Source organism: Lacerta agilis, chromosome 3 (assembly GCF_009819535.1).
Source record: "Lacerta agilis isolate rLacAgi1 chromosome 3, rLacAgi1.pri, whole genome shotgun sequence".
Taxonomy (NCBI): domain Eukaryota; kingdom Metazoa; phylum Chordata; class Lepidosauria; order Squamata; family Lacertidae; genus Lacerta; species Lacerta agilis.
The window spans coordinates 101,720,675-101,822,928 of NC_046314.1; the positions used below are offsets into that span (position 1 = coordinate 101,720,675).

Here is a 102,254-nt window from a genome sequence, read left to right on the forward strand (position 1 = left end):
CTCCAGGATTACCGTCCGTCCCGTCCGCAGGCTGCCCCAACAACCGGTGCCCCGTGTATAGCTACACGTGAGGCGTTGGTTATTCCTACACATGACTGAGGGTTTCTCCAAGTATTCATGGCAGCTAGCGGATAGTGTCAGTGCTGCACTACTAAGCATATTTTCCATTGCACCTGAATATTTTTTTCCTACGTTTGTTCTACATCACAGGCTATTTTACCCATCAAACCATGACTGTTTATCATAATGTGTTCAATGTGTGGTGTGAATGTGGCTCCAGTTGTAGCAGAATGCCTCTGAAAGGTTAACTTGTTACTTTTATAGCTTGCTTCCTTCCATAGGAGCCAACTCCCAGGGGCCGAGGTCCCTTTGCCCCCACTCAATAAAATATTTGAGGGAGCTGCTCCCCCAATATTTTATTCAAGTTGGCACCCTTCCTTCCTTCCTTCCTTCCTTCCTTCCTTCCTTCCTTCCTTCCTTCCTTCCTTGTAATCAACACTAGCAAAGAAGATAATCTATTATTGCCCACACCAACTTACCCAATTTAACATTACTTGAATCTGGGAATCCTGGGGCTACTGTGCTTGCATATTTTAGAGATTATTTTTTATTAAAAAAATAAACTAAAATAAACAACCTTGAAGGTTTTGGACTGAAACCAAGCTGATGTTGTTCTTCTGCGATTTCTTTTCCCTCCCTTTGCCTGCTTAGTGTTTTTACTGGATCTGTAGATGAGCCCACAACGGAAACCCTCGGAGGGGAACAAGACTGTTTCACAGTTCACTTTGCAGAAGCCAGCTATGTGTCCCAGCATGATTGGGTGTTTGGTTTTCTTTAACCCAATTTCCCGGTGCAGGTTTTACAAGAGATCTTAGGCTGTAATCCTATATACCAGGTGCAGAGAGCTTTTTTTCAACCAGAGGGCCACATTCAGTTCTGGAATGGGCTCCCTCGGGGTGGTTAGGGGCTCTCCTTCCTTGGAGTTTTTTAAGTAGAGGTTGGATGGCCACCTGTCATGGATGCTTCAGCTGAGATTCCTGCATTGCAGGGGGTCGGACAGGATGTCCCTCGGGGTCCCTTCCTATTCTACAGTTCTACGGTTCTATGATTCTATTTCCACAGCAAGTAAACTTTTTTCAGGGGATGCGCATAGGAAATGCACACACACTCACTGATTGCACAAAAATAAAATAAAATAAAATAAAAAATTCCTTCCAGTAGCACCTTAGAGACCAACTAAGTTAGTTCTTGGTATGAGCCTTCGTGTGCATGCATGATTCGTATCTGAAGTGTGCATGCACACGAAAGCTCATACCAAGAACTAACTTAGTTGGTCTCTAAGGTGCTACTGGAAGGAATTTTTTATTTTATCTTGTTTTGACTATGGCAGACCAATATGGCTACCTACCTGTAACTGATTGCACAAAAAGCTTGATTCTGCAGAACTGCCTGGAGCCACGTAAAAGATGATAGAAATCAACTTCCCCGTAGTTATTGAAACAATAAACCTCTGCCAGTTCTCGCTATTATTCAAATGTCTGCATTTAGGAAGTACGGCGATCAAGATTTCTCTATTTATTTATTTGTTTTGCTTCAGGCAAACATGTTCCCTGCTTTTTCTTGGAATAATCTGTAATATCAACATCTGATGAAGGGATGTGATCTTAAATACCACAAACCAAATTGCAATGTCAAATAAGAGACAATATTCAAGCTTTCACATGGAAAATGGAAGCTGCCTTTTACCTGAAGGAGCGTCTCCACCCCCATCGTTCTGCCCGGACACTGAGGTCCAGTGCCGAGGGCCTTCTGGCGGTTCCCTCGCTGCGAGAAGCCAAGTTACAGGGAACGAGGCAGAGGGCCTTCTCGGTAGTGGCACCCACCCTGTGGAACACCCTCCCACCAGATGTCAAAGAGAAAACCAACTACCAGACTTTTAGGAGACATCTGAAAGCAACCCTGTTTAGGTAAGGTTTTAATGTTTAATAGATTATTGTATTTTAACATTCTGTTGGAAGCTGCCCAGAGTGGCTGGGGAAACCCAGTCAGATGGGCGGGGTATAATTTATTTATTTATTTATTTATTTATTTATTTATTTATTTATTTATTTATTTATTTATTTATTATTACCTGTTTGGTGAAGCATCCCCAGTACAATGATTTTGCACAGCTACAGGTGAGAGAGAAATCTGGTTCAGGTTGCATCTACAGGCAAGCCAACCTAATTTCCACTTTCCAAAACAGGGCAAGAACTGAAGCACAGTCCAGCATCCTGTTCTCACAGTGGCTAACCAGATGCTTGTAGGAAAATGGCAAAGATGACCGGAGCACAAGGGAACTCTCTTCCCACCTGGAGAACTTCTCTGAATTTTGTAATGCAGCTTTCCAGCCAAGGCACATGTACAAAAATTCAAGCATTAGAGTGAAGTGAGCATATATATTCCTACATTAAAGAAAAGCACATACAAAAAAGCATTTTATTTGGCACTGCTATTTTTCTAGAAAAAGAGTTGCCGTAATTCACCATAAATGCAATCCTTGTTCTTTTATAATGGCAATGGCCGCCTACCTGAGAGGTGGTCAGAACAAAGTTCTGGCTGGAAAAAAAACCCTGATATTAGGTATACTTGCATACACAAAGATATACGTTACAAAAAAAATCTCACTAAAATGCTAAAGTTTGTTTTTTTTTAAAAAAATCACAAACTGATGTGGAAATATGGAGAACTGAATTTAGTATTGGAAAAAAGTGAGAAAGCGAGAGAACTCAAATTTGACAGATTAACCCATCCCTCCTGGCAGCATCTGTCTCCGTGGTCTTATATGAACCTCTTTCACATCACCTGCTGCCTGACCTTTTTTTTCAACTGGAGAGGTCAGGGACAGAAGCTGCTGCTATTGTTGGACAATTGAGAGTCTGAAATCCTTGTTGATTCAGTTCAAATCACTAGGTCAGGCATGTCCAAAGTCCATTTCAGGGGCCTAATCCGGCCTGCTGGTCAATTTAATCCGCAAAACAACATTAAACCTAGGTTATGTGGAAGCATTCACAAACACACCACGAAGACGTAACCGGCTGTAACAAAATAATATTCATGCAATGTATTTTTCTCCGTATCAAAAGTTCTTCACAGACATAGTCTACATGTAGAGATCAACAAAGTTCACCAAAGTAACATTTTGCTATTTCGTTACTTTGCTGAACTTTGTTGATCTCTACATGTAGACTATGTGAAGAACTTTTGATACAGAGAGAAATATATTGCATGAATATTATTTTGTTACAGCCGGTTATGTGTTCGTGGTCAATTTAATCCGGCCCCCATGGCAGTATATGTCCTTGAGTTAAATCGTAATTTATTTATTTTTTAAAAAATCCTTCCTATTTTCCACACCTATCAGCTGATCACCCATTCCCAATACTCTCCTGAGTAATACCCCTCCCCACTCCCTCACTATATTTAAGGGTCCGGTGACTTCCATTTCAGTGTATCTGAAGAAGTGTGCATGCACACGAAAGCTCATACCAAGAACAAACTTAGTTGGTCTCTAAGGTGCTACTGGAAGGAATTTTTTATTTTATCTTGTCTTGACTATGGCAGACCAACATGGCTACCTACCTGTAATTGTAAAAAAAGTTCAACAGCTATGGTGTAAAATTGTAAGAAAGGTCAACAACTTCGGTTGGCCCTCATGCACGTTCATTTCATCAAATCTGGCCCTCTTTGAAAAAAGTTTGGGCACCCCTGCACTAGGTGATCTGCCTTTTGATGACCCTTGCAATATCCTGTCCCAGACATAGACACTGCATGTGATTGGGCATTCTGTGCATGGAGTATATTAAAGACTACTAAGGCAAGGGACACGGGTGGCGCTGTGGTCTAAACCATTGAGCCTAGGGCTTGCCAATCGGAAGGCCGGTGGTTCAAATCCCCGCGACAGGGGGAGCTCCCATTGCTCGGTCCCAGCTCCTGCCAACCTAGCAGTTCAAAAGCATGTCAAAGTGCAAGTAGATAAATAGGTACCGCTCCAGCGGGAAGGTAAACGGCGTTTCCGTGCGCTGCTCTGGTTCGCCAGAAAAGGCTTAGTCATGCTGGCCACATGACACGGCCACATGACGCTGGCTCCCTTGGCCAATAAAGTGAGATAAGAACCAGAACCTCAGAGTCATCCACGACTGGACCTAATAGTCAGGGGTCCCTTTATGGCAAGGGAAAACCAGTCTTAAAGGTTCTGTAAGTGTTTAAAATTCCACCAGGTGAAAAAATGCATTAGATTAACACTTTGCCCTGTGTTTTGCTTTCATATGCATACCCTTGGACCCAACAGCTTGGATGTTAAGTCTGTCTTGTCAAAGGTGGAGGCTATTTTTATGACACTGGGACATAAATGGAACTTTCAGCCGCACATGAACACACTCGCGATTCCATCGCTATCCCTGCGTCAACAACTTTCAACCTCAAATATATCGCCTGGGGAATTCTAGCTAATGTAAACTTCCTTATGCAACTGAAGTCAGGTAAGATCGACTGAATAAACACAAGTCTGCCTTATTTAAGCCAAATGCATATAAAACAGCCTTTGCAGTGTATTAAAGGGGGGGGGAAGCGCAGGGCATGTAAACTCTTTATTGTCCTGGAGACTGAATGTCTACCCTTGTACAGCAATAAAGGTAAAGGTAAAGGACCCCTGACAGTTAAGTCCAGTTGCAGAAGACTCTGGGGTTGTGGCGCTCATCTCGCTTTACAGGCTGAGGGAACTGGCATTTGTCCGCAGACAGTTTTCCCGGGTCACGTGGCCAGCATGACTAAGCCACTTCTGGCATAACGGAACACCGAAACTAGAGCAATGCACGGAAACGCCATTTACCTTCCCGCCGGAGCGGTACCTATTTATCTACTTGCACTTTTTTGGCATGCTTTTGAACTGCTATCGTACAGCAATAGGCAGTTCCATTCTTCATTTCAGGTGAAAGTAGATGTGATGTCACTAAAAGACGCAAAGGTACAGAAACCCCGCAATGCTGGAGCAAATTGTCTCCTGCAAGGAATTGGTATCCGACGATGAAGCTTCTCGCTTGCATAGTGAGCCAGAAAGCAGTGTGGGTGGTATATCTGGACTTGTTTTTGTTTGTTTGTTTGTTTGTGTTTATATCTTATGTGTGTTGGTATAAAGTGAGTCTTACATTATTAACAAACAAACAAACAAGAGCAAACGCAAGAATACAAAAAATAAATAAATCAGAAATTGTTCTGCCAAGGGCAGGGTTCTTTCTAGATCTGGAGTCAATAAGCACACCAGTGGGTGAAAGAAAAACAGTGTTTTATTTGCATAAGGTCAACAAATAAACAGCAGGCATACAAAATAAAACATACCAGACAGGAGCTACACAATCTCCCCTTCAGCTTCCCGGAGCCCCAGGTAGAGCTGCGAGAGAGACCCCCAGCTGTCAGTCTCACAGCATCAGGTACCTCAGTCTGTGAAGAAGCTCACTGAGCTCCTCCAGCCTCCAGCTTTTATAGGCAACTTTGATGTAATTGAGTACACCTGGTTAACAGGCATTACTCATGGTCAGCCCAGGACCCCGGGTGCGACTAATGCAGAGCAGCTGAGAGTCTCCCACTCATTGCAACTGGGTATTCAATCGGCACTTACAAGACAGGAGACCCAAGAAACTCCTGACAGGTGTGTGAAACACAAATTATACTATAACTCAGCAGATCTTAAACCAGGGATGTTAAAGGGAAAGAGACATGTCACCTAACTCCTCAAAATTACAACGGTCTTCCACATTTCCTCTACAGAAATGACAAAGGGGGCCACGTATCCGCTCTCTTGATTTGTCAGCAAAATTGGAAGATGTGAGGAGATGCCTTTTAGTAGAAACATCAAGAAATCCATTATTTCCCACACCGGCAGCTCCAAAGAGTCTCAAAGGACAGTTGTACTGGTATAAAAGACAAAATCTGACCACACAGCATGAAAACGTTCTAGATTTAAGCCTTTGGAAACATATATATTGAGTTATTTTTTCTGCAATCACCAAGCACCATACATTTTTATATACAAAGATATTTGCAGACCCTGCAAAATCTTCCATTTTTCTGTGTGCTGTGAATATTTTAGCTGCTGCCAACAGCCATATTACCAATTATTTAGATTGCAGTCTTTGAGTATGACCATCCCATATATTTAGAAGCGAACACTGTGGGGTCATTTGTAACATAGCATATAAGGTAGTAGATACCTTACATAAGACCAGATATTTGTGGGGGAGGGGGCGGGGATTGGTAATTACATACTGATAATCTTTGGCCAGTTCCTTGGCAAAATATCTGCACTTTGTGTTCATATTTTGAGTACTGCAGGATCGGCATCAGGAGTCCCTTGGTCTGTGTGCTGGAACACCAAATGGTGAGGCATTTGGCATTGTATGGTAGAAGTAGAAGTGGGGTTGATGCTCTTCCAAATCCCAGCATACAGCTACTCCTCAGGAATCCCATTATTTCCTCCTGTCTTGGGCTGGCTAGAAATACTGTCCAGGCTTGAATTTTGGGCTGAGCAAAACTCCACCTAGTATTGGGCTCAAGCAATGGCTTTTTGCTCTTCAACCCTAATCTACAGCCATCATGACAGAAGGCAGGAGTGGGGAACCCTTTTCAGCCTAAGGGTCACCTGAATCCCTTAACCAAAAGAATGCCCAGGACGAGAGCCCACTCAAAGCGCCAATAAATAGGACCAGCTCCACATTCAGCACCAAGGAGAGCAACAGGTAACCACAGATGTTGCTACAGAGCCCAATGACAACTGTAGTGATTCTAATTCTCCCTCCTGTCAGCTGGAATGATCTTGTAGGGGCAGTGCCCTGATTTATAGCCCCACATGCTAATGGCACTTCATAGGTGATATGCCTGGTGCTGCCAAATCAAGCAGAAGTTCCTTGAAATGTGAGGGATCTTGAGTGCTGGCAGATTCCTAGAGAATAGAACTGATGCTCCATGGACAGAACTCATTGGTCATGGGTAAAGGACCATGTCCCCTCTTGAGGGGAAAGTGGTTAAGTTATGAAACACTTCTACCCCAAATGGAACCAGAGGAGGCATTGTTTTCATTCCTCCTGCATTTGTGTTCTGATATATACCATATTTTCTCATCTATAAGATGCCCCCATGTATAAAATGCCCCCTATTTTGGGGGACTCAGATTTAAGAAAATGGTGGTGGGGAGATGGCCCCGTGTATTAGATGCCCCCTAATTTTTGACATTATTTTTTAGGGAGGAAACCTAGTCTTATACACAGAAAAATACGGTAGTTCTTTCATAAATGGGCTCCAAGAAGCAGCTTATGAACATGGTCTTCACCTTGTCTTTGTCCTTCCAAATACATGATCTGTGCTAATCACCAGAAAGCAGAGGAGAGAAGGAAAAGGAAGTGTCTGGATTCAGCCTCTTTATTAGGGGATCATTTGTTAGCACAGATTGTTCATGGATGAATATGCACTGCAGAACCCTCACAATGTGTCCACAGGTTCTTAATGGACCTCCCTTCTCCATCCCACACTAGCATACTTACCTACCTCACCCTTTGGCATAAACATAACTCAGAATCATAGGTGTCATCTTGTGGGAGCCCACAACGAAGGGTTTCAACTTTGCCCATTGATTTTGTAGGGGCCCAGTCCCATAAATATATTATTTTGGGTGCTGAAGAACCCATAGTCCCCTAGGTGTGGAAGATTGCTTTTCTCCATAGCTTGCCCTTGCTGGGTCAAGACAAATGCATCTTTTTGGTGGCCTTCTGATGTAACGTTGGTGAGTTTTCCACTCACAAGTTCAATTTTAGACAAAGGAATGTCAGTGGAAGGAGAATTTGTTTCCCAGTTAAACTTTGTGAAGACCTAAAACCGGATGAATTCTGTAAGGGTCCACCCCCCCCCTTCCCAAAGGCAGAGTAATAAATTTATTTAACAGAGACTAAATGCTGGTGAGAAAGCAATGGGTAGATCTTGGTACACAGTGTTTCCAACTGGAAAGGAACTCTGCCTGACAGCTTTATTTTATTTTCCTGGGAATTTAAGGCCCCTGATCTTCTGGATAGTAAAATTCCTAATATTCTGAGTTTAATTGCAGATAAATCACAAGCCTTGCTCTTTTTTTGAAACAGACAAATATCTTTTTTTTTTAAGCTATTGCTCCTGAGCGTTTTCCCTCAATCCGCTGCACTCATTTTCCTGTGTTGGAGGACAGAGCTATGTATGTCACATGACCTGTCCTATGTAGGGCAAGAGAGAAATCTAGTTCAGTTCACATATAAAGGAGTACTGTCCAAAACAGTATGAGAACTGAAACACAGCCGTTCTTCTGCCTTTGCACTTGTACACATTTTACAATGAAGTTCTCCTACCAGTTTACAAAAATGCATATAATGGGGGAAGGGTACGTGAAAATGAATATAATAGTGACATAACATAGAAATATAAATTGTATTCAGGAAGTTTGCTTGCAAAAAATGTGTAGGTTACCCAAAACTGCTTACAAAAATGTGTTTATAGTAAGAGAAATCCATGAGATTTTTTTATTATTGCAGATTGCCAAAATGCGGGGAACTGAATTTAAGATGGGAAAAATAAGAAATCGAGCAAACAGAAACGGACAGATCCTTCCTTCCCTAGTCTTCAGCCCCCTAAATTATCCAGCTGCATCAAGTGCAATGACTGACACTACCCTGTTGTCAGTAAAATGCAGCTGCCACTCTAGTCATCTTCTGTTTGAGTGAGTGCCATGGGCATCACCTTTGCGGGACACTTTTCTCTGCCGGATGAGCATTAGACAAACAATGCACACACTTAAATGTCAGTTACAGGTGGGTAGCTGTGTTGGTCTGCCATAGCCAAAACAAAATAAAAAAATTGTTTCCAGTAGCACCTTAGAGACCAACTAAGTTTGTTCTTGGTATGAGCTTTCATGTGCATGCACACTTCTTCAGATACCCAACTTGTATTCTTCAGATACCCAACTTGTCACTTATCCAAGAGATTGCGCTAAAAGCTGGACCTGGTAGGATTAATCTGAGCACATAGAGCTGAAAGAGGAAGTGGGAAAGAGCGTCTCTCTTCCAACTTCCTCCTTCAGCTCTATGTGTTTTCCCTTCAGCTCTATGCATTTTTCGAAGAGGGGGAAAGGAAATCGCATGGGCCCCATACGGACAACTCCTGGATTATATGTTTAAATGCTGGAGGTACAAATGCACAGGCCTTGTGAGGAACTGGCTGTACATATGAAGCCCCATCTAAAAGAAGACGGAATTTCAAGGAGAGAGTCGTTGGCTTATGCTTCCAAAAAAAAGGGAGCACAGCTCCAGGTTTGCCTCCACATTGGTTGCATTCCATTCTGACATGATTGTACATGTTCATAGGCAAAAGATACGAGTTGATAAATATGTTATTTGACCTACATATTTGAGTACATAGGTACATTGATTTTTTTTTTTTTAAACCTCCTCAGTTTGCATGTTCACTTCCAAGGTACAAATTGGCACGAGTTCAGCGATTTAAAGAAACCGAAACTCCCAGGTCTGGTATTTCAAGGACATAACGTTCTCTCATACATTATTCCAAGGGATGGATTTACATGTGTAGCAATTATGTTCCTCTGAGTGGGGAGCCATGTACATTGTTCACGATAGCACAGAACTTGTCGGGGGGTGGGGGAGAATGTTTGGGGCAATACACAGGACTAAAATGCATGCTAATACGCATAGATGGAGTGAGTTTGAGACACAGTCATGTGACTACTGTTTTCAGTGTCGTTTCACTGTCAACTCGACCCAAGACATTTTGCTTCCTGAGGTGAAGAATAAAGATGGCACCTCTCCCAGTCTCTGTATAAAAACTGACGAGTGAGCCAAATATTTTTTGTTGAGACAGCACCTTCCACTGCACTTGAAGGCAGCAGGCTAGCCGAGGGAGTGCAGGGTAGGAAACAAGGAGTTTCAGTGTGCTAGTTTGCCGTGTTCATAAGAAAATAGTAGCTAGTCGCCATTTATACCCGTCTCCTCTGTGAATTTGTTTAATCCTTTTTAAAAGGTTGAAGATTGAGTTGTGCCATTCCATCTCTGCCCTCAGCAATTGTTACAGGAAGCATGACTAGGTGGGTAAAAGTAAATAAATATATTCACCGGGGGGGGGGGCATAGTGCTAATTTTGTACTCTTGGTTGGGGGAAAAAAAAAAGAATGCCAACTTTCATTTGGTTAATTGACACGGCTTAGTTAGATCAATTCCCTCTAAATGCACAAGCTAGTTAGCAAAGCACTCAGATGTCCCATAGCCTAATCTGATCCCTTCCAAACAAACGGCAGCCCTCACACGAGATTTTGGATAGATGCTGATGGGAACCGCTGCTGCGTGGGAAACTCGAACACCCAGGCCCGTGCGCCAGAGGGAACATCCAGTTTTGTTTGCTCCTGTGTGCAGATGACTTCAAATTAGTCCAAGCTTCTTAGCCAATGGCTTAGTCACATCATTGACCCAAATGTTTTGAGATCGCTGGATGTAAAAGGGATTGGATGGAGATAAAAGAGGAATAATCAGCATCTATTTATTCAAAGATTTCCCACTAGTATTGTTAACCTAAATCTCTAGCCTTTTGTATAGCTTATAGCTGTGTGTGTGTGTGTGTGTGTGTGTGTGTGTGTGTGTGTGAATATGCCAATTTTTGCCTGTCGATTTTTCATTTTTCCAGCCTTAAATTCACAAATGTCCTCATAAAAAACCACCAGGATTTTAGTGCTCATTTCTCCTCATATATGCAATTTAGTTTGCAAATCTGCCCAGTGCACATCTTTCTGCATAGCTGATTTCCCCAATATAATGTCTTTCTTTTTGGGTCTGTATTCATTTGTGCATTTATCTACACATTGATTCGCTGGAGAATGGCATTGCAAAATTCAGAGAAGTGTGGACGTCGAAGGACAGCTTGTGTTTCAGTTCTCATACCATTTCAGAAAGGTTGGCTGCAGAAAATTCATTTTTAGATGCAAACTGAATCAAATTTCTCCCCATCCCTATTTATAGCAGGGGTGCACCACAAGCTGTTACGGGGCTGAAACAGATAGAAATAGAAATACTTTATTGTCACTGTACCACATGTTTACAGTGAGATGTGGTCCTTGGCCTAATTCCATGTGGGTGAGGGAGTTCGGAGGAAGAGAAGTAGGGGAATGCAAGGACGGGGAGAAACACAAAATGGATGGGGCGAAGGAGCAGGGAAGTCACCTGCAAGTGCCCAGTTAAGACCTCTAAGAAGAGCAACGAGTCTGCATCCCAGCTAGACAGGGAGAGATAGAGAAAGAGAGAGGAGGATGTCAGAAAGAAAAACAAAAGGGGTGGTCTGTTCTGCTCCACCTTTCCTTTTCTTGTGACCACTGGTATGTAGCTTGCAACAGATTATCTTCCAAGGGAATGTAGCCTCCTCCTGGTGATTTATAGTTAAAGATGCAACTTCAACACAAGGTGGGGTAACCTCAGGTCTAAGGGCTGAATGTGGCCCTCCAAACTTCTCTGTCAGGCCCTTGGAGCTTTCTCCAGGCAACACACCCCTGCTCTACACCCTCTTTGAGAGCTTTTGCCCAGTTGGAAATGGTCCTCAAACTTCAGTAATGACTCTTGCTTGCTGAATGTTAGACAGAGAGACATGTGTGAATGTGGCTAGAAACTAGCCTATTATACAAGACAAAATTTGCAGTTGTTGCTCTGCCCACATTTCCCTCTGGTCCTGCCCACCACTGATATGTGGCCCTCTGAAGGTTCCCCAGAAAGGAATGCAGCCCCCTGGTTGGGGAAAAAAAAAAACACATTCCCTAATCCTGCTTTAGCAGGAGGTTGTTCCCGGAGGTGGTTTACCTATCAATCCTTCTTCACAGGCACCTCGGGGAATTGCAGCTCTGGGATGGGAATAAAGTGGTACCTCTGGTTATGTACTTAATTCGTTCCTGAGGTCCGTTCTTAACCTGAAGCACCACTTTAGCTAATGGGGCCTCCCGCTGCCGCTGTGCCGCCAGAGCACGATTTCTGTTCTTATCCTGAAGCAAAGTTCTTAACCTGAAGCGTTATTTCTGGGTTAGCAGAGTATGTAACCTGAAGCGTATGTAACCCGAGGTACCACTGTAGGAGTCTCCTCATAACTCTCTTAACAAACTGCAACTCCTAAGATTCTTTGGGGAAGCCATGACTGCATAAAGTGGCGGCGTAGAGCTTTAAGTGTATGCTGTGAATTTGGCGTCCATGATATCCTCCTTGCTGGAACTGTTCTGAGAACGTCTAGCCTAACTTGCCAGGAAATTTACATAGATGCTCCCCTTCCAATGAGAGACTTAAAAAAAACAAAAACCCAAGGGAACAGCAGCTGATACACCCTTTTCCCAGGTTTCCTATTCTGGCAGAAGCAGATACCTAGTATGCCCCTGGGGGCTGATACCAATTGAGAGCCAGATTTTTGTGCCAGTGTTGTGACTGTTTCTGCCACTAACGTAGAACTCTTAATATATATATGCAGGTATTAAAGCAACCCGGATGCTCAATAAACAAGGCAGATCTGGATGAACCGATGCTTGCCATTGTTCATGTTATGTCATAATCCAGATTTCTGTCATGTCAGTTTCGGTGAAACTACATCTGGGTTTTGACGATCCCAGGGGCATACATAACTGGAGAAGAAGATAAAATCCAAGGCAATCAATGAAAAACGCACACGAAATACAAACAAGGACATGTTTAATGTAATTGTGTCCCCCACATCCCTTTGACCGAACAAGGTATCAGAGTTGGAATGAAATACTTATTATTTTGTAGCTAGGGGGTGGACACAGAGGTATTGCAGAGAGAGTGTAAACAGATTCTTATAAGAGCGATTTGCTATATATATATATATATATATATATATATATATATATATCCCACTAAACATAATAGGCTTCTAGAAGTAGGAATACCTCAAGGAACCATAATGGGAAAATACATTCATATGTATGTCAGTTCTTTGGGGGGTATTCCCAGTTATAAATACTGTTAAATTTAGTGGGATTATGAAGCGGACGGAAGCAAGGTGCAAATCCAAGAATTTAATATTTAGCGTAATAGTGTTACATGCCTCCCCAGTCTCTGAGTGGTGAGAGAATCCAGGGGTTCAAGGCTCTTTTTCAGGGTTCAGTTTCCTTGGAATGAAGCCCATAGGGGACTGTGATGCCTCTTGGATAAATCGTTTTATTTACACATATATACAACCTGAGCACAAGATGGAGGGGCTTGCAGCATTAACACCCCGAACAATCTTGCTTCTCTGTTAGTTATAGCTTTGGATCCAGCATAGAGCAAACATGTCTCTGCGCCTACAGCTTCCAGCCTGCTTCTCCCTCTTTCAGACATGCTACAATGGCTATTATTCTCTTTCCTAGCAGCTGGGGGCAGGGAGGCCCACCCATCTGTCCTATGGCACAGAGCAACTTCTTTGGTTATGCTAATCGTGGTGCTTAACTAGGCAGCCAAAACCTTTACCTAGACAAAAGGACTTGTTTGGTAAGTTTGCTCTCCTGCAGTTTACCCCCACAGATACAGGATCCTGATAATTGGAAGGGACTCAGGGCACCATCCAAACTCATAATAACAGTTTCTACAATTCATCATCAAGGCTTAAGATTCAGTTTCCTCAAAGTGTCCCTCAAAGCTATTATTCCACAGGCAGAATATATGAGAAATATATATTCAAAATTTAGTTCTGAAGTATGGCTGGAATTGTGAGTTTGTTGCAACGTAATTTAGAACTGTTCCAGCTCAGTACTTTAGGGAGCAATCCTAGAAGACCCACTTACCTTGGAGTAAACCCCATTGAACTCAGCGAGACTTACTTGGTCTGAGAGTAGATGTGCATAAGATTGTCCTGTTATGGTCCCACTGATATCAAAAGGAGGTATGTGCAGTGTAACTCTGTGTACATTGACTAGAGAGTTAGGCTGCAAACCGAACCCCAGTCTCAGATATCCCACCAGAATTCAGTAGGACTGGCTTCTGAGCAGACATGGCTAGGGCTGTACGTACGAAATCAGTTGTGCTCACTACCAGGCAAACATGCATAGGTTTGCCCTGTTAAGCACACCATTGCTTGTCCTTTCCATTGAAATAAACAGGAATTAAAAAGTGTTTCCATGGTTGCTGAATCATGCTCATGGTTTGCAACATCAGATCAGCATTAGTACTCTACAAACATCAGAAAGTAGAATCGGATCTCTTGCAACAGAGATATGATGTTTTTGCTCTCATACAGCATCAGAGAAAAGGACAGGGAGAAAGGTGGCCTGTTCATAGCTGTCAACTTTCCCTTTTTTGCGGGAAATTCCCTTATTCCAGCACCGTTTCCCATTGCAAAAAGAGGGAAAGTTGACAGCTCTGGACCTGTTCTCTTCCTTAGATGAACTTCTGCTTGAGATGAGGGCAGAGTGCCTGCATTAAGGACAGGTTGTCTGTATATGTGACATGCTGGATTGGCTAACAAAGGGCAGGTTAGAGTAAGGGGGGCGTTGATCAAGGTGGGACACCAACCATAGTTGGAAGTCAATCACATTATTATCCCTCCAAGGCACTCAGGGCATCTAGTGTTTAAAGTCAAACAGGGGTAGCCAATGTGGCGCCCTCAAAATGATGCTGAACTCGAACTCCCATCAGCAGCCCGCAAGACTGATGGAAGCTGTAGTCTAACAGCATCGGGAGAGAGCCATGCCAGCTACCCCTGGAGGAGAAGCAGAAAGGCGACAGCCATTATATCTGAGGCTGGCATTAAAACAGGCAAGTACCCAGACAGCAATGCCTGATGTCTGTTCGGGCTTTTGTAGTACAGCTGGTGGTTAGAACCAAATGTTCTGGGTGAGTAAGAGCAGGCCGCAAGCTGCTTCTTTTCCTCCCCTGTGCAAACGGCTTCCGTTAAAACTCGTAAGCCGACACGAAGACGGTGATCTTCGAGACGTGCTTCGCTTGGAAGGTGCGGTCCAGGTACTCGGTCATGTCGACTTCCACTTCTGTGGTCTGAGGGCCCTGCAGGCTCTGGACGAGGATGAGCTCGCCGGTCTGCCTGTCCGAGCGCTGCATGACGAAATGGCCCCGGCCGTTGCCTGCCGCGATTCCAAAGCGCAGGCCGTCGGGGCCAGGCCGCCCAGGAGCCGACGCAGTAGCCATGCGGAAGAGGGCAGTGGGAGTGACGAGGTTGGATGGCAGAGGAAGGTAATGGAAGGAGATGGTCTTCGGGGCATGGTGGCAGGATCTGCTGTCCATGGGGCATGGGTTCCGTTCGCATTGGCTAGGAAGGAAAGTGAGGGGTGGGGGGTACGAAGGAGATGCATTTATTTCTTTGTCATATGGAATATATTTACATCCTGCCCTCCCTCCGGTATGGAGCACAGGGCTGCAAATAGTGATGACAATAAAGCGGTGAGTAAGTGAATCCGGAGGCGCCGAGTTGCCTCCAAGATTGAGGGCACCCAACGCTCAATGCATGTGCATGGCATCACACACATTGCATGTTGGGCATCGGGCGTGTGTGACGATGCATGCGCAATGCAGGAAGCCAAGCACTCTGGAGGAGCCGGCTGCTTGACCTGTGCTGCGCATGTGATGCCACACACATGCACCACACACAGGGTCATATGAAGATGAGGGGGGTCCGACCCCCTTAATACAAATATCGAGGGGGCCAAGGTGCCTTCAACCCCACACACTTGGTGCACCTGAGCGAATCAAAAACCAGAGAATTACATAAAATGCAGTTAGTGCCAGTGAGAATATATGTTGGGCCGGCATACCCCTAACATAATGGTGCAAGGGAACCCTGACTGTTAGGCCCAGTCGCGGACGACTCTGGGGTTGTGGCGCTCATCTCGCTTTATTGGCTGAGGGAGCCAGCATACAGCTTCCGGGTCATGTGGCCAGTATGACTAAGCTGTTTCTGGCGAACCGGAACAGCACACGGAAATGCCGTTTACCTTCCCGCCAGAGCAGTACCTATTTATCTACTTGCACTTTGACACGCTTTCGAACTGCTAGGTTGGCAGGAGCAGGGACCGAGCAATGGGAACTCACCCCATCGTAGGGATTCGAAACCGCCAACCTTCTGATCAGCAAGCCCTAGGCTCTGTGGTTTAGCCCACAGCGCCACCTGCATCCCTATAATGGTCCAAACACTTTGCCAGATATATAAACAATATATTAAGTCTTTTTTCTCTTTTTTAAATGCTGCTAAGGTTTAGACCCTAGGAGGTCTTTGCAGAATCTTTAACAATGACTTTTCTTCTTCCCAGTAAGGCTCTGAGATGTTGTTGGATTCCATACAGGGTCATCCACCTTTGTTTTAGAGTCGGAAGGTGAAATCCAGAGCGTTCCATCTGCACAAGGGTTTCTGCTTGCCAGCTTGAACAACTCCCCCCTCTCCCACCACCCCCATGCTGTTCTGGGGGTTCTCCCAACCACCTCTCAAGCCAATTTCAGGGGGCATACAACAGGAGAAGAGGCAGGGGAAAGCTCATGGAGCAAGCAGAAGTCCTTGTGCAAGGTTTCTGCTGATGGGGCTCATGAGGTGAATCCTGCCCGCTACAGTGAACAGCACTAACCTAACCACATCTACTCAGAAATAAGTCCCATTGAATTCAATGGGCTTACTCCCAGGTGAATGGGATTAGGACTGCAGCCTAAGGCTGAAGGCACACTGTACATTTAAAGCACATTTTCCATCTGTAAAGAATCCTGCAAACTGTAGTTCACCATTCACAGAGCTACAGTTCGTCGCACCCTTTCACAAACCACAGCTCCCAGGATGCTTTTTGGCGGCGAGGAAATGAGCTTTAAGGATATGGTGCGCCTGCAGAATAAACCCTTCATGGAAATCAATTGGATTTAAAGGTCTTTAACTCTGTCTGGATTGTGCCCAAAAAGTTGTCTAAACTCAAACAATGCTCCGTTTGCAACACACAGCGATGGTGCATAATCAAGGCACAGAACATTGGCCCTGTATCAAAGAAAATATAACAAGTAATCTCACTGGCTGGAGGGGAAATATTCATAAGGTTGTCGTAATGTTTGATCACAGACCAGAAAATAATATGCCAACAGCCTGGATAAACAAGATCTTTTGGTTCTTAGTTTTAAAAGAAAGGAACTGGAACTGCACAGTGGGTTTTCTGGGCATTCATCTTTTCTTTCCTTATGCCCAGAACTAGGGCCGGCTCTAACATTAGGCAGAGTGAGGCAAGGAGTATGATGAGGGCAGGGAGTATGATGAGGTGTTGGAATACAGAGCTCACTCTGTGCCACGCATGACCTGCTCCGTGTGCCCTAAGCTAGCCTACTGCCGTCAAATATGGCAAACGACAGATTTCCCGTTATACTTACAACGGCGATGTTTTCACATAGCTGATGTTTCCACTGGGCTTGGGGCACTCTGGATTAACACACTGAAAGCTTCCTCCTGTATTAATGCATGTCGTTCCCCTGGTACAGTTGTGCAATGAGAGAGCACACTCGTCAATGTCTGTAAAACAAATGGAAACATGAAAAGCAAAGTACCAGAGTCGATGGTTTAGGCGACGCGCTTAACACAGAAAGGGGAAGGTATGATCTTCTCGACCCTTTCGCTCTCAAGGCAAATGACAATTTGCACTTTCTAACTGTTGCACAGAAGTTCCACCTAAATCCTTTCTATGTACATAAGGAGTATCTGGAGCTGAGCTCTGCCAAGGAAGTTTTCTGCAAATTGGTATCCTCGGATCTCTTCTTTTGGTGGTGCATTTACTCTTTCCAGATGATGCCCTAAGTAGCCACTCCATACACACGAGAAGACCCAAGCCATTCACCCTGTCTCAGCCTAACTCTACCTCATAGGGTTGTAGCAAGGAAGAACTTCCTAACAGTGAGAGCTGTTCGGCAGTGGAATTTGCTACCAAGGAGTGTGGTGGAGTCTCCTTCTTTGGAGGTCTTTAAGCAGAGGCTTGACAGCCATCTGTCAGGAATGCTTTGATGGTGTTTCCTGCTTGGCAGGGGGTTGGACTGGATGGCCCTTGTGGTCTCTTCCAACTCTATGATTCTATGATTCTAAGGATAAAATGCATGGATAGGTTAGTTAGTAGAGCATGAGACTCTTAATCGCAGGGTCGTGGGTTCAAGCTCCACATTGGGCAAAAGATTCCTTACATTTAAAGGACCCCCCTTTAAGAATCCTGGAAAGTGTAGTTTACCCACTGCAGGGCTACAATTCCCAGCACCCCTAACAAACTATAGTTCCCAGGATTCTTTTTTGGGGGAGGGGTATGTGTGCATCAGATGGGCTTCAATTGTATGGTGTGCATGCAGCCGAAGTAAACAACGAACGGAAATATTCCAGGTTAATATTAACTTCGCATCTGAAGAAGTGTGCATGCACACGAAAGCTCATACCAAGAACAAACTCAGTCGGTCTCTAAGGTGCTACTGGAAAGAATTTTCTATTTTGTTTCGACTATGGCAGACCAACACGGCTACCCACCTGTAACAGGTTAATATTAGTTCTGTTTTATCATAATCTGAAGGCATTTTCTGTAGCCAGCAAGAGCAGAGAGTGCATGCTTCATGCATACAATATCACTATTCAATTCCTTTTGGCGCTTGACCGCCATACCTCCCGACATATCTAAATGGCTAAATACAATGTCCACCTTGTTTCAGCGGCTCTCGCTCCCTTGGCATTAACAGCCAGAATTTTAAGTAGCCGTGCGTTACAAACCGTTACAAGAATCTGGCTTCTTGCGCGGTGTTTGGGAAGTCCAGCTTCTACTCTGTTAGCATTTCATTGCATTTATAGTCGTAAAATGTTTCAGTGCCTAACCAAGTCCCTGCTCCTAGGTGAAAATGTGCAGGAATGCAGCTTAAACCCTGGTTGCAGAGAAACACACTGCACACAATCTAAGCAGTTTTTGGGGGACCGAAGGTCTGCATGAAGCCTGCACATTTTGTCATTCTGCGAAATGCCACCTGCCTCGTGCTAAAGTCACCTTCACAGCTTTTCCCATCGCTGAAGATCTGGTATCCTCTGGGGCAGGAACAGCGGTAGGAGCCAGGAATGTTGATGCAGGTGTGCATACAGAGGCGAGGGACTCCCTCCAGCTTGTAAACTTCACATTCATTCACATCTGCAAGGGGGAAGAAAACCGACGTTCTTTCTGCTTGGACAAATTTCATGACAGGCTGCGCAAGGGGGGGGGGCGGGGCGGAATTCTGAGATATGCTACTGGTGTTATGTATTTCTTAGCAGCATACATTTTGCCCTTCCAGATCTATGAACTGTGTGGATTTATTCAAAAGCACAGCCCTTGGTGCTTCCTGCTGGATAACAGCCTTGCTGTACAGATCTGGTTCTTAAGTTGCTGGCCCGTCTTGCAATTGCCTGCCGCTGGAAAACTCTGGAGGGTCTCTTCGTTAAAGCTTGGGATGCTTGGCTTTGAATGATAAACTGGCCCAGGAATGCAGGCCATTGTGCAGATAACAGCAAGCTTGTTCCCGCCAGTAGTTGCCTAAAAACACAGTGACCTGGGAGTGACCCAAGGCAGTCTGCAAGGTGGCGTCGAAACCCACTGGAATTCCTTATGTGTGTGGCAGAGTTTGCTGCCTTAATCTTAATTCGCAACACCTGTGATGGGAAATCACCCTCTACCACACCTGAGGAGCAAGGCTAGTTCAGAGGGCCAAGGATATGTTGCATAGGACGTTCCCCAGGGGGAATGGGGGCTTAGGAATGTTAAGGAAAATTTCCAGCCGCCACCTTCCCCCACTGCGCAGCCTCCTCGCCGGACTCCCACGCTGCCGAGTGCGGGACCTGGGAGCCTCTTTTCTTCCTTCCCCCCCCCCGACGATGAGCGGGTACCCCTTCACATAAGTCGCACAAGCACCACACAAGCCCTCGCGATAAAGGGCATCCCCAAAATGTTCCGATCTGCGCCCCGAAAACCCTCCGAGAAGCCTCCTGTCAAGCGCTCCTCGTATCGTCCATTTTCTCAATGAACGGCAAGCCGGCCAATCAGGAGCATGCATTCGGCTCAGCCTGCAAAATGGAACGTTCAGCGCAGCTACTATGATTCAATCATCACCTTCACGCTTGACTGAACACTAAGTGGGTTTTGACAGGCTCCCTGCTGGGAGAACAATGGAATCGAAACCAAAATGTAACCAGTTGGGGAAACTATTAATTATAACTTGCAACAATGTATCAAATGGACAATTTAGACGCTGGGTGGCCCAATTTTGACAGCTCGAAATATTTATTATTGTAAAAATCCACAACTCCTGAACGCAGTGTCCGATTTGCCTGGTTCGGGTGTCTATTTGCTCCTTGTAAAATAACCTTTCTAACCCCTCGGTCCCCGCCATCCTCCGATCATCAGAAGTATATTATTTCGATACTGCATAATTTTTGGACTCTCCACTCAGTGGCTTTCATAATCCCCTAAGCAGCGAGTCACGTCCGCAGGAGGAGATACACCCCTCCCGATAATCCAGTCAAGCACCCATCCATCAGCTACCATGGCAGCAGACATCCTCCTAGGAGCTTTCTATTGTCCTGACGCAGAAGAAACCTTCAATGTGTATTACACCCACCCTAGATCCATTCACCGGTTCCTGCCATCCTTCCTGATATGCAAAACTTGTTTTTCCCCTATGTAAATTTTACTGTAACCTCCTCTCTCCCCTCCCCATCTCTGACGTTTCTGTGATGTATTTCGCTATGTATTCTGGGCTATCGCGGGAACTTTTAAAAGTCCAGGACACCCTTTGTTCGGGGTTCGGATCCTCCTGAACCTTGTTGCGCAATAAACTCCTTTGCTTTTGCTCCAATCTCCGGCTGGTCTCCATTGCCTCCGCAGCGAACCACGGGCTTCCTCCGTAGGACCGGGAGCTGAGCCTTCTCGACCCGGTAATTTCCGTAACAGGAACAATAGCTCTGGGCAGTGGCATAGGAAGGTGGGGGCGATGGGGGTGGGGCACCCTGGGTTCCACCCTGGAGGGGGCGACACTTGGCGCGCCCCCGGCCCTGCAATGCCCAAGCCTCACCCCGCCGCAAGCCTCGCCCCGCCACAAGCCTCGCTCGGCTCAGCGGCAGCTGCAGAGGCAAGGGGGGGGCGGCACCCCGCACATGTGCACTCTGACCCCGTACGGAGTGCGCATGTGTGGCATCCTGCACATGCGCACTCTGTCCGGGCCGGCGCTGCTGCTCCCACGGCGACCTTGCGAGCCGCTGGGCGAGCAGCAACTCGTAAGGCCGCCGCGTATGAAAAGCAGCACAGATGGGGCAGCCCCACGAGCCGCTGCTTGCTTCGGGGCTCGCAAGGTCGCCGCGGGAGCAGCAGTGCCACGTGATGTCACGCCGCATGCGTCAGGATGCGTGCGTGCAGCGGAGCGATGCCCCCACCCCCAGGGGGTGCCTCCACGTTTGGTGCCCCGGGCCAGCCAAGCAGCTTGCTCCGCCACTGGCTCTGGGGGTGCCCAGTGTTGCCTGTCAGCACTTGCCATTTGAGGTGGTGCTTTGTCTAACAATAGGGCCGGCTGGCCTTTTGCCTTACATGGAACTTCTGGTTCTTATCCCCAACTGAAGCTAAGGTCGAACTTCTATGCTCACTTGATTTTTGAGTAATCCTCTGTGGTACTTGCTTCCAAGTAAACACGCTCATGGCTTGACCATGAGCTCAAGTGCGTGTGCCGCAACTGCGTTTCATTTATTGATTTTAAAATGCATAAATCTGCTTCGCTTTTCTAAATCAATTCAAATGGGTTTGCATTGTGCACATCAATATCAATTTCAAGTCTTCAGCCGCTTGGGTTTATGCTGGCAAATCTGCGCCACTCATGCTCAAGAAATGGAATGCGAAGCTTATAGATGGAAAAGTGGTAGAGAGAACCATCTCATTGTCCAGATCAGTGTTTTTCAACCACTGTTCCGTGGCACACTAGTGTGCCGCGAGATGTTGCCTGGTGTGCCGTGGGAAAAATTGAAAAATTACTTTATATATAGTCAATATAGGCACAGAGTTAATTTTTTTAACATTTTCTAATGGTGGTGTGCCTCGTGATTTTTTTCATGAAACAAGTGTGCCTTTGCCCAAAAAAGGTTGAAAAAGACTGGTCCAGATAGCTTGTTTACTGGTTCACACTGAGAAGCTGTTTTTAAATATGCCAGGGGACAATTTGACCTGTCCCCAGTAATGAATGGAGAATTCCAAGGTTTTAATGTCTCTGAGACTGGGCACCTGTGCATCCACCCCACCAAATAATAAACACGCAAAAGCAAAACTAAACTAAAAAGCCCAACGAGGACTGAGCATACTTCGGAGATGCAGAATCGTGGTTGACTGTTTGGGTAGAGTCAGGGGAGAATCGGAAAACAGGAAAAGAATGGAGTGCTGGAACCCTTAACAGAAGCACTCCACACTGCAATAAGTTGTTGCAGTTCCTACTGGGTCAGCCCTTCTTTCCCTTGTTCTGCCTTCCCTCCTGTTGCCCACTTTCTTACTGTTGGAATTTACAATGTTAATCTCATTGGATCAGGGATTCATCTTTTCTTTTCTTTTCCACTTACATTACTCTATAACCCACCCACCCCACACACACAGCACTGAGAGTCTATAAATGAAAGGCCACACCACCATATTCTGCAGCTTAGACATGGCTTTAACATGTAGCGGCAGACTCCTCAGAGATCTCTTGCAATTGCTCCCTTACCCTGGCAGATGCTGTTTTCTGCTGTGCCGCTCATATGGAAGCCTGCTTCGCAGCTGCACTGCTGCATCCGGTCAAATTTGGCGCAGCGAGGTTTACGGCTGAACGCCGGATCATCTGTTACGCTCCATTCTGGTGGTACTAAAGGACAAGTGGGGGAGGGGAGAATTCGCAATCCAGGACAGTGTTAAAATCCCAAACCACAAATGAGAAGAAATCCTTATTTTTACAAAACTAATAAAATGGAGTGGTGGACTTCGTTCTACACCTGCAGCAACAAGGGGAAAACTACAGCCAATGTTTGAGGAAGGAGATGGGCAAAACCAGCATTCCCACATGACAAGTCATCTCCCTCTTCCTGTGTAAGCTTTGTGATCACTTCCCCCACATGGAAGAAAAGGTTATCACTAGAAACCAGAGAGCCAGTGTGGTGTAGTGGTTAAAAGTCTCGTAATCTGGGGAACCGGGTTCGCGTCTCCGCTCCTCCACATGCAGCTGCTGGCTGACCTTGGGCCAGTCACACTTCTTTGAAGTCTCTCAGTCCCACTCACCTCACAGAGTATTTGTTGTGAGGAAGGAAGGGAAAGGAGAATGTTAGCCGCTTTGAGACTCCCTAGGGCAGTGATAAAGCGGGATATCAAATCCAAACTCCTCCTCCTCCTCTTCTTCTTCTTCTTCTTCTTCTTCTTCTTCTTCTTCTTCTTCTTCTTCTTCTTCTTCTTCTATGGCTATATTTACAGTGTAGCCAATATTGAGCTAAATGAGCAAATGGTCTGAGCTAAATGAGCAAATGGTCTGACTCAATATAATGTCCTGTGTTTCTAGGCCCTGCCCTGCCCTCTCTCTCACATTAAGGTTTAAATATTCCTCTTTCCCACCCTCCTTAACCCCTCACCACAATACATACCTGTCTGCGTTTGATATTGGCAGTTGGGGCCTGTCCACTCCTGGGGACAAAAGCATTTGTACTGTTCACCTCGGTCAACACATGTTCCTCCATTCTGGCACAGGTGACTGGTACATACCCCAATATCTAAGAAAAGGCCAATAAAATAGGGAGGGTTCAGAGCTTCAAATTATTTCCGCAACCCATAGCCTGTTTTTGAAAGCCTGCAACATTTTAGTACACATTTCTCCTCATAATTTTCTTTTTGGTACGAAATTTGGATTAAATCTACAGCATTTCCCTCTAATTTCTCCCCCAATCCCTAGTTGTAACCCACAAGTTCAGAGGGCACCTCATTGGCTACCGCTGCTCAAGGGCAACCTATGGTAAACACAACCAACAGCAATATGGCGGCTATTTGCCTGTTTGTGACAAGGTTGGGCAGCTTCCTCCTGTTTTTGCGAATGTGCATATCCTCCTCAAGGCAAAATACACTTTAATGGAAGAAGCAAAATCTTTTATTTGCAAGAGCTGGCCAGATTCTCCCCTGGGCGCACCCCCCCCCATTAAAAAATCTCTATTCACCTGAGGCACCCTTTCACCTCTCCCTGGCTTATTATGTGTTGAAATAATTAGCGCAGTGGAATTCCTTGAAGAAACAGGCTGTGTGAGTGAATGCCTCATGGATTGCCACTGCTTCCCATCTGCCAAAAAGCCAAGCTCCCCTGATCACCAATAGAATATTCTAAATAATCAGGGGTCGCTAGACCATGAAGTTATTGAACAAGCAGCCAAGGAGTTGTAGCCGAATTTTTCCACCCACTCCTGCTTCCTTGAACTTTCTACAAAGGCGAGATTCTCATCTGGATTTCCGTGCTGAGTGTGTGCACTAGGCCTCATCGACACCTGGGCTAGGCAATGTGAAGAGGACCAGACACTGCCCAGGTGTCCTAAAGAGAAGAAATGGTGGTTTTTCACCTGCATAGATGCCAGCTACCTAACCATTTTTATTTTTGGTCTAGGAAGACGCTGGCCATACTCAAACCATATATATATATAAAAACACTATGCTACCACTGTAAACAGTCATAGATCCATAGAGTTGGAAGGGACCACAAGCATCATCTAGTCCAACCCCCTGCAATACCGGAAGATGCATACGGGGATTGAACCTGTGACCATGCCATTATCAGCACCGTGCTCTAACCAACTGACCTCTCTACTACTGACAGCCCCCAAAGGGTTATGGGAAATGTAGTTTGCTTAAGAGTGCTGAGAGTTGCTAGGAGAACCCCTATTCCCAGAGCCGCAATTCCCAGAGTTCCCTGTGAAAAGGGGATAGTAGTAGTAGTAGTGGCAAATAGAAGGGGAAGAAATGGAGGCAGTGAGAGATTTCACTTCCTTGGGATCCATGATCACTGCAGATGGTGACAGCAGTCACGAAATTAGAAGACGCCTGCTTCTTGGGAGAAAAGCAATGACAAACCTAGACAGCATCTTAAAAAGCAAAGACATCACCTTGCTGACAAAGGTCCGTATAGTTAAAGCTATGGTTTTCCCAGTAGTAATGTATGGAAGTGAGAGCTGGACCATAAAGAAGGCTGATCGCCAAAGAGTTGATGCTTTTGAATTATGGTGCTGGAGGAGACTCTTGAGAGTCCCATGGACTGCAAAAAGATCAAACTTATCCATTCTCAAGGAAATCGGCCCTGAGTGCTCACTGGAAGGACAGATCCTGAAGTTGAGGCTCCAGTATTTTGGCCACCTCATGAGAAGAGAAGACTCCCTGGAAAAGACCCTGATGTTGGGAAAGATGGAGGGCACAAGGAGAAGGGGACGACAGAGGATGAGATGGTTGGACAGTGTTCTCGAAGCTACTAACAGGAGTTTGGCCAAACTGCGAGAGGCAGTGAAGGATAGGCGTGCCTGGCGTGCTCTGGTCCATGGGGTCACGAAGAGTCGGACACGACTGAACGACTGAACAACAACAAAGTAGTAGTAGTGATAGTAGTAGTAGTAGTAGTAGTAAAAGTAATACCCCACCCATCTGGCTGGGTTTCCCCAGCTACTCTAGGTGGCTTCCAGCACATATAAAATATAATGAAACACCAAACCTTAAAAACTTCCCAATACAGGGATGCCTTCAGATGCCTTCTAAAAGTGGTGTAGTTCTTTATCCCCTTGACATCTGATGGAAGGGGGTTCCACAGTGCGGGTGCCACTACCAAAAGGGCCTTCTGCCTGGCTCCCTTTGACTTCACTTCTCACAGTGAAGGAACAGCCAGAAGACCCTTGGAGGTGGACCTCAGTGTCCGGGTGAACGGTTTGACCACTCTGAGAATTGTAATTCTGTGAGGGTAAAAGGGCCTCAGCAGTGCTAGGGTTGCCAGGTGCCCACTATTTGAGTGGACAGTCCACTTTTTTCACATTATGCTCACAATTTTTTCCCACAAAATAGTGGAATTTTTATTCAAAAGCTTTATGATGAAATGGTATTTTAATACGTGTTAAAATGTTTGTAAGAAAATATATAATTTAATTTAACCCTCCCCCCCGCTTGTCCGCTATTTTTTGGAAGCAGACCTGGCAACCCTACTCAGCGCCCTTAAGAATTACAAGTCCCAGAATCCTTTTGGAGGGGCACCATGACTATTTAAATGTATCAAAACAAAATCGAAAATTCTTTCTAGTAGCACCTTAGAGACCAACTGAGTTAGTTGCTGGTATGAGCTTTCGTGTGCATGCACACTTCTTCAGGTATTTAAATGTATGTTGTGAATGGGACCGCTGTGAACAACAGCAACCGGCATTCTTCTTATTCCCACTGCTCACTTGATTCTTGGCCAAAGGTCACAAACCTTGGGCCAGAGGCCAACACATCCCCATCAGACCTCTCTATCCAGCCCTCATGCCTCTCCCCAGGCCACACCCCTTTCTTAACCCCACCCACTCTTGTGCTTTTGCCCTGCAGGGTGTTTCCTTGAACTCTGGTCATGCCTCTTGGTTGCATGGATGGAAGAGACAGACGGTGGTGATTGTGCATAGAAACCAACTTAATGTACAGAAGTAGATTTCATTGCTTTGCACCTATTGCCTCCGGCCCCTCCCACCACTGCCATATGTCCTCCAGAACATGGCCCAGATGGGGAATACGGCCCTTGGTCTGAAAAGCGGCTCCCCCACCCCTGTTCTGGAGTCACATCTGGCTGGCCGTCTAGTGCACTGTGCCATAATCTCTTTAGAAATGTCTGTCTTCTCGAGCACAATGGAGAGTGGCAGGTCTCTGGCCTTCGCAGCCCCTCAGTCCGCCAGAGGCTCAATGGCTCATTAACATTTTGCACAATGAGGTAGGAATTCACTTAAACAAACAGCACTGTCAATGCACAGGGGCCACAGCACCCTATGGAGGAGCGTGTGAAAATGTAAACCACACAGACCAGGGCCAAGAATTTTTGCATCGAGTTAACTGAGAGAGACAAAGTCAGGAAAATGGATGCAAATCTCTCTCTCTCTCTCTCTCTCTCTCTCTCTCTCTCTCTCTCTCTCACACACACACACACACACACACACACACACACACAAAGAGAGAGCGCTATGATACACACTGATTTAATCCAATGTTTGAGATGACAATCTCGCCATCAAATGGCAATGTGTGCTGAATTACCAACGTTAACAGGGAATAAAAATTAGCTAGCCATAACGATCAATTTATTTGCTGCTTATTTACCTGACCCTTGGCTTTCCTCACATAGTTTAAGGTGGCATACAAATCTAGTAAGACATAAGCACACCAAAACCCAGCAACGTCTCTAAAAAGGAGCAATAAAAGGCAGCTCCCATTGTCAGGGTGTGTGGCTCATGGGAATAGTAGTCCAAAGGATCTTGAGGAGCACCAGTTTGGGGAAGTCTGAAGGAGAAGAATTCCACGAGCTACAAACATTTTTAAATATTCTAAAATGCTAAACAGGGGTTCTAAGGCAGTATTCCCCAACCTTGGATTGCCAGCTGTTTTCAGACTACAGTTCCTATCATCCCTGGTCTTGCTAGCTAGGGCTGTTGGGAGTTGTAGTCAAAAAAACAGCTGGAGACCCAAGGTTGGGAATCACTGTAAGGGACAGAAACCAAGCAAGTAAAGGATTTTCTGGCACGGGAATGATTGAGGAAAAGCTTTGCTGGTGGGATTTTTGTGTGTGAGCGCGACAGCGGCAGCCCGTATGGATGCTCTACAGCTGGGGGGAGGCAGGGGCCATCTTGTCACCCCTCCCAGAGTGGAACCCGGGGCAGCACACCCCCTACACCCCTCCCTTCCTACGCCCCTGGCTGTCGTGGCGTGGATAGTGTTGCCATATGTCAGCTTTGCCAAAAAACAACAACAAACAACAACCCCACGACCTTTCTGTCCGGATTTGAAATATGGCATGGAGGAGAAGGAGAAGGGAGTGTCGTCAGGTCAGCGACCCAAAGAGAATTAACACTGAGGGAAAAGCAAAAGGTGAGCATAAATAAGCTCGGAGAGTCGTCCCTATCCTTCTCATGCAGGTATACCAGCCTACAGTGTAAGCAGGGTTGCACTGTGAGGCTTCCAACCACGTCTTCCCTCCATGGTTTGACATTTCTATCACACTTCTCATGCCTTCTTACAGCTACAGGCGAGCACAGTAACAATGGCTGCCCAGGAATATAAAATGGGTGTGTTACGCCAAATGCCTGCTCATCACCAACAGAACCGACTTCTGCCCAGTAAACATTTTTTTAAAAAAAACAGAGGTAATTATGTACGAGTTTCTTGTTTGCCAATCTGGATAAACCTCACGTTGGTCCACCCCCCCCCCAAAAAAGCACATAAGATTAATTACTGTGTTTGTGCCAGTTGATTTCTCAGATGTTGTCATCTGTTTCCTAGTAATAAATTGCCTATTAAAAGATTTGACATATGCTTGGATCTGCAGCCTCACATACAATGAACAACAGTCGCGTGGATTTAGAGCAATCAGCAATAATTTGGGCACAACAAATCCATTCTGTGAAACAGCTTTATTATTATTATTATTGCATTGCATTGCAAAGAAAGCCTCCACTGGCATCAATGGCAGTTTACCCTGAAATGCAAATATCAGTTTGGGAAAGAGTCCAACTCTCCCCCCCCCCTTCACCCCCATCCCTGAAAGTAGTCCTAAGACTGATCAGCTTCCCCATGGATGCTGTTTCCATTCTACAAAAATATGCATGTTCAGTGCATTCAAATTCACTTCTAGTTTGGCCCTAACCCTGCACATCAGTGATGAGTAACGCCTAAGGATAAATACTAAAGTGATAGTCTTATAATGAGCAAGAAGGATTAGGAGCCTGTGACTCTCCAGGTGTAATTGTACTCAAGCTCCCATCAGCCTCAACCTGCATAGCCAATGATAAGGGATTATGGAAGTCGTAGTCCACAAGAGCCAGCACCATGGTGTAGTGGTTAGAGTGTTGGACTAGAACCCAGGAGACCCAGGTTCAGATCAGCCACGTAGCTCACTGGGTAACCCTGGGCCAGTCACTTCCTCTGAGCCTAACCTACTTCACGGGGTTGTTATGAAGATAAAATTGGGAACGGGGAGAACCACGTGTGCCACTTTGAGTTTCTTGGAGGGAAGTTGGGATACAAATTCAGCCGTCTTCAGCATCCGTGGCTACTCCTGAAACAGCTATGTTTGACAATCTGAAGGTGAGTGTTTATGCCCGAGCCAAGGGAATAAAAAAAGCGAATTACCTGTGCACTCAGGAACATCTCCTGTCCAGCTGCCGTTTGGCTGACACACTCGAGAACTGGAGCCCACGAGTCGGAATCCAGGATCGCAGGTGAAATGGACTTCATGGTCCACCATGTTCTTGGTGCCAAATCTTTTGCCATTCAGCGGGGCATCCAGGGCAGGGCAGAACACTGTGAGTTGGGTACACAAAAGCAATAAAAGACGTGGTTTTTGGCTCATAGAGGAAAGAGGGCAAAAGCATCACCATCACAGAATCATGCTGGGCTGCAGGGACGTGGTTAGAGGGTGACTTAGGGGGCCAAGGCCCATGTCTTTTACAATAGGCCCTGGGTCTTGCACCTTCCCTCTATTTTACACCCATAGTTTTTTTTAAAAAAATGTTACTTGTTTTGTTCTAAGACTTTCCTACCTCTATATCCAAGAGAGACTCACAAATGTCATTTAATAATGGATGGGCAGTATATAGGGGTCATATCAGGGTCTATCTGGTCCTATAAAGCTGCTGGCTTTGCAATGTTGCTCCTGCTATGGCACCGCCATCACTTTAGGCTTGTTGTTTTATTTACCAGTTGGTGGGTCAGGGGTAGTTTTCATGACTGCGTTTTGCAGAGTCGTCAGCCGGTGTTTCATGACACGGAGCCCCTCGGCAAATCTCGTTTCCTGCCCCTTTAGAAATTGCTGCATTTGGCGGATGGCAGTCAGAAGCTGTTGCTTGTTCATGCAGTTCTGCGGAAAACACAAAGACATTAAACAGCTGGATCAGGCCTTTAAATGTGCCTTTATATGTACGGTGTTGATGGTTGAGTACAATTAGAGAGCCATTTCCCCCCATGTCTTCCCCACTTGATTTGTATGATAGAATCGTAGAATTGTAGAGTTGGAAGGGACCTTGAGGATACAGGAATATGCAGCTCTCCCATATGGGGATCGAACCTGCAACCTTGGCATTATCAGCACCACGCTCTAACCAGCTGAGCTATCCTGACCTTCCTGCACCTCCTTCAAGGAATCCACAGTACCAGCCTTGGAAGGCAGAATTAACTGAGTCATTGTGACCTGCCCGTGCCACCCACCAAGATCCATAGCTAAGTGGAGCACAGACTTGAGCCCAGTGGTCATTCCACACGTTGTATTTTTTTTATAGCTGGTACCTGAAACAACTTGTGTACTCACAACATTGTAAGACGTGCGTCAAGGACTGGCTGGACAAAGATGAGTGGTGGGAGGCATCAGACGGGGAACCCCCAAGGGAAACCCCAGAGGAGGAAGGCTCAGAGCCAGGGGATTGGTGGTGGGATACCGAGGAGAGGTCAGAGGGAGAGGATTGGGAGGAAGGCCTTGATGCTGAAGGGGCAACAGGGTTTAGTGAGCGGGAGGAACCTGTGACAGGGAGCAGTTCAGACACCGAGGCTGAAGCAGAGGAGGGGGACTGAGAGGCTGCTGAAGAATCCAGGGAGTCTTCCTCTCCTGCTGCGACAAGCTCCCCTCCCTGCTGGTCTCCAAGAAAGTGCAGGATAAGGAGGAGGGCAGAGCAGAGGCCAGAGGTGGGCAGATGCAGCTTGAGACTGCTTAGGAAACATCTGGGAGAGGAGAGCCTTGGAAAGAGTTGAAGGCAAGGACCTTTGGTCCAGGCAATTGCTCCATAGAGGCAAGATCTGCTGGGAAGTGTTGCTGAGTTGTAAAGTTAACTTCACTGACAACCAAGCCCTGCGTCTTTCGTGCTGACCTGTGTCTCATGCATGTGACAAATGTGTTTAAAAGCAGTTCTGATGTGAGCAATGGTTCCAGCAATTGGCTGGGAACTCTGGACAGCTCCGTGCAGTGCTCAGGTTGAATGCTGTAGGACAGTAGAACTTAGATGTTGCTTCAGCAACAGAGATTCTTAGGCTGAGCCTTATGGAGGAGCTAGCTCCATCATCAGTGAAAGGTCACTTTCCATTTAAAGGGCCCCCGCCTTCTCTAACATTTGTCAACTCTGACAGAGCAGGTTGGCTGAGGGTGATGACAGTTGCAGTCCAAAATATTTGTAGGGTTCCAAGTTGGCAGAGGCTGACCTGGTTCAACATTCAAGCCAGGTGACTATTGTTTGGGTGCCCTGAGACATTATGCTTTTGAATATGTTATAGTTTTCTTCTACTACTGATTTTGTACGGTAATTCAGTAGTATTTATCTATTATAAGGGCGCATCTCCTGTTGATGGAAGTTGCCAGAAGCAGGAGTTGGCCAACTGTTTTCTGCTGACGGCTGCGTTCTTTGGGGGCCACATGCAAGGGGTGGGCAGGGCCAGGGACAAAAATGGGTGGAGCCACTGCTTGCCCCCCAACACCCTTCTCTCTCTCTTGCCCCTCCCCACCTCTGTTTGTTTGTTTCTTTCTTTCTTTCTTTCTTTCTTTCTTTCTTTCTGCCACCCTCATTCCCTGCCAAATGGGCTGGGGTGTTTTCTTGGGCGAGGTTGTTGCTCCTGTATTTTGTATCTTTATTTTAGACCTGGCTGTCATTTATGTGGAAATTGTTCAATTTGGTCGTGTCTTTTTAAATATTTTGTTTATTGTTTATGACTATGTTTGTTACGTTGTAGTTATGTATTTTTCCAATTCACCTTTGAGCATGGTTTGAACTGTGGAAAGGTGACATAAAAATAAAGTTATGTATGTACCAGGAGAGGACCAGATTGCTCTTGCCATGGGTCTGAATTGTACAGGGATTTTTTAATCAGGCTGAGAGTCATACAAGGCTCTAGGACTGAACGTTGCCCAGCCTTTGTCTATGGCTATTTACAAGATTGGCAGAGAACAAATTAAACGTATTAGTGTAACAAATAAATCTGTTGTTGTTGCTATTAAGATAGCGTGAAATTTTCCTTGGTCCAGCAAAATGACAGAATACAGGGCCTTGACAGGGGCCAAGAGTGGCTAGCATAGCCGTGAGATCATTGGCATACCACTGTCATTGTCACCATACTAGCATGCATGGCCTGACCCCTTCCCACCCTCCTCCACTATGCTAATCAATATACACAACAGGTACCAGCCTTTCCAGCTGGGCCAATGCCCAGGCAGCCAACTTTGGAAGTCAGTAATATTGGTCGTCTTGGCAGGGTGTTGTACTTGATGGCGCAAGGGTGGAGCCAGGATGAAATCTGGTGAGTTGTGTGTGGATCATCAGGTGATATGGCTGGTCACACATGTTTTGTTTTGTTTTGTTTTGTTTTGTTTACTGTGTATTTGGCTGCCCATGTCACTTGATCCCCTTTCTTCCATGGCAACAGGCTTGCTGCATAGTTGGTGGGTCTCTTGGGCTAGGCGGCTCCTTAACTGGTCTGGGGCCCCCCCAAAGCGCCCAAATTTTCCAACTGCTAGCACCGGCTTTGCCATGCTGACATAAGCAAAACTGTGAGTGTCTGATTAAAACAGCAACAACAATAGTTATTTTCTGCTTTGTATCCCACAACATGCTGGAAGAGTCCCCAGAATCACTTTTAGGGTCACGTGAGAAATACTTTCATCATGTAAATGACTGCCAAGAGAGCAAATGGAATGCAAGGATCCCATTCAACAGCTGCTGCCCCCTGCCTTTCCTTTATGCCCTGAGAGTGCCAAGATGTTCATTCCTGTTTGTCTCCTGCAAGAAAGGAATGTTACCTATTGCACAAGGGTTTAATTAATCTGTTACGCTATCTGAATCCTATATCCACTCAGCCATAAATGCATATCTACTGATCTGTCTGTGCAAGTTTATCAATATCTGCCCATCTATCGCAAATAGGGATGCACAAACCTGTCATTTTCAGTTTCTTTCAGTTTCCCATTTTCCCAGCCTTAAGTTCAGTTTGCCTATTTCTGCATCAATTTGAATAAAAAAAGTCAACACGAAAATCAGTGTGCATTTCCATGCAGGTTAAGCCTAATGTATGCATCTCTTTTTCTTTCTTCCTTTTTTTGCAATTTTGCCTATTATACATATGTTTGCAAGCAAATCCATAGGTTAATATGGTTTCCCCCCCCCCTGTGCATCCTTAGTTGGAAAACTGCATTGTGAAATCCAGAGATGTGCAAGTTTTGAAATATAGCTGGGTTTGCAGGGGGGGGGGCTTGCATTAAAATTAGGCAGGGTCAAAGTAAAATGCGAACTGAACAAAACTCATTGCTGATCGCACATGCACAGACACACCCACACAAATGCTGCTTTTGCTATGAAATGGACTTTCTTTATCCGTTGCACAACTTCTTCACCAGGATCAAAAGTCAGCACTAAGTACTGGGACAGGAGCCAGTCAAAACGGAGTGACTGGAGACACAATAAACCTGACATTTCCTTACAATTTGAATGAACAAGAATTTAATTGCCATGTTTTATATGAAGCACGTTCTCGGGGTTGGGGGAGTGAACAAGTTTTCTCTTGCCCAAGACTTTTATCATATGTAGATTGCAGCAGACTTCTTTTTTTATATATAAGTCATACTGGATACCTTTATAATAAGCTCTTTGTTAAAGAGTTATTTTTAACCTGAACTGCTGCGCTACAGTTAAGCATAATAAACTTCATCACCGTGCAGCTCGCTCAGCCCATGTTGATATTCCTGCAAAGTGACTTGGACTCACAAGCTCTGCAATCAGTTGACTGCACTGGTTTATTCAGGCGTTAATGGAGGAACAGGTTGAGTTTCTTTCCTAACTCTACAAGAGGGTTGCAGTTGCATTATTAGCAACTATTATACAGGGCAAGAAATATAAGAATTTTCAGAGGCAGATAATTTGCAAAAGCAATTGCATGCCTTACACTTCTGGAGCTGCATTCTTCACCTCGAACGGTGTCGAGGGATTTGAGGATTAAGTGATGGGAAGGCTATATTTTTCGTCTTCAAATTTCTCCTGATGAAGGTTTGCATATTAGTCTGGACTGGTGGTGCTTATTCGTCTTTGGACTGACCTTGTTTCCTGCGTGTCTTTTCTGATTTACACAAAATATTGACCACACCCCTTGTCTGTTGGTGTGAAGTTGAAAATCAGAGGATGTGTATCGAAGGGCATTAGCAGCCATCATTTTACTTACCTGTTGCCTTTGCAGAAAGAGACACATGAGGCCGGGGAAGGAGAGCTAAAATAAAGTCCAGCCTTTTAAGCAAAAATTAGCAAACAAAACACACACAAAATCACCATTCGTTTTACTGTCAAGGGAAACTTGTCCTTTCAGGCATTGCATTTATATCCCCTCCAAGATTTTATAGATGTTAAAGATAGATAGATAGATAGATAGATAGATAGATAGATAGATAGATAGATGATGGATAGATGATACAGTAGATAGATAGATAGATAGATAGATAGATAGATAGATAGATGATAGATAGATGATGGATAGATGATACAGTAGATAGATAGATAGATAGATAGATAGATAGATAGATAGATAGATAGATGATAGATAGATGATGGATAGATGATACAGTAGATAGATAGATAGATAGATAGATAGATAGATAGATAGATAGATAGATAGATGATGGATAGATGATACAGTAGATGATAGATAGATGATTGATAGATAGATAGATAGATAGATAGATGATGGATAGATGATACAGTAGATGATAGATAGATAGATAGATAGATAGATAGATAGATAGATAGATAGGTGATGGGTAGATGATACAGTAGATAGATAGATGATAGATAGATAGATAGATAGATAGATGAAATGTTATCCAGACCTAACCAGTTGTTTATTGGGAGAATGGGGCTTACCTGGGATGCTTGAGATTCCTGACATGATGTTAGGCACAAGAAGAGAAAGAGGCTGTATTGCAATCCAGAAGGCATGGCACTGTTATTCCAAGATAGGTAGGTAGATAGAAAGAAAGAAATAAAAAATTCTCCTCGGATTGCACAGGAACACCTGGCAAAGCACTTTCCTCAACAGCCAAGTTGCCCTGACTGCAAATCAGGAGGGATAGAGAGCACTCCTGTGCTCAGATCAGAAATGACTGCAGCATCACACAGCAGGTTTTCCAAAGATCCAAAGAGTAAAAAAAAAAAAGAGCTCAGTTTCCACCTCTTATTGGTAGGCTGCCTCCGCTGCCAGTGTGCTCCCTCCTAGGAGCTGTCCTCCACAGAAACACACCCCAGAGATAGATAGAGAGAGAGAGAGAGAGAGAGAGAGAGAGAGAGAGAGAGATCCTGCAAACTTTCATCTCAGACTGATGGCTTTAACGTGGAAGCTTGGCTTGCTTTATTTCTGCTACTCAAAGACGACGAGTAGAAGCAACAGTTGCCACTTCCCCACCACAGTCAAAAACTTGTGTGTGAGAGAGAAATAGGACGACTTTTTTCTTTAATCTAAGTGTCCCATAATTTAGGATATTATTTAGATATATAATCTGCCCTCCCAAGCCAAAAGCACACACTAAACATTAGTGTTTAAGCAGCCAGGATCAGTTGGTGCAACTCACGTTTTCTTTAATAGATTGGAGATTCCTGTTTGTTTTGGCTAGCAAGGATTATTATTATTTTGCATTCATATGCCATTTGACAAAATTAGCTCAGCAGTCCTTACGGGAACCTTGTAAGGCAGGCCAGGATCATTCTCTGCAGTATTAACCTGCTGTTGCAGGGAAGTGGCTAAGGGCCAAAGTACACATTACATTATTCATAGTGGGTTGTTTTGTTTTGTTTAAGTGAGCTCAAGCTTTTTATTTTGGAAGGAAAGCAGCCTTGGAGCGCCCTAGCCAGGATCAGACCACAGCATCCGTTTCCCCACCTCACCTTCCGATTTGATATTTGTCCCTGAAGCAGGTGTCAAACTGACACTTGTTCAGGCTTTCTCTTATTCCCACCAACAATATCTCTGGCATGGGGGGGAGGGGCCCCTTCCCCCACAAACCTCACTGGATGGTCATAGTAATGGGCAGGCTAGATACAGAAGTCCGTGGAGCAATAGATTCACCTTTGTATACTAAGCTATATTCCAGCCATGCAAAAAGAATTCAGAGGTTTATGCATATAAATGGTAAAGGTAAATGACCCCTGGACGGTTAAGTCCAGTCAAAGGTGACTATGGGGTTGCGGCGCTCATCTCGCTTTCAGGCCGAGGGAGCCGGCATTTGTCCGCAGACAGCTTTCTGGGTCATGTGGCCAGCATGACTAAACTGCTTCTGGTGCAACAGGACACTGTGACGGAAACCAGAGCGCACGGAAACACTGTTTACCTTCCCGCTGCAGTGGTACCTATTTATCTACTTGTACTGGCATGCTTTCAAACTGCTAGGTTGGCAGGAGCTGGGACAGAGCAATGGGAGCTCACCCCATTGAGGGGATTCAAACTGCCAACCTTCCAATCGGCAAGCCCAAGAGGCACAGTGGTTTAGACCACACCCACCCACAGCCCCCCTTACAAGGACACATTCCAGACGAAAGCACTCAAGAAGTGTGTGGCTTCTGGGATGCTGTGTGGATCCCCTTTGGCCCGTAGGTCTAAGGTTCCGCACCCCTGACCTAGTGTGTCCTCAAGGTGAACATGGTGGGCAGGGAAGTTGGCTGGAGTCCAGGAAAAAAAGTATCAGGTGTTCTAATGATTGTAATCAAACAAAACCAAAACACCAAAATACTGAACTGGTGTTTGATTGAGTAAATTGATCCTTATATCTATTAGCCAGTTCAGTGTTTTGGTTTTGTTTGATTGGTGTCCAGGACATGCTGTGTCACCACTCCCTGTGGATACGCTGCAACATTTTGTTGTCGTCATCCCCCAACCTTCTTGCGGGAAACAAAATCCTGATAATTTGCATGGGCGCAATAGTCGAGGATTCCCAAAGCACAAGACCCTCCTATCGAGATTTTAACAAGCTAGAAGCATCTGATTTGAACGATTAAGAAAAGTATTAATTTATCCTGACCTCTAGCACCATCTGCTGTAGAAACAGTTAAAAGCGCCGGCAGAGTGAAAGGAAAAGCCATAGATCCAGTAAATAAAATAAGAGGGGGGGGGGGAACCTTAGGACGAAAGAGAAATACATTTACCTTTTTTTTTACCTTTACATCTCCAGTGAAGAGGTATTACCATTGGCAAGGAAACATAGGAACTTTTGAACATAGGTTTCTTTCGTATCCTGAGTCACCACTGGTCAATATAGTTTAGTATTGTCTGCACATGCTGGCAGCAGCTCTCTGGGGTTTGGGGGGTAAGGCCCTCCTCCTGTCCTCCAAGGAGATGCTAGGAATTGAACTCGCAACCTTCTGCATGCAAAGCGGATGCTTTGCCATTCACCTGCGACCCCCCTCATAGCAAGCAAAGCTGCATTATGTCATGGTAGCTTGACTTCTGGTGCTACTCTTATCAGGATAAATTAGTGGAAGTAGGGAAAAAAATCACCCTCCTCACTAGCTTTGAAGTGTGAACTGCAAATTACTCGGAAGATGCAGCTTGGACACCAGCTGCTTTAAACATAGCATTAGAAAGATTCTATTGTTTCTATCTGCCATCACTAAGGAAAGAAAACCGTATGTGAGTTATACTAAGATCTTAAGGTATAGTATCCTCCAGGAAGGAAGATAAAAAGGTGGCAACTGATGCAATATTTCCTTATCCTTGCCTTGTCTCTGTGTCAGGGGACATGCAGCCTGTCAGGATAGCTCAGTTGGTTGGAGTGTGGTGCTGATAAGGCCAAGGTTGCCAGTTTGATCCCTGTACGGGACAGCTGCATTGCAAGGGGTTGGACTAGATCAGTGTTTTTCAACCACTGTTCCGCGGCACACTAGTGTGCCGCGAGATGTTGCCTGGTGTGCCATGGGAAAAATTTGTTTATTTGATTCCTATTCAAGAGAATTACTTTATATATAGTCAATATAGGCACAGAGTTAAATTTTTTAACATTTTCTAATGGTGGTGTGCCTCGTGATTTTTTTCATGAAACAAGTGTGCCTTTGCCCAAAAAGGTTGAAAAACACTGGACTAGATGATCCTCAGGGTCCCTTCCAACTCTACAATTCCATGATTCCATGATCTTGCATCTTTCCCTCCCAATGTTTCAAATGGGAGGGAGACAGTTTTTTTTTTAAAAAAAAGAGAGATCCCAAAATCTGCCATTTTGCAGAAGAGCAAAAGTGCTCCACCAGTAGGGAACAGAAACTGCAAGTAGCATAGGGTGCCAGGGCCTGCCTAGCAAAGGATGGTTTGGATCCATGGACCTCTGGGTTCTGAATTTAGCACACTCCCTCTGCACCTCTCTGGTACTGTCCTGGGTGCCTCCGAACACATTCCAAGCCTAGGAATTTGTTTCAGGCCTGCAGGGATTTTGCACAAGAACCCAAAGCTTTCAGTTGATTGGCATGTTTTCTTCAATGGAAATTACTGTAGTAGTATTTAAAGGAACAGTGGCCTTTTCAGGGACTGATGTCACACGCGGGTGGCGCTGTGGTCTAAACCACAGAGCCTAGGGCAGGGGTCCCCAAACTAAGGTCCGGGGGCTGGATGCGGCCCAATCGCCTTCTAAATGTGGCCCACGGATGGTCCTGGAATCAGTGTTTTTTTACATGAGTAGAATGAGAGCCAGTGTGGTGTAGTGGTTAAGAGCGGTAGACTCGTTATCTGGGGAACCGGGTTCGCGTCTCCACTCCTCCACATGCAGCTGCTGGGTGGCCTTGGGCTAGTCACACTTCTTTGAAGTCTCTCAGCCCCACTCACCTCACAGAGTGTTTGTTGTGGGGGAGGAAGGGAAAGGAGAATGTTAGCCGCTTTGAGACTCTTTCGGGTAGTGAAAAGCGGGATATCAAATCCAAACTCCTCCTCCTCCTCCTCCTCCTCCTCCTCCTCCTCCTCCTCTTCTTCTTCTTCTTCTTCTTCTTCTTCTTCTTCTTCTTCTTCATTTAAAATGCATCTCTGGGTTATTTGTGGGGCATAGGAATTCATTCATTTTTTCCCTCCAAAATATAGTCCAGCCCCCCACAAGGTCTGAAGGACAGTGGATCGGCCCCCTGCTGAAAAAGTTTGCTGACTCCTGGCCTAGGGCTTGCCAATCGGAAGGTCGGCAGTTCGAATCCCCGCGACAGGGTGAGCTCCCGTTGTTCGGTCCCAGCTCCTGCCCACCTAGCAGTTCGAAAGCACATCAAGTGCAAGTAGATAAATAGGTACTGCTCCGGCGGGAAGGTAAACAGCATTTCCATGCGCTGCTCTGGTTCGCCAGAAGCGGCTTAGTCATGCTGGCCACATGACTCGGAAGCTGTCTGCAGACAAACACCGGCTCCCTTGGCCTACAGAGAGAGATGAGCATGCAACTCCAGAGTCACTTAACGGTCAGGGGTCCCTTTATCTTTTTAGTATTTAAAGGAAAGGGACTGATGTAAGAGATTTCCTCATATGATTTATCCTAGGAAATGAGGATGATTGTGCCACTCACCAGCTTTGCACATCCTATTTTCTTTTAATCATCTTCTGTTCCCCAGGCTCTTTCTACTAGTATATTATGACTATTGTGGTCGTTACTGATGTCCTGCTGCTTTACTTTTTGCAGCCATTTCCCTCCGCTGTGTTGGTTTTGCTTGCCTATATTATTTTCTAGTTCCAACTTATTTTCTAGTTCAGGGATGGGGAACCTGTGTCCCTCCTGATGTTGTTAAGAGCTCCCCCTCACATCAGCTCCAGCCCGCAGGACCGATGGTCAGGGATGAGCAGAATCAAGGCCCTACAATGGAAGGCCACAGGCTCCCAATTCCTGTTCTAGATGAAACATCTTAACGAAAAATGAGATTCCAGCTAACATCAGGAGGAACTTTATGACGGCAAGAGCTGTTTGACCATGGAACGGTCTCCCTCAGGAGGTTGTGGTTTCTCCTTCCTTGGAGGTTTTTAAGCAGAGGTTGGATGGCCATCTGTCATGGATGCTTTGGCTCAGATTCCTGCATTGCAGGGGGTTGGCTGAGATGGCCCTTGGAGTCCCTTCCAACTCTACAATTCTATAAATTCCTCTCCCATTCCACTGTGTTATAGGAAATACAAACTTTGCTAGCATTTCATATCCTCGCTCCTTGCTCCATGCTGGGAGATTCTGGTACATGTTCCCAACTTGTAGAGCACTGATCTATCAACAATACATCCCTAGAACAGGGGTAGCTAACTGGGTGCCATTGGACTACAGTTCCCACCTGCCCCTGCCAGCATCGCCATTGGTGGAGTATGGTAGAAGTTGTAGTCCAGTAAAAAGGTAAAAAGTAAAGGACCCCTGAATGGTTAAGTCCAGTCAAAGGTGACTATGGGGTTGTGGTGCTCATCTCACTTTTAGGCTGAGGGAGCCGGCGTTTGTCCACAGACAGCTTGGCTTTCGAACATTTCGGAAGTCAAACGGACTTCCAGAACGGATTAAGTTTCAGAACCAAGTTACCACTGTACAGCCCTTTCCTTGCTATTTAAAAAGAAAACAGGATTGCCATATATTCTCTTTTTCATTTTCATGGGTAGAGTTGTCATAGCGATCCCTTGTTAAAAGCGGCGGTCGGCAAATGTGTCCTCTTTTTTGCTCTTCAGAATATGGCAACCCTGATATAGGTATGTTAACCCCTTCATGGATCACTGCCTTGTCGTGGCAAAAGGGCTTGAATAAATCCAAGAAGCTATGAGCTATGCTGTGCAGGGCCACCCAAAACCGACAGGTCATAGCCGAGAGTTTAGACTAAATGTGATCCACCTGGAGAAGGAACTGGCAAACCACTCCAGTATTTTGCCAAGAAAACTCCATGGACATAAAAAAGGAGAAGCTTTGAGAAGAAAGTGAGAGTTTCCAAGGCATGCTCTGGTTCATGGGGTCACGGAGAGTCGAACACGACTTAGACGACTAAACAACACCAACAATAATAATATGTTAACACCATGTTTAGTGAGGATAATACAGAAGTTGTGAAAGGAGCCAGAAGACAATCTGTAGGCAAAACCATATCATAGTGAACGGGGGAGAGAGAGAGAGAGAGAGAGAGAGAGAGAGAGAGAGAGAGAGAGAGAGAGACCAAAACCCTGTGAAAAGAGCAAATGAAAGAGACCGTCCTAATGGGAGTGTTGTTTATTAAAATATAATCTCTATAAAGATACCGTATTATACAAAACAGAGAGATAGAACATTCTATTAATCACATGCTGTACACAGGGCTTGGAGAGGTTGCTACACAGGGCTGGCTTTGCATGACGAGAGCAAGACAAGTCCATTCAGAACATTTCTGGCCGAGGAGACTGCAACTGATCGGAAAGTCCTGCTCCTTCTTTCACAGCAGAATCTCAGAGTCCTCCAGAGAGTCGTCCGCATACAGTAGTTCACTGGCTAACGTGCTCCCGACAGGAAGGGTGCTGGCTTGAGACCATAGCAGCCCGTTCTGCAAGGGTGTGTGCTGCAGCAAAGGGGCATCTTCCTCTTCTGTTCTCCTCAGGTTGCTGAGGTGCTCTTCGTTAGCCCCGCTCAAAATGTACCTGTCCCCCATCCCATTGCTATCATGGATGTCCACGGTGACCACAGTGGTCTCTGGTTTTTGGGAACAGGACTCTATGATGTGGTTAGGGTCAAGGTCCGTGTCTATCCGGGGAAACTCTGAGTCTTCTGTCAGCTCTTCCACACTGTCCTCCATCAGGCTGGTGTTAATATAAATTACGTCCTCGGGATCGCTGAGGGCGGGCAAACTTTCCAACAGCTTCTCCAGGTGAAGCTTAAGTTCGGAGAAGACGGGCCGCTCCGTGGGATCTGCCCTCCAACAAGAGTACATTATTTCGTACCTGAGGTAAAAAGGAACAGGGTGGAGTGAAGGACGTTTTGTTTGCTTTAGATATTTACTGGACAAAAATCTTCCTGCTGGGGCGTACAACTTTTAAAGCAATTAAAAAATATTATAGCGTCTCACCAGAACAGCAGCGGTAAAAGCATTGCAAATACACCTGTGCCTTAGGAACAATGTTTTGGAGTGGAGAGAATAATGGAGGCTCTCTCTAATCCAGAGTTTCCCAAACTTGGGTCTCCAGCTGTTTTTGTACTACAATTCCCATCATCCCTGACCACTGGTCCTGCTAGCTTAAGGATAATGGGGATCGTAGTCCAACTGGAGACCCAAGTTTGGGAAACTCTGCTCTAATCAGTAATAAATTATGGTTGTTGATGTTGACGTGAGTCTGAGCTGAGGTGATGCAGCCACCTGCTGAGGCTAAGGAGTTTTTGGCCTGGCCAGTGCTTGATCAGGAGTCCTAGGAGTCTTTGAGTTCCATGAAAGAAGGAAAGTGGAAGACAAATAAAATAGCCCTGGGAGTGGTTTTTAATTTTACTTGTGTGTGTACTGGAGAGGAATTCTCTTTCTTATTTATTAGACTCCTTATCTTTCCCCTCACCATGAGGATCCTCCAACATAGTGGAGGAGGAGATGTTATACGGAGGAGGAGCTATAGCAGAACGATGCCCCAAAGTTGCATTTTGAGGACCAGGTGGTCAAAAATAGGATATGATGCCACGTTTATGTATGGTGCATAATACTCAGAAACACACAGGAGACAGAGCATTCACAGATGCTGGAAATTGGGAGTGGGAGGGAAGGTCAAGCAAAGAAACAAACAGACCTCAGAGCTTCCAGCTTCCCAAGCTGGCAGACTGCAGCAGTGACAATTGTCTTGAGCAAACCATTGTGTTTTGCATTACTGCAGAATCTCAGCCAAATTACAGGGAAAGGCTGTATGTAGCTCAGTGGTGGAGCATCTGCTTTGAATGCAGAAGGTCCCAGGTTCAATCCCCAGGAAGGGGTGGTTCAGACCCCTGTCTATAACCATGGAAAGCCACTGCGAGTGAGCACAAACAATACTATGCAGGAACAATGGTCTCTGTATAAGGCAGCTCCTTATGTACTTCCTATGTGTTATTACTGCAGTGAGATAAAATACTTACAACTCATCTAAGCAGCCTTCTGGCTGCTTCAGCCTGTGCCCATGAAGGAGGTAGTCGTAAATTTCATGGTTCTGCACTCCTGGGTACGGAGTCATCCCTCGGGTCGCTATCTCCCACATTGTAACACCGAAAGCCCACTGCAGGGAACACAGAGATAAATATATATTGAGAAAGGCATTGCGGGACATGGATGGCGCTGTGGTCTAAACCACAGAGCCTAAGGCTTGCTGATCAGAAGGTTGGCGGTTCAAATCCCCGTGACAGGGTGAGCTCCCATTGTTCGGTCCCAGCTCCTGCCCACCTAGCAGTTCGAAAGCACATCAAAGTGCAAGTAGATAAATAGGTACCACTCCGGCAGGAAGGTAAACGGCTTTTCCGTGTGCTGCTCTGGTTCGCCAGAAGCGGCTTAGTCATGTTGGCCACATGACCCGGAAGCTGTCTGCGGACAAACGCCGGCTCCCTCGGTCTATAGAGAGAGATGAGCGTGCAACCCCAAAGTCGTCCACGACTGGACCTAATGGTCAGTGGTACCTTTACCTTTACCTAGATAGGCATTACAGAATACCTTGGGAAAGATAATCTCCTAAAGTGCAACCCTGAACATACTTACCTGGGAATAAATCTCACTGAACTCAGTGAGACTGATGCCCAAGTAAGCTAGGATTGGGCTCTGTTCCCTCGTACATTGTTTGAAAATTCTATTTGTGATATCCCCCAAAGTATTTGGTACAAATGTAGTAAAGCTCACATTTTGAGGGTGGTGGGGGAGGTTTTTTTTGCAGGTGTTGTCAAAGTCATTAGATGCAGTTCTGTTGCATCAGAACTAGCTGCACAGGCAAGTGTCAAAACTGACATGAGTATATAAGGGCTACTTTTACAGTTCAAATTAATGGATGTTGCATGAATTTGTCATTTTCCCCAATCTCATACAGTATTCAGTTTGCTAAATTTTCCACACCAGTTTGCCAATTTCAGGGTGCATTTATCCTATTATACACTTTTGGGGACTAATTACTCCAAATACAACACATTTGTGTATATTATTTCCACCAATATATTCATTTTTATGCATACATTCCCCTGATATATACTTCCTTTGGGTGACAGGAGCAGAGACGTGCATTGCAAAATTCGGACAAAGGCAACTTTCGAAGAACTGCTGTGTTCCATTTCACATGTTTCAGGAAGCCTGAATTACATCGGTGTGCATTAAAGCGCAAACCAAACTGAATGTCCCTCCCATTACGTACCACGTCGCTTTTTGTCGTGTAGACGCGGTCGGCAAGACTTTCTATCGCAATCCACTTCACGGGCATCTTTGCAATGCGCCCCTGCCGGTAATAATCGCCGCTGTAAATCTTCTTGGATAAACCAAAGTCTGCCACACACACGGTCATGTCGTCCCGTAACCTGCCCATTGATTAATACGAAGTAGCATTAATACAAATTCATGTGAAAAGGACAAAGGCAACTGAAATATGTAATATTATGTGCAGGCTCCTGGAAAAGACAAAAGGTATGGCGATAATGTAGCTTTGAAACCCATGTGGCCCTTCCCACACGGAACCCTGGGAAAATGAAGACCTATTAAGGGATTAGGGATCTCTAATAAGACAGTTCACAGCATTCTCACAAAACCACAACCCCTGGGAAAGCCCTTGAGGGTTAAATTAGGCCTTTAATTTTATAGCTTGGATGCACCTTTTAAGTGACTCATGAACACTTCCAAAATAATAATTTGCACTGATGGGAGGTCTCCTGACACGATTCCCATCGATCTACCCATTTATTATTCTCATGCCGTTGCTCCATTGTTTGCCTTTTTTAATTGGTATGTTCTTAATTTATGTTTTATGTATGATTGCATTTTGTGCATTGATGGAAACTACCCTGAGATCACATTTACACAGTCAAAGGCTATCTACAAACTGGAGAAAACAAAACAAAATAAATTGCACAGGTCCACAGATAAAGATGTTCTGGATCAGGCATAGGCAAACTCTGCCCTCCCAGATGTTTTGGGACTACAACTCCCATCATCCCTAGCTAACAGCACCAGTGGTCAGGGATGATGGGAGTTGCAGTCCCAAAACATCTGGAGGGCAGAGTTTGCCTATGCTTGTTCTGGATCCAGGCAGCTGCAGAAAATAAAGTTTTTTCCCCCCTTTAAGCCCCAAACAAGCTGGAATTATTGTGTGAGGCCTGCTAGGATCTTTTATTGCTGCCTCAACAAATTGCTAGACAGCAGCCTGAAAAGCTAGGAAAACGTGGGCTATATCTGATCCAGATTCTGGCACATTTTGGGCACATCCTTTTATCTGAAGCATTTCTTCCTTGCAGTTCAGCCAAAAAGGCTCCGAGAGCTTACAGTCTAAAATAAATTACACCGAAGCAAATGGGGATACAGAAAGGAGAGGAAAACAAGCAAACTCTGGCACCAATTCTTAAAGTCACATGACCAGCTTGAATGGAAATGGTTTAGGAAGTGGAGGCCACTTCCCACCATGTTTTTCCTCTGCTCCCTTTTCCCCAGCTACTTCCCTCAAGTCAAGGTCTGCAGTGGTTTGGAGAGAAGAGGTCAGGGAAGTGAAAGTCACTCTTTAACGCTTCTAAATCATAACCCACTTCCCACCATCACTTTTCACCAGTTTGGTGCCAACCCAGATTCTCAGATCTGGGCTCTGCAACTGGTTCATCTAGGCCAGGCCACAGAAAATTTGCAAACTGGGGAGAGGGATTCCTCTTTAATGTGCAGGTTTTCTAAGTGCAGGAAGCCTTTTTGCCCCCGATAGAACATTCAAATCTGAATGCTCCCCGCAACTGCAGACTGAAGTTCCAGCATGATTATTCTGAATCTGCTCCTAAAAAAGATGTTCCAAAATTCTGAAATAAAGCAGTTTCTGCTCAACTTTTGCTAAAAGCTGCAGATTCAGAGCAAAGATCAACATGAGCTTTCCATTCCTCTTTCTGGAGGGGCAAAACCAGAAAGAAGACTTGAAGATGGACTGTTTTATTAAGAGTCGAGGGAAGGAACGTAGAAACTCACATGCAGTTTCGAGCAGCCAAGTCCCTGTGGAGGAAATGCCTGTTGCTGAGGTATTCCATTCCTAGAGCAATATGGATCATAAACTTCAACAAAGTCTGCAGTGGTACATACTGGGAAAGAGTATGAGAAAAGAAAAGAAATTGTAATGAATTCAACGTATTGTTAACAAACACAACGACGACAACAGTAATGAAAATGAACAAACCTCCATTTTTAATCAGAGATTTAAGGCTGGTTACAAGGATAAAAGGAAACCCATTCAAAAGCAACCAAAACACATTTCCCCAAACATTTCCTAGGACAAGGGTGCCCCTCCAAATGTTCCTGGATTCCAATTTCTATCATCCCTGGCCAGCATGAATTTTCTTAATTCCTTACCTATCAACCTATCAGGTACTAATCTATATATTCCATTTATATCCCACCTTTCCTCCAAGGAGCTCAAGGTGGCGTACATGGTTCTTAGTCTTCCCTTTATATTTTTCACAACAACCCTGTGAGGTTAAGATGAGGGACAGTGACCAGCCAAGGTCACCCAGTGAGCTTTGAGGCTGAGCAGTGACTAGAACCCTCCTCTCCCAGGTCTGGATCTCAGTGAACCGACGACAAAATATATCTCAGGATTCCTTGCACAACAGGAAACCTCTTCCCCAGCCAGCTCCTCACTGACCCTGTATCAAAAGTAATAGCCCCTTCAGAGCTGGGGTCTAGTAAATGACAAAATGAAACCCATCCCGCTCCTTTTAGAAGAGGGAGAAATGTGGCCCCCATTTTCCATTCCAGCGCAACGGCAGGCAGGATAAAGCTTTCTTTGATGGTTCCCAATTACATGCAATTACATACATCATTTAATTTTCCACTTGTTTGCAGCTCATGCAGATTCATACGCTTAGTTATGAACAACTCCTTTGTTTACAGCCGCTGGACAGAATCATCATTTGTTTATAGCGGGGTTTATTTTTTCCTATTTTCTTTAGTGAAATAAATACAAGAAATCACATCAAGCCGTTCGTTTATCGCAAAAAAAGAGCATCGTCAGCTTGTGTGACGATTTGCTTTCCACTGAAAGGCCCTTCAGTGTGTTGTCCTGTTTCAATAGGACTCCTTTGTGAAAACAACAGAACTGCTTTCGCCACAAAACGTAGGACAGCCATCTCTTCCAGAGACCTTTTCTCCAGAACAATTAAAGCCTTTCTCTACTGTTCCAGTACAAGGATAAGAGTCCATCCATGTATGACACTAACAAGAAGGACCACAGCTGGGTCACTTACAGGAACAATCCTCCAGAAAGCTGTCATGTTTCTTGCAACTGGACTTTAGCATCAGTGGGGTTTTGAACAGACATCAGATTTCCTTCGGTCTGGCAAGATTGTGGCCTTTATATCTCGCCAAGTGCGACATAACTAGGCAACACTCAAAGGTCAGGAATCAGTAGCTCAGCAGATGCACACAAGAAGAATGAAGTCCCAGCCCGTTCCAAACCAAGTGACAAAGCCAACTGATCCGAATACTCATTCTGCCTGGCAAAAGTACCCGTTCGCTTAAGGTTCCAGAGTGCAACATCCCTTTATATATCCAAGGCAACTGTGAGAGGTGAGAAGAGGTTCATGGGCCAGTCTACCTTTATCCCCCACTGTCCCCCACAATGATGCCTCCATGAACCTCTCTTGCCACTTTATTGCCAAACGGTATCCCTCCATTTATTGAATTTGGCCGCTGAACCTTTGATGGAGCCCTTGTGTCTTTATAAAGCCTTCTCCAACTTTAGGGCCCCAGATGCATAGCTGTCAACTTTCCCCTTTTCTTGCGAGGAATCCTATTTGGAATAAGGGAATTTCCCTTAAAAAAAGGGAAAAGTTGACAGCTATGCCTAGATGTTGTTGGACTACAACAGCCATCGTCCTTAAGTCAGCATGGCTAGTGGTCAGGGATGATGGGAGCTGTAGTCCAACAACATCTGGGGACCCGAGGATGGAGAAGATTGCTTTATAGGATATGTTATTCTTGTGTGGCTGTGCCTTAAGCTCCTTTGCTGGTGCAGTCATGTGACTACGAGCAGGTGACTAACGGGATTCAGAATAGCAGCCTGCGGAAACTTTCCTGGAAATAAGCTGAACATACATAGGTTTGCACTGCACATCACTTAAAGATCTTCATTTGTTCACCCCCCCCCTTTAACATGGAACCACAGACAACTTGTATTTTTTCTCTCCTTGAAACAGTTTTGCTTTCTGAGTGGCACAGCATGCCTTTTGTTTTGTTTTCTCAGCTGCAGAAAAGCAATACTAAAAATACACTGAAATGGCATAGCAGGATTCAGATCAAGCCTCTAAATGTTTTCCTACACTGGGCAGTGTTGCCGGATGAAGACCTCTTCATTTCTTAGGAGGAGGAAGCAGGGGTTTTGTTCTCTCTCGCAATACAAGCGGTAAAACCTTTCCTCGGGAGGTGGCTGGACTCTCCTTCCTTGGTGGTTTTTAAGCAGAGGTTGGATGGCCATCTGTCTTGGATGCTTTAGTTGAGATTCCTGAATTGCAGGGGGTTAAACTAGATGACCCTTGGAGTTCCTTCCAACCCTACGGTTGTATGATTCTATGAGCAGCACAAGCCTCTATTACCACATTTCTAGACAGACTCCCAGTCTTCTGTTCTACCAACAAGGCAATTCTCTCCCAAATAACTGATTACCTGTGGGCCCATTCCAAGCCTTGAGCGAAGGAGGAAGCTATGCAGATCTCCGTATTTCATGAACGGGAGAATCACCATGGGTTTGGGGACCTGCTGAGAACTTGGTTCTATACACACACCTAGAAGGGATGGAAATAAAATCAGCACAGGGCTTTCATTCAACAAATGTCTGCTGGGGAACTTGAATGAGGGATTGGTCCAGCAGAACTTCACCACAAGGATCCCAAAGGCATCTATCTGGTGAAAATGGGGGAGCGGAGGGCTCCGCTTCACACTCCTGCAACTCATGATAGTATCCTGGGGGAGGAGAGCATGTTGGGATGCCTGGAAGCCTGTGAAGGGGTGAGGATGCAGTACCTCACTACATTGCTGACACATCTCCTGGTCTCCACCTGCTTAAGGGAGATGGCAAGGGGCTTTAATCTCCGCTCATCAGATTATGAGCGGAGATTAAATCCTGAGCATGGTTCAGGGAAAATGGCCCGGTGGACCAAACTGAGCATCCCTCCTCACCCCTGCCAAACATTGGTTTGCAGGCTAGATGTTCCCCACCCCGATTTATCAGACATAATAGCTACTACTTAGGCCTCAGCAGAGATAGTCACCCACACACCCACACACCCACCCCGGCCTTGTGCTATGAATAAAATCTTGTCCCTGACAACTGCCACTTGTTGGTTGACCCACCCAGAAGTTTGATGACATTTGGATGATCGAAGTCTTTCATGCAAGCTGCTTCTCTGAGGAACTCTTCGATTTCTCGCTGGGAAAAACTGTCCACTGAAAAATTGCAAGAAAAGGGGGGAAATGCTTATTACAAAGGGTAATACCGCCTTCCCCATTTTTTTAAAAAAAATTGTAAATATCCCTTTGCCTGTGGCAATCAATCCATTAAATTTATTGTATATGGCCAAAGGCTTTCACTGTGAACGACAGAGAGCAAAAGCAAGGCATTGCCCTAAAATCATTTGTATTTTTTTCAGCATTTGTCAGTTTAACTATGAAAGGAAGAGGATGCCTGGCTGGAAATTACAAAACAAACTCTCCCCTCAGACACACTTTGAGTTTATAGAAAGGTCACAATATATCCAGACCAGAGTTGTTACCTCAGCAACATTTTTTTTTTTGGCACAACTAGATAGTTTGGCTGAATATTTCAAGATAGGTTTTCTGCATTCAGAAAGCAACCCTTTCGCTCTGTGGCTAAATCGGGATCCAGATCTCCCAAGCCCCAAAACTCGATAACTTTGATCCTTACAGGATTACATGTATTTTTTAAGATAACTCCAATATCATCAGATTCTGTTGCAAAATTGTTCTATGATTTCGGATTCCCTAAACCAGAAATATGTGACTACCTCAGGTTCCAACTCCCCTTCTTTTGGGGGAATGAGGGCATGGACTCAGAGGATGTATCAGAATGGAAGAGAGATTTGCCCTCAGAACTGGCCCTAGCCGCCCCCATTGTTCCAGAACAAGATTTCCAGAACATTGTTCCAGAACCGGGCAAGAAAAGCCCAGTTTTCTAATGCCTCTTTGGGCTCCCATTCTCAAAGCAGGGCTGTGGGCACCACTGATTGGTGTTAATGAGTTATAGGCAGGTAGCCGTGTTGGTCTGCCATAGTCAAAGCAAAATAAAAAATAATAAAAATTCCTTCTGGTAGCACCTTAGAGACCAACTAAGTTTGTTCTTGGTATGAGCTTTCATGTGCATGCATACCAAGAACAATCTTAGTTGGTCTCTAAGGTGCTACCAGAAGGAATTTTGTTATTTTTTAATTTGGTGTTAATTAGCTCAGTTCTGAGGGCAAGTATGTGTATTTGATGGAGGCAACCACACAAGAAATTGTGGGGTTGGGAGCGAAGCAATCTTTCGTCATGAGAACTCTGGTTCGCGGTTCAAGCAGGTCCAAAAGACCTGTCCTAAAGGCAGAAATGTTTTTGTCTGCCTGTATCCCATGCTGGAACATGGGAGCAGGAGGCTTGGCAAGGCTTTAGTCCAACTGAAATCATGTACCAGGGTGGAAAAGATACACAATTTGCTAGCAGCTCTGAGTGACCTTCCCAAGACTCCCTAAGAACAATGGAAAACTGTTTCTGCGAGTGTTCCATCTCATCACCTTCTGCGTACCAATACAGTTTAGTTGTGAGCAAGGGGGAGATTAAAAAGGAACCAATCCGTGTGCAGGAAAAGGTTTCTGGGATGTTGGGGGACAGAGACGATGTCCTTTGTGCTTTGGCCCCCATTTTGGTTTCCATCTCTTTTCTATCCAAGCAGCTTTTCCTAACGTATTTTCTGTGCTATAACTTCACACGTCTTGGGAACATGCACACAGAGAAGAAAACTTTGCTTTTAGATTACTGCTTGTAGTAATTTTACCCTGTGTTATGTCTTCTGTGCTATGTGGACCATCGATCTGTCCATGTACTTGCTGGACTTCTAAATCTAGAAGGATTTTCTATCATTTTCTTTTGTAGAGAAGCTCCACAGTACTGTCAAACCTCCCTCGCAACCAGTGCCAGATTTACGTATAAGCTAAACAAGCTACAGTTTAGGGCTCTACTCTCTTGGGGCCCCGCAAAAAAAATTTAAAGGAAAAAAATCTGGATGTACATTTCCAAAATATGAGATAAAAAACAAATAAAATAAAACCTAGATACAGCAACAGTGTTTTGTTTTGTGTAGGCTCCTATGATGTAAGTAATGGGCCCCACCCGTATTTCACTATTAATATACTTCTTCTTCATTGTATTTCAGTTCAACAATTACGTTGATAAAATACATATTTTGTTATGTGCAAATGGCTTTACGATACCTATTAGGTCCATAAATTACCATATAGCATATATTCAACACAAAAACAGTGACAATTTGTTGTTGACAAAGGACAGCTGGACAGATAAAGGGCCCCATTACCTTCAGTAGCTTAGGGCCTCATCAAACCTAAATTTGGCCCTGCTTGCAAAACACCTAGGGGCATCTGAATGTTTCTTATAGCCCCACCAGATCTGCTGGTACTTACGCTTCATAGTCTTCACAGCTACCTTCTGGGTAGTTCCATCAGGATTGCTGAGATTCCCTTCCATGACTGATCCAAACTCCCCTAAATGAAGAAGGGGGGGGAACAACCTTGCATTTATATCTGTCCCACACTTAGAAATGAGTCATTAGCTTTATTGGGCTTTCTTAAGTAATGTTTCATTCCGGATGGTTTTATTTGATGTTTTAAATATATGTTGCACACCGCTTTGAGATTTTAAAATTAAAAATATAAAGCGGTACAGAAATGGGGGAAAAAATGAAAAAAGTGGAAAGAAGCAGAAGTCCCAGCAAAGGAAGAATGGATACAAAAACTTATGGAATATGCAGAAATGGCAGAAATATGCAGAAACTTACTGGAAGAATAACAAATCAAGATAACAGACTTTTAATGAATGAATGGAAATGGTTTATTGAATATTTACAGATTGAATTGCAAGCAGATAAGAACATTGGCAGGATTATTGTAATAACCTGCAGTTTCGCAAGAGTATATATTTAAAGTAGATAATTAAATGAGGAAATTAAATGAATTTGGATATGCAGAAGATATTAAAAAAATAAATTTAAGGAACCGCAGAAAGAGGGGGAAGGATGTCAAACTTTGAAATGTTAAATTGATTGTAAAACTAATGAAATGTATAAACCTGAAAAGTACAAATAAAAACTTTTTTTTTTAAAAAAAGAAAGAAATAATGAAATGAAGATAATGGTAATTAATTAATATAACAACAACAACATAACCTTTCCTGTGAGTTAAGTTTGCTTTAACCCTTTGGAGTGGGCACTACTATGCAGGGGCGTCGTAGGGTGGGGGCGGTGGGGGCGGGCCGCCCCTCGTGCCGCCTCTAGGCGGGTGTGTGCGGTGCTGCTGCTCCCGGGGTGACAAGGGGGGAGCGGCGGCGTGTGGGGTGACAAGCGGCGGCCCCTCCCACCACTCCCACGCGCCGCTGCTCCCTCCGTCACCCCGGGAGCAGCAGCGCTGCACGGACGAGGCTCCGGAAGTGGCGGCCCGGCATCCCCGGGGGCGGGGCGTCGCCGCGTGTGCGTGCGTCATGACGCACACGCAGCGATGCCCCGCCCCCGGGGATGCCGGGCCGCCGCTTCCGGAGCCTCGGTGGGCTGCAAAGAGCCCCGAAGCCGCTGCCTGGCACCCCTTTGCGCTACGGCAGCGGCTTCGGGGCTCTTTGCAGCCCGCCGAGGCCCCCAAGCCCCCGCCCGGCATACCCCGGGGGGGCGTCGCAGCGCGTGCGTGCGTCATGACGCACACGCAGCGATGCCCCGCCCCCGGGGATGCCGGGCCGTCGCCGCGCGTGCGTGCGTCATGACGTCATGACGCACGCACGCACCGCGATGCCCCGCCCCCCAGGGGTGCCTCTTGGATTCCCCCCCCGGGCAGCCAAGGGGCTAGGAACGCCCCTGCTACTATGTTTTCCCAGGGAGCAAGTCTGGTCTTATAGATGCTAAGGGAGCGAGATTTCACCTTGCCCAGCAGAGGGCAAGCAGGAGGCTTCCTCCTGCCAGTCTGGGGAGCAGAAGGACTCATTTAGGGTATGTCATTCTTACCTTCTCCCAAGATCTTCCCCAGAGCCAGGTTGGTCCTAACAATCACAACATCCTGCAGTTTCTCCTGTAGCTCTTCGCTCACACCAAGGCTGCCCACTGCAAGAGAGGCCTTCTGGTGAGTTGGGGGAAAGGAGACAGCATGCATTTTGATTCAAAAGCCTAAGACAACCAGAGGACACCTGCTGGCACCCAATGCTTTAACTTTAGCTTGGTCAACACCAGCTGCAAAATTACGTAGTACAGCTTTTCCTTGACTATTCTACTTCAGAGCAGGGGTGAATAATCCAGTGACTGACTAGATTTTCTCTTCCTTACAGAAAGAAAAAGGAAAAAGTAGAGTATCAGCAAGTGACTTACAAAACTTTAAGAGCACCTATCATAACGCAGATAAAAGCCATACAAATAAACCTCATAAGGCAGGCAGCAGCAGTGGTACCTCTTGTTACGTACTTAATTCGTTCCGGAGGTCCGTTCTTAACCTGAAACTGTTCTTAACCTGAAGCACCACTTTAGCTAATGAGACCTCCCGCTGCCGCTGCACCGCCAGAGCACGATTTCTGTTCTCATCCTGAAGCAAAGTTCTTAACCTGAAGCGTTAGCGGAGTCTGTAACCTGAAGCATCTGTAACCTGAAGCATCTGTAACCTGAAGGGTATGTAACCACTGTATATATCTCCATCAATATGCACCATCAACCGCCAAAAGCTTGGGAGAAGACATACGTTTTACTTGACAACAAAAGGAGACTAATGATGGTGCTGGGGGGAGATCTCTCTAGGGGTCCTCCACAAGTGAGGAGCCATCACCGAGAAGGCCCTGTCTATCACTGCCACCCTCTGCGCCTCTACCTCAGAGAGGGCACCCGGAGGAGGGCCTCAGATAAATCATTTTGATCCACCAAATGTGTTATTGTTTATTTTAAAAAATTAAGAAACAAAACATTAAGCAGCTGTAGTGACACATCTAAAACTTACGTGTCAGTTCAACAGCTCGGCGGCCGTAGGACTTCTTTGCTCTGTAATTTACAGCCAGTTCTGACTCATCACTCCTGAAGGCGTACCTAAGAGCGGGTGGGTGGACAGAAAACACAACACTGTCATGGCACCGTAACAGTATTCCCCTCAGTCTGAATTCTTTGGAAAAGCACGTGATTCACAGCTGCAAAACGAGGCCAGGGGGTCGTCACAGGCAGGTGTTTGGCTCACAATGAATTAAAAACAATAGGAAACGTCACTATTCATTCTCATGTTTTTCCTCTGAATGGATTGACCGATACAATTGGTTCCATTACTTCATCTCGAATAGACTCCTGAATTAAACTTGACTATGAAAGAATGCTGAGTCACTCAGCTATTTTGGGGCAGGGGGGAAAGCCATGTGGGTTATTCATTTCCTATTCCTATAACCACGCTCTAATGAATAACAATGTAAAACCCTATAAACTTTCACTTCCGTACACTGTTGTATTTTCCCTTCCTGGCTCGCAGTTCCAAGCTTCTCAAAGAGAAACCAAGACTTTCTGAGCTGGAAGGGCCAAAGCGATTAACCTGAAAGCAATTAGCAGGCATAGAAAAAGAAAGAAAGAAAGAAAGAAAGAAAGAAAGGAAGGAAGGAAGGAAGGAAGGAAGGAAGGAAAAGGGAGTAAGAAAAATAAAATCACAGAAGAGGGACAAAGCACACAATAAGGGGTTTACCTTTTTCAAAAATCCTGTTCCTCACCCCAAGTGGCTATTCTAATTGTTTTTAAATATTTCGAGCTTTTAGTCTTTGAAATATGTTTTTATTTTATTTCGAATTATATTGTTTTACTGCTTTGTTGTTTGCTACTCTGTACACCTTTGGGAGGAAGGCTGCAATAGACATTTACTACAACAACAACAACAACAACAACAACAACAACAACTACTACTACTACTACTACTACAACAACAACATTCACCCCAAGAGGGAAGTTTCCATCTAAACAAAACTGAGATAGTCATCTGTGCCACCCATGTACCCAGCCAATGCAAAATTTCAATTTCCTTACTTCCTCTAATATCCCAGATCTGCACAACAGAACACAAAATACCAACATTTCACAATATCCGAGCTCAAATCACCCATAGTGCCCTCCGAAAAGCTGTGGTTTTGGTGATGTGATGGAGCTTGGGAACTGAGCAACTTGGAATAACATCAGTCAAGTGTACTAAGCTGTTGGGAATTTTGCAAAGAAGGTAATAAGTTTACTTTGAAGCCAAACTCAACAAGTGTCTTTACTTAAAGCTGGTGTAGCTCAGAGGTGTCTGAGGAATCGAAGACCTGTTAATATTTCTGCAGCAGGGTCCCAGCAATCTCCCTGTCGCCAGCATCTTCAAGCCACCCAATCGGCATGGAAAGGGAGCCTTTTTACCCACTGCTGAGAAGTCTTCTTACTTAGAGTGAAAGGAGGAAAGTAAAAGGAGGGGAGTCAGCCACTCTTAGGGTCATTCAGGAGAAGGGAGAACACCAAGGAAGAGTTATTCTGTATGCTCCAAAGCGAAGCATTTAGGGACACTGAAAACATAAGGTGCTCCAGTTCCTACAGAAAGGTGTGCACGTTCTGTTGTGTGCAGTCGAACTTCAAGGAAGACACAACTTATGTCGCGCCAAAAGAAGACACTGGGGTGCCAAATGGTTTGCGTGTGTGAAAAGCAGTGCGTGGAGATCTGCGCTGATAGTTGCAATGCATCTCTAAATATTATTATTGCATAATTGTAGGATTCTACTGTTGTCTGAGTGCTCACTAGAAGGACAGATCCTGAAGTTGAGGCTCCAGTACTTTGGCCACCTCATGAGAAGACTCCCTAGAAAAGACCCTGATGTTGGGAAAGATGGAGGGCACAAGGAGAAGGGGACAACAGAGGATGAGATGGCTGGACAGTGTTTTCGAAGCTACTAACATGAGTTTGGCCAAACTGCGAGAGGCAGTGAAGGATAGGCGTGCCTGGCGTGCTCTGGTCCATGTGGTCACGAAGAGTCGGACACGACTGAACAACTGAACAAGACAAGACTGTTGTCCTAGAAGGGTCTGTGGCCGCGACTGTCACAAAGCGACATTGCACTTCTGAATTTGCCACTGCACTACCAGTATAACTTGCCAAAGGCCAGACCAGATGTGTATATGTTTATTAAATATATGGATATGAAGAGTTGGTGGGAGGGTAGCTTTTTACACTAAAGGAGTGCATGGGGAAGGGAGTGGCCTGACCTCCCCACACTCTGCTGTCTAAAAAATGCCTTAAAGCCTTGGAGAGCAGAGGGAGGTGGGGGCAGCTGTCACACTGCTCCTGTAAGAAGTTCGCCTCTCCGTCTCTTTTAATAGCCAAACACCCATCACCAGCCCTGCTTCATATATTTCTGGAATGGGTCCTAAACATTGGCAATGCCTAGAGAGGACAGAGTGTGCATGTTGCCCAGATGAGGATGAAAAACCATTTTTTCCTGCCTGAAAAAAGTTCCCCACCCCTGCTTTAAACAAATGTCACAGCGACTTGTTAGCTGTGATTCACCAGGGTTCAATCTCTTAAAAGTTAGATCTCTGTAAGTTTGGGAAAGGAGTACGACAAGGCTGTATATTGTCTCCCTGCTTATTTAACATATGCAGAATTCATCATGCGAAAGGCTGGGCTGGATGAATCCCAAACCGGAATTAAGATTGCCGGAAAAAATATCAACAACCTCAGATATGCTGATGATACAACCTTGATAGCAGAAAGTGAGGAAGAATTAAAGAACCTTTTAATGAGGGTGAAAGAAGAGAGCACAAAATATGGTCTGAAGCTCAACATCAAAAAAACTAAGATCATGGCCACTGGTCCCATCACCTCCTGGCAAATAGAAGGGGAAGAAATGGAGGCAGTGACAGATTTCACTTTCTTGGGTTTCATGATCACTGCAGATGGTGACAGCAGTCACGAAATTAGAAGACGCCTGCTTCTTGGGAGAAAAGCAATGACAAACCTAGACAGCATCTTAAAAAGCAAAGACATCACCTTGCCGACAAAGGTCCGTATGGTTAAAGCTATGGTTTTCCCAGTAGTAATGTACGGAAGTGAGAGCTGGACCATAAAGAAGGCTGATCGCCAAAGAATTGATGCTTTTGAATTATGGTGCTGAAGGAGACTCTTGAGAGTCCCATGGACTGCAAGAAGATCAAACCTATCCATTTTTAAAGAAATCAGCCCTGAGTGCTCACTAGAAGGACATATTCTGAAGTTGAGGCTCCAGTACTTTGGCCACCTCATGAGAAGAGAAGACTCCCTAGAAAAGACCCTGATGTTGGGAAAGATGGAGGGCACAAGGAGAAGGGGACGACAGAGGATGAGATGGTTGGACAGTGTTATTGAAGTAACTGGCATGAGTTTGGCCAAACTGCGAGAGGCAGTGAAGGATAGGCATGCCTGGCGTGCTCTGGTCCATGGGGTCACAAAGAGTTGGACACGACTGAACGACTGAACAACACAACAAGTTTGTGGGGGTGGGAAACACACCTTGTCCTTCTTCAACAGATGTGCAGAAACATGTACGCAAACACCAATTAGGGCATCATTATTTTGCACCAAGGCTTCGCCACAGCCCGGTTTTCAGAGGCACATTAGGAATATCTATCTATCTATCTCTCTGGCCCACTCAGAACAGCCACTTGTTTCAAAAGGTCTTACGAGAAAAGGGCAAGAGCTGATCTGTTTGGAACTTTGTTGTATAAGGTCACAAGGGAAGGAGTTTTGTGAGCCGGGATTACAATGGGCCTTTGTTGACGCAAGAAAACAATCCTGGGATAAAGCGGCAGCCTGCCATGTTAAAAGTGACTAAGGATCAGAGGAGGTGCGTGTTGTAAACAGGATTCATAGTCGCAAAGCACAACCTGTTCTATTTCGAGAGGGCTGTCCCCCTAAAATAAATCTGATTCCTGTGACAGAATTACTCCCAATTTTAGAAAGACCAAAAGGGGACCCAAGGCAGAGGGTGCAGATTAGCGTGGCCTTAAGTTCAGAGAAACTTGACTGTGTGTTATTATTTTTTGTGTGAAAATACCCAAGACAAAACCTTTAGCAGTCAGAAAACTGTTCACATCCACATGCTCAACTGAATCATGGCTCACAAAAAGGTTACAGAGCCTATTACCCAAATCTGCTCATTACATGAATTTGGGCTCTGTGTCCTTTCTTACTACTCACTGGGGCACCATGGAGCTAAAATCCAGTTTATTTAAATCCAATTTTGTTTCAGCAGGAGGAAATTAAACGGATGCTTAAGGCTGCCGTCCTGTGCATTCTTGCTGGGGAGTCAATCCTATGGACCTCTGTAGTTTTACTCAGAAGTAAGCCCCACTGTGCTCAATGGCTCTTACTGACATGCAAACATGCATACCATTTCAGCCTAACTTACTTAAGTGTTGGGCTGAGCCTTGGAGTTCAGCACTTAACCAGCCAACCACACTGACCTCTATTCAATTATCCTGCTTAATATAGACTTTAGAAGGTAGCTTTCACCACAGGGGATCGTGACTACGCATGGAGGTTTTATTTTTTATTTTTTCAAAATTTTATTAGTTTTTAACAATACATAAACAAACAATACAAGCAATAAAAAACATTACAACAAAATACAAAAAGAAAAATAATAAAAACACTTATTTAAATCTGTCCTTCTTTTATATCATTGTAATTTGACTTCCCCATGTCCTCTCCATCTGCGTTCCTTAAAAATCATCTTTAGTAATTTCTTTACATCTTTATATCCTCATGTTAATACAAAAATCGTCTTCTCATATCAAATAACCTTGACATTACTTCATCTATTTTTACACCTTATCTAACTTCTGTATCTGCTGCCTATCTAATCTCCCTGCTTATTTTAAATACTAATCTTAACATAGTTCTTTAAATATACTTTAAAAACACATGGAGGTTTTAAAGGTGAACGTTAATGCCATCTTTATGGCAGATTGCTCCTGAAACCCAGTGAACTTTTGCATCGCCCAATCAATGAATTCCGACTAAAGGCATGAATGGGCCCTAGAAACCAACTCCCAAGCTTAATATGATTAGTATTTTGTCTTTTTTGTGTGTACTTACCCAAACTTGGTCTCTTCTGTGAACTTTTTCCTGATAATCACAGACACATACAGGATGAACCCAACGACGACGACAACTCCACATATAAACCCGAGGACTATCGTCAGTGAATGTGTGCTTCTTGATGCTGGAGTTGAAGAAGAGGCCGTGGATACGAAACCTAAGACAATAAGACGCGTTACAGAGTAAAGGGAGTGGAGATCCTCATACAGTATGGGGATCTGGGGAGTGTTGAAGCGATAATTCTTCAACATCAACTTCGTTGAACTGGTCATGTTGTGCAGATGTCTGATTATCGTCTTCCAAAGGAACTACTCTATTCCCAACTTAAAAATGGAAAGCTTAATGCCGGTGGTCAACAAAAGAGGTTCAAAGACTCTCACAAGGCAAATCTAAAAAAAGGAAGTATAAACACCGACAACTGGGAAACATTGGCCTGCAAGCGCTCTAGTTGGAGAACAGCCTTTACCAAAGGTGTCATGGGCTTTGAAGATGCTCGAACTCAGGACGAAAGGGAGAAACATGCTAAGAGGAAGGCACACTTGGCAAACCCTCACCATGATCAACTCCCGCCTGGAAACCTATGTCCCCACTGTGGAAGGACATGTGGATCCAGAATTGGCCTCCACAGTCACTTATGGACCCACTGTTAAAACCGTGTTTATGGAAGACAATCTTACTCGGCTACGAGTGATCGCCGAAGAAGACGGCAGTTTGGGGACCTGGGGAGTTGCTTATGAGGAAGATTCACAACAAGATTTCAAATATGTTCAAAGTAGGTCCAAGTGGATGGCTTCACTAGATTTGCCTGTTCCAAACTGGCCCTGTTGAAGGTTCATGATGCGACTATATTGCAATACACATCTTTCGGTTCAATCACAGAATCATAGTATTTTCACGGCATGCGCCCCGATTTGTTTGCAAGGATGCTGAGCAACATTATGTCATTCAAAAGTTATCTCACACCACGGGGCAAGAATGTTACTTGCCCCCAAATGGAAAGGAGCGGAAGTCCCAGCAAAGGAAGAATGGATACAAAAACTTATGGAATATGCAGAAATGGCGAAACTTACCAGAAGAATAAGAAATCAAGATAACAAACTTTTTATAAAATAATGGAAATGGTTTATTGAATGTTTACAGGTAAACTCTAAACAGATAAAAACATTGGCAGGATTATTGTGATAACCTGCAGTTTTATAAGAGTATATATTTAAAGAAGATGAATAAATGAGCAAATTAGTTTAATTTGGATATGCAGAGGATATAAAAAATAAGGAACAGCAGAAAGAGGGGGAAGGAAGTCAAGTTTTGAAATGTCAAAATGATTGTAAAATTAAGGAAATGTATAAAATTAGTGAAATGTATAAACTTGAAAGGTATAAATTTTTTTAACAACAACAACAACAAAAGTTGTCTTGCGCCTTCCACTGCATTTTCTCCAACACTTTTCTTATTGCAAAAAGTCCGATTTGAGGGTGGCAAGCATGTGTGTTGCGCAACAGCTCCAAATAAACTTTTATTGCACACCCTTGTATTTGCCAGATTATGATAAGAACATAAAGATGAGCTTGCTGGATCAGGCCAATGGCCCATCTAGGCCAGCATCCTGTTCTCACAATGGCCAACCAGATGCCTGTGAGAAACCCTTAAGCAGGGCCCGAGCACAAGAAAACTCTCCCCTCCTGTGGTTCCCAGCAACGGACATTCAGAAGCATCTCCGCCTCTGACCGTGGAGGCCGAGAACAGCCAATGTGGCTAGTAGCCTTATGCTTTGTTCATTCGCCCAATCCTCTTTTTAAAGACATCTAGGTTGGCGACGGAATTCCACCCGAAGATACTGCCAGGCTGCAAGTGTCCCTTAGCTCATTATCGCACTACATTAGTCTCCAACTTACCATTCCCTGGAATAAAAACTGCCACTGGATCACTGAACGGCCCGACTCCGCCATTTGTAATGGCAGCTACTCGCACCAGGCAGGTTGCATTGATGGCCACGACTGGAATGTGAACGGCACTGTAATCTCTACCGGTACGCAAAGAGAGATTCTGCTGCAAAGGGGGAGAAGTTCTTTAAAACGCAGAGGAATTAAGGGGGAAAGACTTTCCCCTTTGTAGACCCATTTCCTCCCATTAGACTAAATGATTAGCTGAAAACCCAACATTTATCCCCATCCAACAGACTTCCAGATTAGATTTCATGCTTGTTTGCTGAACATAAACAGGCAGCGCTCATGTCAAGGGAACAGCTACTGATTCATGGAGAGCTACAGTTTCCGTGAAGATAGCACCCCAAGCACGGGATCGGAGCTGGCCAGCATTCCTTTGTAAACGCTCTTACTGCCAGAGTCAAAACTCAACGTAAATTTTACCCAGTTCTACAAGCTTCCAGCTGTGGACCATCAAGCCCCGTCATTGCAAACCTGTCCTCCTTACAGGCAGAGCCAAATAATCAAGACTGGGGCAGGGCAAGGGGGCCGAACGAAAAACTCCCCAAACTGGAGTGCTAACAGAAAGCAGAGGATGGGAACGGTTTGTAAAATTCCCTGCTTTCTCTCCCTGTGCTCAGCCTTTTCCCACTCCTTTCTGAATTTGCAAAGCCGCAGGAATATTCCCAGCAAGAAGTGCCACTTAAAAGACAAAGTTAATGTGTTTAATTAGAGAAAAATCATTACTGATATTTATTATTTGTGGGTTTTTTGTGTGTGAAAGAGAAAATGAACTTGGAATATCTGGATTTGAAGACTGAAAAAAAAAATTGGTTTATGGAAGATAGAGTGGTTGGAACTTTATGAGTGAATACGATATTTAGCTGCAGGACAAAGAACAGGAGTCTTTTGATCTTTCTTTATTCTTTTTTCACCTCTTTCTTCTTTTGTTCTTCCTTCCCTCCTTTATTTCCCTTTTTACTCTTTTCTTCTTCTTTCCACCTCCGTTCCTTTTTAGATTAAACATCTCTTTTATTTCAGTGTATTATGAAAAGATACTTTCTGTTGGATATGAACTTTTGTGTATCTTTGGACAAGTATCAATAAATATAATTAAACACATAAAAAGTGCCACTTAGGAGACAAAACAAATGGGGCCAAACCAGCTGCTATGCAAGGAACAGAGAAAAGGCAAAATAACTGGGCTTCAGGAATCTCACATGTTTGCCTATGAACATTTGATACAGAACATCAGGGTGTAATCTTATGTCCACTAGCTTGAGAATAAGCCCGATTAAACAAAAATGAGACTTATTTCTAAGTAAACATGCACAGGACTGCAACCTTAAGATATTCTTGAGCATTTACTAATGGTCTGGAAATTACCTGTGTTTAAAGCGGTACTGCCATTAACGAAAATATTACCAATTCTGTCAACTAGGCATTCTCTTAACATTTGTGATATTTGTTTGTGTACATAGGAATGCAGCAGATACGCATGGTGCCATTTTTGATCTTGGATGCCATGCTTGTAGCTAGAATTCCTCCAGAGATGAAATGGGCATTTGGGCACTTACAGCTAAAGCAGCTTTACGCAGGAGCAAAGCAAATTGTTTTAATAAGCTTAAGTGACGCAGCGGCATCCCAGCCAGATATCCCTCCAATAACGCTAGCATATCTGATTTGACACAAGAGATTCCCTTTCCCGTAAATTCCCTGTTATTTCCTGGACATCCGGTGAGTCAGCTGAACAGCTGAAAGAACGACAGGTCCTGCTTCCTGGTGAAACCAAAACACACAGAAAATAACTTCTGTGATTCACAGTCCAGCTGGCAGGCTGGCATGTAATGCCCAGTGTCTTTGTAGGGCAATGTGTTACGGTAGCACAGCTTCAACTGAATAAGGCTGTATCAAAGGTCTGTGTAAACAGGAACTAGGCAAAATTATGAAACGATTAAGGCTCTCAGCTGATCGTTAATAGACCGATTAGCGCGCACACCGCCCCAAAATGGGGAAGCTTTAACAAAGGAGGGATTGGATACTGGTTAACATGGAGCAAAGGGTGGCGATGGTGGGTCAGAAGTCAAATCTGTTTATATAGCCATTAAGGTTTGTTCTTGGTTTACAGCTTGTGGCTTATCTGGAGCAGGGCTGGATTTAGGTTTGATGAGGCCCTAAGCAACTGAAGGTAATGGGGGCCCTTTATATGTCCAGCTGTCCTTTGTCAACAACAAATGGTCTCTGTTTTTTGTGTTGAATATATGCTATTTGGTAATTTATGGACCTAATAGGTATCTAAAGCCATTTGCACATGTTGCCATGCAATCAGTCAATGCAGAATGTAGGCACCCTATATATAGAAATGAGCAAACCAGTGATATTTTTGGGAGCAGGCTACCAGGCGGGGCCCATTACTCAATCTGGCCCACAGACGGTCTGGGAATCAGCGTGTTTTTACATGAGTAGAATGTGTCCTTTTATTTAAAATGCATCTCTAGGTTATTTGTGGGGCCTGCCTGGTGTTTTTACATGAGTAGAATGTGTGCTTTTATTTAAAATGCATCTCTGGGTTATTTGTGGGGCATAGGAATTTGTTCATTTCCCCCCCTAAAAATATAGTTCAGCCCACCACATGGTCTGAGGGACGGTGGACCGGCCCACGGCTGAAAAAGGTTGCTGACCCCTGATTAGGAACTTACAGCCTGACAAATGATTTTCTGTTGTACTCAGGAATGTTCAAGAGCAAACAATGGAGTGTGTTTTATTACACATGGAAAATGTGAACTGCCTAGATATGAAAAGTTTTGGCATCCAGCTTTTTTTTCTAGAGCAGCAAGATGCCTAGATTTACGCCTTCCTTCTCTTGAGGATGAAGGAAGTGACCTTTAGTTAAGACAAGTTGATGAGTTTGCATCTCCACCCTAGACTAGTCACAAGACCATATCATCACTTTGCTGATTTCAGTCGGTTTGAGCCCTTTGAGTTCTAAATCCCAAAAACATTAAAAAGGGAACAGAAAACTCAAGTCGTACAGAAAACAAGCATGAATCACACCCCCCCCCACCTTCCATGGGAGATTTGAAAACAACGAAAACATGTGCGCACTGACCTGAGCGCTAGCCCCAATGAACACAACAGTGCTTACTTCAGCGTAGGCATGCATAGGATTTGGAAGAGCTGCGGTGCAGTTTCTTTTCAATACTTCTAACTTTGGACTCAAAAAGCCAATCTAATATAAATAAAATCAACTCAGTGGAAACCTAAACTAGGAATCAGGATCTGTTTTGGATCATGCTTCTATCACAAGTATAAACTTATTGTTTTCTTTTTTCCTTCCTCATGGGACTTGTAGCTATGTGGTGCCACAATTTTTCTGATGCAGGCCACCACATTTTGGATCAAAGTGGGGACTTCACTGCTGTTCTCTCCCTGCTCAGAGGCTGGGAAGGCTGAGTGAGGCTTGCTGTTTGTAAGACTCCCCACTCAACAAGGTCTCGAAGTTCAGCAGGGTTTTTGCAATGCTCTCATAAACAAACACAAAAGGCTTCAAAATATTAGATCGCAGGGTCTTCCCAAACATCCTCTTAAGCTACAAGCAGCTGAAGATTTTAGGGCCAAATCTTCTTCTCTCACTCATAAAGCCAGGGATATGGGATGAATGCCAAGTCTGGAGCAGTGCAGACTTAAAGAGCCTCATGGCGCAATCCTGTGCGTGTCTACTTAGAAATATGTTCTTACTGAGTTCAGCAGGACTAACTATGAGGTAAGTGGGTGTAGGACTGCCACCTCAATCTCTTAACTGCTGCTAAATATCTGGGGCCATTTGGAGAGGGCACGTCCCCTTCCCTGAGCAAATTCACCACTCTGCTTTAGCTGCATATATGCGATACATCAGTACCTGTATTTCCCTTAATCAGTGTTCAAAATAACTTTTAAAACTCTGGTTAATAGGAACCTGGGTTGTTCACTGGCCTGGTTTGCATGTAACACTAACCCATAGTTTAAAAACCATGGTTTAGCAAACCCTAGTTGATCATTGGGCCCAGCCTTACTGCTTATCTATGATTTATAAAATACAATTCTAACATGCTTGGCAACCAAGCTTTCCTGTTGGTCTAAAAACCTTGGCGAACATTAACCATTGTTTAGGGTGACATGTGAATGAAGCCATTGTTTCAATACTTACAAACACCTCTGAATTCTGCCACACATGAGAGATGCTGTAGCCTTGAAGTTCACCATTCATCTGTGCAGAAGGAGGCCTTATCCACGTGACGATCACAGAAGAGCTGGACTCGTTGACGGAGAGGGTGACATTCCCAGGCGGAGCAGAGGGAGCTGAAAAACACACAGTGGAAAAACAGAAGGCTGGTCATTTCCCCATTTAGTTGACTTCGGGAAGGTGTGAGCTGCAGAATTGTTGGGGTGGGAGCATACAGCATTCAAAGAACTAGACAAAAACAAATGCAAGTAGATCACAAGATAGGCACAGGGTATGTAAGGCTTGTTAGTGTCTTCCACTCTTAATTTTTATTTTATTTTTTTAGGGCTACATGCACTGCTTGAGCAACACAGAAAGTGAATACCCATCTGCTAAGAAAATGGCACAGATACAAGAGCAGGGTATGTGTGTGCGTTGCTCATCATCAATGATGTCACGGCCACAGTCCAATAGGTGCCCACAACATTCGCACAACTACATTCCCATGTAGCGGCCACTATCCTAATTGACAGTACATTGGGCCCAGTAGGGGCAAAATAATGATAAATTTCCTATCAGCAAAAGCATTACCTTGAAGAAGAAGAAGAGTTTGGATTTGATATCCCGCTTTATCACTACCCGAAGGAATCTCAAAGCGGCTAACATTCTCCTTTTCCCTTCTTCCCCACAACAAACACTATGTGAGGTGAGTGGGGCTGAGGGACTTCAAAGACGTGTGACTAGCCCAAGGTCACCCAGCAGCTGCATGTGGAGGAGCGGAGACGCGAACCTGGTTCCCCAGATTACAAGTCCACCGCTCTTAACCACTACACCATACTGGCTCTTGTGTGTGTGTGTGTGGGGAGAGATTCTGGATCCTGCTGCAACAAGTTAGGAATGACATGTACTATTACTATGTGTAAAAAGTGTAACCTGGAAATATCTCGGATAATCATATGGTAGCACAGAATAGGCTATGGTTTGCAATATATACTAATATAGCAGGGGGGTCCAACCGGTCGACTGCAATCAACGGGTCGATCCCCGGGTGACCATGGTCGATCGCGGGATCCTTACCGTTCGCATTGTTTTAAATCATGTCTCCGCCCCCTCCCCCCTCGGTTTTTCCATGCGTTGCGTTTAATGGGCGTTCCTGTGTCTGCTGTAGTGCTGCATTCGCCTGCTAGCGGCTGCATTGTTGGCATGCTATTTATTGCTATTCTTCTTAAAGGTAAAGGTAAAGGGACCCCTGACCATTAGGTCCAGTCGTGTCCGACTCTGGGGTTGCGGCACTCATCTCGCATTACTGGCCGAGGGAGCCGTCATACAGCTTCCAGGTCATGTGGCCAGCACGACTAAGCCATTTCTGGCGATCCAGAGCAGTGCACGGAAATGCCGTTTACCTTCCCGCCGGAGTGGTACCTATTTATCTACTTGCACTTTTGACGTGCTTTCAAACTGCTAGGTGGGCAGGAGCTGGGACCGAGCAACGGGAGCTCACCCCGTTGTGGGGATTCGAACCGCCGACCTTCTGATCAGCAAGCCCTAGACTCTGTGGTTTAACCCACAGGGCCACTATTCTTCTTACTTGCTGTTTAAAAAAGCTCAAGAAGCCCCCCCCCCAAAGAAAGTTCAACCATGAAAAAAGCTCAACCACTTTGGTCTGCCTCCCTAAAAAAATGACCCCCCCCCCCAAGTTGTTGTTTTTTTCCTGGAAGTAGATCACAGTCTCTTGGGAGACTATATTACATCCCTGCAATATAGAGTTGAATGTGGAAATGTGATAGGAGTCTTCTTGAATGCAATGCTGTAAAAACGGGACAGAGCTTTAGCACAGCGAAATCAAGGAACCTTGTATGAACTTCAGCTGGGGAAACCTGAGTTAAAACCCCTCTTTGGCTGTGAAGCTCACTAGATGACCTTGGACTAGCCGCAATATTTCAGCCTAATCTACCTCACAGGGTTGTTAGGAAGAGAAAAAATGGGAGCAAACATTTCTAAGCTCTTAAGAGGAATTGGAAAGACACACAAACATGATACTGCTATCAAGGGCTACTTTATTCACCGAGATAGCATTGTGTTGTTTGACTTACTAACCTCCTTCTGTTGTATTGGCAATTATCCACGGGCTGAAGCCAGACCAGCCTACTTCGTTCATACAAGAAACACGGATGTTATAATCCTTCACGGCCCCCAGATTCTGAATACGGTACAGATGAGGGGGCACAGAAGTGTTGAAAACCAACACAGAGGCATTGCTGGGTGCAAAAGCATCCTTCACCTGAAAGGAAGAACAAAAATGGTTAAGGCAAAGATGATTCAGCAAGGAGTTCCAAAGCTACAGGCACAATTATCTGCCAGCAGCCCTGAGTAATTTGCAAGAAGAGAAGTGGCAAGCCCGCCCTCTCGCCACAGAAAATAAGCATGTTGTACGACAAGGAATGGCTCTTGGCTGAGCACATGGGAAAACCTTCCCTTCCGCAGAGCTACAGCAAATGCCCAAGGTGAGAGGAAGAGAGGTTTCAAGGCCCAACACAAGCTTCAGAAACACATTTGGAGTCAAACCAAAGTTTCTCCATGTGTTACTCACGTGAAGAGGGAAAGCAATTAAAAACTCCTGGATCTGCCTAGGCCTAGCTCTCGCCTGAGTCGTAAAATGGGCTGTAAATCTTCATACTGAGGGCTTGTGTGACTAGATGTGTCCAGAGAGAAAACAAACATACAAATCCCCGCACCTAGAAAATAAGCACGGCAGGGAGAAACGAGAACCCTTATCCCTGACATGCTATCTTTTTGTGTGCAGGGTGTCTGCTTGTTTCTTTTCGCAAAGACATTTAGTTTTTGTATTTAGCCACGTGATTTGACACTGACACATCGTATAAATTTAATGGGCGAAAAGGCCACAACTTTATTGGTTACGGGTGTTGAGCGGTATTGGCTTGGGCATTGGACCCTATCAGACTATATCCGACCCCAACCCATGCGGTGGAAATCCGGGAAGGGTTAACCACCAGAAAGGATCCCAGTGATGCGTATCGACCGGAACTGCCCCAGTGATCAGCGTTAGGGGCGTGCCTTAGGCCCTCACCTCCCTAGACTTCGGACAGTGCCACGCCCCCGGAATCCTTTAACGGAATACCCTTCAAAATGAGGGGCAGATGATGGCACTACCTCCGCTCCTCCCCCTATATAGAGATTTTCCAACGCCTAACTGATTGCCGAAGAATTGATGCTTTTGAATTATGGTGCTGAAGGAGACTCTTGAGAGTCCCATGGACTGCAAGAAGATCAAACCTATCCATTCTCAAAGAAATCAGCCCTGAATGCTCACTAGAAGGACAGATCCTGAAGTTGAGGCTCCAGTACTTTGGCCACCTCATGAGAAGAGAAGACTCCCTAGAAAAGACCCTGATGTTGGGAAAGATGGAGGGCACAAGGAGAAGGGGACGACAGTGGATGAGATGGTTGGACAGTGTTTTCGAAGCTACTAACATGAGTTTGGCCAAACTGCGAGAGGCAGTGAAGGATAGGCGTGCCTGGCGTGCTCTGGTCCATGGGGTCACGAAGAGTCGGACACGACTGAACGACTGAACAACAACAACAACCGCCAAACCAAGAGTTGTGACGATTTGCTACGAGGTAGGCAAAACAAAAACAAAACAAAACAAAAACCCTTTGGCTAGGCCCCCTGGCCAACCAAGGCAACCAACCAAAGTCCATAGCAATGTCGAAAACTAAACTTAAAGGGCGGGTGTGTGGGTGAACCTAAACAGCTGGGAAGCAGGGCAAAAGTGGGAGAGATTACCGCCCGTCTCTTGCTTAAAGAAAAAAAGACACGCCCCCCGGGCGACTGGGTTGGTCAGCCTTTGAGTGATGCGGCGGATATTCTACCAATCGTGCAATGGCTGAGCCCAGCCCCCGCCTGCGTGATCGGGTCATGACGCCCGCAAATCCACCCCCTGCTCGAGGGCGGAAGTGGCCTTCCCACCTGCAGCAAAATAAAAGTGAAGGCAATGATTCTTACCCTCACCCTTGGTGGAGAACCATTTTTCTCTGTTTTGTTGCCCCTCTCAAATTATCATTAAAACAAGGCAAGTAGATTGTACAGGGCACGTTTATATTTATTTTTAATTTATTTATTTTTTGCAAAAACCCAGTCTCATCCCCCCTGCCTGTATTGCTCATCTCTGGCAGCATTCACTTCAATGCTGCACACCACCAGACAGAAAACCTAAATTAAGCAGCCTTTGATGCTAGCAGATGCTCTGGCAGGCAAATACGGGAGAGTAATTAAGACCGGCTGTTTCTGTTTTTGGTGTATTTCATTTGCCATCACCTTACTGGCTCTTGTGTCCCCAAAGGTGTCTGAGGCCATCTGGTCCAGGGAAAGGAACCAAACCAAATCACACCGCCTTTTAAAAACACCAACACCATAGTAATTCTGGCCTGGTTTTGTGAGTATCAAATGCTAAGAGCTCTAAAAACGGTATTGCCTTGGGGATTTTGAATGCTCTCAAATTCAGAAATTCTGTTCCTTTATAGTATCATCTCCTGAGCTCTGCGAGTGCGGCTTTCTCCCGATTGAAGTGCAGAGTGTTTGAGGACTGGGACATTCGCAGGGAAACCAAAATGCTTGTTTACAAAGCTACTGTACTACCAACCTTACTATATGCTTGTGAAACATGGACCACTTATGTCAGGGAATTGTCCCCGGCGCAGCGCAAGGTGGTGGAAGGGCTCTCGGGATGCTACAGAGAGCCCCGGCCCCACCTGACCAGCAGCACCTCCTCTGGCAGCAGAGGAAGCAGCGAGGCTTCCAGCAGGGAGGGGCATGCATTTCAGGGTATGGAGGGAAGAGGCTCTGAGGATGCTGGAGAGACCCTGCACTCCCCTAGCTCAAGGGGCGATGAGGGAGACATGCAGCTTCCGGCGCCCCCAAGGCATCGAGGGCTGAAACGAAAGGATGGGAGGCGGGGTTTCCGTATACCGAAACTCTTTTGTTGGTGTCAGAACCGGAAGGGGCCATTCCCGGATTCTAACGACGCTTGATACAGACATGAACTTTTTAGCTCTGCACTGTACATAGTTTGCACAATAAAACTATTAAAGGAAACTTGGAGTTTTGCCTGCTTACTCATGAGCAACTAACCGAGGACCTTACAACTTATAAATGCCATCTCCAACTACTCGAAAGATTCCATCAACGGTGTCTCCGAAAATTTTTACACATCACTTGGGAAGACAGGCGAACTAATATCAGTGTACTGGAAGAAGCAAAGATCACCAGTGTTGAAGCGATGATTCTTCAACATCAACTTTGTTGGGACTGGTCATGTTGTGCGGGATGCCTGATGATCGTCTTCCAAAGCAACTACTCTATTCCGAACTTAAAAATGGAAAGCGTAATGCTGGTGGTCAACAAAGACTGTCTCAAGGCAAATCTTTAAAAATGTAGTATAAACACTGACAACAGGGAAACACTGGCCTGCGAGTGTTCCAGTTGGAGAACAGCCTTTAGCAAAGGTGTCATGGGCTTTGAAGACACTCGAACTCAGGACGCAAGGGAGAAACGTGCTAAGAGGAAGGCACGCTTGGCAAATCCACACCATGATCAACTCCCACCTGCAAACCTATGTCCCCACTGTGGAAGGACGTGTGGCCTCTACAATCACTTACGGACTCATTGTTAAAACCGTGTTTATGGAAGACAATCTTACTCGGCTACAAGTGATCGCCAAAGAAGAAGAAGAAAGTGGCCTCTTACAGAATATTAAGTCATAGGGTTTCTTTTAAAAATATTTTTTATTTTCCAACCTATTTCCGGAGTTTCAGCAGGAATGCGGCATCAAATTCCACTGACGTGACAACATCAAGAAAGGAAGGGCATCACCCTGTTCCTGATCCACCCACCGCAACTCACAAAAGCAGCTTATTAGAGTTTCCAAAAGGCAGCTGGTGCTGCTTAAGCTGATACCGTGGAAATATCACATAGGAAACTCAATAACCAGGCTCACAGATGCTTTTATGTTTCGGCACTAGAAGGAATACATCTGTGCAAAATGAGATATGGAAAACAAAATGCCCTGAACTTTCTTAGGAACAAGCCCCAGCTAGAGGAAATCCTGATGCTGTCCAGTTATCTGCATGTAAGGGCACTTCCTCAGCTGAATGAAACAATTATTTAAAAGCGTAGCATGATCACAAAGGGCGGCCTGCTGTGCGGATGTGACTCTGCACCCCTGCATTGCCCCGGACGCTGGGTTTCTGCCTGCATCCTGGGGCTTTCCATTGGTCTACAACCAGCCATGGAAAGAACCGGGAGCAATGGGCTTGTGGCTTCCAGCCAGGAGTCCTTGTGACTTGCTTTAGCCAATCATGGCAACTTCCGAGGGTAATCAAGCCTCACCTTGCTCGGTCACTAATCCATGAGATCTTGTGGCTCTGCATCTATGAGATCTCTGGCTGGGGTTTTCCTCTGTTCTGCACAGAACCTAGCTGGTGCAAAAATTAATTTTATACAGTAACTAGGGACGTTGGCGAATTCTGACGGGAACAAGAGCAGAAATCACTTATTCATCCAATGTCCAGAACGGAAATCAATCCAGCGAATGTTTACTCTTGCTGTTGCCTTTTGGTCTGCAAACAATACACCATTGAATTTAAGCCCCCTGCCATTTGCATCGAGTTTCCTTTGCATTTAAATGAATGGAGTGGAACAACGAAATTAAGTGTGTTACATAATTTCACCACAGTGGGCAGCAAGATGAACAGCATACTTTGTGGCAGAAGGCGGACTGCAGCAGAATGGAAGCGGTGGTGCAGGTGACAAATACAGGGAAGAATGGAAAACGATGCCTTCTTCCATTCCTTTCATCCCTTTACATAGAGATCTTCTTGGTCCATTGAGCTAATACTGTCAACACTGACTGGCAGCAGCTCTCCAGGGTCACGGCCACGGTTCCTTCCCAATCCTACCAGGAGATGCCAGAAACTGAAGCAGAAACTGCCTGCTTGCAAAGCACAGGTGGTATTCAATTAAGTTGTACTCAGAGTAGACCCGTTGAAATGAATGACCACGATCTATTAGATCCACTAATTTCAATGGGACTACTCGGAGTAAAACTGAGCTGAATACCACCCCACGTGCCCTTCTCTTGAGTTACAGCCTTGCCCCATTTTTCTGTTTTCCAAAAAATGTTTTCTGCCAAAAAACGATAGGGGTGAGGAAGGGATCGAGGGAACAAGTACCTGCTCCCTTGCTGCTATTCTCCTAGTCAAAATCACCCCTGGGAAATCCTTTCTTAATAAAGAAAAGAAGAAAACAGCGCTGTTAGGATGCAGTTACTTGAGTTTGTGTATAAATGTGTAGCTGGACAGTAACGAATTCGTGGCTCTGTAGCTTATTGCCTCCAACCGGAGAAATCCTGTTGCTTTTCTGGCAATCGCTAGCATGCTTTCCAAACACCCCTTTCCCCATCACCAGCAGCAAATCAGTCTTCTCCCAGCCACTCAGAACATGCATAGGTGTTTTGTTGCCTGAACTAGCAGCTTCCATGGGATGTGGATTGCCACCAGCAGCATAATGTAAAGAGCAGAATGTTAACAGAGCAGGCAGAACTTAGTTCAAAACCCCTGTCCACCTGCGGTTGGCCGGGTATCTGCTTTCCGCCTAACCTACCTCGCGGGGTCGTTGTGAGGATATGGGGAAAACCTTCTGCACTGCTCTGTGCTCTTTTGTTGGAGGAAGCATGGGTTGAAATGGCAACAACGAAATAATTGAAGCATCCCTGTGTTTTCGAGGTCATAAATGCCAGATGGCAAGAGTGTTGTTCCTCGTATCCCATTTCTCCAGGCGAAATAAACAAGCAAGCGTCCCCCTGCTTCAGCATTCAACAGCTACGTTAGGGGCTGCAGCCCTAATATACAGGTGGGATGCGAGTTGTTTAACCATGTGGAGGAGGGCAGCCCACCCCCCACCCCACCCCCAGGAATTTAGGATGCACACAAACTGTTATTGTGAAGCCGGCGGCTTCTGAGAAAGCCCAAACGCCAACCGCTTAGATACCAAAAACTATTTGGCTGCGCTCCAACATCCACACAGTTCTGTTCATTTGACATGGCGTGACCGAAGGGAAGCGAGATAAAATGCGTTCAGCGTTACTGTGAAATGTGTCAAATGCTTAAGCAGACGGTGCCTCACTCAATAACTTCTGGCCATTTTCAAACTGCAGAGCGTTTCGCCGGTACAACAAAGTTGAAATAGTTAAGGCAGAATTCACGGGAGGGGCAGGATCTGACTCTGTTGCTTTGTTTTCTCCAGCCACCATCCCAGCCAGAGGGCACTCAAGGCGACATGCAATAAAACCTAAACTCATCGCCATAAAACCCAGAGTTAACAACTCAACAACTTGGCAGACAAAAAGGTTTCTGCTTCCAGGAAAAGCATTAAAAAGAAGGGACCTCATCTGATCTCCTGGGGGAAAGGAGATCCAAAGTGTCCTCTGTACAGTATCATAAAAAAATTGGCAGCTGCCTGACACCAGGTCAGACCATTTAGCTCAGTACTGCCTACACGGACTGGCAGCAGCTCTCCAGAGTTTTAGACAGGTTTCTCTCCCAGAGATGCATCTGAACCTGGGTTCTTCTGCATGCAAACTACCGTCATCTTATAGCTGTGCCCGCTTAGAGATGGGGGGGCCTCAATGAGAGCCTCTTGCTCAAGGCCTCCCAAAATCTGGCACAGGTAACTATACAATCCCGATCCATACTGTTGACCAGGGCAGTTTGTGCATAGGCAGACTTTGGGTGTATGCACATAGACCCTGGCACAAAGGATGCCTAGAGCATGTGGAGTTTGAAAGCCAAGCTACAACAACAACAAACTTTATTTGCATAACCTACAGGCCATTGCTTCAAAAAGACACATATTACAAATACTGGTAAAAAAAAGCCCTATATAAACCAATAAAATGAGCTGAATCAGAATTCATGAAAGCCCAGCTAGCAAGTGCCACCTTGTTTCTCCCCACCGTGCACTCAGTTCCACCTGGAGTGGATGTTTGCAAAAAGCTTACGGTATCAGCTCCTGAGAGCAAGGCCGAAAGAGAGCCATTGCTTGTGCCTGTCCCAGTTATAGAACCCCTTTGCACCTGAAACTCGCCCCCTCTGAGGACATTTCAGGAGTATTTTGAGGTCTGCCTGTTTGGGCTGGCCCTCAATGCTTTGGGTTAGGTCTGCAAAGGACTTGAAGTTGTGGGACAGCAAGGTTTCATTCTGTTACGCTGGGATCTTCTGCCCTTACGGAAGGGGCGGGCTATGGATGTAAGTAAATTGTGCTGGCCCCAAGGGTTTGTCCATGAAGCGAGGTCCAAGTCCAGTCCTGGGTCTAGGGGTCCAAAGGAGGTCAATCCGGCGGGGAGCAGGTCAAGGTCCAAGGCAGGTTCAGGCACAAGGTCGCAGGTTGAGCACACGCTTGCAACTAAGTTGCTCATGCAACTTGGGCTGGGTCTGGCTGGCTTTTATCTGGCCCTATGCTTAGGGCGGCCCCGATCCTCCGGAGACTCGCCTCTCCTCCGGGCCTGGAGGCGAGCACTCCTCCTGTAGGCACTTATCTCCCTTCGCCTCTCTGCCCTGAGCCTCTGCAGCTCAGGAGAGGCTGGTGGGTTACTGGACCCAGGGGCTGCCTCAGCTTCCTCTGAAGAAGCTGGGAGTGGAGCACCTGCAGGCAATGGGTCCTCCCTCCCATCAGGAGCCAGAGCAGACTCTGCTGGTGCCTGCACCTGGGGATCCAGCACAGGTGGGGATCCTTCAGGCTCAAGCCCTGGCCCCGGCTCAGCTGGTTCTGGAGGCGGGGAATCCTGTGCAGGCTGGGATCCCTCAGGTTCAGCCTCAGAGTCTGACTCCCAGGCCATCACATAAATCAATGAACTCGAAGGGAGCTGTGTGGCCGTTTCACCTGGGTGACTGAGCCAGTCATCACCAGGCACTTCCTGTTTAATTTCTTGCAGGCAGACACTGAAGGAGTTGACGCCAGGCTTTTTGTAAGTTGTGCCCATAAAATTGACAGCGGCCACTTGCACCTTGGTAGCTCAGATGACTCACTTATGAACTCTGATCGGAGTTCCTTCTATGTACCCATAATTGTCTTTAAGAAGAACTGAAAATGCCAGCTGCGCATATCACTCCCAGCTATGAGGAAGGCGAATCTCCCTTTTTCTTTCTATCCACCCTTTGCTTTCTTTTCTTTTAGCCAAGCCTGGCTTCCAGGAACCCAGGTTAATAGAGGAGAAGCAGCTTCTTCTTTATTTTCAATTTTATTCATTACTTTAAGAAGAGCCTCAAATGGGTGGCTAATACCCCCCCAGAGGACAGGATCACACTTCAAAATGACCTTAACAGATTAGACAACTGGGCCAAAGCAAACAAGATGAATTTTAACAAGGAGAAATGTAAAGTACTACACTTGGGCAAAAAAAATTATGAAAGGCACAAATACAGGATGGGTGACACCTGGCTTGAGAGCAGTACATGTGAAAAGGATCTAGGAGTCTTGGTAGACCACAAACTTGACATGAGTCAACAGTGTGATGCAGCAGCTAAAAAAGCCAATGCAATTCTGGGCTGCATCAATAGGAGTATAGCGTCTAGAGCAATGGAAGTAATAGTACCACTATATTCTGCTCTGGTCAGACCTCACCTGGAATACTGTGTCCAGTTCTGGGCACCACAGTTCAAAAAGGATACTGACAAGCTGGAACGTGTCCAGAAGAGGGCAACCAAAATGGTCAAAGGCCTGAAAACAATGCCTTATGAGGAATGGCTTAGGGATGTTTAGCCTGGAGAAGAGAAGGTTAAGGGGTGATATGATAGCCATGTTCAAATATATAAAAGGATGTCATATAGAGGAGGGTGAAAGGTTGTTTTCTGCTGCTGCAGAGAAGCGGACACGGGGCAATGTATTCAAACTACAAGAAAGAAGATTCCACCTAAACATTAGGAAGAACTTCTTGACAGTGAGAGCTGTTCGGCAGTGGAATTTGCTACCAAGGAGTGTGGTGGAGTCTCCTTCTTTGGAGGTCTTTAAGCGGAGGCTTGACAGCCATCTGTCAGGAATGCTTTGATGGTGTTTCCTGCTTGGCAAGGGGTTGGACTGGATGGCCCTTGTGGTCTCTTCCAACTCTATGATTCTATGATTCTATGACTTACAAAAAAAAAATACGATAAAAATAACCCCAAACAGTAAAAATCGTACTCAATGCTAAAAAATATATATGCAAAGTATCATTTCCCGTCCAGCCAAAAGATGAACACGAAGAACAGGCCGAAAGAACAAACCACATCAAGGTCCAAACAGCTGGTGACCATCGCAGGGTCTAGATATATTTACCTTCTGCGTAACACTTGTTCTATTTTCAAGCTTCCCTTTGCAGGAAGGCAAACTAAGACACGCAGGGCAATCATGATTAGCAGCAGTGCACCCAGAAGAATTGCCACATCCCCCCATATTCTGCAGCCTTGCAACAGAGGGCAGGGAAGTATCAGTGACTGCAGCCTTATGCTCACTTGCTTGGGAGAAAGCCCCAACAGGACTTACTTCTGAGGAGATTTGTAAAGGAAGGCAGTGGAAGTACCACATCAGGTAAAAGCGACCACACAAATGCTGAATAACGAAAAAAGGCATACCTGAACTCTGCAGCGGCTCAAAAGTGAATAGCCGTCAAAGCCTGGGACCCAGGACACTGCTATCGTGTGAGCTGCCCTGCTCCTCACTTGCACCTCAAGAGGAGGGGATGGGATTCCTGCATTAGAAAGAGCGAGATCTTCAGCAATAGTGCTTGAGTATGGCAGCCAGCACAACACACACACACGTACCATTGCCAGGCCTTCTGGACACCATGCAAAACCATCAGAATTGCTGGATTTTATGCTTTGGGGAGGGGGGCAGAAATAAAAACGGCCAAGCGATCCGCTTGCCCACACCAGGCAGTGCCCACTATCTTATATGCCGGTTTACTCAAAATCAAGTTCCACTGTATTCAGTGGGGTTTAAGAGTCTGGGAGTGTGCTTAGGATGGTAGCCAAAAAAGACATTTAGTAATATTATTTTGTGTTTGTCCCTATCTTCTTCCAAGATGGTCAGGGTAAGTTTATGCGGTCCCCCCCCATCCCGGCCTGCCAAGCACACACCCCACACTTTTTTTTTTTACTCACAACCATTGCAGAGGGGACAGTGTGCTGTTGCATTCAGGTCACTGTGAGAACAGGATGCTGGACTAGATGAGTCAGTGGCCTGATCCTGCAGGGATCTTCTTAAGTGCTTATGCCTGCAGGGATCTGAACCCAGGTCTCCTGAATCTAAGCACAACACTCTAGCTCAGGTATGAGAAAGCTGTGGCCCTCCAGAGGGTGGACTTCAGTGCCCACCCGTGTCAGCCAGCACGGCTAAAGATCAGGGATAATGAGAGGGTTAAGTCTGAGCTCTGCAGCATCCTGACCACTACCTGGGACTCTGGTTTTCACCTTAAGTGTTGCTATTCTGCTACAGAGGACAAAGATCCCATAAAGGACTTTAAATAAGTATCTGAAGGTCTCTTCTGTATGAGTGTACCAGACAGGGCACTGAAGGGACATTGCAGGAACATCTGCTTCCAGAAACACACATTGCTCCTGACTATACATCTACGCATCGTCACAGTCTGGTTTTAATGAATATTGAGTTATACAGTTTTATTTTTAAGTTGCTGTTAGCTCCCAGAGCAAGCTAGAAACTCAAGTAATTTTAGAAAAATAATAGAAACAGTGTTATCCAAGCCAAAAGCCAATCCGTCTCAAGCAAACAAGAGGTTGTTTTTTTTTTTTTTTAAAGGCTTGGCAACCAGTTTATTCAGGGATCACCAACCTTGAACACATTTGGAGTCTTGAGAGAGTGTTTTGGGCAACAACCCCCACCCCAATTGCTTCTCTCTTCCTTCCCCTGAGTCACCACTACTCTGACAGGGAGAAAAGAGAGTCAGAGAGAGAGAGAGAGAGAGAGAGAGAGAGAGAGAGAGAGAGAGAGAGAGAGAGAGAGAGAATACACAGACATATTGCTTGCTTTTCCTGTTAAATCTGGGTAAAAGTCAGATCCATTAGGATAAATACAGATTTGTGTGATTCTGCTCAAGGTTCCCCACCCCCCAAAAAGGTCAGCATCAAATTAAAGTTTACACCAGTAGACAGCGCAATTAAAAACAAATAAAAAATCTGGTGCTTGACAGTACCACAAAACCATTGATCCAATTTACAGATCTTTGTGATTTTAAATAGGATGACAACAAAAAACAACAACAACCAATGACAGAACAATCAACCTATGATTGTGGATTTGAGAGAATCCCTTGTAAAAATGATGAGAATCCATAAGGATCTGTGCCTCTGGTCCCATGGGGAAAAAACACGCAATTTCAAAATCTGTTTTATGGCGGGTGGGTGGGTGGGGGGAACTGGTTGGAAAGAAATAATGGAATAATTATTAGTTGACCATTTGAGGAATTACAGAATTATGAACTATTTTTGGAACACATTGCAAGAGACATAGCAAAGCACAGCTAAGTATGATCTCTGTTCAGGACCCAAAATAACAATTTGCCTTATTTAGAAGTAAACTGTGTTCCTTCTGAGTCCTAAATCTAGGAAGATCCCTGGAGAACAAACAAAGGAAAGGAAAGGAAAGGAAAGGAAAGGGGATTTTTATTTTTACATTAGACTGCTGCTGAATGGAATACCTTAACAAACTTGACCATCTATCCCAGGATCTTAAAAAAAAAAAATCTCTCCCATTACATCCCCTACACTGTGTGTCAATCGGGGACAAGAGGATCCACTTCTGCCCAAATTAAATTGGGGTCAATCATAACAGATAAAATATATAAATCTAAATCAATCTACTTAATATTCAGGCCCACCCCAAATCAACATACCCCCATCATGCTTCCAATGACATCAATGAGGGCCAAATAGGACCTAGAGCAGAGCTTTCCAAGCTGTGTGTCGTGACACATTAGTGTGTCGGCTGCAGTGTGTAGGTGTGTTGTGCAAACGCTCCCTGCACTCCTCCCGAGGCTGGAAAGGGGTTAGTTTAACCTCTGGTCTGCTAGTTTAAACTGAATTACTGTGTCGTGAAATGATGCATGTCTAAAAAGTGTGTCACCAACATGAAAGGTTTGGAAAGCTCTGACCTAGAGGTTTCTCCAAACATTGCAAGGGCAGAGGTAGCAAGAATCATTGCCTTGACATGGCTGTAACCACATGCTGGGTCAGGGACAAGCATTCCTCTTCGTTGGGTGATGGAGGTGAGGACCCAGAACCTCAAGAGGAAAGGCATGCAGGACTAGCCCCCAGACTCCTGCTATCAGTCGAACCTTCAGGACTGGTGATTCCTTGGCCTGAGGATGTAGCACTGGTACCCTCTGACTCAGAAGACTCCACTGCAGAAGTCCCAAGAGGACCTGAGACTCCATTGCTCCATCACTGTAGGAGATTCCTGGAGCCTTCATCACTGCAGGACACCATCCCTGGGGCAAACCTGTTTGCCTTTTAACCCCAAATTCCCTAAATTGCTCTTCCCGAAACAGTGCACTAACTGAAACACAGCTGTTCTAAATGGTCACTTTTTCCAATTTTGTGGTGGCAGTTCCCCAAGCAAATACAGTGTCTATTAGCATGCATAAAAGTATGTGTCTTAGGGAAAATAGCATGCAAAAATGCTGTTCAATAATAATAAAAAATTCACTTATTCCAGCAGGCATTTTAAGATAGAGTTTGGGCCTACTACGAAAGGTGCAAGAGCCTTATCTTATTTTCACTCTGAATGTTGGGGGTCATCGTGACAGATCTGCAAATTTCAGTCTGAATCATCTTTCAGGCTCCACCTCATCGCTAACGACGATTGTTGAGAAAATCGCGCAGAACAAATGCTGTCCAGAGATTGGCTGCGCAGCTTCCCACTGATATACACAGGCATGTTCTCAGCACTCCCCTTGTGCTCATCGCAGAATATCTGAACCTGGGCAAGTTTTAAGCAGTCAAGAATTGCAGGCATGCACTCGCAGGGCTTTAGCGGGAACAATCAAGCTCATGTCATACTTATGGCTGACCTTTTATATTGATTCGGGCTTCCGTCGATGTAGCCACGCCCTTCACGTTATGAGCTTCGCAGTGGAAAACAGCAGTTTCGTTAAGACCTGCAGCCCAATTAAAACAAGGCAATAAATCATAAAAATCAAAGTAAGGTGGAACAAAACGCGAACGTCAGCAAGGTGGCCAACGGGATTGTGACAGAGGAAGGAAGAAAAAGCCATTGAAACCACTTCTCCTCCAACTCGGCTTCCTTCTTGAACACAAGACCACAGAAAGGAACCCGACCCCCCAGGTGTTGTTTGTGACGATTTGGATAAACATCTCAAGTGTGGCACTTTGCTAACCGCAAGGGAGATTCTTCGCGGGCGGGAAAAGACTGGCTCATTTTCTTTTCTTTTCGTAAAATTATTTCCCGTTGCCAAAGAAGTGATTGAATGCTTTGACAGAGATATTTAAAAACCTGCCCGTGCCGTCTGCTGTAGATATGGCCAAGCGGAGGACGAAGTCGTGAAATGGAGAATGTCTGACAAACCGTCAGCGAATAAGAGAGGAACCATGCCAGCTCGGTTGGTTTTACAGCAGCAGCCTCCCCCAACTTGGTAGCCTCCAGATGTTATAGACTAGCTGGCAGGAGTTGTAGTCCAAAACATCAGGAGAGGACAAAGGCAGAGGTAACACCAGGCAGGGGAGGGGCTGTGTGGGCTATCATATCTTATTGGGACCATGACTCCCATCTTCCTTGTCAATTGGCCATGCTGGCTAAGTCTGAAGGGAGCTGGAGTCCAATAACATCTGGATGGCCACTGGTTTCGCATTTTAGAAGGAAAGAGGTTCCCCCTCTGCCCAAGTGAGCTGCCAGTAATGCAATGGGACTTACTTTTGAGTAGACTTGCATAGGATTGTATTGTAAGGCTATCCTATACACACTTACTCAGGAGTTGACTATAGTAGGACAGTCTTCCAATTTGCACTCGAATATGTGTTTTTTAGACACTTGGGCTTGTAGACAGGGCAATACAAGTTTTTTGTTGCTATAATAAAGAAAACCACTGCTTTTCCATTCATTTTCATTCTACTTTAAGCTCTACCTAGGGTGGCCAGATGGAAAAGAGAACAGGGCTCCTATACCTTTAATAGTGGTGTGCAGAAGATGGATGTTTACCAGGTAGCCAGCTATTAAAGGTGCAGAAGCCTTGTCTTTTCCCCCCATCTGGCCAGCCTAGTTCCACCTAAGATGGAAGGCTCTGGCTTTGGGCAGAGGTAAGATTCACTTCTTGAGAAGCAACAAAGCCAAAAGCAGAAGAGACAACTGAGGATTTCCCCTCCCCCCTTTTTATGTTGCTTGGGTGTAAAAAACAACAACTTGTCCTTTGCAAGAAACAATGTGATCCACCCAGCCCTGTTCTTGCCCTCTCTTTAAGTGGGGCATTATTCCATCCAAGCACTTGCTGAAACTGATGTGAGCTGAACAAGCAGCAAGGCTTGGCAGGGAATTCGCCTTGTGGCTTCTCCTCCTGTGGGAAGTGCTGTGCAGTCTGGCTGGTGGGTGGACAGAGTTATTTGTAGATGGCTGGGGTGACCTGATTTTTAAAAAGACAACTTCCTTCTTTTACTTAAATTTAAAAAACAAAACAAAAAACAACAAAAAAACCAGGGAATACTTTTTTTGCAGAGCTGAAACAGCAGAAGTTTTCCTGATGTTTTAAGGTCTGCAACTTTTTCCCGCGGCCAAAAATCTGTATCTCTCCAGGGATAACTCAGCGGAACGTTCTCCTCATTCCAGCTGAATCACGGGAAGATTAAAATACCGCACTTGGAATCACGTACCCAAAGTTAGATAATTTAACGTTGCATTAAATTCTGATCTATTTCATTTCTTAATCCACCCATCCCTCCTCCACCTTGGAAGAAGGCAATTTTTAAACTAGCCTGCTAAGAGGCTAGCAGCTTGCACTTCCATGCTGGATAAAAGTTCTCCTCGGCGACCAGCAAGAAAACACAGACTAGTCTCTTGGCAGGCTAGTAACTTTGGTAAGTCTAATTTACAAGGCTGATAGAAGCACAGGAAGCTAGAGTTGGGCTCTTTGCTGTCATCTAGTCCAACCTCCAAGTCAATGGAGGAATCGCGCAGCTACAACACCCCTGAAATATGACTGCCCAACTCCTGCTTAAAGACCTCCAGTATGGAGAGCTTCTTCCAAGGCAGCATCTTCTACAGCCAAACAGCTGTTACTGATACGAGGTTTCCAGCCTCCTTCCTGAGAAACTCCTAATAAATTTCTGAAGAGCCTCAGATTTCCCAAGCATGCAGTTTGCAAGGCCTTTGGCTTAAAGCCAAGCAAGATAAGCAGTAGCTTGCTTCAGAGAACAAGACGTGCGGCCATGGAACGAGGCGAGATTTCATTCAGGTCAGCAGAAAGTAAAGCCCAAAAGAAACACTGCAATCTAAGGCAATCCCTGGTTAACTAGAGTTCTCCTTCTTTCTCTCTTCGGATGCCTACTGAGTTCTCAAATCTTGCAAGTGATTTCACTGAGAAAATTAGCTAAGCTATTTAAAAACGTTTTGTGTTTTTTTTAAAAAAGGAAATGCCTAACAGAAGAAGACACCTTCACCCCGGTATGGCTCCCCTTCATCACACACACAGCCCAACAAGACAATGACAAAAATCTACCGACAGCATACAAATCAATATGGCTAACCTGATCCAAAACACCCACCCACCCCATTCATACAGGAAACCAAAGACCACCACAGCCAACCACAAATGAACAATCACACCCTGTGCCAACCCCGACCTCTCTCACCGCCAAAGGAGCACAAGCGAACAACAGAGAACCTACACAAACAACGCTGACACCAAACCCTACATATATTAAGGAAAATAGAAACATAGTCATCCATACCCCACCCACCTCCCCATCCCGCCCACCTCTTTCCCCCTTTTCTTCCTAATGTCTCAACAACCAAAACTGACTTGTAAAAATGTTACATGGAAAAAAATATGAGAGAGACATTGCACATACCTCTGTAAATCAAGAGAATCTTTAATAAAAAATACTTTAAAAAAAGGAAATGCTTACCACATTCTGCAATACTGAAACGATTTTCTCAAAGGCTTTTTAAAGGACCAGATACGCCACTTGAAAGGACCACACCCATTATAACAATCCCTTAAACTAAGGAAATTGTGTGGCTATCTCAAGGGGGGGAAATGCCTCAAGGGCCCCTCCTTCCCCCCCCCCCAGCAATAGCTCTCTAGAACAGCCTAGAACAGCAATAGCTCTCTAGAACAGCCTTCCCCAACCTTCAGTTCCCAGAAGCCCAGATAAAATGGTCCACAGTCAGAGATGCTGGATGTTGCTTTCCAAAGTATTTGGATGGTGACAGCAAGCAACAGCTGACAAAATTCTTTCTTCAACATACCAACTAAAGGCACAAGAGCCCATCAAATGGACTTGTCTCGAAAACTATTCGGCTCACCTGGCACGGCCAAGACAGATGGAGAGATGTCCGCTTTCTTGGTAATTTGGCTGCTGTTCCAGTGCCAGTGAATTGCAATGGGCTCAGGGGGCCCCACAGCATGGCACGTGAGATTGAACGGCGTGTTCCGGGTCACGTTCAGCCCCTGGGGCTGCTTAATGAAGTACGGCAGCCCTGCCACGCAACAGGAGAGAAAGGACGGTTAGGCAGACTTAAGAGACCAAGTGCAAACTCCCAAGAGCAAACTGTAATAACACAGATCAATAGGGGTGATCCCATCATGGCAAACTTCAGATCTGGAACCAGGGGCGGGAGGGGGGGGATTGTATCCTGGGTTTTTTTCTTTCCAGAGCAATTATGTCATTTGCCGGAGAGCCAAGGGCAACTGGCAGACCCTCCTTGCTCCTCTGGCAAGTGAATCGAGGTGATAATGAGGCTTTAGCATAAAGGAAGGGAGAGAAAGAGACAAATAACTATGAGTTGGACACTTATTTCCTTTTCTTTGATGGGCTTCCCCATTCCCCCTACCATTTTAAATGGCAACACTTCTTTTGAAAAAAAAAGCTTTTAATTAAAAACGCAAACTGATGACGTTGTTGTTGTTGTTGTTGTTCAGTCGTTCAGTCATGTCCGACTCTTCGTGACCCCATGGACCAGAGCATGCCAGGCACCCCTATCCTCCACTGCCTCACGCAGTTTGGCCAAACTCATGCCAGTCGCTTGGAGAACACTGTCCAACCATCTTGTCCTCTGTCGTCCCCTTCTCCTTGTGCCCTGCATCTTTCCCAACATCAGGCTCTTTTCCAGGGAGTCTTCTCTTCTCATGAGGTGGCCAAAGCACTGGAGCCTCAACTTCAGGATCTACCCTTCCAGTGAGCACTCAGGGCTGATTTCTTTAAGGATGGATAAGTTTGATCTTCTTGCAGTCCATGGGACTCTCAAGAGTCTCCTCCAGCACCATAACTCAAAAGCATCAATTCTTCGGCGATCAGTCTTCTTTATGGTCCAGCTCTCACTTCCGTACATCACTACTGGGAAAACCATAGCTAACTGATGACGTATCTTTTGCTAAAGCGTTTTACAAGTCGGCCCCGTGTAATCAGAAATAAGCAACACTGAGATCAATGGAGCACCCCGAATGTCTGTACTCCCCTTGGAGGCGTGGCTATGCGAGCCACTGTGATTTGCTCCCCACACTTCGAAATTTACCACTGCATGGACAGAGTCCCAGGTTCCTTATCCCTGGTCTAAAGAGAGGGTTTCCTCGAGGAAGCCCGTACTACAGTTCACAAGCACAGGAGAACTGTCCAGAAAACATGGTTCTGCCTCTGACAACGCAACTCAAGAAGCAAGTTACACTCCCAGGTGTGGATTGCAGCATGATCCTGACTACCTGGGCATAGGGAAAGCGAGAAGCCAGGAGGCAATACTGACCATCTTAAGATTTAGTGTCAGGAGTATAACGTATTCCTGGACACGGCAGAGTTAGACGCAGACTTTTCTGGAAGCTTCTGGCTGTTGTGTAATTGACTAGACAGCTCAACACAGCAACTCAGCAACTCACTGGATAACTATATACAGTATTTATTGATTGAAGCAACTAGCATCCATAAGTTACTATTTACAGACATTACAAAATAAAAGAAACAAAACATAAAATCTTTCCTCTCTGTCTCTCTCTCTCTCTCTCTCATCAACCTAACACCACACACTAACACCTAACCACAGAGCTCTCACACAGAGCTGAGTCTTTAGGAACTCCACTGACCAATCACAGGTCGTTGCTAAGGGTCTGAGAGAGAGCAGATCTGGGCTTTCTGCCAACTAGTTAATTGCTTGGAGATAAGACAGCTGCATTTCTGCACGTAGGCAACTCTGAAATCTCTAACAGACCAGGCTATCCTGCAGTTGAAACAAGGGTGCCTGCCCTCTGTTCTGGAAGCAGATGGATAAAACACTGTATATGCATTTGCCTTTTTGAGCATAACACGGGTTGCAAACGGAAGACCGTTCATACAAGGGGTCTTTTTCTTTCCCCTTCTCCCCCTTGCACATCCCTTTACTCCTCAAAAAGCTTCTCCACAGGATCGGGGCGACCTACTGACCTTTGTAGGCTCTGCCATGTGGGTTTGCCGGAAGATAATGGGGAGAAATTGCCTGAAAAATGGGATCTTCCTCCAGGTTTTTCTGCAATTTCCCAGATTGGTTCTGCGTCTAGTTCATTTCCCCCCCTTCCAGTTCTCTCGGAATAGTCACTCTCATATTTGTCATACAAAATCTCCCAAGCTAGCTTATTCACCCACAGTTTTACAATGTCAAGTGCTTTCTTTCAAAACTAAGCATACCTTCCAACAAAACCAAAATAGGATCTGACACGATTTCTTCGCTGTTGACTTTCAGTTTGCAGGTGTAGGACCCATTATCAGATCGCAGGACATTGGGTATACTGCATGGGAGAAGTGGGGGAAAGACTTAAAAATTCGGTTTTTTTATTATGAAAACATTTCTATTCCACCTTTCACACACAGTAAGAAACCGTGTATCCTCCCCACCTCCCCAAAAAAATAAAAATAAAATTGCAATTCGAAATAGAATGGCCAGTAAGTTAATAAGAAACCAATGGATGGTATTATTATAATTCAATACTATTGAGTGCCAAGAAGACATAAAAGCTAATTGCACACGATTGTTAAATTATGGGATAATTAAAATATACCATAATTAAAACACACAATAAAATGATTCAGTTGAAACATTGAAATATAAATGCCCATGATTAAAATGTGCAATAAAACAGCACAGCAATAAAAAACAGCAGACTCTTGGATGGGAGTCCTGGAAGAGCTGCTCCCTTCCTTTGCAAGCCTTTTCCCACCTGGCCTGGAAGGGTAAGGCCCTGACTGACTCCAGCTACAAAATATGAGGCTGCTGAACAGAATCTTGGATGGGGCTGTTGTTTAGGGAGTTTCGTTGTGGGTGGGGGTGTTGTTGCTGTGAAATTTTTGTATCTCTATTTTGTATCTTAGGATTTATGTGGAAGTTGTTCAATTTGGTTGTTTTGGTTCAAGTGGATATTTTGTTTATTCTTCGTGACTACTTTTGTTACGTTTGCAGTTATGTATTTTTTTTAAATATGTTATAAACTGCCTTGAACACGGTTTTTAACTTTAGAAAAGGCGGCAAACAAATAGAATGATTGATTGATTGATTGATGGTAAAGAGATCAGCGTAAACAGGTGCTTCTTCGGAGGCCGGTGGAATGCCAATAAAGAAGTAGCATCTCATGGAATGCAGAACCCTTCTTAAATACAACACTGGTGAAAACGCCTGCCTTTGCCTCAAAACAAACTAATAGGCCATGTTAAGGTTAAGTGGGTTCAATCTGTTGGTTTTAGTGTCCTTACTGGGCCATGGAGTAGCCAGTAAAGGCGCAAGAAAAAGAGAGTGTTTTCAGCAAGTGACAAAATTTCATCAATGCAGGCATTTGTTACAATTCAGGTATCAGGGGTCAGAAAACTTTTTTGGCAGGGGGCCGGTCCACTGCCCCTCAGACCTTGTGGGGGGCCGGGCTATATTTTGGAAAAAAAACAACAATGAACGAATTCCTATGCCCCACAGAGATGCATTTTAAATAAAAGCACACATTCTACTCATGTAAAAACACGCTGATTCCCAGAACGTCCATGGGCTGGATTGAGAAGGCGATTGGGTCTGATCCAGCCCCCGGGCCTTAGTTTGCCTACCCATGAGGTAGACCCACAGAGAGGGCGCCATTACTGAAAAGGCCCTGCTCCGATTGCTGCTAATCAACACATGTAGTGTGTGACTTAGCCAAGGAATTACAACTTCCAACACACACTAAAATGATCCTTCCAGCATTTTATGGTTGATGTCGAAAAATAAACATATTCTCTGAATGCTGTGATGGGACTTTTATGAATCCACATAAAAACGAACAAACAAAAGTCCCTGGGAATAATCTTACATTTTATTAGCATGATTGATTGATTGATTGATCGATTGATTGACTGCATTTATATCCCCCCTTTTTTGCCAAGGAGCTCGAGCTGGCATATATAGTTCTTCCCTTCATATAATCCCCACAACATCCCTGCGAGGTCAACTTTTAAGTGCTCTCCCGGGCACGTATTCATCCAAGTCATGGACAGTTACCTAAAGGTGACACTTGGGGGTTCAAGCAACAGAGAGGGATGTGTGTGCGGGAGGTAAAGGGCTGGGGGAGACAGAAATCCCCCCAAACCCCCAAATACTGAGCATCTGCACAAAGCCTGCTTTCACCTTTCTGAAAGACTTTTTTTAAAAAAATGCACTAAAACACATAGTTGCTACTTGGTTGTTCTATCGTGGCATCTTCCATCAAGGGAGTGCTTTTGTGCTCCCGGAACTCGCCTCAGGGACAATCAGTAAGATCCACTCCCCATATTACAGGAGAAGGAAAACTCAAAGTCACCCATTTTTCCTGGCTGCAACTTTCACAATGGTCCTAAGCAAGGATAGGCAAACTAAGGCCCGGGGGCTGGATGCGGCCTAATTGCTTCCTAAATCTGGCCCGCAGACAGTCCAGGAACCAATGTGTTTTTACATGAGTAGAATGTGTCCTTTTATTTAAAATGCATCTCTGGGTTATTTGTGGGGCCTGCCTGGTGTTTTTACATGAGTAGAATGTGTCCTTTTATTTAAAATGCATCTCTGGGTTATTTGTGGGGCATAGGAATTTGTTCATCCCCCCCCCCAAAAAAAAATATAGTCCGGCCCACCACAAGGTCTGAGGGATAGTGGACCGGCCCCCTGCTGAAAAAGTTTGCTGACCCCTGGTCCCAAGTCTCTTGCGGCTTTATGATTCTAACTCGTGCTTTTTCATACTTTCACAATATTAAGCAGCCGCTGACCGGACTTTCAAACTGCACGGAAGTTACTTACTGGAAAGTAGATATTATGGTGGTCACTTCGTTGTCATCAAACTGAAAATACTGGCTGGCTATCCTGTCGGCGCCAACGAGCTCCTTCCCATTCTTCCACAAGGAAATGAGCGCCGAGTCGTGGTTGATTAGCGACTTAGGAACACTGATAGAGCAATTAAACTTGATGTCCATGTGCTCGGCAACCACGATAGTTCCTACTGTAGGGTTGAACTTAAACGACCCAAGAGGGAGAGCAGCGTTGCCTTCAGTAGACGTGAGCTTATTCGTTTTGACAGTATTGGAGTCTACGGGACGTGTCGGTGCATAGATTGTGGGAGTGCTGTTTATCCTGACCTCCAAGGAGCGGGGGAATTGGTGTGCGCCATTCGAGTCCTTTAAAGGTGAATGTGATTTTACGGGTGCCGACGATTTGAATGCCTTCGCTTCTTGTTTCGCTTCAACAGGACCTGCAAATTAAGACACGCGGTTTTGTCAAGTTTTTTGTTCCAACATTCTCAACAAGGTTACACGCTTTTAAAATTCCCCCTTACCTGCAGCATCTTGCCTTTGTCTACACTGGGTGATGGAATACAGATTATCAGGTGGTTTGAGGGTGTTGACAGGGGAGACGACTTTGCAAAGAATCATAGACTTGGAAGGGACTGGGCCATTGGGGCAAATGGGGCACTACCCTCTCCCAAACACAGCCTACCTCCATGTATCCCACTCAAGTAATAAGTTATACATTTTAGATAGTATTCTGACCCTGGATCCTAATAGCGCCTTTTCAATCTGCGAATTCTTTCCACAAATCCGTATTATTATTATTTTTATCAAGCTTAAATATTACACCCAACTGCTGATAACTTAACCAATCTGTCACATGATCTTTTATCTCTCCATACTCTTTCAATTTGTAATCCTCCCCAGTGACAATTAGCAGGTCTCTATATGTACTCCAGTCTGTCTGCATGTTATTTTTTTTCCCTTGCCAGGGCTTCTGTTGGTGACAGCCGCATCAGTGTTTTCCTTTCTAATAGGTTTTTATATTTTCCTCATATGCTAAAGAGATTTTTCCTGATTGCGTGGTTTGAAAAGCTCTTATATATCCATGCCATCCAAATTTTAGATCATGCCCTTCCAGGTCTAACAGGTAGCTGTTCTTTAATAAGATCCACTCTTTCAACCGGCATGAACATGATGCGTCAAAGTATCACTGTAAGTCAGGGAGGGCAAAACCACCTCTCTCTTTGGTGTCAATCATAATTTTATGTTTTATCCTGGGATTTCTTCCTTGCTAAATAAACTTAAGATAGATCTTTCTGCTATTCCTTAAAATTTCAAATATCATTAACTATAGGTACCGTCTGAAATAGGAATAGCCTATTTGGGAGTATATTAATTTTTATTGGGCGTTCTGTTTTGGTGACGGTAGCCTTGGTTTAAGGAGCCATTTGGTGCCTAGCTTATATATCTGAGTTTCTAATGCTGAGTTCATCCAAAATATATCCTCCTGTAACTGAAGTCCATTCTGCCCCTCTGGGGCTGAGGAGTACCAGTCTTTGCCATCTTTTATGGGGCAGCCCTCCGGGGATTTGAAGGGTGCTGCTATCATGCTCCTTCTCAGCTGTCTTGCTTCTCTGGGTTACACAAATCCAACAACGTCAACTTTTCCTCATAGAATTTCACTCCACCGACCCAGAGGCCTAGCTGTGCTAAGCCCATCTGCCCTGTACATTTTAAACAGTATCATACCAACAACCATGGCTTCCCAAAAAAATCATGGGAACTTTAGTTTGTTAAAGGTGCCAAGAGGGTGCTGGTATCCTCACAGAGTTTGTAGAGTTCCCTCAGAAGAGGGATTGATAGTTAAAACTGTTCTTCGAATTGTAGCTCCGGGAACTGTCGCCATCCATTCTACAGAAAGAAAATAGAAGGAATTTGCGCTGTGTGCATGTGTGTGTGTGCCTCAGCAGCAAATGAGTAAGTGCTGTTCAGCAAAAACTGAAATGCAGCACGCCCGAATATGCTTAATAATTAACTAAACTTTTTGCTTGAACTTTGCCTGTGCAGAATTGTGAACATTTGTCCCGATTGCTCATGGCTACTCAAGGATTTGCAGCCCCCACTGTTGATGGGCAAAAGACACCCACGGTGCCATAATGTGTGAACCATGTTTCTGCGGGGGGGGGGGGGGACAAAAACCAGTCAAGCAAGTACAAGCCAAGCATCTCTCTATCCCCTTCTGCACTGTGCCTTTAAAGCAGTATCGTACCACTTTAAACCATCATGGCTTCCCCCAAAGAATCCTGGGAGCTGTAGTTTGTCAAGGGTTTCCAAGAGGCCCCTATTCTCTCTCCACAGAACGACAATTCTCAGAGTGGTTTAGAAACCAATCCCTTTTCACTTGTGAATTAAAACACCTATAAAACCAGTAAAACTTTAAAAAATGAATATAGGTAATGGAAAGATATGTGTTGGTAGGTTTTTCAGGAAGCTTTCAAAACAACGTAGTGATGACTTCTGCCTAATGCCAAAAGGCAGGGAGTCCCAAAGTTTAAGCTCTGCTGACTGTTCACCTATGCGGAACAAACATTACAGGGCACTTGTAAAAATCCAAGTTTTACAGTACTTCTGTTTCACTTCTGTTATAGGCGAGATTACGTCTATGCCATGACTCAGGGGTGTGGCGTGGGGAGAGCCAGGGGCTGTAGCCCCGAGAACATGATTTTGAGAGGGCACGAACCAGGCACCCCAATGCAGGGATTCCTAACCTGCCTGCTGTTGGGGGTCTCTGGGCCCCAGAGCCCAGCCTGGTCTTGCTGCCACGGCCCCAGCCCCCTTGCTGAATGACTGCCCAGCTAGTGTTGGTGGGATGCGCCCGCCAAGGGCTATGTCAACTGGTTGGGTTTCCCCCTGCATGGGCAGGCAGACAGCGCAGCCCTGCGAACCCTCCTTGCCCCACACCTGCCCAGCGGTGGTAAGGGTTGGGTTGGGCATGTTGGGTTTTGTTTACCCTCCATGCCCAGCCCCTGGTCCCACCTAGTACATGTGTGCACACATGTGCACCCCAGGTGCCAGGAAAGTACATAACGCTGGTGCTATGACTTCACCAGAGTAAGGGGAAAAAACACACTGAATGTTATGTTAGGAGTCAAATATGGTTTCCCCCAACAAAGAACGCAGTACTGGGAACAGTAGTTCACCCCTCACAGAGCTACAGTTCCTAGCACCCTTAGCAAATGACAGTTCCAGGGATGCTTGCTGGAGGGGGGGTTTCAAGGGCACTGAATGTGTTTTAATATACGGTGTGGATTTGCCCTATGCGGCATGCATTTCCTATCATATGCAGACGTGCCGTGGAGCACTATATAATTTCATTTCTTTTGCATGTGCAACTTGTAACATACAGTACATGCCTTGTTAAGGTGTGAGTTTATTTGGCGCACACATCCCGCTGCAGTGTGTATGTGTTACTTCATGTGCCCTATCTAGGGCCTCCAAGGAACTCAAGATGGGAATCCTTTCCCTTTTTTTTTTTTTAACAAAGCTCACAAAAATCTTGTGAGGGTAGGTGAAGGTGAGAGGCAGACCACCCAACGAGATTCACAGCTGAGCTATACTGTAACCACTCACCGTATCATTTGGATTAGAAGCACATTGTGCAATGCAGCCCTTTAAGGCAGGTTGAAAAGGTACGCATGCAATCCACTGCAAGAATACCTGTAGTCATCTATGGCTATTTCTGTTCACAGCAACTCCTTGGTTTTACGACAGACAGTTTTGTTTTGTTTTATTGTCCCATTTTCTGTGGATTGTTCTTGCGTATGGCGCTTAGAAATGCAAACAATTAAGCAGGAACATAAATGCCTTAGATGAAAATAAATAAATAAAAGTAAATTCCCAGCTGCCCGCTTGGCTCCACCTTTCCTCTGAAGCCTGCCAGGGGGGCTGAAGATGTGATCCATGGCTGGAGCAAACTTCAGGAGGGGATTCCGGGCAAGGTCAACTGAATGGAACAGAAGTGCCAGGCAGGAACAGAGATGCCCAACAGGTTTTTTCACCCCACTTGCTCCCAAAAGCAGACACACACCCCCACGGGGTCAGTTATCCATAGCAGCTACACACTGTGTTTATCTCTGTATAGATTTGCACACTAAATTTAGGAATTCATTGTATTCCTAATGACTTTTCAAAAGGAACCAATGGCCATACACTGCTCCCACATATGCAATGGAAACTCTGGCCAGAGCAGGGAGAGGGAGAATGTGTGTTTTGCAGGCTTAATTTATGAAAAGAAAACTTGGGGGGTGGTACTCAGACCTACCAAAAGGAATGGACGTGTCTTAATCAGGTTTGTTAATTTCGACGAGTAAAGGCTTCGTTGAATACCACCCTTTTAAAAACCTTGCCTGGAAGTTAAGGTCTCTCTACTCCAGAAAGGAGGGACAGGACAGATCCTGAAGCTGAGGCTCCAATACTTTGGCCACCTCATGAGAAGAGAAGACTCCCTGGAAAAGACCCTGATGTTGGGAAAGATTGAGGGCACAAGGAGAAGGGGACGACAGAGAACGAGATGGTTGGACAGCGTTCTTGAAGCTACCAACAAGAGTCTGACCAAACTGCGGGAGGCAGTGGAAGACAGGAGTGCCTGGCGTGCTCTGGTCCATGGGGTCACGAAGAGTCGGACACGACTAAACGACTAAACAACAACACTCGAGAAAACTCTATTCCTAGATCCAGTTACAGGTGGGTAGCCGTGTTGGTCCTAGAGGGAGGGATGTATAAGAAGAGATGGAAGGCTGGAGGCAATCAATCTCTGATCCCCATCAGAGATCTCTCCCTCTTTTTCATTCTCTCTTTATTCACAGGCAGGTGCCAAGCCCGAGCTGTGCTCGGATTAAAAGCGAGGACAAAAGTAATCCTCTCTCTCCCCCCCCCCACCGACTTTTGCAAACTCCCTTTTCGCACAAAGCACAGGAGTCTCAGCGCCTTTCTGGAGCCTACCAAATGCGAGGGAATGAGACATCCTCCAAAACGAAGAGTTGGAAGACAGGGTAACCCTGCCCCCCCGCCTCCCCCCCCCTACACCTTTCCGACATCCAACCAACTCCTGTTCCAGCACTTCGGACACGTAACCAAACGCGGGAGGAAAAAGAGGCGCCTTACCTTTTGCGCAAAAGGCCGACGCCACCAGCAGCAGCCCCCAAAAGCCTCCCATGGTGACTTTGAAGCGGGCTTGGCCAAGCGTCCGATCTGGGCACTGCCGGGTCCCCCGCTGTCCCCGCTTCCGCGGCAGCCCCACCAGGCCACCTCCAAAGCCGGATTTCCCTCCGGAGCCGCCGGGCGAAGAGTCCCCGGGGCGCTCAGACGCCGCCGCCGACGAAAATCGCCCTCTCCAAGCCGGAGATCCCTGACCCAAAACAAAAGTTCTGGGCGAAACTTGAGCGGAGGCGGGGACGGAGAGAGTTCCCTCCTCCTCCGACTCTGGGGCGGGCGCGGGGAGGCGGATTTCGGGGGTCTGGGAGGGTTGGCCTTCTTCTGGTCGGGGAAGAGAAGGGGCTCCGATTCCCGCCAGGGGGCGAATAGTACATGGATGGAGAAACGCAGGTCGTACAGGAATCTTGAAGCGCCTTAAAGACTCCCCGCGGAAGCTTACACGGTTGTGGCAGGAGATTTTACGCGCGCTCACGCACACACAAAACACACTACACACTACACACACACACACACACACACACACTTGTAGAGAGGCTGGCATCGTAAAGCAGCCCTAGCCAACCTGGCGCCCTCCAGATGTTTTGGACGAAAACTCCCCATCGGGTGAGAGTTATCCCAAAACACCTGGAAGGCGCCAGGTTGGCAAAGGCGGTATGTAAACAGTAAAGCCCTGCAATGCAAAGCTGTGACGCGAGTGTGCAAAGCTGAAATGTATACAAGATGTGAGACGCGGCGGGAGTAGACGAGATTTATGGGGGGGGGGGAGCAGAACCGAGTTATCTACAGTGCGATGGGTCAGTTAGTTCAGTATTCTTTATTTTTTTTTACTGCACACCCCTGGCTATGGCCATGATGTGAATGGTCACCTTTTAACTTGTATCCATTTGAGCTTCGCACTGAGAAACTTTATCGCTTTTGCGGTGACCTTTTGAGCCCACTGTCTATCTCTGTGTGTGGAGCTGCCGGGTGAGAATCCGCTTTGGCATCTGAGGAAAGCTTATACTCAAACATCCTGCTAGTTTCTAAGGTGCCAGAACTTAGGCTCCCTTTTATCCTGAAAAGGGAGATAGCAGGATCTCACCTGGCTCTCAAATTATTGGGGTGGAGTGATGCTAACCTTAGTTAGTTTTAAGCCAACTATGTGGCATAAGATTTGATAAAATTGTTGTGAGTCAGGGTTAGGACTTGTTTAGGCTTCATTAGGGGTACCTTTACTCCCATTTTGAGCACAGATCTCAACTTAGCAGCCAATGATAGCATTTAGAATTTATTATTTAAAGGGCTTCCCTTCATCTCAAATGTTCTAAACTTCGGGGCAGATCCGCACCATGTATTTAAAGCACATTTAAATCTGTGTCAAATGTACTTTAACTGGTGTGGATCTGTCCAAAAAAGTATACTTCTTATTGCCCATCTCTGTAAAATGTTCTCTCTTTTGCTTATTGATAATACTGCGTTTTAAACTTCCTTTTCAGGCAATTGTTGTATCTCAAAGTGGCTCACGTAAACTAAAAAGCAGGCCCTTTCATCAGGCTTAGAGGCTAAAAGGACAAGAGCCCCAAGGAAAGGGGAGGGAAATGTGTACTTTGAGGCAATAAAAAAGTGGCACGCTGCAAGCATTTATGGCCATATTCTCATATCGTATGGTTAGAGCAGTATAATAACACTTTAAACAGTCATGGCTTTCCCCCAAAGAACTCTGGGAGCTGTAGTTTGCTAAGGGTTCTTCTGAGAGTTGTTAGCAGACCCCCCTAGTCCGCTCAGAGAGTTACAATTCCCAGAATTCCCCGTGAAGACGGATTGTTAAACCACACCTGGGACTAAGTTTAGAAATGCACTGCAAGCTGATACCATCTGCGAAAGGCTTTTCTGGCAGGGGTGTCGGTGGGAGAGGGGGAGGGGAAGAAAATGGTTTTCTACACTTTTAAGAGTTTCACAATCACGTTATAAAACTGGACAGGTTTTTGGTGTTGTTTTTTTTTTAATGGCTCCCAGATTATAGATATAAGCAGTCTGTATATTCATGTCTGTAGTGTGTCCCAGATATAAAGTACCTCTCAAAATTAAATAAATAATGGTGGGGCCAGGCAGGAGGACAAGCAAATTGTTCCCAGATGCCTTTTAACGTCCGGGGGGGGGGGGAATGCTAATTCAGTATACAGTCCAAGCTGCACTACTGGCAGATGCTGAATTTCTGCTTCTCTCTCTCTTTTTAGCCCTGAAAACGTCTTGACATCTTGAAGCAATCAGCGGCTGCGAAAAGGCACGTGCCTCCGGCAGCCAAGGGACAAGCGAGACGTGACAGCAGCAAGAGTCTTGAGTGCCAGGCCTGGATCGCTTCCATTTCCCTGCACAGCAAACTGTGTCTCTGTGTGAATTTAAAGCACAGAATGGGCAACAGGGTGGTGTTTATGTGTGCCAAATATTTTCCCTGGCCAGGCCTCTTCCCTCTAACGTTGCTTCTGCCTGATTTTCTCTCTGCGGGGCTAACTCCCACTATGGGCCCCTTTCGACACCCCCTTTTATTATGGCACATTCAAAATCATTTGTGTTCATGAGGGGATCGGGCCAGTTATACCAGTGGTGTGCGGCGAATATTTTTTGTAGGGCTGTATGTAGAGTTGGTGACTCCAAGGGTGATCTAGTCGAATCGCCTGCAAGGCAGGAATCTCCACTCAAGCATCCCAGGCCTAAAAACCTTCAATGAAGGAGAGTCCACAGCCTCTTCAAGGAAGCCCATTCCCCAGCCAGTCAATTTGCCAGTTCCTCATGACAAAGCTGCTCTGGTTCGCCATGACCTGGAAGCTGTACACCAGCTCCCTCGGCAAGTAACATGAGATGAGCACCGCAACCCCAGAGTCGGACATGACTGGACCTAATGGTCAGGAGTCCCTTTATCTTTACCTTTAAAAAAAGGTAAAGGGACCCCTGACCGTTCATCTCGCTTTACTGGCTGAGGGAGCTGGCGTTTGTCCACAGACAGCTTCCGGGTCATGTGGCCAGCATGACTAAGCCTCTTCTGGCGAACCAGAGCAGTGCACGGAAACGCCGTTTACCTTCCCGCCGGAGCGGTACCTATTTATCTACTTGCACTTTGACGTGCTTTCAAACTGCTACGTTGGCAGGAGCTGGGACCGAGCAATGGGAGCTCACCCCGTCGCAGGGATTCGAACCGCCAACCTTTGCCAGTTCCTAGCAGCTTGCAAAAAGAAGAAGAAAAGTTTGGCTTGGCTTTTTTTTTTTTTTTTGCAGAAGAAGACAAGCCCAGGTGGAAGGGTGGGTTCCTTGTCCCAATTAAAAAAGCATTTTTACACCCCCTTTCTTTCTTCATCATCTCCCTTACTATGGTCGTGCTGTTGTCGGTTGTGGCATGTTTCTGCTGATCCTTCAGGTTCTGGCAGATTGGGGCTGGGGGTTCATTACAGTATAACACCATGCTTTCAAAACACACACACACACACACACAGTGGCTGAAGGAGAGGAGAAAGGAAGTGAGATTATTAAGGTTGCAGGGATCTTGTCTTCCACCGATTGCTATTCCTTAAAAAATGAAGGAGAAGGGGTTACAGTTCTGCTTCTAGCAGTTGCTTCCTGCTCAGGTGTGTGCATTGCTTTGCAGGGTTGTGCAATTTTTCAGCCTTTATGGAGGTAATTAGAGAGAGACTTGCATACACACACATACATGGAGCCTGGAGGCACTGGCTAAGCAGGTACAATACACAGAAAGGTCCTGCCGAGAACATTAAGGGGACTAGGCTAGAGCCACTAGTTCATGGACCGCACGCCACTGAGTTATACGCCACCCAGCTTTCAATGATGTTTGTGCCTGCAAAAGTTTTGGGGCATACTGAGTTGTACTTTATACTTTAGACTGCTGAAATGAATGAACCTAATGTAGTCATGTTCATTGATGTCAACGGATCTACTCTGAGTAGGACTAGACTGAATACCACCCACTGCTTTGTTTTCAACCAGTGCTTGTCCTGTAACTTCCTCTTGAAATCCTGTAAGTTTTTATACCACAAATTGATTTTTTTAAAGGGGGAGAACCCACTTTCATTATGCTGCAGCACAGGAGTGCCTCTTCAGAAGGCAATAATATACCCTCCAACATTTATCGGATGAAATTAGGGGCGTCCTGTTCCATAATACATTAATAATAATATTTTTATTATTTATACCCTGCCCGTCTGCCTGGGTTGCCTCAGCCACTCTGGGCAGCTTCCAACATATATAAACAGATTAAACATCATAAAACATTAAACATTTTAAAACTCTTCTATGTTTAGAAGATGTCTTCTAATGTTTGTATGGTTATTTATCCACGTGGTTCGGGAGTCGCATTAGCTACAGGCCCGCCAACATTTCTCCTATGAAAATAAGGACGTCTTCAGGAAAAGCTGGACATTCCGGGATCAAATCAGAAACCGGGATGGCTTCAGTAAATCCGAGACTGTCCCTGAAAAATAGGGACTCTTTGAGAGTCTGCAATGATGCAAAAACACCGGGGAAGCATCTCTGATGGACTAATAATGTATGGATGGTCCAGTATAAAGTGAGCACTAATGGGCTATTATTGTGTCAATGACATGTTGAAGAATGTACCCCCACAAAAATGGAGCAGTTTGGAGGGACCCCATAGGAAATATATATAAACATCTATCTGGGGAGTAAGAGTTTCCGCTGGAAAGGGGCAAATAGGGAGCAGAAGCATCCCTGCCTGCATTTGACTTTATTTTCTCTCCCCCACCCTCCAATCTATAGGAAAATTGGTGGTGACCTGATTCTGACACAGGGTAACTGTGCCATAACATCAAGTTTGTTTGTTTGTTTTAATATATTTATTCAATTTTAAAAAACAACAATCCATAAAAGCAACAAATACAAAACAATGCAACCATAAAAAACAAAAACAAACCAACATTAAGAATAAAAAAAATTACTATCCCTCACTTCTATCCTTTACATTGTATCTTGACTTCCTCTCATCTCCACTTCCTGCGTTCCTTGTCAATCATCTTTAGTAATTTCTTACCATCTTAAAAAATCTTATTTTACTATTAAAAAAATCATTAATCTTATCTATTACCTTAACTCATTCTTTCACAATTCCAACACACTTAACCAAACTCTAAATCTACAGTCTAGCTTTTCTTCCAAATTTATATCTAATTTTCAATCATACAATAATTTTTAAAATACACATAACATCAAGTTTGGCCCTTGGAAAAGAACAAAGCAAAATGTGGAACAGCTGTTATAAGACAACAGGGAAAATCATTTCCCCCTTCAACCTAGAATTCTTAGTTTTGCTGTGTTCCTATGGGGCACAGCTCCTTCTTTCTTTACTAATTTTAAATTTCTACAGGTGTGTGGTTAGGGAGGAAGGCCTGCAGCCCAGATGCTGGTTCTTATTTTCTTTTCTTTCCCTGTTGGTTTGTTTACAGCATGTATAGCCCACTCTTCATCAAATGTTTGCAATCCCAGAGTGCGGAACCAAGTAATAAAATTAAACAGAGAGAAACAATATACAGAAATCACCAAAAAAATAAAAAAATAAAAAAAAAATCATATGTGCAGGACAACTAAACAACTAAACAATTCTATCATAAGGCAAACAAGCAAAATTGCAACAATGTAAATTAATATTTCCAATTTAACAAAGTTAAATTGCCTCAAGGTCAGCAGGGCTGCCGGGTAGTGATGTTCAGATGGCTCTATCTATTTCAGCAAATAAGTTCTTTTTGCAAATATTGTTGTAGTCTTGGTTTTTGCTTGAATCTAGTGGCTTAGAAACCATCCTCAATAGCAAAATCCTGCTTATACTAGAATCTTCAGGGAACCCTTCTCACTTTGACTTCTCTGCCAAGGAAGAAATTGTACAGATTTACTAATTTGTATGGCCAGATATGCTGATGACACAACCTTGATGGCAGAAAGTGAGGAGGAATTAAAGAACCTTTTGATGAGGGTGAAAGAGGAGAGCGCAAAATATGGTCTGAAGCTCAACATTAAAAAAGACAAAACACTAAGTTCATGGCCACTGGTCCCATCACCTCCTGGCAAATAGAAGGGGAAGAAATGGAGGCAGTGAGAGATTTCACTTTCTTGGGTTCCATGATCACTGCAGATGGTGACAGCAGTCACGAAATTAGAAGACGCCTGCTTCTTGGGAGGAAAGCAATGACAAACCTAGACAGCATCTTAAAAAGCAGAGACATCACCTTGTCGACAAAGGTCCGTATAGTTAAAGCTATGGTTTTCCCAGTAGTAATGTATGGAAGTGAGAGCTGGACCATAAAGAAGGCTGATCGCTAAAGAATCGATGCTTTTGAATTATGGTGCTGGAGGAGACTCTTGAGAGTCCCATGGACTGCAAGAAGATCAAACCTATCCATTCTGAAGGAAATCAGGCCTGGGTGCTCACTGGAAGGACAGATCCTGAAGCTGAGGCTCCAATACTTTGGCCACCTCATGAGAAGAGAAGACTCCCTAGAAAAGATCCTGATGTTGGGAAAGATTGAGGGCACAAGGAGAAAGGGATGACAGAGGACAAGATGGTTGGACAGTGTTCTTGAAGCTACCAACATGAGTCTGACCAAACTGTGAGAGGCGGTGGAGGATAGGAGTGTCTGGCTTGCTCTGATCCATGGAGTCACGAAGCGTTGGACATGACTGAACAACTAAACAACAACAACAAATGGCCAGATTGGGAGTCCTCTAAAAAGACTGGCATTTCAAGGCTCAGGTTAACAAAGAGTTCTGTTGAAAGCTGCCCTTAAAAAAAAAAAAAGAGTTACTTCTGCGCAGCTCCTGCAATGTGAGACCGCACTACAGTATTGTAATCACTTCTGAAATTTAAAAAAAAAAAAGTTTCCTTGACACCTACTGCCACCAACTGGAGATGCAGTTAGCTTGTCATTACTTCATCACTTATTTTCAACATGTGGCTGTTTGAAGAGCAGATATGTTCCTTAAAGTCTGCATCTATTGTCACCGGAGTTTAATTAAAAGCAATGCATCAAAGTGAAATGAGCTGCACTTCCTGAGAAGAGATTAACAGTCTGGTGATTAGATAACAACATTGGAATAGCCAGGCTCCAGGGATGAAAATTCCAATGCTGAAGAGCAGTCACTAGGTGTGCTTTTCTGCTAAGGATTTTTTTTTGGGGGGGGGTGATTCAGTTTACATGTAAAGGTGAATCTACTTGAATCACACTTTCTGAATCAAACCGAGAATCAAAATACAGCCATGCTTCACAATTTGCACTTATCTGAATATTGCAGTGCAGTTCTCCAACCAAGTTATGTACTGGGGTAAAGAGTTCCTTAAATGCAAGTATTAGTGAAAATGCCATACAAAAAAAAACCCTTTTATTAGGGGAAATTACTTTGCAAAAAAAAATGTGTATATTAGGCACATATAGTACTATATAATATTTTCTGCTATATTATTAACAAGATATTGAATATTGCAATGGATTGTGTTAGTTTATATTTTAATGATACCCTGATTTGTATATTCCACTTCTTTTTTGTACTATTTGGGTAACTGGTGATGTTATTTGGCTAAGCATTAAAGCTTTGGATGTAGAAAGAGAGGAGTGACATTTTATTATTTGATTTCAGCAA

General features: G+C 45.1%; 2 protein-coding genes and 1 long non-coding RNA gene across 5 annotated transcripts; 1 reads left to right on the forward strand and 2 right to left on the reverse strand.

Annotated features, from left to right (window-relative positions):
* Window positions 1–14,395: 14,395 nt before the first annotated feature.
* On the reverse strand, window positions 14,396–35,465 carry FBLN7 (fibulin 7). Its single transcript, XM_033144976.1, has 8 exons — window positions 35,167–35,465; window positions 29,987–30,146; window positions 29,420–29,590; window positions 23,686–23,811; window positions 22,782–22,919; window positions 19,064–19,201; window positions 17,430–17,568; window positions 14,396–15,345 (listed from the first exon to the last, which is right to left on the reverse strand). The coding sequence occupies exons 1-8, from the start codon at window positions 35,239–35,241 to the stop codon at window positions 14,973–14,975; spliced, it is 1,320 nt and encodes a 439-aa protein (XP_033000867.1). The 5' UTR covers window positions 35,242–35,465; the 3' UTR covers window positions 14,396–14,972.
* A 5,985-nt stretch (window positions 35,466–41,450) lies between these two features.
* On the reverse strand, window positions 41,451–94,672 carry MERTK (MER proto-oncogene, tyrosine kinase). 3 transcript variants are annotated; one of them, XM_033144978.1, is made up of 19 exons: window positions 94,572–94,672; window positions 89,422–89,869; window positions 86,826–86,926; window positions 84,481–84,654; window positions 81,017–81,103; window positions 77,565–77,680; window positions 67,980–68,163; window positions 65,868–66,019; window positions 61,652–61,802; window positions 59,754–59,913; window positions 54,630–54,715; window positions 53,657–53,752; window positions 52,074–52,154; window positions 49,738–49,830; window positions 49,051–49,169; window positions 46,363–46,472; window positions 44,567–44,726; window positions 43,317–43,453; window positions 41,451–42,166 (listed from the first exon to the last, which is right to left on the reverse strand). In XM_033144978.1, exons 1-19 carry the CDS (start codon window positions 94,621–94,623, stop codon window positions 41,665–41,667), a joined length of 3,009 nt encoding a protein of 1,002 aa, XP_033000869.1. In that variant the 5' UTR covers window positions 94,624–94,672; the 3' UTR covers window positions 41,451–41,664. The 3 variants fall into 3 exon arrangements, with proteins under 3 accessions (XP_033000869.1, XP_033000870.1, XP_033000868.1); XM_033144979.1 differs by having other exon boundaries at window positions 59,754–59,880; window positions 61,652–61,805; XM_033144977.1 differs by having other exon boundaries at window positions 61,652–61,805.
* A 268-nt stretch (window positions 94,673–94,940) lies between these two features.
* LOC117044331 lies at window positions 94,941–97,206 on the forward strand. The gene is made up of 3 exons (XR_004426285.1): window positions 94,941–94,990; window positions 96,329–96,333; window positions 96,839–97,206. It is a non-coding gene; the product is annotated as an uncharacterized LOC117044331 (long non-coding RNA).
* Window positions 97,207–102,254: the final 5,048 nt, after the last annotated feature.

Bases quoted from the DNA above. Each gene is read 5' to 3' on its own strand.
- MERTK (XM_033144977.1), bottom strand. From the start codon at position 94,623: ATGGGAGGCTTTTGGGGGCTGCTGCTGGTGGCGTCGGCCTTTTGCGCA. The intron at 61,806-65,867 runs GTAAGTATTGAA...CCCCCTTTGCAG, and splicing joins GGCAGAATTCAGAGGTGTTT to CAGAATCTCTCTTTGCGTAC. The intron at 54,716-59,753 runs GTAAGTACACAC...ACCCGCTCTTAG, and splicing joins ACAGAAGAGACCAAGTTTGG to GTACGCCTTCAGGAGTGATG.
- FBLN7 (XM_033144976.1), bottom strand. From the start codon at position 35,241: ATGCCTTCTGGATTGCAATACAGCCTCTTTCTCTTCTTGTGCCTAACA. The intron at 29,591-29,986 runs GTAAATAAAACA...CCCAACTCACAG, and splicing joins TACCCCTGACCCACCAACTG to TGTTCTGCCCTGCCCTGGAT. The intron at 23,812-29,419 runs GTAATTCGCTTT...GCCTTTTCTTAG, and splicing joins AGATGTTCCTGAGTGCACAG to ATATTGGGGTATGTACCAGT.